This window comes from Akebia trifoliata, chromosome 1, assembly GCF_017979445.1.
Source record: "Akebia trifoliata isolate Shusen 1 chromosome 1, ASM1797944v1, whole genome shotgun sequence".
In the NCBI taxonomy this organism is placed as follows: Eukaryota; Viridiplantae; Streptophyta; class Magnoliopsida; order Ranunculales; family Lardizabalaceae; genus Akebia; species Akebia trifoliata.
Window position 1 is genome coordinate 7,117,931 of NC_141375.1, and position 142,931 is coordinate 7,260,861.

Here is a 142,931-nt window from a genome sequence, read left to right on the forward strand (position 1 = left end):
TCTGAGGTCGAAGTTACGAAATCCTCATATATATACGACTGATTTTTGATGATATGAGACGAAAGAGAAGATGAAATGAAGAGATATTGATGGGATTTTTAGATGTTGAGGCTACAGACCTTTTTTCTTTCTGCGTCGGTTGTCGAAGGCGAACCGATCATTGTGAATCTAAGGTTGAAGTTTTGAAGAAAAATAAAATTTTCGTCTAAATTTCGTTGACTGGTTTTTAATGAGTTAAAATGACGATGAATAGTAAAACAAATTTAAAAAAAAAAAATTATCTATATAAATTTTTGGGACGAAATCGGTATTTTACCTATTGTTTCGTTCGACGATAACTTGACCGTTCGAACTCCAAAAGTGATGAATGAATACTCTATTTTGTCTAATTTTTCACTCTAGATCTAATGGTGTGATTAAATTCTATAAATTATGTATCTAATAAAAATTTACTTGTTCGACCCGATGTGACCTTAAACTTAACATCGTTTTCATTTTTAACGATAATTCGACTTTCTATACTCCAAAAATGACAAATAAATAATGTATTTTCTATAATTTTTCGTCACGAATATAATAGTATGATAAAAAATTTTGCTCGAGCAAAAAGTTATTATTTTAGCCTAATCCAATTCGGTAATCGAGGATTTTGTAATTTTTCTGTTCGAACTCGCATTTGAGTGTGCTTACAGGCTAAAAATGTTTTTCAACCATTTTGAATCCAATGGTGAGGTAAGATTTCATTAAAAATGATCAGAATAAAATCTTATAGTTTTACTCTAAATCCCACTTTCAGAATTTTTTTCAAAATTCAACTATTTATTTTCCTCGAGATATGAATAAAAAACTTGGGATTTTACATTCTCCCCACTTTAATAAAAATTTTGTCCTCGAAATTGAAATCATACCTTATCAAGCTTTGTCGTCATTTTACTAACACGACATATATAATTATCTTCTATTCTTAATCCCAAGCCAATCTCATTTATAACTCGTAACCTTATGTCACATATATTGTATCACCCCAACACATTAATTAATTAATTACTCCAATTTAAACTTATACTCCAATTAATCCATTATTTGTATAACCCTAAGATAATAATCAACTCGCACTATCTCACTTTCCTACCAATATCTATCAATAACAATCATTTCCCATCTTTTCTATTCTTTACATTTACTTCTCTCACCAATTACATTGTCTATTATGGCTTACTCATACTTGCCATGAATATTTTTTCTTAATGCATAGACTTACCGTAGACAAACCACTATTATTTTCTCACCATTTAATATTTCTTAATAAAATAATACACAACATCTACACTTAATATACCACTAATATAATACAAATATCTACTAACACTAAATTCGCAAGTTGCATTAAAATCTCCATTCGTAATACACTACTAATTTTATGTTCAATACAATATTCCATTTTCTATTATACCTTACCATATCTATTTCATTAACACTCTTTGCCACATACTACCTCAATAACTTTTTATCAATCATAATCTCCCTGTGGTGTAGATAATTTCATTACTCGACTCATGTCAGTAGTTTCTAGTTCTAGCAAGTGTGCAAAATCTCAACAGAATTATATGATTTAGAGGAATTAGTACTGAATAAAACTCCACTGTATAATATTATAATTAAAAATTGTACCTTCCAAAACTTCGTCGGAGACATGTACTTTCTCCTAAATCACAACTCTTGTTTGCGACTGTGATAAAGGGTGCTCTCTCTTGATATGTCCCACCTGACCACACGCATAACATGTCAACGATCTTGTTTTCATAGGTTTCTTTGTCATAGGCAGTTGGTAACTGGAGCCTGCAGGATTTGAACCTACCTTGTTAGTTCCTTTGGCCCTGTGAGCATCATTGGAGCTCCAACTACTCTATAACTCTATGATGGGGGAACTCTACAACTCGGTAGTGGAGGAGTTCTATATTCTAGATATACTGATCCAGGGGAGATTGGCCTAAAATACATCGGCCTCTTGTCCGGATCTGATTTGGGAAGAAAAGAAATCTAAGGTCTACTAATTTGCCCCCTAGAGGTTTGTAACTCCATCTCTCCTTGTTCTACCCTCTAAGCTCGATTCATCATATCTATTAATTGGTAGTCTCAATCATCGACCTCTTAGCCCTTAAGCAGGGTTATAGTCCTCTAAAGAATCTACGGGCCTTTTATAGATCTGTCAGGATAAGCTCGGGCGCATATCGTGACAACCTACTGAACATCATACAATAGTCTGTAATCGATAGATTACCCTGCACTAATCTCAAAAACTCCTAGTACTTGATTTTTCGAGCAATCTCAGATATAAATCTATCAACAAACATCCTCTCAAAGTTTACCCCCTCAAACGATCCATCTCCTAATATATTTCTCTCAAAATGTTACTAATGATTGGCATCCCCATCCAACTAGAATGTAGTCACCGTCACCTACTGATCTCTCGGTACTACATAGCACTAAAAATCTTTCAGGTCTTTAAAACCCACTCATTGACCTCAATCGAATCGAAAAAAACCCATAAATCTTAGTAGACGTAATCGTTGGAAATTCTACAACCACATCCCTGGATTTACTTATCCTTTGGACTGGAAAATTATCTCATTCTTCAAAGGCACGACCTATGGTAGTGGTCCCTAAGGTAGAACAATATTTGCCTATTGCGAAGAAATCCAACACTCTCTCATTTCTTAGATTTAGTGGTGTACCTTGCAATTGTGGTAAGTCTTGTACCATTTCTCGCTTTCGATTGCTAGTCTTATCTGTTCGATGTGGCACGAGTACGTTATCAACTTTATTAAAATCTGATGGCCTGATTGTTTTCTGAATTGGTTCGTCTAGCATTTTTCAGAGTTACACATCCTTTATCGATTGACGTTGACCCGAATATTGCTCTCATTTATGTCCCGATTTGCCACACTCATAACATACCATAACTTTTTCTTTTAACTGATTTAATAATTTATGTTGTTGTTTCTTATAAAATTATTCCATCCATTGAGTTAGTATGTTTATAATCTCACTCTTCACGTATGGTTATTTTTCTTATGAATTTACTAGTTTCGAAATTGTTTATTTCTTATTAGATACTAATTGCCTTCTTTCCATTTGACTTCAAGGTAGTAGTAGTTGTATTATTCATATTTTCTCTCTGAACTTGACATGAAACTTAGCCATCTGTCTCATGAATGACATTAAATGTGCTATTAAGTCAGTGGTCTGATCTAGAACTTGTCTCATCTCTGTTGCGTTTCGACCTCTACCTTATCCACTCCTCTCGCTTGTTTTTATGAGTAACGAGGCACTTATCAAAATAAGGTCAAAATCGCTCTTACGTAACTATAAATTGCTACCGTAGCCTAGAACTTAGTAATGAACTTCATTTCCATTAATAATAAAATAAACCAAGAATCCTTCCTAGCCTTACTAAGCTCTATAGACTTCTATACACGGAAGAACTCATAATTCCAATATGGAACTACTAATAAACTTGGATAACGAATCCCTGGTGACACTCTACGATTATCGCTCTAATATCTGTGATATCAGCAAACTCCTCAAAACATAAAATATTAGTATCCAATACGAATCTAATGCTATACTCTGATACCATTTGTGGCGTCTCGCCAAATGCTAACACAAAACCTCATGTCAGATCTCGAGACATTAGGTGGTGCCTCGAAATTTCGGCCTGGTCTCCTCTATTTATGTTACCATCCTAAGGCGTTAAATACCTGCACCTGATAAACAACATACATTATATCCTGCATATATACATACAAAATAGAATAACTAGTAGAAGCCTATATACATCTAATAACGTACGATAGATCAGAATGCGGAAGGGCAAACAAAATACAAGATTATACAAAATCCCTCACTCTAACAGAAATCCTAACACTCTAGACAAAATCCAAAAAACTACATGGATGAACTGATACCACTAGGGGGTATAGCCCCAATACTCACTAGGTAACGGACTCTAGTCGTCTATCTGACTTACCAGATAGTCTTAACTCGTTCCTGATTTTGTGGCTGGTTGCTGTTTACCACACTTGTGGGATCATTTATCCCGTTCAAACTAACAGTTTGACGTGATCGTAAGTTGAAAGCGCCCTCGTTTCGCGGGGTGCGCGAATCCGCTTTTAATTTTTGAGGTTTGGGAGTTGTCACCTAGTTATTACAGTCTAGGAACCGAACATTAACTCAAAACGGATAAACAATTAATCTACTACAAAATACTGAGTCCGGGGATCACATTACGGGGTTGGAAGGTGTTAGGCACCAACCCCGCCCGACAAACGTCGGTCTCTACTAATTCCCAAATAAAATTACATTGCTAACAAGACCTAAATAATAATATAAAAAGAAATAAAAATAGTTACCTATTCCGAACGCAACGCTTTTATTCCCTTAGATCTGATAGAACAACTCCTTGTACAATATTCCTCACTTCGCTCTGTTGCCGGATCTCCAAGTTGAGGTATCTTCTTTTAAATTTTTCTAATTTTTTTTATGGATTTCTAGGGTGTTTTGGAAGGGTTTATAGGTGTTTTTTGAGCTAAAGTTGGGGTATGGATGTTAGGTAAGGAGTTAGGACTTCAAAATTAGGGTTTTGGGGAGGTTAGGGAGGCTCCTTGACCTACTTTTTTTATGATTTATTTTTCTTACGAAAATAGGTTGTAGGGACCCCTATTTATAGATTTTTTTAAGTGCCTTCTAGATAGAGTTAATGTTTAATTATAATTCTTTTAGAGAGAGTTATTGTTTATTTAGAATTATTTTAAATAGAGTTATTATTTAGTTAGAATTCTATTAAATAGAATTATTATTTAGTTATGATTGTTTTAAATAGAGTTATTATTTAATTAGAACTCTATTAGGATTTTGACTTTTAGTGTCATTTGATTGACTTTAAGATTTTGACTTTAATCTTACTTGATTGACTTTAATTTTTTGGAGAACCCTCCTTTATTATATCTTTAATTCTTTGGGCCCCCAGATGGATGGGTCCTTTAATAAATATCTGGGCAACCATCAACAATTTTACCTGAGAGCCTGATTGATCGACTTTTTTGGTTCAAAATTTTAAATTAATTTTATTAATGTTTCACTTTACATTATTTAATGTTTTATTTATTAATTTCAGAATTTAAAATTTTTTTAATTGAAAAATTACCATTTTAGCCCCTAAAGAGAACTTTTGCGTTTTAAGTCGGTTTTTTATATTCTAGGATGTTTTAGAATCGATTTTTCGTAAGGAATTCAATGGAAATATTAGTTTGTGTCATTTAGAAAAAATTTTGTGTGAAATGGTCGTGAACTTTATGAGGGGCATTTTCGTAATTTTGTCAAATTTTGTGAAAATTGGCGAAATGATTTATTTGGTTTTGATTTGTTATTTTTATGTATTTGAAAGGATTTTCCTAAGCGTAATGTAGGCTCTAGGGATGTTTTGAGGTTAGGGGTATTTTGGTAATTTGGTCATTTTTTAGTGATTTTTATCGTAAAACTTCTTTTTGTCTGAAAAATGATGATTTCTATATTTTTTGGGTTATATTTTCCTAGCGTAACGTGATTTCTAAGGTTTTGTTACTTCGAGATACCTTATCTGAATTTTTAAAACATATCTAGTAACAAAATAAAGCATTGGAATAATCATCCATCATTGGGAACTGTTACAATTGGGTTGACGAGTTGATTAATTAGGCGAGTACAAAAAGAGGGTGTCTACATAAGTAATGAGTCTCTTTTCGATGTGTTAGAACGTTCGACTACTATAGATTGTCAGTGCTCACTAACTAATCATCTTCGTCTATGCCTATCAGGTATGCATGTGATTCCCAAATATACAATCCATTCGTATACGACCACCTTTACATTACAAGTCACTGATAAAGATATAGATGAATAAACCCGGATTCCAGTTGTGACTCCACTTTCATATGCGTCCCATACCACATATGAGTTTGGTTGTCCCTACCGTACACGTACATCCCAGGATAGTATACCACTTTGAATGATACGACGCACTACCCCTTCAAACATTTACAGACTCTTTAATAGCTCACAAAATAGATATATATATAGGGTCCCGTTCAATGGCAAACATTTTGGCAAACACTTTTTCAAAACATGGGTTAGAGGTCTTGGAATGGGCTGATTTTTGGTGATGATGATCTCCTCACCGTAGAGATCATCCTTACCAAAAATCAGCCCATTCCAAAACTTCTAACCCATGTTTTGAAAAATGTGTTTGCCAAAATGTTTGCCATTGAACGCTACCCATATATATATATATATATATATATTATTTTCATTTGAAAACAAAAGAGAAATTAACAATACAAGGTTGAGAATAGATATCCAGTTTCCTACCATGCAACTGTGGCCTCCTGGCTTAACATAAATAATAGAACTTAGAGCCTATGCCAACAAAATTTAAATAAATATGCAACTAATCATTATCCCTAGATATCCCTTCACCAACCTACATACAACACACAATGTAAAATACAGACATCACTCATTAGCCGTATTTCCAACCTACAGTCACGTGTCACCTCATGGAGCCTGTCATGTGTAGCACTGCTACAACACTGCTATTTCAACTGATCACGAGCCTAGTTTGGCACGTGCACGGGATGTGACATCCCATTTTTTTATGTAAAATGCAGACATCACCCTTCGGGTATGATTCTGACATTTTACCATTTCATCCCATTTTTTCCTTTTATCCAATTTTCGCAGTTATCAATTTTTCGAAAAAAAGTATTAACTTTCTGATATTCATCAACTCAATATGAGTTCACTAAATATTAAATCATTTTTTCAACTATGAAGTTCAGTTTTTTTTCAATAACATTGAAAAAATACAAAATTTAAATCAAACGGGGTCCGAGCGGTGCACGGGACTAACTGATGGAAATAACCTGGTAAAATTTCATACCCACGTATAATTTGTTATAAAATATAATAAAACATATCAAATATGCAAGTTCTTGCATGAATTCGAAATAACTAATTGAATTCTATATTTTTGGAAACACATCACAAAATTTTAATAAAATCATAAATGCAATTTTCACAATCTACGATTACTAATAAAAATTGAGAGTTCCTTACCTTCTTTGTGCGAAAGGATTGAAGTACGTGCGAGGAAATCGAGATGATTGGTGCTGAAATCGAGATGGACCGAACTTCGAGGTGGCTGATTTTTGAATCTGGACTTGTGATTTCGAAGATCTCGATGTTGTCGTCATTTTTCCTTTCTACGACGGAAGACGGTTTGACCCCGAAACAGATAAAATCCGATGTCAAAATTACGAAACTCTAGTATATATACAACTGATTTTTGATGATACGAAGCAAAAGAGAAGATGAAACGAAGAAATATTGGGTGGATTTTTTAGATGTTGAGGTTGCGGGCATTTTCCCTTCTATGTCGGTCGTCGAAAGCGGACTATTCACGACTAATCTGTGGTTGAAGTTTTGAAGAAAAATAAAATTTTTGTTTAAATTTTGTTGGCTGGTTTTTGATGATGAATAGTAAAAAATTTATTTATATAAATTTTTGGGACGAAATTAGTATTTTACCTATTGTTTCGTTCGACAATAACTTGACCGTTCGGACTCCAAAAGAGATGAATGAATATTCTATATTTTCTAATTTTTCGCTTTAGATCTAATGGTATGGTCAAATTTTATAAATTATATCTCTAACAAAAAATTACTTTTTTAGTTCGATGTGACCTTATTGACGTCGTTTTCGTTTTTAATGATAATTCAACTTTCTATGCTTTAAAAATGACAAATAAATAGTTCACTTTCTATAATTTTTCATTACATATCCAATGGTATGATCGAATTTTAAAAATTCTTGGTCTAGCAAAAAGTTATTATTTTAGCCTGATCCAACTCGGTAATCGAGGATTTTGTAATTTTTTTGTTCGAACTCGCATTTGAGCGTGTTTACAGGCTAAAGTATGTTTTCCAATCATTTTGAATCTAATGGTGAGGTCAGATTTCATTCAAAATGACCAGATCAAAATCCTACAGTTTTACCCTAAGTTCCACTTTTAAGATTTTTTCAAAATTCAACTATTTATTTTTTCTCGAGATACGAATCAAAAATTCAGGATTTTATAAAATCTCTTGACAATATTCACGTAAATTGATAAAATCTAAAGATCCCGATGCTTAGGGAATGAAAAAATTTTCACATAAAATGACTAATTTTTTATACATTAAATGACAAAATCTTCACAATAACACTCATCGATCACATGAAATGATACAAATTAAGCCACAATTGAAAAAATTAAAATCTTAATTAAAACTTAATAATCGACCAATTGAACCAATCATTGCAAAATTTAAAAAATAATCAATTGAACTAAATTGATAACCATCAACCAATCAAACCAATTAATGCAAAATTTAAATTAATAAACTGACTAGTCAAATAAAAAATCTTAATAAAGACTAGGGGTACCAATGGGTCGATTTTGGTTCGATTTCAAAGGAACTTAGAACCATAACCACTATATTTATTTCAGTTCTAGCTCTTGTCAGTTCCGAGTCTAATTCCAAAATAAATGGAATTGAAACCACCAATAAACATGGGTATCCATCGATTCCAGCTCTCAAGAATCAAATGAGGAAAAAAATATTTCAAATCATTATAAAACATTTTGTTTTTAAAAAAAGTTAACATATTAAGTACAAAATTATTAACTTAATTATAATTTATTGTATTAAAGACACAATTAATGATTTTTTTCAAAAATAAAAATTTATCTTAGTTAAAAGTAATAAATTTTAGAAAATATAGCTCATTTTAAAATCCAATCGATAATTTATATGAAAAATTGAAGAATTTTACATAACATGCATTAATTTTGATATAAGAGAATTTTTTAAATCATCTATAGTATGAAAAGAAATTACAAAATAAATCGGTTTCGGGGACCCATGGGATGAAACCAAACGGTTCTAGTTCTTATCAGTTCAATTCCAATTTAGATCCAGATCTAATCAATTCCAATAAAAAGGGAATCGACATTGGAGTTTTCGATTCTGGTTCGGTTAAATGGATGCCCATTGACACCCATACTTGAGCCTCATTTTTTTTTTCTAATTTTGAAAAAGCATATAGATAGTTCAAACTAAACAATGCATTAGATTGTAGAATCCGATTAGGAGCGAGAATCCAATTCTAGAAAGAATCCAAATCAAATATCTTTTAAACATTGCAGTTCATTCCAGGAGTTGTTGCAACTCTCAAGAGTCCAGCTTCAATTCCACAAAATTTACATTCCAAGTAGGCTCCTAGTGTTGAATGGCTTGTTTGCAAGAATTTGTAATCGCAACACTACTATAGGTTTTAGTGTTTTACCACTGTTACCTTTGTTGACGCGTTATAATAAGAGAGTTGTTATTGGCACCCCAACTTTTATTACACCCCAATTTCTTAAATAATTTATTACACCCCAATTAAAGATTGAAACACACTCTTCAGAGATGACAAAGGTTTGGCTTAAATTATAATCTCAACATTATAACACTTGTTCAAACAATTTCAGTACAATCATAAATCCATAAAATAGAAATCTAGAAAAAAAAAATACTAGAAAGCTTCTATTGGCACCCCAACTTATACTTATTCTTAACCATTCATTTATTTTCTTTATTTTTAATATGAGTGTAGTAAGTAAAAGTTAGGGTGCCAATAATAGCTCTCTACAATAATCACCAAACACCAATATTCCATTGCAATCATTTTTTGAAGGGAAATTTATTGACATGACATGCATTCTAAGGGTGGGCAAAAGTGGAAAACAACATTTAAAATTTGAAAGGTACCCTTAGAAGTATGAAGGCCTTTAGAGTTTCTTGGAGTGTAGATAAAAATTCTCTTTTTCGAAATATAACAATTTTCTTTTTCAATTCAAATCATTAAACAAGCAATGCTAATGATTTTCTTATTAACTCTACGTAGTTAAATTGCAGAAGATAAACAAAGAAGAAATTATACTAAAATAACAAATAATTAAATAAGTTAAAAATACCGATTAGACTCAATCACTAATTTGAAGAGAGTGAGGCTTGTACTAGATACAATAGCCTTAAGACAAATTTCACCCCTACGATGTGCTAGCAGTCGATGGACATCTGATTCCCAAGATAAAACACTTTACACATGTACAAGTAACGCTAATGATTTTCTTGTTAATTCAAATCATTAAACAAGCAATGCAAATGATTTTCTTGTTAACTCTATGAAGTTAAATTGCTGAAGATAAACAGAGAAGAAATTATAATAGAGTGAGACTTGTACTAGATACAATAGCTTTAAGATAGATTTCGCCTCTACGATGTGCTAGCAGTCGATGGATTTTTTAGACTCAATCACTAATTTGAATAGAGTGAGACTCGTACTATATACAATAGCCTTAAGATAGATTTCGCCCCTACGATGTGCTAGCAGTCGATGGACTTTTGACTTCTAAGATACAACACTCTACACATGCACAAGGCAATACTCTAAGTGTACGTGTACAATTGAACTTGTATGGTGGTTGTACTCTCAAAGACTCATGAGAAAAAGCAAGGAAAATCAAATGACACAATGCAAGTAAATTCAAAAATTCAATGATGCAAATGAGATAAAGGATGGAATTTATAGAATTGGAAGTATCTCTCTGGATAGACATCATAATTGGTGAAAATGTCTTTCATTTGTGATTGTTTGGACAGACACTTATTGAGGACTTTAGAATAACCACCATTCTCTTAGAATAGTCATGAGTTGTAACTCGTTAAATTCAACTCAATGGATAAAATAATTGAAGAAAAAGACCCAATTTTTTTATAGCAAAAGTGGACCTTTCACATGCACCGGCATGAGGCTTAAATTTGAGATTTGCACCCCCTGCACACGCATCGTACAAGCACATATGCACTAAGGTTCTTCAGACCAATGAATCTAAATCCCTTTAGAACCCATGACCCCTCATGTGCTCGTGGGCTTTATCCATATCTCTTTCATATTCATTACACTATGTGAGAGCTTCCTTATAAGAGCTACATTCTTTAATTGTTTCTATTCGATATGGGACTAAAACAATTATATCACAACTTAAAAACAAATCACTTAACATTTACAGTTCCATTCAAACACAAGGAATCCCAACTTTTTCCAACAATCCCCCACATGAATTGAGAAAGTTGAAACTGGATAAGGAATACGATAATTATTTTAAAAATATAGAGAGTACAATAGAAAATGTCATGTATTAAAAGAAGTAGCTTGTGACTTTGAACTTTCCTTAGAGAGAGTTTATCCGATTTATTAGACTAAGTAGTGAACATAAGTCTTGAACTATTCAGTCTTTCGTGTTAATCAAGACAATAAACTTTACACATTTTCTTTCCAAACACAGCTATATCTTACGGTTGTGTTCATTTTGGTCTTGAACAATCCCAAATTCACTAATGTTTTAGAGAATCTAGTCTCATTAGATTTTTATTAAGGGAGGAGAATGTAATACCCCGAGTTTTCAACCCGTATCTCGAGGGAACCTGATAATGTAGTAGGAAAATTCTAAAGGAAAACTTATATTAAAATACTCGAATATGGTTATGTTCATTTTCAATGGAAATCGACTTCACTATCAGATTTAGAAAGGTCGAAATATATACTTTAGCCTATAAGTAAATTCGAATTCGAGTTCATAGGAAAAAATTTATAGATCCTTGAATTTCGTGTTGAATGAGACCCAAAACAGTAAGATTTCGTTAGAGCGAGAATCAGGAAAATTCGACCACAGCGTTAAGTCCGCAACAAAAAATATTTAAAATGGAATACTCATTTGTCATTGTCCGAGTCCGAATGGTCAAGTTACCGTCGAAAATGGAAACGAATAGAAAATACCAAAATACTTTCTAGCTCTTTATAAAGAACTAAACACTTCTCTTATTTTATTTCCTTCTCTCTAACTCACAAAGAAATCAACTCTTTCCAACCCAAGGGTTTCGACTCATTCCCTTCAAGATTCATTGAAAATGAGGCCGAGTTGAACCACGACAAAGAAGACAAAATTGTCGACAATCTCACCATCCTTGTTTGTCCATTATTGTTCGTCTTCTCCATCCTCCATCAATAACCAGTTGTGTAGTTTGAGTGAGCCTCTACACATTCCATCTGAAGGCTTCTTCGAGTAGGAGTTAGATCTACCTTTCATTGTAGAAGTGAATGAGAGTGTCATTAAAGCTTTGCAAACCCTCGCCCATTTTGCACCAAACTCAACCCAACCTCGGCTCTCGTGCCATCCAACGTTGATTATCGTGCTAGCTCATCACCTTTGGTGTCCATGAACTTCGATAGGGGACTTCTGATTCTTAGTAGTAACCTTAGATTTCGAAATATGCATTTAGGAATTTTTATCAAATATATGTGTTATTTACAAATCATAAAAATCTTGTGTTTGATTTTAAATTCATGTTCGAATTAGAGATTTAACGTATCTTTATCAAGTTTTAACAACAAATTCGTGGGTGGGTAGAAGGGTTTGATGAACGGAAGAGAAACTTGAAAAATGAATCAAAAAATTAAAAGTTTGTGTAATTGTTTAGTGCTGTCGGCAGGAGCTGGTGGTGCCATCGACACCTGTCGTAGGCCATTCTGACGGTTCTACAGCCAGAATCATACTTTTGCCACCGACAAAAATTTCTAACCAAATTGATATCTGACTTTTGGGTTGCTATCCTCATGACTTATACAATGTCCTCTTTAATATTTATTTTCTATTTACTTTAAGTTATTTAATGAAATTAAGGTTTTACCCCCCATTTTAGAGCAATGGAAATGATTTTAAGATCAAAATCTCAAATGATCCAAATCCGAATTTTGGTTTCAAAAACAAAACATAAATTTCGACATTTTCGACAAATTTTTAAAAGTTAATATCTTTCGTGTTATTTTGAATTAAGTTATAAAAATCACATGGTGTCGAATCTCGTGTTTCAGGCTTTCATTTCTAAAAATCCATTTACGATTTCAAGAATTTTGAAAATTTAAATTTTCGACACTTAGTCAAATTTTCACAAATTTTTTCAATTTTGACAGTTTGACTTCCCGTACTTATTGGGACCCCATTTTAACAAAAATTGGATAGTTTTTCGATTGGATTATCAAAATGAAATTGAAAGTTTGAAAAGAAAGGTTTGGTTTGAAAAGTTGAAGAGTGAAAACATCGAAAAATAAAAAAAGAAATGAAATGATAAAATGCCAAAATCACACCTGAGGGGTGATGTTTACATTTTTGCAATGATGTGTTATGTGTAGGTTGGTAAAGGGATATCCAGGGATAATAATTGGTTATATGTTTATTTAAATTCTGTTAGCGCAGAGGCTCTGAATTCTATTATTTATTTTAGGTTGGGTGGCCATAGTTGCATGGTAGAAAATTAGATATCCATTCTCAACCTTGTATTGTTAATTTTCTCTTTTATTTTCAAAGAAAAATGATATATATAGTTATTTTGTGAGTTGTTAAAGAATCTGTGAATGCTTAAAAGGATAGTGCATCATATCATTCGGAGTGGTGTACTATCCTGAGATGTACGGTAGGGACCACCAAACTCATACGTGGTATGAGATGCGTATGAGAGTAGAGTCACAACTGGAATTCGGGTCCATTCCTTTCTATCTTTACTAGTGAACTTGTATTATAAAGGTGGTCGTATATGAACAGAGTTGTATATTTGAGAATCACATGCATGTCTGATAGGCATAAATGAAGATGATTAGTCAACGATTACTAACAATCTAGAGTAGTCAAATGTTCTGATATATCAAAAAGAGACCCATTGCTTATGATCACGTCAAACGACTCTTCTGAGTCAGATAAATGGTCATCAAGTGTACGCAGTGACCAACCACAAAATCAGGAACTAAAAACCAGATATATGTTATAATATCATGTCCCGATTGAGAGTGATCCAATCGTGAATCCCAACTCTCTAATTATATTACTCTGTCATTGTGTAATATGTATATCTTGTTCTATTTTGAATTATAAACTGAAAGGCATGACTATCATTTCAAAGTGGTCAATTTATTTGTATAAGAATGAAATTATATAGTGATTACTAATGAGGGATGTATGTGGACTTTTAAATTGTTTAGTTGCTCATATTTGGTTATATGTACTAGTTAATCATAGTTTAATTTGTAAAGCTTGCATGTTTTGAAATGATTTAGTATGATTACACGATCACGTTAGGTGAGGTTATTATTGGAAATTGTTTGTGGACCTACTGGGTAATCATTGTTACCACTTTTTTACTTTTTATTTTTTTAGCTTTAGAGTTTGTAGCCGGAGAGACAGTAATAGAGCCATCGAGGGAGGATCATCTGGTGGGTCATACCGACGATCAGAGCCCACTTTCTTGCGAACATTGAGACTACTTCCCCTAGGAACCTATTTGTCCTAGGAAATGTATGTAATTTTTGGGTTGAGAGCTTAGGTCTATGTTAGAGTGAGTGTAAATTTTTGTAATCCTATATATTGTCATCTTTTGCGCAACTCTGATCTAACCTTATGCCGTTCGTATTTTACCATCTTCCGCACCTTGTAAACTTTTGGCATATGTTATATATAGGATTTGTTGGATTTTAGTTTATTAGGTTCGAGTTCTGTGGAACACTAACATAAATAGAGGGAGCCATGTCAAAATTTCAAGGTGCCACCTAGTACCTTGAGATTTGACCTGAGATTAGTGTTAGCGTTTGGCGGGGCGCCACATAAGGCATGTAGTAGGCCTAGAGAATGAATGAGCTTAGAAAAAAGGTAGTTTTAATGCATGGATGCAATGAGAATAACAAAATAAAGGTATTTTATTGTGGCCTATAGGCCAATTGGAGACCTTTAATTTTATATTTTGAACAAAAAAAAAAAAGATTTTTGAATACTTGGGCCTTTACCGATTTTGTCAACATTTTGGATAAAAATACACATTTCTAACCTTTGTCGAGGTGGGCCCATGCAAATTGGGCTGTCTACATATAATATTGAATAAAAGAAAGTGTTGAATAACATTAAAATTGACATCCTTTTAGACATTACTGACGTGGATGAGTCCATAGAACCATAAACGCTTTTCATTGAGATACGAGTGTGAAGCATTTATGGTTCTGTGCACACCAATGTTCGAAATGATGTCAATTTCAATGTTACTCTAGCACGATTCTTGAATAAATAAAGTTTTTGAAGGTTGAGTCTTTCACACTAGGGTTGGCAACGAATCAATTCAGTACCGGATCAGTGCCATTCTAATCCGATTCGAACAGATTATTGAATACGTGAACTGAATTCAATCTATTTCATTTCGTCTTTAATCCGAAATCGATCCGAACACATGCCTTATTTTCAAATTATCAATGGTCAAATTTTTTTAAAAATCTACTTTCCTATTACAAATATTGAGGGAAATAAAAAAGAAAAACGTTTTATCTATATGTATTTATATGAAATTAAAAAATATATATATATATATATATATATTGAAATATGTTCAAATTGGATTGGAGTAGATTCGAATCTGATTTGAAATTATTTCGGATCTAAGATTTCAATTCAAATCCGATTTTCATGTTTTTTCGAATAAGATCAAATCAGACCGGTTTGAACATCGGGTATATTTCAAATCATTGCTAGACCTACTTCATAGGGGTGCAACTTGATTCGGTTTGAGGTCAAATTGGAACCAAACCGACATAGGTTGGTTCCACTAAATAAGAATTGGAGCAAAACCAAACTAAAGTCGGTTTGATTCGGCTCTATGGGTTGCCAATATTCTATAAATTATAAATAATATTTTTTAATGAAAAAATAAATATATAATAAACACAAAATTTCATACAATAAATCATTAATCCATCTATAAAAATTCATTAATTTATCCATAAGAGATCATTAATCTATATCCTAACACCTAAAATAATTCATAATAATTATTATATATATACAATTATTTATTGCATAAGGGTTCGGTTTGGTTCAGTTTTATATAAACTTGATCTGAGAACTTAACCAAAATTGATCGGTTCTCCATTTTCTTAATCCAAAACCGAACCGTGACTTATTTCAATCTGAATCAAACCACCTGAAACTATCGGATTGGTTCGTATCTCAATTTGAACCGGACCAAGTTGCACCCCTACTACTTCATAGATAGCTCCACCCCTGCCCCAAGCCTGAATTTGGTCAGGATTGTTGAAGTAGTTCTGAGGTGTAAAGGTGCAACTTGGTTCGGGTTGGTTCGGTTTAGAGTAAAATTAGAATCGAACCGACCAAAATCGGTTCCATTATATAAGAACTAGAACCGAACCAAATTGGTCTAGAATCGAAACAATCCAAACCGACCTTAATTCGGTTTGGTTCGATTCCATCTTTAATTTGTTTTGCAAGAGAGAGAGAAAGAGAAAGAGATGAACCGGTGTGCAGTCGCAGGTCGTAAATGGCAACAGTAGGCCATACGTATCAGGTCCAGCCGCAGAGAGAGAGAGAGAGAGAGAGAGAGAGAGAGAGAGAGAGAGATGAACCGATGTGCAGCCACAGGTCGCAAGTCGTAAATGGTAGCAACAGGTCGCACGTGTTAGGTCTAGCTGCAGAGAGAGAGAGAGAGAGAGAGAGAGAGAGAGAGAGAGAGAGAGAAATGAACCGGTGTGCAGCCGCAGGTCGCAAGTCGTAAATGGCAGCAACAGTAGGCCGCAAGTCGTAAATGGCAGCAGCAAGCCGCACGTATCAGGTCCAGCTACAGAGAGAGAGAGAGAGAGAGAGAGAGAGAGAGAGAGAGAGAGAGAGAGAGAGAGAGATGAACCGATGTGCAGCCGCAGGTCGCAAGTCGTAAATGGCAACAGTAGGCCGCAGCCGGAGGTCGCAGCAGTAGGCCGCACGTATCAGGTCCAGCTGCAGAGAGAGAGAGAGAGAGAGAGAGAGAGAGAGAGAGAGAGAGAGAAATGAGTCGGTGGCAGCCGCATAGACGAAAGAGAGACGAGAGAGGAGGGTTAGGTTTTTTTTTTTTTTAAATTTACATTTTATTTTTAAATAGAATTTTGGTTCGATTATTTATAAACTTTGAATCGAAGACCGAACCAAATCCACCGGTTCTTATTTTCTTTAATCCAAAATCAAACCGTACATAGTAAAAAGCGAACCACCTTAATCCAAAAGTCATGGATTGGTTCGGTTCTCGATTTGAACCGAATCAAGTTGCACCCTAATGAGGTGTAATAGCTGATGAACTCGTTTATCTAGTCGTAAACCCAGATGACTCGTTCGAGATAACCTGATATTGTCCGTGACCTACACTAGATCGGAAACCGAGAATTGAAACAAACGCATGCTTAATACACAGATTCGCTCCTTCCCCAATTTGTGTAGAGAGAGAACCATCTCTGACTCAAACCCTAGAAATCTCTGACTCAAACCCTAGAAGTCTCGATCTCTCTCTGTCTTTGCAAATCAAATTGTAGTGTTGGTTGATCTTCGTTGATTAGTAAAAATGGTGTTGGCTGAATTAGGCGGGAGCATCTCCCGCGCTATTCAGCAGATGAGCAATTCGACCATAATCGACGAGAAGGTCCTCAACGAATGCTTGAACGAGATCACTCGAGCTCTTCTACAGTCCGATGTGCAATTCAAGATGGTTCGAGACATGCAGACTAACATTAAGAAGATTGTCAATCTCGAAGAACTCGCCGCTGGTCATAATAAGCGCAAGATCATCCAACAAGTAAGCTCTATGATCTCTAGAAAACATATAGTCTGTCTTTATTACCACAATTTAGAGAAAATTGTGCCCCAAATATGATTTCTTGTTATATAAATTGTTGATTTCTGTTTTTCGTGTTCGGGAATTTGAGCGAGGTATCTGTGTTACGCAAGTTGTAATTGAAACTTTTATATTTGTTTCCCCATTCAATAGAACTGAAGAATTAAATCGAATTAATTTAGATATGGCAGGTTCAAGGGAAATTTTATTGACTGGCTGCAATACTCTAAGGCCCTCCAAAGTTATAAGAAAAACCTTGAAAGTTTTGATTTTAAGGCACCCCACACCCTCTCTTTACATCCCTTCTCCATCTACATTACATTGTCCTATCATGTGAGCCAACACCCGGAAATTTCAAGGCTCAACACCTGTAATCGGAACTGGAATACCTCGTAATTAAAATTAAAATTTATTGGCATGTTCGGTCATTGAGACATTTTAAGGAATACTTCATGTGCTTAAGGGACATTACAACAAGTAGCAAAAAAATGAGAACGAATAATTGAGAAATCATAAACCAATCAATAAATCTGAAAATCAAATTAACCAAATAAGCCAAAATTAAAGAAATGCTTACCTCTAAGGAGGATTTCTACAAGAATTTGATGGTTATCTTTATTGTGAATAAAACTCGATAATCTCTACGCCTAAAGGAAGAATTTATCAGTAAAAACACCAAGATTCTTACACCTTTTCAAAACCTACTCGACCACATTTATAGAAATCTTTGTGGAGAAATAAGGGAAGGCTGATTTTTAAATCTTGATGAGGATTAAGGAAATCGCTAAGAATCGATAGACATGATTCTAGGCAAAATCGTTGGATTGAATGAAGTCGGAATTGCAAGAATTGTTGAAACTGTTTCAAATGAGAAGGTACTGTAGTTCAATGTTATAATTTTAAAAGTAATGAGAGGTTTTTGTTATAGGGTCCTTAGACATGGAGTGACTTAAATTTTGTTTCTAATTCTTAGATATGCCTCAAAAAATTGGAAGGCCTTAAAGCGTTGTGGTGTTTTCATAAATTTTTTCTTTTTTTTAAAAGGTTTTGTCGTTGAGAAACTAAGGGGATTGAAGGAGCAAAGATATAAACGAGAAAGGTATTTGCTAGATTATGAGTCATTTGATCTCTATGATCGTCGAGCATACATTTTTTTTCGTCAAATAGCCTCGATTGTGCCAAGGAAGATACTGTTTGTATCACAAAAAAATATCATGATTTTGGGCTCAGAAGCACTATAATCGTAAATGGAGTTACATAGTTGGAGAAGACATTGCTAGAAGAGGTCAAGAGCAAGAATGGTCATATCTTCAAGAAACTACATGTGTCCTCTTGTCAATAAGTAGAAGCAACATGAGAGAAATCTTTCCTAGTGTCACTGTTCTAGTAGTAGGCTCCAATAAAAGGCCCCAATCACTATGTTCTTGAATGGGAAACTAGCACAAAATGGAGAAATCTTGAAACTGCCATTAACCCTTTCTACCATCAATGGCTAAACTCCAGGGCCCTAGAGACAACAATACCATTGAGCGTAGCTTGCAACAAACAAGGCAGGGATTGTGTAGAACTTTTTAGTGGGGTAGGGAGCCAAATGGGGCCAATACTTGTTACAGTGACAACGAAGGGTCTTTGCATGAAGTTGGACAAGGACCAAGGGTGAGAGGAGACAATTCAATTTTAATAAAATTATTTTAGGAAATGGAAATGGAAGAGGGAGCTGAAGCACAACTAGGGTAGAAAATTCTTACAACTAAGGTTTGGAATTTGGTCCTAAGCCATTATGCGCAGAATGTTGTCACTTGAGATGGCACAAAAGTTTTTAAACACTAGAATCAGATAAAATGCTTCACTCGCTATCAATTTGAGGCACGACATAACAAAATTAAAAATTGTTTATAGACTTTATAACAAAAACTATACATGATTCATAAACTTTCTTAAATCTCTCATCGATGCCTATCGAAATGGTTAATACTTAACAACAGTGCAATCATAACAAGATGTAATATAAAAATACACACGATAAGTGATAAGATTGATAAAAAAGAAAAAAGAAAAAAAATCAACAACATATTCTAGGTTCTGTTTTATGGTTTAAAATTTTAAATCGAGGAAATTTAATAGACACGGCACAATACTCTTAAGGGCTCTCCAATTTTTTGGGGCACATCTAAGAATTAAAATTTTTTTAGGACACTCGTGTTTAAGGGCACTCCAACAAAAATCTCTAAATAACTTTTAAAATTTTAACTTTGAACTACTGTATCTTCTCATTTGAAATAGTTGCAGCGATTCTTGTGACTCCTACTCCATTGAATCTAGCTATTTCAATTAGAATTTGATTTGTCGTGTTTTTAGCGATTTCCTAACCCTTATCAAGATCTAGAATCAGTCTTCCATTATTTTTCCACAAAGATTTCTACACATTTGGTTGAGCAGGTTTTGAAAAGGTGTAAGAATTGTGGTGTTTCTGCTCATAGATTCTTCGTTTGGGCGTGAATATTATCGAGTTTTATTCATAGTGAAGATAACCATCAAATTCTTATAGAAATCCTTTGTAGTAGTAAGAAATTTTCTTTAATTTGGATTTATTTGGTTAATTTTGTTTTTAGATTTATGAGTTGTTATTCAGATTTATTGATTGGTTTTACTTTGAACACTTTTGCACATCAAGAGTTTGATGAAATGTTTGAACGACTAAAATGTTGTGATTTCTCAATTATTCGTTTTCATTTTTTTACTACTTATCATGATGTTCTTTAAGCACATGAAGTATTCGCTGAAATGTCTTAACGACAGAACATGCTAATACATGTTGATTTTAGTTATGAAGTATTCTAGTTCCGATAATTGGTGTAGAGATCTGAAATTTCTAATGTTTCATTGGAGAAGACAATGTATTGTAGATGGAGAATGAATGTAGAGAGGGGCTAGTTCGTGGGGTGCCCTTAAAATCAAAACTTTTAAAGATCTTTGAGGGCCCTTAAGAGTATTGTGGCGTGTAAATAAAATTTCTAGAAAAAATAAAAAATTCTCAATGATAATAAGTTCACAAGATAATGGCAACCTTCAATTGCATTATATCCAAGGTAAATATGGCAGATAAAGTGTGTTTAGGTTTGATATTTTTGTTGAGAAGTTAAAAAAGGAATGATTCTTTGTCAAAATGGATATAAAATGAAGGATCATGTTATTTGAGATGGGGATAGTGGCTTGTGGTATTTGGGTAGTAGCTAGATGATTGTGATTTGGATGTTGTTGCTAGCCTTATTATTAGGTTGAATGGGGAGTCAATACTATTAGGTGGGAGCTTGTCTGTAAGGAGCCTGATTGACATTAGGCACATGCATTTTTTTCCATTAACATTTAAATACACATAAATAAACAACAAAAATTCTAATAAACGAGAAAAGTCATGAAAAACTCAAAAAAAGAAAAGAAAAGTGAGTAATGACAATTCACCATCAAAAGTTTAATTGCCAAATTGTGTTTAATAACCATTTAGCCTAAAAACAGAATACTTCCCAGTACTAGGAAGAGAAGCAGAGACATAGGTTTGGCTTAACTAGATAAATTGATATAGATAAGAAATAAAAACTAGTGGGAGAAAAACAATCTGAGTATGTAAAAGCTTTCAATGCCTTTGAAAGCATTTGTTTGGGCAACTATCCTAGATAAAATATTGGGGATAGACCATCTAATTAGTAGGAAGAGAACTATTTTGGTTTTCTGTGTTAGTCCAAATGAATTGGTTAGTCCTTACATTATTTGCTTCTACATTACTGTTTTGAAGGAGATGCTAAATACCTTTAAGCTCTTTGATGCGTGCTGACCTATCCTAATTACTACTAAGTTAGTAGTATGCTTTACTTGGTCTGAGATTGTTTACTTACACCCTATTTTGCATGGTCATGTTGTATAGAGGATGCTATCTTTTGTTTTGTGTTGAGCTCTTCGGATAGAAAAAAACAACAACATACTTTTGAAGGGGCAGAAGAGGATGTGGGGCCAATTGTTATGAAGACCAAGTTGTCTTTTATTGGGCCTTTTTTTTGAATGTTTGTAAGGTTTTTATTTTGACGATTTTGTGGTTATTATTATGGGCTTATGGCATCGATCAAAAAAAAAATTTATGGGCTTATGGCCTGACATAGGCTTTTAGAATTTTATCTTTTATGTACGTAGTGAAGGAGCTCCCCACTATTTCTCCCCTCCTCATCTTGTTCTTGTATAGTGGGGATCTCTTGTGGATGGGGGAGGGTTTGTTTTATTTCTTTGATTTAGGAGGTTGGTTTTGGGGCATTATATCTTTCGTTGGTCACTTCGGTTCAATGAATTTACTATGATTTTTTTCCCTACAATGATTATTCTAGCATTGATTGGATTGTTATGTAGAAGCGTCTGGTTTATCTTGAAGATTGATCTTTTGCTAGTTCTATTTCTAAATTATTGTCTGTTCCTAACACCAGGAATCATCTTGCGTTCTACTTTTCTTCTCATTTATATTGTTATAGTTTTGTAAAATAGCGTTGTTTGCTTTCAGGCTATATTCAATGAGCTCTGCAAAATTTTGGACCCTGGGAAGCCTTCGTTTACTCCAAAGAAAGGGAAAACAAGTGTTGTTATGTTTGTTGGTTTACAGGGTATGGTAATTTTGATTTGAATTGCAAAAAATGTTATCATTATTCTATCTTGTCTTAGTCCTATTTGTAATTCCCAAAAAAATTTCATTTATTAGTCAGTTCTGTGCTAAGAAGTGGGATGTACCTTTGTGCATGCATTATATTATTGGTTGATTGGTTTTTTCTTCTTTATTGGTCCTAATGGTTGCATGCTCTTGTTAATCTAAAATATTCAGGTTCTGGGAAAACCACAACATGCACAAAGTATGCATATTATCATCAAAAGAAGGGTTGGAAACCTGCTTTAGTTTGTGCAGATACATTTAGAGCAGGTGCTTTTGATCAGTTGAAGCAGAATGCCACAAAAGCTAAGATCCCATTTTACGGAAGGTAATATTTCCTAGATTTTTCTTTGCTATTTTTTGCTTCCTGTGATTATGATATTCTTTATTCTGGCCCCACATTATATGGAATATTGAGAAAGCTTTCAAATGATTTATATGATTCCTATTGAGTTAGTCAGTTGTCTGAAGTTATGATCTTGTCACGCCCCTGATTTAGGATCTAGATTTTCTTAAATCTTGAGGGTGAAGCGAAAAGAAAAAAAAAAAAATCAAAACCAAGATCTTCGAATCTTAAATATGATGTGAATTTCTTCCAAATAATTTCGATAGAGTTTCTCCTAAAAGTTGGACTTATGAAGAATTTTCACCTGTAGAAAAATACTTATATAATCAAAATCCATATTTCCAGCTGCATTCCAACCACTATATCATATCGAGTATATATCATTAAAAAAAATATAATTATAATTACAATCCGAAAGTGTACATACATCAACTATACATCCCATATCGATCGACAAATATCCACATCATAAACACTAATTCTCATTATCTAGACATATACGTACAAGAAGACATGACATACGTGATGCTAATATAGACAAGGAAGTCAAAAGTATACAAAATAGTTTTATTAAATTCCAATCTCAACTCACATATAAAAGAAATAGTGTTTATCATCCTGATCTTACAATCCCTCTATATAATGTTATCCATCATGAATAGACATCTCGATAGCTAAGATATCTGTAACGTTTTGTTGGTAGGGTGAGTAACAGGGAAGTTACTCAATAGTAAACTCACATTTCAAATTAATAGTCCTAATATGAATGGATAAACAAGCTAATTTATTGCATGTAATGCTGATTTTTAATTAAGTAAATAAAAACGAGTAACACTCGAAACATGCTAGTATTTAATAGAACGGTAATGAAATATCTCTATCTCATAATAAAACAAAAGAAACATAAATATGTTATAAGAATATTAATCTTGGTGATGTATTTGATAAGAATGATGAGGTACATGACCTATACAAAAGTATCGATTTGTATATTGACGCTTGGATACATAACCAATGTAGAACTCACTGTTAGTTTTTGATTTTATGGTCGATTTGGCAATTTACCATAATTGGTTGACCGTGTTCTTCGGCTCAGGTTGGCTGTTGATCCTTAACAGAGATCAATCGTTAGATTACTATAGACTGTAAATGATCATTTGACTAGTCAGATTCATCGTACCTCTGTGATATGCATGTGTTCTCAATTAATTTAGTCATTTACAAATCATCTTTACAGTACAATTTTTTTTCCAATAAAGATAAGATAAGAATTTTCCGAATAGTAGGTACAAGGATATTCTTAAGTGGAATCCCACACTACCGAAAAGAATTTCAAACTCCTATTATTCTAAGTTAATTGGTTGCTTTCGGAAAGAGCTACCGATTAATCTTCTAGGCATTCGTTATCCCTTTGAAATAAATAATATAAATTTGCAAGTGTTATGACCTTTCTAGATATTCTAGAATTATAAACATATATCAATATAAAGTTGATTATACACTGTCTTACGGTTACTATCCTAATTGCATCATATGCTCTATTATACAATGTTCAAAAACACTATAATCCTGGAAATTCTTCAACACAAGCACATACAGCCGAGAATCCTATTTTCGATTTCAACCAATCGAGAATCTCATTTTCGATTTCAATCAATCGAGAATCCCATTTTCGATTCTAAATAATCGAGACTTTCATTCTCGATTTTATTTTAAACTTAAACATTTTTTTTAATAGATTATCACCCAATGAAAATACATTTTCAAAATGGGGCGTCTTTAACAGTTTTTAAAATGAACACTTTACGAAAATTACAATGAAAATCAATTTATTTCAAATTGATTTTCTACTTACATTCATCCAAATTCATTAATTTTATTTCACAATATTAAAATATCAAAGAAAATATATAAAACGAAGTATTCTACAATTCGATTCATCAATTTTAAATTTAAATCATAATAAATTTGAAACTAATTATCAAAATTGAAATAAAACATATTTCATTGAAAACTATACTATGAATTCGAAATTATAAGTTTCCTACCTTCGCAGTTGGGTTTTACGTGTTCTTACGACATTAAAATGATTTTTCTAGTTAATTTCCTCGGCAATTTGACAAAATCTTCCGGTGATTAAGTAAATCTCGACGTCGTGGATATTTTGTTCTTTATTGTCGGATCTTAATTCACATTCGAAACACGTTTAAATCTCGATCATAGGTAACGTACACGAACCCACTACCAAAATCCACTCGTCTCTAATTTCTGTTTCTCTCGCAGTATGAATGAACATCAATTTATATTATAATATATAATAATATAATATAATATAATATATTAAATGAATACACCTGGGTATCTAATCTGTTAACACATTTATAACTTATAATACATTATAATATTTTATTGTATAATATAATAATATAATAACACATAATATATAATATAATATAATAATATTTATATTTATATTAATTGCACCTCACCCCTTTAATACTTCAATAATTTTAAATCAATCCTTCTTATATAAATAATTACACTTAAACCCAATTTTATGAAAATAATTTCTTTTAATATTTTAATATTTTAATAATATAAAAAATAATAATATTATTTTTTTCCCTATATTTTTCTTTTCTCCGTTATATTTGTTACATTGAACCGATTCGAACTGTGTATCTCCAATTTTTGAAATTCCTTACCGATTTTCCTCTATTGACGAAAATACCCTTTAAGCTCTAAGCTCTCTTTATAAAATTAATATTTTTGTAACTTATCCTAATAAATTTGAATTTAAGCATGTTGACAGTATAAACTATGTTTTCGATGCTTTTGAATTCAACGGTAACGTCCATTTGACTAAAAGAACTTCCTATAAATGAGTTTTATCTACTTTGACTAAATATTCTAATTCTCCGATCATAATAATGGTAAGGTTCCTCGAATTGTATATTTCATTTGTTAAATTCTCCTACCAAATCCTTACTTAATAGGAAAATAGGTCAATATAGTTGACTTAATTCCTCGATATACGCAATAAATTTTCACAGTGTTACAACTCCAATATGTCTAACATGCCCATACCCACAATATATGATTCCGTACTGCTTGGATTCATTTGTATGCTATAGTTCCATCATTTCTTAGTGTACTATTATTTATTTTTTCATTCCAACAATTTTCTTTATTTGTCTTGTTAAGAAGAATGTGTCAACAGTATATTATTGCATGTTTTACTGTAGGAAACTTTGAAATTTCAAGATTTTGGATAGCATACCTATATATGAATCCATGCTCTGGATTTGGAAAATGAGGATTCATGTCCCAGTTTCCGTTTATACGTATTGTTGTCAATATGTAGGTATCTTAGGTTCAAAGTTTGAGACTTGATTGGGTTGATATGTTTCTCTATAATCTGTAGAGTTTGAATTTCTACTTTACAAACCATAATCTGCTAATTGCAGCATAAGCAATGGTCATCAGATTGTGAGGCTGATGCAGGTTGGACATTTTGAGTTTTGTGCCAACATGTCAATGATTGTTGATTTAAAATTTATGTGATTACCTTCTAGCTTGAAGCTCTGGAATGCTTATGGTTCAAAACACTAATTATGGGATTGTAGAAATGTATCATTCCACAAGGTCTGTTCCTTCATTTTGTTTGGGGATTTCACTCCTTCACTTTGAATTGTAATGAAACTGCTTGAAGTTATAGTATGGTTTAGGGTTTCATTCATTTCAGAGTGTTTTGGCCAAGACCGGAACAAAAATTTGACCCCAAAGCATTGAATATTTTAGAAGGTTTTGGATTTTTTCAGTGTCCAGGAATGGCTCAGTTGAGACAATCTCTGTCACATCCTAAAATATTAACACAGACCCCCATGATTAAGCACTAGAATTTGAGGTGTGGCATATTTCCCAGATAGTGATAAACATAAAATACCACAAACTTCTAATACTTAATCATGGGGATGCGTGTTAGGTTTTGGGGTGTACAATCTCAGTTTTTCTTCTAACCGAGACATTGCCTTGAGACAAGATTTTAAACCTTGTTTATAGGTTCCTTTATTTAGGCTTCCAAGATAGTTGATATTTCCTCGAATCATGTGATGAAGAGATTCGACTCGTACGCTGAACCAAACTCTAAAAAAAGAACTTTCTATCGTTTCTTAATTTCCTGGCTTAGTGTGAGAGAAAAATAGGCATATCTCATCTTAACAATGCGTGAATCAATGAGTCAAAGTTGAAGAATGGAGTTTACCCTTTTTTTGTCGGACAATTCCCTCCCTGAAGGGATCCTATACTTCACTTCATTATAATATTCTATTTATTCTTTAAATTCTATTAGATAGAATATAAAATTCAAATTCAAATATAAAATGGTTCATGAATGAAGAATCAAAAAATTCTATGGAATCATGAAAGGCGGAAAGCTTTTTCGGATCTAGTCATACCATTACATTATATTTGAATTTGAAAGTTTCTAGAGCAGTTTAATATTTATCAATGCACTTACCTTTTTGATTGCAAAATGATTGATACTCTGCTTCCTAGGTTCGTCACTCTACTGTACCACCATTAATCTTACCACTAAATTGGTCTTAGTTCCTATGTAACATAATCGATGTTGCAAATTTTTTTTGTTGCTCTAGACTTTTAGGGGGGTCTTCTTTGAAGACTTTGTTTTATGCTAGGAGTTTTATTTGCTAGTTAGGGGTTTTTTTTCTAGGTTGGTCATCTTGACTGCCTTGTAAGTTTCTCTTGTATGTTGTTTCCCTATCAATAAATTTGTACTTAACAATTTTTTTTTTTTTTTGGTAGCTCTAGAGTCCATGATATGTGTAAATGGGAGTTTTAGTTTTGAAAACTAAAACTAAGAGAATGCAATTTTGGGAAGAGCTGGAGGATGTAGCTGGTTATTGGGAGAAACCTTGGGTCTTAGGTGGGGATTTTAATGTTGTCAGATTTACCCACGAGAAGAACAGGGACTCAAATATATCTAAGGGTATGAGAAACTTTAATGACTTTATAGGTAGACATTGCCTAATGGATTTCCCTCTCCTGGGTAGACGTTTCACGTGGACCAACAACCAGAGTAATTCTAGGATGTCCAGAATAGACAGGTTTTTGATTGATAATGCGTAGGAGGATCGGTTTCAAAATGTGATTCAATCGGCAAGCCCTAGTCTGATCTTTTGATCATACACCCATATTGTTGGAAGCAGGACACCCTAGACAATACCCTTTCCCATTCAGATTTGAAAATATGTGGTTGGTCCAACCCAATTTCGTAGATCTCTTCAGGAAGTGGTGGAACGATGGCCCTTCTTTGGGTAATCTAGGTTGTGTGTTCAAGATGAAGCTTAAATTTCTGAAAGAAAAATTAAAGGTATGGAATAAAGAAGTACTGGGGAGAATTGATGTGAAAAAAAAGGAGATCTTGATAGACATTGAAACTCTGGACAAGAAGGAGGAAGAAAGGACTCTGACTGTGGATGAGAGAAGCCAAAGAATGGAGTTGAAGTGGGAATTCCAAATAATTGCGCTCATGGAGGAGATTAGTTGGAGACAAAAATCGAGAGTCAAATGGCTAAAAGAAGGGGATAATAACACAAAATTTTTTCAGAAAGTGGCTAACTTCCATAGAAGAAGTAATCAACTGGACAAACTCTACATCGAGGATATCATGGTCGAAGGAGAGGAGGAAATTAGGAAAGGGGTGGTGGAATTTTACAAAGATCTGTACAAGGAAAAGGAACCTTTAAGACCGCGACCGGATAATTTAGATTTCAAGTCTTTGAATCAAGAGGATAGGGTGTGGTTGGAAAGACAAATAAGGGAGGAAGAGGTCAAATCAGTGCTCTTTTCGATGAGCGGGGATAAGGTGTCGGGGCCAGATGGTTTTACCATGGAATTCTTTAAACACTGTTGGGAGATAGTCTCGCAAGATTTCATGGAAGTTATTAAGGAGTTGCAAGATAAGAAGTGTTTGGACTATAGCCTCAACAGCACATTTGTGGCCTTTAAAAGAGCTGGGGCAGATAAGCTGGGAGACTTTAGACCCATTAGTTTGGTGAGCTCGGTGTATAAGATTATATCTAAAGTGCTAGCCTCGCGGTTGAAAACAGTTCTCCCTAGTCTCATAGATGAGGAGCAAGGTGCCTTTATTAGGGGAAGACAAATCCTTGATGGTGTTTTGGTGGCAAATGAATGTCTTGATTCTAGGATTAAGAATAAGAAGAAGGGGTTGATAGGGAAAATTGACTTGCAAAAGGCTTCTGATCACGTGAATTGAGATTTCTTAGAATACATGATGGGAGTGATGGGTTTTGGAACAAAGTGGATAAGTTGGATTATGAAATGTGTTACGACAGTGTCTTATTCGATTCTTGTTAACGGGAGTCCGGCGGGTCTTTTCAGAAGTTCTAGAGGGTTGAGGCAAGGGGACCCTTTATCTCCGTTTTTGTTTCTTATTATAGTTGAAGCCCTGGGAAGTTTATTTAGAAGAGCGGTCGATTTAGATAAGCTCTCGGGGTTTAGAGTGAATGACGGACCACTGATCTCTCATCTTCAATTTGCGGATGATACACTAGTTTTTTTGGAGCATTTAAGGGATCAGGTGAGGGTCCTCCGCGTTTTATTGTGCTATTTTGAGGTTATGTCAGGATTACATATTAATTTGCAAAAAAGTAAGCTTTTTGGGGTAGGAGAGATGGTTGATATTCATTTGATGGCTGTAACTTTGGGTTGTGGGCATGATACTTTATCCACGACTTATTTGGGTTTATCGTTGGGAGCTCCCTATAATAGTACCAAAATTTGGGATGGTGTGATTGAGAGATTGGAGAAAATGTTGAGCACGTGGAAAGCTAGGTATCTCTCGAAGGGAGGGAAAGTAACTTTGATTAAAAACACATTGACAAGTATCCCAGTTTACTTTTTCTCCCTGTTCATGCTTCCTAGGTCCGTAGAAATTAGATTGGAAAGGCTCAAGAGAAACTTTTTGTGGAACGATAAGAGTGGTAAGAGGAAGTATCAACTAGTCAGATGGAAGGTGTTGTGTAGACCCAATAAGAATGGGGGATTGGGGATTAGGGAGCTTAGATTAGCCAACAGAGCGCTTTTAGGTAAATGGCTTTGGCGGTTCGGGGAGGAAAGGGGGAGCCTTTGGAGAAAGGTCATCATGGTTAAGTATGGGGAAAGAAGGCTAGGTTGGTATAGTGGTGAGGTGAAGGAGTCTTATAAGTGTAGTATTTGGAAAGGGGTCCTTAAATTGTGTAAGGATTTCGAGAAAGGTATTAGTTTCAAAGTGGGGATGGGGGACATAATCAGATTCTGGGAGGATAGTTGGTGCGGTATATCGCCTCTGGCAACTCAATTTCCATCATTGTACGTTTGTCTATTAAAAAGAATCGCTCAATCCAGCAGTGTTCGATCCGCAACGATTTCAGTCCCATATGGGATTTGGGGTTCAAGAGAAACTTTAATAATTGGGAGCTAAACGAGGTGATATCTTTCCTTGATTTTCTGCAGTCAGTTCACCTCAACGATAACGAACAGGATAGGTGGGAATGGAAGTGGGCAAAGGATTCGAAATTCTCTGTCAAGTCCTTCTATGAGAGCCTCAATCCCTTTGATGAGAGATCCCTCTTGGGATCCATCATTTGGTCTAAATCTATCCCCTCTAAGATATCTTTTTTTGTTTGGTTGGCTTCTCTAGGTAGAATACTCACGATGGATAATTTGATTGTTCGGGGTTGGATCACTCCCAATTGTTGTCCCCTTTGTTTGAGGGACAAGGAATTTGTGGATTATATTTTAATTCATTGTTCATCTTCTCAATATATTTGGTCTACTTTCCTGGGTTTATTCTGTATTACTTGAGTCCTTCCCCGTAAGTTTTCCTCGTTGCTAGTTGAGTGGGACAATAATGCTTTCCATTCTAGAAAAAGACTCCTGTGGGCGGTGCTTCCCTCAGCTATTGCTTGGGGGGTTTGAAACGAGAGAAACAACATGGTGTTCAATAGTAAGATCAGAAGCTCTCATGCAGGTTTCTTGGAGATCTTAGGTTCTTTATACCTCTGGTCAAAACAACACATAGAGTTTGCGGGGATTACCTTTGATGACTTTGTTTTTAGATGGGACTCTCTTTGTAATTATTGATGTTTTAATTTCTTTCGCTTTATTGTTTTAATGAGGCTGCCTTGGCCTCCTTGTATTTTGTTCTTCCACTTTCCAATATATTATACTTTTTCAAAAAAAAAAAAAAAAAAACTAGTTCTGCTTTTCTATAAAATTAGATGTAGTCTATGTTCAAACTACATAGGTCTTTCAATTCTGTGTTTCTTTTGTATTTTACTATCTTTTGGTGTTTCATCTACACAGCTATATGGAGTCGGATCCTGTGAAAATTGCAGTGGAGGGTGTGGAAAGGTTTAAGAAGGAAAATTGTGATCTTGTTATTGTAGATACAAGTGGGCGCCACAAACAAGAAGCTGCTCTCTTTGAAGAAATGCGTCAAGTGTCTGAAGCAACGGTACTTTTGCTGTCATCCCATGGCCATTTGTATTTATTTATGGTGGATTAGTAAACCCTAATTCTCTTTTCATGAAATGTTTCAGAAACCAGATCTTGTTATATTTGTTATGGATAGCAGTATTGGTCAAGCTGCATTTGATCAAGCTCAAGCATTTAAACAAAGTGTTTCAGTTGGCGCGGTGATTGTCACCAAAATGGATGGTCATGCAAAAGGAGGGGGTGCTCTTAGTGCGTAAGTGTTTTTTTTTTTCGTTTTATTTTTTTTAATGTTGGTGGATGCTTCATGTGTATCTTTTGTAGGATCTCATTATTGCCTTCTTATAGTTCTTACCTTGGGCATTTGCTGCTTAAAATGTTGCAGGACGGTGATGCTTGACCTAGAATGATGGGTCTGATAACAAGGATAAATTATTTAAAGCAATTAAGAGCATAAATGAGCATTCATTCAATCTCAAGATGATAGAAAATCTAGTATGCTATTAAATCAAACTCAAAGGCAATCACAATACCACAGAATTGGATCCCTCAAATATGAAGAGGAGGGATGCTAATGAAAGATTGAGCTTCGGCTAGCGCTTAAGGTCTCAATTTAATAACCAATGGGTTCTCTTGATCTTCAAGGATTTCAAAAGAACAGGTCAAATCTCAAAAAAGTTTGGTTGCATAGGAATTTATGTAAATAAGTATATTCCATCATGCACAATAAATCCAGGCCAAATCTCAAAATGGAGTTTAGAAAAAGGTTTTCATTGCATAGGAATTTATGTAAACAAGCATACTCCATCATGCACAATAAATCCAACAGTACACAACTTAATTGGTTATAGGGTTACAGTTTTAGGTTAGGATAGGTTTATGGGTTGTTTTAAATGAGACAACAAGATATATGGTTTTATGGAATGGGTTATGGGAGGTTATCTGAGACTAGAAAATTAGTTTCAGCAGGTTCTAAGGAGCTGTAGTGCAGCAGGTTGGGTATTAGGAAGGTTGGGATCAGCTTGGGGTTCATGGGTTGGCAAGGATTTAAGATAGGAAATAGGGTATGGGGAAGGGTTCAGTTGGCCTGGACAGTAACAGGTTTGGGTTCCATTGGCTAGACAGCAGCATGGATGGGTTCAGTTTGGCTGAATGCCAGCAGGGTAGGGTTCAGTTGGGCTATAGGGATTTGATTCAATGAGGATAAAAAAAAAAAACAGAAAGGTCCTGCTTGGAGAGATTTGATAGAACTAATCTCTCCAAAAGGGACACAATGGTCATCGTAACTAGTATTTTATCTGTTCTCCTTGTGAATTATTTATCCTTGTTTCCGTTCTTATGGAAATTATCAATAGCTTGGAACAAAAACTCGAGTATTTCTTTTGGAATGACTAAGAAGAAGATTGTCAATATCATCTTGTTAAACGAATGCTCCTCCAGAAGTCATGGAGGGTCTATTGGTTGAAGGTCTCAAAAGAATGACTATTGACATTCTTGGCAAATGGCTTTTGAGATTTTCCTTGAGCCATATATCTTTCTAGTTCAATGTGGTAGCAGAACCCTTGGGGGGGACAACACTGGGTTACCTTGTCAACCTTATGGATGTAGTACATAGAGAGGCATCACCAATGGTTACCTAGATTCTGCCAAAAATCTCAGATTTGAAGTGGACAAGGGTGATTAGGTTAAGGAGGACAAATGGTGTGGTGACACCACTGCAATCAAGACTTTGTTCTTCTGTACTTCCTAGAATAAAAAAGATTGCTTGGTACTGAAATTTTTGGTATGGAATGGAAGGCTTTGGGAATCTAGTTTTAGAAGAAACTTGAACAGTTGGGAAATATCTGTCATTGCTACTTGTATTCCATTAATGGTTGCCGAATCAACCCCTTGGTTGAAGTCTAGTAGTCATGATGGACCATGTTTTGTTTGTTCCTAATCAAGTGTGCACCAACCCACACACACACACCATGGACACACGATTTACCAGCACAACTTTTGTGTGGGGATTCAAAATTTCATCAGAGGTTGCATTGTCCACGTGGAAAAGTTCTCTAAACAAATTCAAACCGTAAACCAGTTGATTAGTTGTTTCAGAACTCCTTTTTTGGTTCTCAGTTTTTTCTTTTTTTGTTTCCATCTGGGAGGTCTTATTGAACTCATAGTTGCTTTCTTTATAGCCTTTCTTATTTCTAATTCATTTTTTGTGCTTTTCAAAAATATATTAACAAATACAAAATTTCTGCTTTGTTTTGCTTCAATTTTTCCTTTTAATATGCAGTGTGGCTGCCACGAAGAGTCCTATCATATTCATTGGAACCGGCGAGCACATGAATGAGTTTGAAGTTTTTGATGTCAAGTCATTTGTCAGCCGTCTTTTTGGTGACCTTCTAACTTCTCCTTTTAATGTATTTGCACACTTATGTTTTCATGAAAGTTTCTGACTGTACTTAATAATATTCAAGAAAGTTTGTTTCAATTATTTACTCCCAAGTGTTTTCTTGATTAGGGATGGGTGATTGGTCTGGATTTATGGACAAAATTCATGAAGCTGTGCCTATGGACCAGCAGCCAGAGCTTCTTCAAAAATTAACCGAAGGGACCTTTACTTTACGGATTATGTATGAGCAATTTCAGAATATACTCAAGATGGGTCCTATTGGCCAGGTTTGTTATTTTGTTTATCCTTAAAGGTTAATTTCATTTGTATCACAAGATGTTATACCTTATATTCATTTTTCTTCCTTGTTTCTAAAATTTAATCTTGTGTTCTGTTCCGTATTTCATGACCAGCAGTATTTCTCCCAAAAATGGGGCAAATGCTTTCTTGTGCAGCCTGCACACGGATACACACACACACACACACACACACACACATATTGTCATACTATTTGAATATAAAGCTTATTCTGAAGTTCATAACATTTATACGAGTTATGGTTTTTATTATAGCCGACTATAAAGTATTATTATTATTTATTTATTTTTTCATTCTATGATTGTAAGTATGATGGGGATAAAACAAAGACAGGAGAGCTAACATAGCTAATGTAAGAAATGGGCTTTGGGCTCTGACACATAGTTTAGTTAGATTGTTCCAAGTCCAGCTAACCTACCCAAAGAATGAAATGGGCTTATTTTAAAATTTAAAATTGAATACTAGAAAAGCCTTGGGTTATTGACATTTTTGGATATACTTAAAAAAATAATATTTTTTTGTTACTTCAAGTTGAAAAGTCAAAAAACTTGTTTGGGTTTACTTTAAAAAGTAAAAAATCTAAACTTTTAAAAATGTTAAAAAGAAATTGCTTTCTACTTTTTAAAAAGGTACTTTCTCCCATAGTTACTCTCTACTTTGTATCTTAACGGGCCATAAATGGTTCAACTGGAAGGTATAAAATTGGTTGCACTTTTAATGGATTTCAACTTCCAGAATATAGCTGATTTTTTTTTGCTTCACTTTGTGGATTTTTCATTTGCAAAGAATGCCCGACAATTTAATTGGACTATGTGCTTTTGTTTCTACATAGGTTTTCTCTATGCTTCCAGGATTTAGCGCCGAATTAATGCCAAAGGGTCATGAAAATGAAAGTCAAGCAAAGATCAAGCGTTACATGACGATGATGGACTCTATGACAGACCACGGTAATGTTTGTGAATACATCTGTTTATCTTTTTCTTTTCATTATGCTTGGTAACCGTTTTATTTTATTTTTCTTTGAAGGTCCCTTAATCACCTTTCTCAGCCATAGTTTTAAACTCTATTCCATTTGTCTAGTCCCCCATCAATACCGAGGTGACTTGCCCAAGTCATCTCATCTCGGGCGAGATAAATAATTTAACTTAGTTTAAAATTATTTATTAATATATATTTTTGTTCATATAAATATATATGATTAAAAATTATAGATTCAAAGATGCTCAGTCACAAAGTCATATTTTTATTTAGATAATATAATCATTTAAATCATTAAAAAATATTGGAACCCTATTGACTTGGCCGAGTTTTATTGACTCGTCTGAGGTTCTCAAAACCTTGGATGAGTCATGAGTTCATGTAAGGATGAATCACATTGATTTTCTCGTTCATTCGTCTCAGACAATTTTTAAAACCATGTTCTCAGCCTTATAATGTTTAAAGTGTAATATCCAGTTATGGTATTATTGTTTTTTTTTTGGTTTTTGTTTTCTTTTAAATTAGAAAGTGGCATGTGCAAATGCACATGTATCAAAAGGGCTTATTTGTAATTTAAGATATTGATTAAAGGGTTCTTTTGTAATTTTGAAAACTAAGCAACCTGATTATACAGTCGTGGGTTGCAATTTTCTTGCTGTTTTACCAAAATGAACCTGATTATATTAAGTTCAAATATAAAAGTGGGGGCATTTATGGCCACTCAAAATTTGGTACTGAACCACTTCTACTTCGCCTCCTCTCATTATAAAGGTCTGTTTTTCACTTTATGTAACTATTTCCCAGTTTAAATGGAGATTATTTTCATATCGATAAAAAAAAAAAAAAAATGGAGATTATTTTCATAACATTCTAATGAGCCTATCCAATTTTATTTTTATTGCAGAGTTGGATAGTTCCAATCCAAAGCTTATGAACGAGTCTCGGATCATGCGGATAGCACGAGGTGCAGGTCGACCCATCAAAGAAGTGATGGACATGTTGGAAGAGTACAAGCGCCTTGCCAAAGTATGGAGCAAGATGAAGGGGCTCAAGATTCCAAAGAAGGGTGATATGAGCTCATTATCTCGAAATATGAATGCACAAAACATGAGTAAAGTCCTTCCTCCACAGATGCTGAAGCAAATGGGTACGCTTCTTTACCTTTTTTTGCTTTTGGAGAGTCATTGTTCGTAAGGAGTTATTTTCCTTGCCTTTCGTCATACTTTTATTTTTGTGACACCATACAGGGTTTTGTGAAAATTCAAGATAGCCTCGATTTTTAAACTGATAACTATTGACATTGATTTTTGTCTTCCATGAGAGACCGACAAAAAATGACTGAAATGCCTTCATCTTCAACCAATTGACAAAAGCCCTTGATTCCTCCCTCCTAAAATCCGTTATCTTCAACCTCAAGATAGGGTTTTTGGAGAGGTTGAAGACGTTCAGTTAGCTTCATCCTCTCCACCACCCTCTAGATTTAATTTTTTTACCCTCATCTTCAACCTGAATATGGGGTTTTGGGGAGGTTAAAGATATTGAAGACGAGTTTGAAGACATTGATAAGGTTTTTTAAAAATTTACCCTGAAGGTTTGAGACTTGGGATATTTTTTTGATGTGCGGGGTTGGATTAATCTTTTGCAAGAAGTTGAATATGAGGGCATTTGTGTCATTTTGTTAGTCTCTCATAGAAGTCCAAGTCAAGGGGTGTGTCATCATATCGAAACCATGATTTTCACCAAAACCCAGTGGGCAACTCCAGGGTCGGATCTACAGACGGGGCAATTGGAGCACTTGCCCCTACATGAAATTTAAAAATTACAAAGATTTTAAGCTACTGTGGCTGATTACAACGGCAGAAAAAAGATCCTCTGCTATTGCCCCTAGAAGAATTTTTAGTTGCCCCCACATTGACAAAATTCCAGCTCCGTCTTGGATAACTCAATATTACCCTTATATTTTGATAGAGAGCTTCTGCTAACACATCATCTTTTACTTACAATACACAAATCTACATATGCATAATCCTTTAATTTCAAAAGGATTGGTGTGTTATAAGTAAAAGTTAGTGTGCCTATAGAATCTTATTTATTTTTATTTAATACAATACATACAACATATTGCTTACTGGAGACTTGGGGGCAAAAATAGGGGGCATGGGTGGTCTGCAAAACTTGATGAAGCAAATGGGTTCTTCCAAAGACATGATGGGGATGTTCGGAGGGGGAGACAGATAGAATCAACAACAGCTGTTCGCGAAAGCTGTGTCAGATCACTTCATTTGTGATTTTATTCCTGGTACAATTACATATATATATATTTTTTGAAGGTTAGTCAATTAAAGAAGCTTAAACTGTGATACATAATACTGTAATTATAGATACACTAAGATTTTATTTAATTGAAGATGGCAAAGATCAAAATAATGACACTGTTTAATCCTATTTCTTGTGATGATAGTGGCTAATATAGTTTCAAGAGCCAGATTTTGAATATCAGATTGATTTTGAAAGCAGTGTATAGTGAATTCTTGATAACATTCTCGTAGTGAAACCACTGTGTTTTGCCGAAGTGAACAATAAATACGTTGCACTTCATTTTTAAGCATCAAGTATTCTAGAAAATTATTTTGATGTTAAGATTTTTAATTTTTTTTGGATAAATAATACCTTTGTAGAGGAAATGAGACACTGTTTCATAGTGGAAGATTAGATCTTCAAAAAGATGATTATTGCCCTTTATCGTTACAAATCGAAGTAATGTGTTGGAAATCTTACATAAGGTAAAAGAGATGGTTGGGGACTAGTTAATAAATTTAGTTAAAAACTAACAGGATTAATTACTTGGCCCATAACATTAGAGGGCACTTAGTGGAACAAGGCGATATCAGGGTGTGTTTATTTTAGTATGGGTTTGGAGTACAAACTGGGCCAGCTATTCCACAGTAGTTCGTGGGAGAATATTATGCGAAAGAGTTTTATAACCGTAGGATTTCAATCACAGATCTATAGATTTATTTGCCACATCAGCAATTACTACGTCAGTTTCTCCAACGCATTCCCCCCCCCCCCAAAAAAAAAAATCCCAAATTGTTCTAGGCTTTCTCTATCATAACTATCTCATGATGGAGCTCAAACCGACTAATCAGGCGATGATCTTTTTCTTCTCTGAAGATCGGAAGTTTCTTTAACATCAGAACCTCTCCTCTTCTTCAATATAGTCTCGATAAATGGCTCACGAACAGAAAAATCTCAAAAAAAGAGCAGTTACGGAGAGCAATTACGGCGTGATTCTCTATTTCTTCTATTTTTTAGTTAAATTTCACTTTCAATATCGTTTTGTTTAGAAGATTTTTTGGGGTCTGTTTGATTTTGTAATTTTTGCACATTTATTTTTTCTTCCAAACCACATATTGAAGTGTCACCTGTAGGTTAATAGAGATTATAAAAAACTAAAAAAGGGAACCTTTTAAGTTTGGTGTGCAACCAATGACTAATGGTCTGCAACTAGTTGGTACCTTAGTATTTGGCTTGTTTGAAGAAAATGGGAATTTAATAGAAAATTTAAGTGGAGAGGGGTTTTTGATGGATTTAAAAGAGCCAAGAAGGAGTAGAATGTTAGATTTAGGGTTTGGCCTCTTTGAGATGTAAGAACATATTATTGAGGATTGGATGTGATCATCTCTTAAGAGAGGAAAATGAATAAAGACCTCGGGAGGGAGAAGAGGATAGAGGTGAGAGAAGGGAGAGAAAGCAGGATAAAGGCGAAACAGTAGGGTTCTGAGAAATTGTTATGGCCCAAAGAGACATGGACTTAATTTCCACACCACTAACACCTAGGTATTTTTGTGTATATTTTGGGTTCATATCATTTGATATCAGATCCACTCCATGTGTCAAGTTCAAATCTTGAAAGAAACAACTTGTGGGCCAAAAAGAAGGGTATCAGAAAGCCATGGCAAAGTGGACACCAAGGACTTTATTGGTAGGGACCCTAAGAAAAATGTTATAATTGGATCTCCAAAAAGAAAGGTACCAGAGTGAAAGCCATCACAACGTGGTGATATATTGGAGTTTTAATTAATGTCAAGGAAACATTAATGAAGAACACGGGTGAAGAAACTCACCATTTAAAGACATCAAATTGATGATCCCATATGAATGGGTATGATAAAAAATAATGATGTATTCCATATAATGGTGCTAGTGAAAAAAAGCAAAAAAAATTAAAGTTGTGTGTCAAACTGAAAATGATGCCAAGCTATAGCCAGGAGTCTTGGCAATCCTTCTCTTCTTCATCAACTCCCTTACCCTCTCAACCTCTTCCCACATACCAGCCCCAGCGTAGATATTTGATAACACAACATAAACCCCATCATTCCAAGGCTCTAGCTCCTCTAAATGCCTAGCTACCCACTTCCCCATCTCCACACTCCCATGTTTCTCACAAGCACCCATTAAAGTACCCCAAATTACCACATTAGCATTCATTGGCATAGTCTCAACCATCTTCCTGGCCTCCTTGAGCAATCCCGCACGCCCAAGTAGATCTACCATCACTCCATAATGTTGCATCATCGGTGCTATCCCATAACTTCCCTTCATCATATCAAAGTAATATCTCCCCTCTCCCACCATTCCACCGTGCACACATGCGCTCAAGACACCAATGAACGTCACATGGTTAGGCCTCACCCTTGCTTCCCTCATACATCGAAAACATTCAAGTGCATCCTTCACATGTCCATGTGTTGCATAACCCACGATCAAAGATGTCCAGGTTGACACATTGCGTTGCATCATCCTGGAGAAGACCTTACATGCAAGATCCATTCGACCACACTTACCATACATGTCTATAAGAGAATTTGACATTAAAATATCCGATTTTTCTAATGTTTTAGCTTGGAAAACACACTTATGCAACTGAAGAGCTAAGTTCAAGTCCCCATAGCTTCCACATGCAGAAGTTACGCTAACCATGGTCACGTCATCCGGTTGGAATCCACATTTCATTAGCTCTAAGAACATAGCTATCGCCTCTTTGGCGTGTCCTCCATGGACAAGACCTCCTATGATGGCATTCCAAGAACCCAAATTCTTATCAAGATTTTGATCGAACACCTTACGGGCATTATCGAATTCACCGGCCTTGTTATACAAATTAATGAGCCCACTCTCGCAAAACTCATTCGATTCGAGTCCTTGTATTATAGCAATCGAATGAAGTTGGCGCCCAAATTCAATTGCAAAACTCTGACACACAGCCTTCAAGACCATCGGAATTGTGTAAGAATCTGGTAAGACACCGGCTTGCCACATAGAGACAAAAACATGAAGTGCCATGCATGGAAAATTAAAACTTACATAGGATCTAATAATATTGTTCCAATGAAATGCAGAAGGGCGCAATTCAAGAATGCAAGTTTTGATAATGTGGGCATAAATTTGATTCAAATCAGACAAATTAGTGCATTTCGACAAATGGGTTCCTATGATTTGGGCCGGATTTTGACCGGAATCTGACAAGGTGATGTGTGGTGGATAATGGGTGCTAGTGCTTCTTTGAGCTTCAAAGTGTAGATTAAGTTTGTGAGTGAGGTGTTGAGTTACCATCAGAGAAAGACAATTTGATCTTTTAGTTCTAACAGAGACTTTCACAAATAGATGTTGAAATGATATCATATGGTACTGAGGATATAAAAGTACAAAAGAAAATAAAATTTTGAGGAATCTCCCAATTAAGAAGGTGGTTTCAGGTTTGGTCGTTTAAATAAATAGGCAATGTTGGGAGCTTTAGGACACTTGGCACATTCATGAAATCGTCAAGTACTTGGTCTGAGTGCAGATTTTGAGCCATAGTTTTAAAACTTGGAAACTCAGACTCAACTCAAATGTTCTTTGAGTTGAGTCAAGTCAAGGCTTGCAAGCATAGTAACAAGTTCGGATTCGGTGGGGTTCAATTATTCAGATAAATTTTGGAAATTTTCGTTAAAAAATCGACAAAATTTTGGAGATTATACAAAATATATTTTTAGGTTTCTTATCGAAACATATCATCTTCAAGCTCTCTCTAAACCCTATCTTCTTCTTGATGTTTGAATGTTGAAAAAACTAATTTTATTTTTAGGTGAACGATGAAAATGTAGCAAGATTCCATGATCCATTGTGGAATGGTTGATTAATACACCAATTCGTGGATTTGATCGGCCATCCCCTAATTCGGAGAATTTTACGAAATTTTGAAAAATTCAGATAATTTTGTGACTATGCTTGCAAATTGATTTGGATGAATCAAATAAAAATGATTGATAATGACGCAATGTGAATTAAAGAAAGGATATGATCAAAGTCAATATCCAAGAGAAAGAATTGAAGTCCACTAGGAAACAAAGAACTCTCAAGAATTTTATTGAATCAAAGATGGTTTCATATTAGAGTTATAATACTATATGTAGAAAAAGAGTTCTATTCCTAGAAAACACTAATTAGCAAAAATAGGAAAATATTACCAAAAAAATGATAATACGAAGCCTAAGAATTAAGGCAGAATCGATGGTGTGTGAATTTGACTTCTATAAATAAAATTTTTAACAATACAAACCTTTTCCCAAAATTAAAAAAAAAATGACCTAAAAAAGAGGTAAACGAAGGAATTAGGCTCAAAAGTGAAAAGTCCATGGCAAAACCATGGATCATGAAGATGTCAACTATTCCATTTAGGAATGAGTTATGCCACACGATTCCTGCTCCATGGTCCATGATTTCTACTAGTGCATTTAACTTTCTTTTGACAAGCACTCCATGAAATCGTCTTCCCCATGTCCTACATCCGATAAGTAGGACAAAGAATGGGTCATGCCATTAAATAGGATGTTTCCTTAAAAAGTTGAGAAAAAAAAACCCCCTCCATTGATAGCTCGAAGGAATGCTACTTGATATGCGAAGACGGGCAAACATTCAATCTATTGACGCGATGAAGAATTTTATTCAATGCTATTTCTATGATTGAAATGTTTTAGCTTTTATGAAAAAGAAATGGAGCCTCCACTTGTTAGAAATAATGCTTTGAAAAAGTCCTTTATGTAAATGCACTCTTATTTACCAAAGATCATTATTGGGAATATTTTTTTTTTTTAAGATTTCGAGATTTATACTATTGATCATTTCATGCATGGTATTTTTGTAAGTTATCTAATACAATTGATCATGAGATAGTCAATGACATGAGATAGTCAATGAGCTATGGAAAATCGTAAGGCACATAGATTATACATGATCATATTCAGCCCGCATTGATAAGAAGCCCGCATTGTCGCATCATGTGAAGTATACATGATCATATTCAGCCCATCCATGTTTGGTACATCCAATGATTCTTACATATGAAGAAATCACATATGTTTATCAAGATGACTAGTTCATTCAGGGGTGGAGCCAAGATTTTCTTTTAGGGGGCAAAGCATAGTTAATGATAAGGTTGAAGAGGTTGAAGATGAATGGTTTGGGGGAGAAAATTCAAAGATTTTTTTATTAGAGATTCAAGAAAATGATATTTATGTAATTTCTCATTAATCTATGAGAGAAGGTCCCATGTCATCGGTTCAAAAACTTAGGCTATCTCAAATATCCACCAAAATACCTACATGCCATCTCAACCTCAGTCTTATCTAATAGACAACTATAAATGACTTCATTATCCTCTTCAATTTGAAACTAAAAATCTTTCAAATTCGTTCTCTTCCCAAAACTAGTCATCTTCAATCTTTGGGGAAAACTTTTGCCCTAGTTTTCAACCTTAACATCTACTTTAACTTTCAAATCCAAAGAACAAGATAGGATTTTTGAATTTGAAGATGATGAGATTTTTGTTAGACAATTCAAAGGTTTTATAGAAGGGATTAAGACAATATTTAAAATGATGGATTTTAGATGGAGTTAAATAGATTAAAATTAAATTTTTATGGAGGTTGAAATACTCGAAGATGGCTAATTTTAAGAAGAAAAAAAAATAAGCTTTTTGGTTAAAAATTGAAAATGAGGGTATTTAGGTCACTTTTTGTTAGTGTATACAAGAGGTAAAAAAAAAAAAAAAGGGTCAAAGAGACATGTCATCCGTTTGAAAACCATAATCTAAAAATTCACCAAAATGTAAAACGTGTCTAATCACCCAAAACATTGAAGGAGGGGGAGGGAGGTGGGGGAGGGTGTAAACAGGGACAAAGGGGTCATGTCATTAGTTGAAAATATATTGGTATCCATTAAAACAAAGATTCAACGTAATCTAAATGGGTGGTATTAAGAGGACTTGAAGAGAGCCAAACATTTTTCAAAATAAGGATTGGAAGTTTCGGAATGAGCTGATTTTTTGTGAGGATGATCTCTAAGGTGAAGAGATCATCCTCACCAAAAATCAACTCATTTCAAAATTTCTCCCTAGTTTATAAGTTGAAGAATTGTGGACCGTCCGATTTTTGTAAATCACCTTTGATGGGGTAAGAAATTTCGGAATGGGTTGATTTTTGGTGAAGATGATCTCCTCATCATAGAGATCATGCTCACAAAAAATCAGCCCATTCCAAAACTTCTAACCCATACATTGAAAAAATGTTTGGTTCTCTTTAGGGTCTCTAGACCCCACCCTAAATATATATATATATATACACACATACATACATACATTCAGAAGCCTTAAAGAGAGCCAAACATTTTTTAAAATAGGGGTTCAGAGTTTCAGAATGGGCTGATTTTTGTGAGGACGATCTCTATGATAAAGAGACCATCTTCACTAAAAAGCAACTCATTTTCTAAACTTCTAAACTTAACTTACAAGTTGAAGAATTGTTGATCGTCTCATTTTGTAAACCACTTTTGATGGGGTTAGAAATTTTGGAATGGGTTGATTTTTGGTGATGATGATCTCCTCATCACAGAGATCATCCTATTTAGAAACTTCTAACTTATACATTGAAAAAATGTTTGACTCACTATAGGGCCTTTGAACGCCACCCATATGTGTGGCGTTCCAGGGCCAACAAGTTTGTCTTATGCGACTTAAATTTTTTGGATTAAGCTGACTTTTGTTGAGGGTAATCTCTATAGTGAGGAGATCATCCTCACCGAAAGTTAGCTAAATCTAAAACTTCTAAGTCCATCAAAAGTGATTTAGAATTGTGAACCGTTGATTTTTTATCGAAAATTTGTAAACCACTTTTGATGGACTTAGAAATTTCAGATTCGACTAATTTTTGGTGAGGATGATCTGCTCACCATAGAGATCATCCTCACAAAGCTCAGCTCAATCCGAAACTTTTAAGCCACATAGGTCAAACATGCTGGCTCTCAAATCTCACCATATATATATATATATATATATATATATATATATATATATATGGGAAATGTTCAGCAACAAACATTTTGGCAAAACATTTTTCAAAACATGGGTTAGAGGTTTTGGAATGGGCTGATTTTTGGTGAGGATTATCTCTACGGTGAGGAGATCATCCTCACCAAAAATCAGCCCATTCCAAAACTTCTAGCCCCAGTTTACAAGTTGAAAAATCGTGGACCGTCCACTTTTTGTAAATCATTTTTGATGGGGTTAGAAATTTTAGAATTGGCTGATTTTTGGTGATGATGATCTCCTCACCGTAGAGATCATCCTCACCAAAGATCAGCCCATTCCAAAACCTCTAACCCATGTTTTGAAAAATGTTTTGCCAAAATGTTTGTTACTGAACGGGACCCTATATATATAGGGGTATAATGTCGGGAGACAAAATTTGTCCTATATGGCTTAAATTTTTTAGATTGGGCTGATTTTTTTGAGGATAATCTCTATGGTGAGGAGATCATCCTCACAAAAAAAAACCAATGAAATTTTAAACTTCTAACCCCATCAAAAGTGATTTACAAATTAATGATAAAAATCGACGATCCACAATTCTTCAACTTTGTAAATCACTTTTTACGAGGTTATAAGTTTCAGATTAGGCTGATTGTTTTGTGAGAATGATTTCCTCACCATAGTGATCATCTTCAATAAAAATCAGCCCAATCTGAAACTTTTAAATTATATAGGACAAATTTGGTCTCCCAACGTTGTCCCCCCTAAGATTTGTCCTATATGGCTTAAAAGTTTCGGAAGCTTTTATGGTACAGTAAGATGTAGTGGTAGTCTCTATTTTTCTTTATTTTTTGTTTGTTTAACACAGTTATAACTTTCTATTTTCTTTTGTAGATTTTTCAATCTTGAAGGAAGGAATCTTAAGGAAGATAAAAGTAAACTTCAAGAATTTTTTGTTTTTGTTTTTGTTTCATTTTCTTTTAATTAGGTTTAATTTATGTAATAGATACATTGTATTTGGTCGTTTGTAATTAATTTTTAATAAATATGCAAGAAGACTTGGATTGTAATAGATTAGGGAAGGACAACGGTTGGACGATATCATTATGGCTCCATAGGTTCGCACACCAAATTTAGAGTTGATGGCCTAAGTCGACTCAACTTCTCTTGCCCTGTCTACCACGAGAAATATTACTCTTCAAACCCACGTCCCCTTGTTGGAGGGTTATACCTTGCCTTTGTTTGTTAATTTCTTTTTGCACAAATACTAGAATGATTTAATTAGTAAATAGCACCCCTACCAAGGGATGAAACAAAAACGATAAAGATTGGAGATCATTACCAATTCTTTTCTCTAATTAGGAGAATTTGATTCACTAGTCGTTAAATTCAAACTTATTAAAATCAATTAGATTTGGATTATAGGATCCACAAGTTCGATTGGAAAAATCAGCTTCAAATTGCATCGATTGCTATTGTTGATTATTTTCGATGCCTAGGAAAATCTTTCCCTATAAGGGGCACTACAACATTTCTAATCTACAGCGACGGATTTTTCCACCGCTACAGGATGATTTTTCCGTCGGTAAAAGCTATAGCGGCGAATGAGCAACGGATAGAAGATCCGACGTTATTGCCTCCATCGCTAGATTTAGCAGCAGATAATTTCTTCCGATGTTGCAGGTAATAACTATAGCGGCGCATATTAATTTTCGCTGCAACAGGTCCTTTTCGTAATAAACATAATATATTATATATAGCAGCGAAAATTAGTATCTGCTGCCATATGTCACTTTTAAAAAACAAAAAAATATAACACATATAACGACAGACATTAATATCCGCTGCAATAGGTAATTTTTAAAAAATAAGATCTAAGACAAATAGCGACGAATATTAACATCCGTAGCAATAGATCATTTTAAAAAAATAAAATATAATACATATATCGACGGATATTAATATTCGTTGCAATAGATCCTTTAAAAAAAATAAAATATAATACATATATCGACGGATATTAATATCCGTTGCAACAGATCCTTTTTAAAAAATAAAATATAATACATATAATGACGGATATTAATATCCGCTGCAATAGGTACATTTTTATTAATATATATATATATATATATATATATATATTACTTTTAGCATATGTCTTCCAACCTGCGTGCATACATTGAAAACAAATGTACAATAAATTTATTGTTTTCAAGAGCCACCAAGAGTTTTGAAAGTATTTACTCTGCATATCATACATAAGCCAAATGAATATCATAAATAGTATTTTTGTACTTGCATTTATATTTCGACACATTCCTAGGCACATTTTTATTTTTGATAGAAGATATATGTTTTTAGTAATTTATAAAATAAGAGATCCTATCTTCAACTCACCAGAATTGATTGAAGAATACAATGGAGTCTGTTGCCTCCTTTTTCCCATCATCGTTTCAGTTCCAATGGTAGAATGCATGTGTTCTGTTCTTTATCTCCAATGTGGAATGACCGTAACTGGCTTCCCTTAATGCACAGTAATCCGATTGTGCCTAAACTTACAAAACCAAACAATCAATTAAAGTGAGGGTGTTGTGACAGAGGGATAGATAATATTATATAGAAGACAAAAGAAGAGCACGTTAAGTATCTTAGTGAGAAAACACAATGTCATCAAAACATAAGAATCATAAGAGAACTTCTGAGCCGTGATGTATAACTTACTTTCCTGCAAGACCTTCTTGATTTCCACCATCACCAACAGTTATGTACACGGGAGCTGATTTGTTGGGAATGGGATAAAGGTCACCACTTGATACATTGTAGTGTATGTGGGAGATGCGATACTGCAAATTAACAATATTTCTTTTTACTGACCATGGCCCATTTAATTTCCTACAAATTTTCCATGTCGACACCATGTCATATGCACATGTCAGACACTAGCCGGCAACCTTCTTTAAATAAATCTTAATTTATTCAAATATTTTCTTTCATAGCAAGGAGAGCTCGTCCCACACAGTGATTTTAGAGATTATTGGGCTTCTGTTCTTGTGGTCCAAGATGAACAAAGCTTTTGAGGATGTGTGCTACCGAGATTTCGTATTTAATTGGGAGAACATTTGTGATTAGCTTACACCTGTGTAGTTTTTTTTTTTTTCTTTTGATCTTTTGTTGTTTCGCTTGTTGTGTTGTTTGGGGGCTACCTCAGCCTCCATCACTTCTTTTCTTCATTTATAAAAGTTTATACTTATCAAAAAAAAAAAAAAAAAACTATTATTTGTATACTGTTTGCATGATTTTAATGTATATCAACTCATTTAAATACATTATTTCTGAATTATATACTTGATATGAACAACAGTATTTTAGAAAATATTTTCTCAGCATGTACAATTAAGTGTATGGTCGTGCACTATATTGGGCCTGTAAGGATCAATGTGTCTGGAAGTGTTGGATGCCAGACCACGTGTACAAGTCATTGTAACATAGATATTAGGTAAAGAGAACCCTCATGTTTTTCTAAAACCCTAATTTCTTTGTGTGTTTCATATCATTAGTGCTAAATCCTGGGTCCTTCTGGGGTGTTCTTTTCAGTTCAAATGGGCAATACTTTTGAAACACAAATCGGGCTATTTTAGCCCTTTTGCATGGAGGTTAATCTTCTAAACAAAACAATTCAATAGAAATCCCATGATTTTGGGTTGGGTTCACCAACTCAATGAAAAGTAGGTTGTCCCTGGGATTTGTAGTATGGACTATTTATAGGCCACACTTTTGTCTATCAAACAGAGTGTAGATGATCATTTTGGTGTATAGGTCAGTCCATGAGGAGAATAAACATAATCAAGATATAAAGAGAGAATAAATAGCCATACCGATCTTTCATAGGCACGGACATGGCCGGAAAAAATGAGATCAACTTCGTACTTAACGAACCAACTCTCAAAGACATGACACATGCTCTCAATTTCGTGATTTCCAACTGACCAAATCCATGGCTGGTATGCAGCACTTCATTCAGCAAAACGGCCCCATGAGTCCCATCGAATACCTACGTCATTATACTCATACCTATCAGCATAAGAGAGATCTCCAACAAATAAGACTGTCCTTCACTCTGCATGTTATGCTCAAGAGTGGAAAGAGAATTAAATGTTTGGCCCAAATCACCTGAAAAAAATGGTTCAGAGATAAGAATCACATAATCTAAATAATGTAAATAGATACATGCAATTGTGGTGAAATGTATGGAAGAACTTTGCATATTTGAACTTTGTATATCTTTATTCATGTCATACTTCTAGGGGTAATGATCATACAGGATTAAGCAGCTCAACTTCTGGAGAACTATGATGATCCTTCTAGAAATTTCAGGAAGATAACAGGATTTTCTATATTTTCCATAGAACATGGCTATGTTTAGATGTATAGAGATAGAGATATTATGATATAAAAAAGAAAATTAAAATGTTTAGATGTAAGAGATAGAGATATTTTCCGTAGGACATGGCTATATTTTCAGGAAATCAATAGGATTTTAATAAATGATTGAGATAATATGTTTTTTCCATGAGTCATTCTTCACGAGTTACCTGACCGTGACCCTATCTTATATTGTGATTGATAAAAGAAAAAGAGACATTTTTTACCAGTCAATCCAGGCTTCTGACCATATCTTGGGTTTATAGGCCTTGTTAGGGGAGAACCAGTCGCAGTAGAAACCATTGCAGGGGTTTATCTGTTGCAATATCATTAAACAAAAATTAAAAAGAAAGGTGAAGGGAACAAAATCAGGAAACACATATTTAGAAGCTCCAGACGCTCAATGATATCACAAGAACACCTCTCAAAGATGGGCTTAAACCCATAGCTCAGTTGGTTTGACACATTGCAAAGAAACTTTGAGATCATGGGTTCAAGTCCAGCTTACTCATAAAAAATAAATAAATAAAAAGAACCCCCCTCAAAGATGAGCTTAAACCGATAGCTCACTTGGTTTGACACATTGCAAAGCAACTTTGAGGTCGTGGGTTCAAGTCCAGCTTACTCATTAGAAAAAAAAAAAACCCTCTCAAAGATCATATGTGTGTAGCACAATAGTAAGCAAATCCAAAATCTTTGATGAGAAACACGATTTTGGTTAATCTAGCCAAGTTCACGATCTATAGGGAAAATTATTTTTTAACTTTTTCAACCATGTCTTCAATCCGTCATATTGAATCTTTGTAGAAAAGCCTTGATTTTTCTACCCAATATCCATATTCTTCTACATACCCATAAATCTTGTCTGCATCTTGAGGTTTGAATGTTGAAATGGACAAACAGAGCCTCAGTTGAAGAATAGGGAAAATTATATAAGCAAAGATGCCACAGGTGTTGCTCACAAATACCCTTACCCCATGTTGGCCATCCATGGGGAAGTACATAGGCACACATATTTACATATGTATTGATAAGTTATCAGATTGAATCCTTTCCCGAATCCATGTAGGGCAAGAACACAGCCAGACCACTGGCTGTATTGATATTGAGTTTTGTTTACTAATGGGTCATCTTAGTTGCTTAAAACAATATTTTAAATCTCGAGTCAACATGATGGCTCATTACTTTACTCTCTTGAGTCAATAATATATACTTGAAATTAATTATGTTAAAATTTATATAAATTTTAACCTTCTTCTAATAAACCCACCAAGACCATCTTGCAAACACAGGCTCATCCATTAGAAACACCCACCCCACTATTATTCCTAAATAGAGAAAGAAATAGTTTTAAATTTATCTCGTTGGCTCTCATCGGAAAAAAAAAATAGATGATTGCCACTTCCATAATTTTATTTACATGTCGCAGACCTATTACAAATGAATACTATCTATTGATTAGACGATCTGCCATTAGAACTTATCCAACTCGTGCAGGGGTGGATTTAGAGTGGGGGCAATGGGGGCACTTGCCCCCATAAGAATTTTCAAATCCACTAAGGATTAATGAGCTATTGCAACAGATAGCAGCGGCGGATAAAGAAATACGTTGCTATTGCCCCCCAAAAAAATTTGTACACTCTTAATTGCCCCCACAAAAACTTTTCCACCCTTACGTTGCCCCCACATGGGTAAAATCCTGGCTCAGCCCCTGAACTCGTGCAAGTAAAGACTTCAACATTTAGTAGGACCAGCATTTCCAAATAAAAGCCTCAAAAGCCTTGGCATTCTTTACACTAAATAATTGATTAGGCCCTAATGAAACAAACACTGAACCTCATTTTCTTTCTTAAAGAAACCCAATTACTATTTATTCCTTCGGTGGTCCAACCTTCCACCCGCAATGGATAGTTGGTCAGCTTGATAACAATCAATGTGTACCTCATAAAAATGGATGTTTCATAAACTGTAAAGGGTACCACCTAGGCCGATCTCTTGTAAAGTGCTGATGAAATAGTGAAAAAGTCTTACAAGCAAAACACCTAAAATGAGGTGCACTAAAGCAATATTTTAATGGGTGATAGGTTAGATACAACATATGACAACACTTGAAGGCCCTTGAGTCCCTTGTGAAAGAAATTCTCAAAATTTGGAATAAAATAATGATCGGAATTGAATTTTCCAGATAAATATGTAAAGTAGCTAGTATTTTACTTCATCCCATGGCACTAAATGATAAAAAAAAAAAAACTTCTTTAAAGATGCTTAAGTGGTATTTGGCACGTGGCTAAGACCATTCTTACCTTTCGTGTCTGTATTAGACTGGCCATCTCGATCTGTTTTTTCTTCCATTTTAATAAATCGTTATATCTATTGAAAAAAATGGCATGGAAGTATGTAAGAAACCTAACCTTGCAAGCAAAACTTAACACCAAAACTCTCAACTCTAAGGGAATACTAGCACAAAATCGTTCAATTGATGGAGAAATAAGGTGTAACAAATGATTAGAAAAGAAGTTGAAATGAAAACAAAACAAAAAACTAAAAGGGAGGTTCTTCTAGGTCCGAGTTTTCTACTTATAGTTCTCTCTCTAACCCAATGGTGAGAACTTAACATGATAAAATACAAAACAATAAGATATAAGGATTTCTACTGATAAGAAATATAGACATAATGAAAGAAGCAATACAAAAAACTTTACAATTAGATAGTAAGTAATAGCTTGAAAGTTACAAAGTGAATGACTAGTTTACCAACAAAAAAACACGCAACCAGTTTCTGTGAAAATATTGGAGAAATAGTTAGAATAGTTCAGCAATAGAAATTTGATTATGGACTTCTGATCATGCATTTCCAATCAAATGCATAAATGAGAATAATGTGGGGCGTAGATCAAGCCAACATTAACAGGTTCCAATGGAAATTTTGTAATTATTTAGGTCGTAGCTTGTTTGGGTCTAAAGTTATTTTTTGTCACTTTTATTTTATTGGGATTAATTTTAGATTAAATTATTTTATTTTTAAATGTCTTTTAATTATTTTAGAAGTCATATAAGAGTCTAAGTATTATTCACATCATTTTTCTTTATGTTTTATTTTGAAGGGTCAAAACTTGTTGTATTGGGTCGATTTTTGTGTCATTTGAAAAATTATTCAAATACTAGATTTCCCAACAGCTTCTGTTCGAATACAGTGACATTAGTAAATTATTCAGTATAAGATTTACCTCTGAAATTACAGAATATGAAGGTTCAAAGACAAACTTGCTCCCGTCTTATTCCAATATGACGTAATTCTCGTAGGTGACAAGCTATCTCCTGGATGAATTGTACTCCATCATCACCATTTTGAAGTGTATTATTAGTGTGCTCAAGAAAATTCCGGTCTGCCTCGAGTGCCATCAATCTTTCATTCAAATCTAAAACTTCATGTTCTATAGCAACTAAATCGGTCTCCTTACCGATCAAGGAGTCTTTTGCATCACAATCAAAATGATGATTTTCTTTACTAACAAACTGACGGTCCCCAGATAGAAATGAATCCTCTTCAATTCGACTGTTTTCTTTGGCCTCCTCATACCCACCATTAGGCATGTCCACGTGCACCCCGTAATTAGAGAATAGATGAAGCTTCTTCTCCAACTTCTTCAAACATTCAGAAATATATAAACTTTCATCTTCAAAATCTTCGAAAGAATCCTTAGAAATGCTTATATTTCCATCCCCATACATCATATCAGATTTCTCAAGTTCATTGCTGACTTCTGATTCTTTACTAGGCGGTTGTTTGGCATTATTTTCAATACAACTTGGAACCAAATGCTCCACCATTAATTCGAATGGGAACTTTTTCCTATATATTTCAAGCTCGGCTTCCAAATCTTGTACTTTTTTGTCACTTTCGGCAAGATGGTCGTTTGCTCTTTGAAGTGCTTCTACATCGTATTCTTCTTGTTCTTCCATCATTCCTAAGTACTGCAAAGCTTCCATATGAAGCGAGGCTTTCTCCTCTTGCAACCTTGTGATCATAGCCATTGCTTGATTTGCAGCAATTGCGGAAGCATTTCTTTCTTCTTCCAATTCTTTATATAAAGCGCTCTTCGATTTCCGATCATATTCAACTTGCCGCTTCAACCGATCAACCATACTTTCACCTTCAATTTCACTGATAATGCTTCCATCCAAAGACTCAAACCCAGACTCATTTCTCTCAATTGAGATCCTCTTTGAAAGTATTTGCACTCCAATAGGACTAGAAGCCTCAGAAATCTTTAAGTTCTCACCATTGCGTGGAAATCTAGGACTCATCTCTGTCAATGTCAACTCAAGCCCTCGAGCAGCCGATAATTGTGACAACAACAGCTTCAGATCTCCACTATCTCTTGTGGAATCCTTGGCAGTTAGTTGTTCAGCAAGCATACTCGATATTTGATTTCCCTTATTACCAACAACGAGCTTGTAAGCATCACTCAGATCCATTAAAATGGGCATTGGTGGACATGGGTCATTTAAATCCAGTTCCATGTAGGGTAAGAACACAGCCAGGACATGTCGCAGACATTCCATTTTACGGTTAAAAATGAAGTGTCCGACATGGAGCATTGATTTGAAGTCTATGGAAAAATAATATAAGAGGCAAGATATATGATATAGGTGTAATTTAACAACCAGAACCATACCATTAGAAGCACATAGCAGTTCCGAGTTGGTTACTCAGTTCCAGGATTATTATTATTAAATGTTCACTCCGTCATATGGCTTTGGGGAGCTAAAGCAGTTCACTGGTTGAGGTACAAAATAGGAAAATCATTTTAGTCCAGAGAAACTCACAGGAAAGGGAATGTATGCATGTCTTCCATTGACAGGACCAACTGTGAAGCCTGTGTACCCTGCCATTGCACCATGAACAGCACTTTGAGCAAGAAGTGTGCAGTAGACATTGCCAGATGCATTGCTAGGAATAGCATGGATCATGTATGTAGGATCTGCAAAGACAACACAGTGTATCATTTGGTTAGATTAGAGTTATTGACCTACTTTCTGCTGATCAAATCCAGTAAAAAGAGGAGAAAATTGCAAATCTAGGGTTGCCAACCTATATATTTGAGAGTAATGGCCATCTTCTGTTGTCTTGCAAAATAATCCTTCAATAACAACAAAATAAAGCACATAAATGTATCTGACAAAATTGCAGAAGTATACACTAAAGTGAATGCAAGTTGACGTGCATGTTGCATAATAGCATCGGTTAGTCTATTTAGTTTTTGACTAATAGATGAAAGGATAGATGCATAGGTAGACAAGGTTGATTGCAAAAACATTTGGCAGTACTGTAAATACACTTGGGACTTTTTGAATAGCACACGCACACACAGGGAGAAAGGGAGAGAGAGACTATATTTCTTATACTTACCAAGGGGCCCTTAAGGATACGTCATGTTGGACAATCCCACAATATAGGGACTTGTTCATAAAGTATACTACCTCAAAAAATAGTCCATTTTTTAATATTTCTTACCTCATGAAGAATTGACTAGAAGTTGGGCGGTTCAAACTGTCCAAATAGACTGTGGTTTCAGGTCAACTTTTCATGTGGTTAACAAAGTCACATTGGCTGGTGTTTGGTAAAGATGATCTTCATAATTGGAAAAAATTATGAATTGTCAACCCCGATATTTATATTTGCCCCATAGACAGGACCAGTGGCCCATTACAGCTACACATCACTGGCCACACCAGATCACATGGGGGCTATGTGTGCTACTACATTGCGCCAATAAAGAAGGGAATCATTTGGCAATCCAGAGTTCCGATGATAATTTCTTTGATGTTAAAATAGAACGAGAAATGAAAACCTTAAAGAATATGAGATAAAATGTAGTGAACAACGGTTTACTTCACTAATGGATGCATAAAAGTTTTCAAGACTTAGGTCCTAAAAGTACAATGAACACAACTGCACATGCACCAACATGGAAAAAGATAAAAACCATGCAACCACAGCGGGAAATGAATGGGATCCAGAATACATACTCGGATCTTCTGAGACATCCAAAGGCCGACATCTTGGAGTAGCTTGTTTCCTGAAGCATCCTGTTCGCTCATCGAACGAATGCTTCAGAAAGAAGCTCCTGTCCTGCACCTTCAGCCATTACAATAACCATGTGCCCACTTTCCTTGAGCCGTTTCTCCATGAATTCAAAAATTCCACCCTCCCCTTCCAAATAAAAAGGTGACTCAGGAATCAAGCAACAGTCCACGATCTTTTTTCATTAAGTTCACGATCTTTTTTGTAAATTGTTCCATTGCAGCCTATTATACAAGCATTCAAGAATTACAACCAAATTAACAAGAAATAATTGATACAAAGAAGCAAGACAATGAAGTGAACCTAAGTACCCAACCTTGAATGGCTCATTGTTTGTTTTGAAAGCTATACCAGGAATGTATTTGAGCCAAATTGGGAATCCCCTAAATTAGAGACAGAACAGATTGTTCAGCATCAAGAACACCAGTAGATTAATTTTTTTCTTTTTCTTTTTTAAAGATAGATATAAAGGGAAATAATCATAGAGTTGGAATTATTATTACTCAAAGTTCCATTCAGCACAAACATAGGGACCAATCCTGAGATACGATACTTTGCTATTCTTAAACGAGAGATGACCTGATTTATCTCTCGTTCCCTTTGAGCTGTATGTAATGAAGACAGATAACATTTTTCCTGAAAACAAATGGATCTCTGTTAATGACAGCCAATGGGTTCATATTTATATAACCAGAAATCTAACTGACTAAACAGTACATGGCAGCCAATGGGTTCATATTCTAGTTGGGAGTTGTTGCAATGGGTTCATATTCTAGATGACTAAGGCAACCAATTATATATGAAGGGACTCTGAAATAGAGCAAGGAAAACCATCAGCACAGTGATTGGAGCAGGAAAAATTACATTGTATATATGTCACTCGAACCACTGCCACCAAATAAACTCTGCTCCCTACTCCAAAATAAGCATCATGTGGCATTGTCATAAACCAATGCATAAGCAACGAAAATTTCACTAGAAAGTGATCGAGATGACCAATGAGGCTTACAAACAAAGACCATCCCCCTTTATTTTCTTGAACTACTCCTCACCCTTTTTTCATCCTCATCATTCCAGCATTATTAACATCATTGTGTAGCTTAAAACACCTCTTGAAGCAAATCAGCAATCCATAGAGTAGAACCAACAATGGAGTCGTCCCATTTTTAATAGTCAAATAGTCTTAGATTGTATTGATGATGAAAAGGTTTTCATCATCCCATCAACTAAGCCTAACATCTACCTAACAATGAACCTTCTAAGTTTATAATTTTAGTAATCTCACCTAATATCTGAGTCTATCTGAGTTATCTAAACAACTATATACTTGTAGGCAGCAATACCATACAAGTTGTAACTTTACCCTTGAATTTGTGAGAATGCTTTCAAAGAGTTAACCTGTTTATTGAACCACTAGAACCTCATACATATTATACAACATGATAAGTTATACAATCTGTGAAGTTCTGGTGCTAAGAGAGGGTCTATGATTCCCTAGTAATGAGAAGATGGACATACACTTCATGAAACTCGTGTTTACATACCTCCCCCTTGTCCGTATCAATTGCAAAGCACACATACACTGTTTTGATCACATTATCCAGCACATGCACAATGAATCCAAGCACCACTAAGAGCAACAACCATGCGACAACTGCCACAAAATTAAAATTGGATGGCTAAAGTGAAGTAGTGTTTCTAGAATGCCATGTAAAACAATAGGTATATAAAAAATGATGTGGATCAAGGTAGTATGAGAAGATACAAACACACTAGAATTAACAGTAAACACGGCTTTAAACATAATTAAATAATAGAAACATGATTAGTTCAACCAACAATCAATTTTTTGGTTAAGGTATTGATGGTCGAGGATTGAAGTAGTGAGAACAGATATGAACACACGGGGCTGACGAATTTGCAAACTTAGAAATGTAGACGTACCTTAAAAACACCATTGATGTTCTGACCGCCTATGAGGAAAGTGCATCTTGTTCTCTTAGATCCTAGCAGTATTCCCAGCATCTTACAATGATCTCCATCATAGTACTTTGGCTGAAAATTAAAGACAGATTCACGTTTTTTATGTTCTCACTCAAATTATATATCAAGTTGAAAAAAAACATGGCATAGGAAACTCAAAAAATTTGTAAATGAAAAATTTGACAAAATACTCAAATTGCATATAAATCATGTAGTTAAGAGAATGGTTCATAATGATTCATAATGGATTGCAAGTACACGATCTGTTTTCAAACTAACTAAAAAGCTGAAATTTTGACACAAGGGAGTTTTGCCTATGGCAAATAAACTCACAGTGATGAATCCATGGCATACCTTCTCCCTCCTCCTTTATCCGGGCTTGGGACCGGCAATGTAAAACGTTAATTTTACATTGGCAGGGTTAAAAAGGTTTTACCTAATAAGTGTTAGATATCAATCCATATATATAAGACACGATATACACATTCAAGACCAAGTTTTTGTCTAATTTTTATTTACATGGAACTGAACAATTATAACATCTTCAACTATCACTAATGAAAGTTGCAATACAAAAAGTTGACCATTCCTACCTGATAAACAAAAGTTTGTGGATCCAACTATTACTATTAACGGAACTTAGAAAATAAAATATTGATCATTGATCTCTAATTAACAAAAGGTATTGTGGATCAAATTATTACTAGTAATGAAACTTGCAAAACAAAAAATTAATCACCGATCATTGTCAAAAAAGCTTGCAGATCAAACTATTACTACTCAACAGAGGTTTGTGGATCGCTGCCATTGGAAGCCTACAAACAATATTATTTTAACTATTAGTACAAGAAAATGCAATTAAAATTTTTTTGTTTAAGAAGGCAGAATAACAAGTTATTACCTGTGTACCCCGAAGTACTTCAGCCATATTTACGGTACGGCCAAGTTGCTTACTCATAAATGACATCAGTGCTTCAAATTGCATCGACATGTTTGTCTGAAATTCAATCATCTCTCGGCGTGTTGCAGCGGCTTCTCGGCATGCCTCATCAGCACGACGATTTGCCTCAAGGGCTTGTGAGATACACTCTTGACGGGTGGGTTGGGGTCCGAAAAACGCTGAGGGTCTCACTCCCATCCCCATCTGCCTGACACGACCATGACCATCTTCTCCCATGACTTGGGAGAAGATGTCGTTCCTACCTGTGTTGCTCTGGGAACTATCTGACAGTTGGGACTCGTTCTCTTTTTGTCTCATCTCATCCTAAAATAAATTAAATACAATCAATACTAACATGATTTAGAAAAGAAAAAAAAAAGACATAAAAAAATTATTGTAACTTAAAAACATTTTTATAAGATGAAAAATCTGGATACATAATTTTTTCTAATAAAATAGATTGGAAATATATACTTACAACAACTTTCGCTGTCTCTGCATCTATAAAGGTTTGGTCCTTTCTTGTGTGGGTTACTATGAACATTTGCATCCGGGATGGCTCCACCCAATTATTCTTTTTTGTCTATTAACAAGTAAAGCATAATAAGTTAATAAATATTATTGCAATCATGTACTAAATAGGCTCGATGATTATTTGATTTTACCTCCTCCTCGAATTTTCTTGCGAAGCTCTTTGTGCCAGATGTGTGGTGCATTTTTTGATTCTTACGATTGACTTTGTTTTTCATTTCACGCATCTACAAAGTAAACCATAAAAAATTAAATAATATTCAAACTTTACCAACAATTAATTAAATGAATTTATATGTAACTATGGTTGTTACTCATACCTTACCAACTTTGCTTTCCCAAAATTGAACAAGCCAATCCCACTCCACTTGATTCATAAAAGGTGGGAGGTTCTTTTTTGCCTCATCTGGAGCGCCCATAAAGTCTAAATAGTATTTTTTTTTCAAGAGAGATTTGCGGTCTTTCCATTTATGATTGAAGGATTCAAGAACCCAACCCTTCAAGTCGACATCGATATCAAAAACCCTCTACATCAAATTTAAAAAAGCATAGGAGTAAAGTTTCTAGATAAATATAAACAATTGGTGTAGTTTAATTGATTTATTTTTTAGATTACCTGAACAGTTTGCCAAATGTTTTCTTTAGCTTGAATCGGCACTCGCCTCCAATCTGAATACATGAAAGATATAAACTGTGGCTTCCGTACCGCAGTACCTATGAACTGTCCAAGTAACTTGGCCCCATTGCCAATAGGTTGTTTGTAGTTGTTTTTCCGAACACGTGTTTTTAAATCCTGTGGGCCAATGTTCCAAAGTGATTCAAGACGTGTATTGCCCCGCACACGTTTTTTTTGCATCTTGGTAGACCCTGTAGAAAATCATGTACAAAAAATTAATTATCATTCAATTATCTTACATGTATATGAGTGTAAAATCTGAAAAACAATTACTCCATCTTACTAGATGTTGAATCAGATGCCTGATCGGAAGGGGCAATCATGTCTATCTGCGTGGGCCCCAAATGTACCGTCTCATCCCCATGTTGGGGAGGTTGTGAATCCTGACTATGCATCCTATAATAAAGATCAAGAAAATGATTAGTTATTTTGAAAACTTATAAGAAATGTTATTAAATTAATGATAATGGAGGTTAATTCAAATATTTACCAATGAGTTTTTTGAATTATTAATTACCAAATCTATGTCAAATGATACATTGAACTTGAAATTGCATCATTGTCCATGAATAATTTCAAACAGCATCACAGGACTCCAAATCATCCCCATCAATACTATTGAAATCTGACTCGTCAATGTCATCCTCCCTAATTTCATTTGTGGCAGCTAAAGGTGTCGTGATAATTAGAAGTGCATTGATTGTTATTCCTGGCATATCTGACATATCCCATGTTACGTTATCATCAGAGGCGATCAAAGTATCCACCATACTTTGATCATTGCAAGGCAAACTTTGCAAGTAATCATCGATATCCTCTACTGTACCATTTCCTCTCATTTCTAACAAGTCTCTTGGTTTTGACTGTACAATAGTATACCAGTTTAAATCCATAGAGTCCTTGACGTAGAATACTTGTGTGGCTTGAGATGCTAGTACAAATGGTTCATCGTAAACATTTACTCCAATATTGGATAAGTATGTGAAATTCACGAGCGTAAACCCCAAGTCATCTTTTTTTATTCCTCTTCTAACATCAACCCACTCACACTTCAACAATACAACACGCTTCCATCCATAATAATTGAGCTCTATGATATCAGTCAATATACCATAATAGGTAATATCTCCTTGAATTGGATTTCTATCACTAACACTTGTGAAACTTGATGTATTTGCAACTACGATAACTCCACTGTTTTAAGTTTTTCTCTTACTTTCACTACCTTACGTGCGAAATCTGAACCAATTAATGATGTACGTGTTGAATCTTTTTGCAACACGATCATGACCCTTTGCTAATTTCCTAACTTCATCCGAAAGTGCAAAATTCTCCAAATGGGAGGACTTATTGAAAAGTCAATCATCAAATTCTTTGGCATGAAGCCTATCAATTTCAAAATGACTGACCCGACGAAGCTGCTACTTAAGTTCATTCTTGTGTTTTCTGTATATGTTTGAGTTCAAGAGATATGATTAACTATGGATATATTACATTCAACATGCATGGTAAAACTTAAAATAAATATGCATTCTTACTGAATGTATGGGACAAGTGTCTTAGAGTTGAAGAGCATGTATCGATTTGCTTGTCTCCATGATATTTCATCTAGAGTAAACACTTGTTCTTTCCCCAACGGTCGACCTGAGATAGTGTTACCAAAGTCATCATTTCTTATTGACAGATTAAACCTTGTCTCCACACTATCAAAGTACCTCGAGCAAAATGTTAAGCATTCTTTTGTGAGGTACCCTTCTGTGATGGAACCTTCTGGTCGACTTCGATTATGCACATACAATTTAAGTGTGAGAAGGTACCTATGACCATGCATTGAAATGATTTGACTATGAGGTTGAATAGTGTGGTGCATGTGAAACTAAAACAAAAAGAATACAAAAATTAATGCATACCTTTCAATAGGGTACATCCATCGATAATGTACTGGTCCAACGATTCGTGCCTCTGCAGCCAAATGAACAGGTAAATGCACTATAACATCAAAGAACGCTGGGGGAAAAATCCTCTCTAAGTGGCATAATGTTAGTACAATCCGAGACTGCAATCTTTCAAAGTCATCTACCCGTGCAACCTTAGAATACAACTCCCTAAAGAATATGCACAACTCAATTAGGTTTGCACTCACATACTTAACCAATGTACCTCGCAAGACTATCGGGAGTAGTTGTTGCATCAACACATGACAATCATGACTCTTCAATCCTGAAATCTTACATTTTTTAAGATGAACACATCGTGAAATATTCGCTGCATAACCATCTGGAACCTTAACATTTTTCAACACATTACAAAATTTCTCTTTTTCAATATTACTCATTGTAAAACACGCAGGGGGATAATATGTCTAATTTCCCATACTAATTGGATGAAGTTTATTTCGTATTTTCATTTCTTGCAAGTCTAAACGAGCCTTCAAATTATCATTTGTCTTTCCTTCGATGTTCAACAAAGTCCCAATGACATTATCACACACATTTTTTTCAATGTGTATGACATCCAAACTATGCCGCAATAAGTTGTGTTTCCAATAAGGTAAGTCAAAGAAAATGCTTTTCTTCTTCCAATTGTAAAAATCTCTCGCATCATCTTCTCGTCCTCTCTTGCGATCTTTTGCAACTTTAGAAATCTTCTCGAACGTGATGTTCATGCCCTCTACTTGTTCCAAAACCTCATAACCAGATGCTGGGATTGGCATAATTTGATGTTCTTGTTCTCCGTCGAAACATTTCTTGTCAAATCTAAACCTATGGTCAATCGACAGTGACCTAGGTAACAAAATTTTCTACCGTGCTTCAAACGTCGAGAGCAGGTGTCCTTATTGCAACAAGGACAAGCAAGACGCCCTTTGGTGCTCCATCCAGACAACATAGTGTATCCTGGAAAGTCGCTAATCGTCCATAATAGTGCAGCTTTCATTTGAAAGATTTGATTGCTTTGTGCATCATATGTGTCTACGCCAAACTCCCACAATTGTCTCAAATCATCTATCAAAGGTTGCAAATACACGTCGATATCATTACCGGGTCCATAAGGACCTGAAATCAATAATGATAACATGAGATAAGGCTGCTTCATGCACATCCATGGTGGCAAGTTGTATACTGTTAGAATGACAAGCCATGTACTATGAGAAATACTCATCGTCCTAAATGGATTAAAGCTATCGATTGCCAACCCAAGTCTAACATAGCGACTGTCTAAAGAGAATGATCGATGTTTAACATCAAAATCTTTCCAAGCAAGAGAGTCAGCTGGATGCCTCAAAGACCCATCTTTGGTCCGACTCTCATCATGCCATCACATGAATGATGCGGTTTTCGATGACATGAATAACCTTTGAAGCCTTGGAACCAATGGAAAATAGCGTAATATTTTAGCAGGAATCTTTCTTTCTTTCATCCTTAGAGAAATATTATGATAATTCTCTTTATGTCACGCCCCAAAAACTCAACCCGAATCCTCATGATTCCCAAGTTGAATCCCGAGGCATGATATAAAACCCGTATCATGATAATCAATTCATAAACGTAAACGGCAAATAATATAACTATATGTCATACCTGATCATTTCTCAACAGAACAGACACGTATCCTCAAACATTAAAAACACTTGACATATATACATAAAACAGTAATGACATACTATAGTGTTCATAATTACATAACCAAAAACGATAGCTAAAGACTTAAACCTAACTCTAGTTTAAGACTTATAACTAGTAATACCCATGCTCCACTCCTGGAAGCTTGGACTGATCATCTATAAGGCCCTGGCACTGAGCCTCCTCGGAAGGATCACCTAAACCAGGTGCGCCTGAAATTTGATGTCGTAGGGGTGAGTAACAGGGGAGTTACCCAATAGGGGAATCTTACAATTCTAAATAACAGCATCCTATATGCAGTTTAAACATTCTAAGAATTCATAAATCATGCATATTTGATATTCAACACAATTAAAAATAATTGAACTCCGATGTCATAAAACTTAGTAGGAAATTAAAACACTTAAAAATCTGAAGAAAACAATTGTTCATAATATAACATCAAATAATAGAGTACTATAATAGAGAGTTGAGGGTCACGACTGATGTGAACATCTCAGTCAAAATACGATTATTCCAATACTTCACCAGTGTGGAACCCCACCGTTAGTTCCTGATTCTATGGCCAGCCTCTGCCACAATTTGGGTAACTGTTTTCCGGCTCAGGTTAGCCGTTGGCCGTTGACCAAGGCCTTAAGAAACGGGCCAAATCAAGTAGGTCATTCTTTCTTGACTACTCTAGACTATTAATGATCATTAACTAGCCATCTTCATCTATGCCAATCTGGCGTGCATGTGATCCTCGATATTCTCTATCAATTATACCACTATCTACATCTTGTTCTCTATTAAAGATAGAAAAGAAACTCCCGGATTCCTGTTGTGATGTTGTGTTCTTATGCATCCCATAATACATAAGAACTCAAACAACGCAACTGTTATCCTAGTATAACACGTCATTCCGGAAATATCACAACATGTTATTCTTTATAGGTTTTCACAATCTCTTTAATAAATCACTAAAATACTACATATAAGTATTTATTTTCTTTTCAAAATGTAATGAAAAATAAATACATACACGTGTTTTAAATACCCAGTCCACTCTTAAATGTACAGTCTTATCTCTCTTTTCTTTTTCTTTCTTTCGTGTCTTACACGACCCTTAGTCGAAGCATTTCACTCATTCGTGTCTTACACAGTCTATGACTGAAGCATCACTTCATATTTTCTCTCCTTTTCGTGTCTTATACGGCATACGCCGAAGCATCTCACTAACTGGGTATTTTAAAAGCACGACATTCAATTGAGAACTCGTTCTCATATTCATTTTAATAAATTACTTTTCTACCCAACTTTTAATTAGAAACATTTCTTGGAAATCCATCACTAAAATGATTAAAGTAAACTGTCCACCAGTTTAACTTATTCAAAAATCATGTATGTTTATAACAATGTGAACAAAATATGTATTGTGTAAAAAAAAACAGCAACTTATATAGTTGCTGTATTTTCTTTTTGACAAGTACAAAATACGTATAAAATACGTATTAAGTACTTATAAAATACATATAAATTAACAAATATTTTTAAGCATGAAACTAAAGTAAACATAGTAATATATTATATAAAAACAGCAACTTTTAAAACTGCTGTATTTTATTTTCAATACGTATAAATACGTATAACGTACGTATAAACACGTATAACGTACGTATAAAGCAACCATTTTTTTTTTTATATTCTATCCAACAATCATGGTGTCAATTTAATACAACAATAGCAACTTTCATAGTTGCTGTATTTTGTTTTTAGTATATATAATTACGTATAAACATGTTTAAATCAATTACAAACATGTAAGAATTCCTTTTAAACAAAATACCAAATACTAGCATGCTTTAAAATCATAAAAACAATAATATAAATATGTATAAATAATATGCATGTTGTTAAAAATTTACAAAACAATTTTAACTTTAAAATTTCTAAGTCAAAATTATTTTTAAAAACAAAACAAATTGAATTTTTATAACTATAAAATCAGCAATATACATATATATATACATACATATACTTTACTAAAACCATTATAAATAGTTGTAAGGGCCTACCTTATTTCTTTTCCTTTCCTTCTTTTCTTTCTCTTCTTTCTTTCTTTCTCTTCCTTCTTTTCTTCTTACTTTTCTCTTCTTTCTTTGTGTAAAGAAAATGAAACAACAATTAAAAAATCAGCTAATATCTCTATTTGATATTTTTTTTAAAAAATATCTAGATATTTTAAATATCTAGATATTACAAAATTCTAATTCTTTTAGAATTTCTTACAAATATCTTAGTTAATTTGACTTAGTCAAAGTTGTTTGACTAGTCAACAATAATTGACTTGACTTGACTTGAGTCAATCATAGTTGACTTGACTTGAGTCAACCTTAGTTGACTTAGTCAACATTTTTTTTTTTTTTTTTCTAAACACTACACTTTATGTTCAACTTGCTGCCATCTCGAAGTACCACACACCTTGCATAATTGGTCATTGGCTATGTCCTTCCAATATAACATACAGTCATTGGAGCACGCATCAATTTTATTGTAATTAAGTCCCAAGTCCCTAATGATCTTCTTCGCATCATAAAAAGACTTTGGCAACAACTCTCCCTCGGGTAATGCCTCCTTCAAAAGCGTAAACAACATGTCGAAGGACTTGTTGCTCCATCCAAACAAACACTTTATGTGATATAGTCGAACAATGAAAGAGAGCTTTGTGAACTTGGTACATCCGGGATACAACTCTCTATCTGCATCTTGAAGCAACCTGAAGAAGTTTTCTACTTCGACATTGCGCCCTTGTGCAGGTTCACTTGCTCCATCAGGTACATCATTGTCCACACCCGACATATCAAAAGCAAAAGCATCGTGCAACATTCTATTCATATCAACACCACCTGGAGCATCATCACATGGAATAGTGAGTGGATGTGGAAGAAGTTTCCCCGTGATATTTCCATAGTGTGTAATGCTCCACAATTCCATAAACGATGAGATGCTCCTGGACAACATCTCGTTTCAAGAGCTTAAAGTTGACACATTTCCTACATGCACATGGGATGAGGCCAGTTGATGTATTGGCAAATGCGAAGTCGATGAATTTATCAACACCGTTTATATATTTGCTACTCACCCTACATTAGAAAATAATGTACAACTTTTAAAAATAAATCCCATTGAGTTATAAACATTGATAATGGATCATAAGTAGTTGAGTCTACCTCGACTTTTTCATCCAACTCTTATCCATCACTTCCTTCAACACCTAAATTCAAAAATTACTGTAAAAAACAATATTATAAAAACTGTAACAAATGTGAGATTTTCTTTACAGTCTATTTGGATTGAGAGAAGATAAGAGAAGAGAAGAGAAAATATGCAATTTTCTCTTCATTTTTCCTGTTTGGATTGCTAAGTGGAGAGAAAAGAGAAGAAAAATGGAGGGAAGAGAAGGGAAAAAATATCAAATTTGGTTACCTTCAAAAGTGGAGATACGAGGAGGGAAGATAAGGAATGAAGTTTTACATTCCAAGTTTTTCCTTATTATTTTTAAAATTTTCAAAAATAGGTAATATTGGCAGGCTAGCTATTACTACTTACACCCCAAGCCAGCTATTACTACTTACATCCCAAGTAAACAAACATCCGACAGGCCATCCGACATGCCAATAGGCAAGCCATCCAACAAGACATTGGGCAGGCCATCCGACAAGCCATTGGGCATGCCATCCGACAGGCCATTGGGCAGGCCATCCAACAAACCATTGGGTAGGCCATCCAACAGGCTATTGGGCAGGTCATCCAACAGGCCATTGGGTTAACCTATCCAATCCATAAATCTTTTCATGGTTAGTTTTATTTCGCTAACCCAAAGCATACACCATAGAAACCTAAGTAATAGGTCATAATAATCATAAAATATGTATATTTGACACAATTTAATATATATATATATATATATATATATATATATATATTGTAAAGATACACATGTCACTATTGCGCTATATAGAGCTTTGAGAGTCCCATTGACGGAGCAACAGGAGGGGGTGAAGTGGGTAGCACCCTTTCCCAAGGATACAAGGGTAGAGCTACTAGTCCAAATATTATAAGGGGTTAAGAGAATAAATAATTTTCAAATTTATTTTCTAAACAATCATATAAGGTTAATAATTATTCAAACCAAATCCAAGGCAAATTTGGTCCCAATGGGAACAAAGGCACGAGGAGGGAAACAAAAATAATAAGCGAATGTCATACCTGTTTGTAGTGAATCGATCTTCAATGGAATGCCACTACGACTCCAACCCCTGGAATTACATGATGCAACCTCCGGTAACGAAAACCATAGGTATTGGTGAAGAGCATAAAAGTAGCACTATTGTTGTTTATTTATGTCATTAAACCTTGGTTGATCTCAATTTGCATATTTGGAACAAATTTTTCAATTTGCAAATTAAATCTCCATTTGCATATTTGGAATCAATTTTTCAATCTTGAATACTTCTTAGTTTCCTTTATGGGAATACATTAGTGTGTATTCAAATTAGTTAATAAAACATTAAACATCTTTCTAATCCTTAACCCCAATTAAGGTGTGAGAGCCAGTGACATAGAAGAACAGAGTGATGTGGCAGACATAGGTAGTTGTTTCGCATGAAACTCGACTCGGACATGACAGTTTAATTATGGAAAATGCTGAAATGACACAAATGGAGACACAAGGGTGACAAACGCTATGTTGGTGCGCACATAACCGTCATGTCCGGTAAGAGTTTCATGCGAAACAACCACCTATGTCTACCACGTCACTCCGTTCTTCTATGTCAATAGCTCTCACACCGAACAACTCAAAAGAAATTAAGAAAAAAAATATTTTGGATTTGAAAACTTAAAATTTGACTTTGTTTCATTTGGAAAACACGTCATATAAATCCCATTATATAGACCTTGCAAGATCTTTGGAATAATTCTTAAGTTGTACATCTGAAACCTTAATTATTTAGCATTTTTGTTTCATATATATGGATAGGAGTGTCATGATCACACACAACACAACTTAGTAATATAGTATATTCTTGTCAACTTCTTATATTTTCTTAAGAAAATTGTAAAAACGTTGGACTAATGATTAATAGGAACATCTACTTATGGCATTGTTAATTTATTCAAATCTTTACCGTTCCTCTAAACATAAGTTAAGAAAATGCGCGCTTGTTTTCTTTTAACATCCAAGCCCCTCAAGACAATCAATAACATGTGTTACCTTACCTATTGTAGACACCCCATTTTGCACTCGCCTGCTTAATCAACTCGTCAACCCGATCGCAACGGTTCCCAATGATGGATGTTTATTCCAATGCTTTATTTTGTTACCAGATATCCTTCAAAAATCCGGATGAGATATCTCAAACTGACAAAACTGTAGAAACCACGCTACGCTAGGAAAATATGACCCCAGAGACATAGAAATCATCATCTTGCAGACAGAAAGAAGCTTTACAATAAAAATCACTAAAAAATTATCAAATTACCAAAATACCCCTAACCTTAAAACATCCCTAGAGCCCACGTAGGGTTAGGAAAACCTATTCAAACACATAAAACAACACATCGAAATCGAGTAAACCATGTTGCCAATTTTCACACAATTCGATAAAATTACGAAAATGCCCCTCATAAAACTCACGACCATTTCGCACAAATTTTTTTTATAAATGACACAAACCAACATTCCCATTGAATTCCTTATGAAAAACTGATTCAAAACATCCTGGAACATTGAAAAACGACTTAAAACGTAAAAAATCCTCTCCGAGGGCAAAACGGTAATTTTACAATTTTAATAATTAAAAATTTCGAAATTAATAAATAAACCATTAAATAATGTAAAGTAAAACATTAATAAAATTAATTTAAAATTTTAAACCAAAAACTCGATCAATCAGGCTTTCAAGCAAAATTGTTGATGGTTGTCAGGATATTTATTCAAGGACCCCTCCATCTGGGGGCCCAAAAAATTAAAGATATAATAAAAGGGGTTCTTCAAAAATTAAAGTCAATCAAGTAAGACTAAAGTCAATCTTAAAGTCAATCAAGTAAGGCTAAAGTCAAGATATTAAACGCCAACCAAGAAAGACTAAAGTCAAAGTATTAAAGCCAATCTCATAAGACTAAAGTCAAAACCGTAAATCAAAACCCTAATCTAAACTAATCAAGTCAATCTCATAAGATTAAAGTGAAAACCCTAAATTAAAACCCTAAAGACTAAGTCAATCTCATAAGACCAAAGTCAAAACCCTAATTAAAACCTTAAAAGAAACCCTAATCAAACTCTAATTCTTCTAAAAAACTTTATAAATAGGAGCCTCCACACCCTATTTTCGTATCAAAGAAAAAACCCTAGAAAAAGTAGGTCAAGAAGCCTCCACAACCTTCCCAAAACCCTAATTTTGAAACTCCAACTCCTTACCTAACACCCATTCTTCGATTTTAGCCTGAAAAACACCTAGAAGCCCTTCAAAAACACCCAAAAATCGATAATAAAATTCAAAGAATCCAGATCTAAGGAAGAGATACCTTGCCTCGGATATCCGAAATTAGATCCGGAGACAGAACGAAGTAATGAGTACGGTACAAGGAGCAGTTTTATTAAATCTGAGAGAATAAAACCGTTGCGTTCGAAGGTAAAATCTCTTTTATTTTTTCTATCTAGGTTTTTGTTAGCAATGTAGTCTTATTTGGGATAAGTAGAGACCGGCATTGGCCGGGCGGAGTTGGTGCCTAACACCTTCAAACCCCGTAATGTAATCTCCGGATTCAGTTTTTCTTTAGTAGATTAGTTTCTTTATCCGTTTAGAGTCAATATTCGGTTCCTAGACCGTAATAACTAGGTGGCGACTCCCAAACCTCAAGGGTCAAAAGCGGATCCACGCACCCCGCAGATCGAGGGAGTTTTCAGTGGCAACTCCACTGGGGACCATTGAGGATCAGACTTGAAAAGCCCCAAGTGTGGGATGCATTGCCAGTAGGACCTTTTTCTAGTTATTTGTTTATTTTTTTATTTTATTTATTTATTTTTTTTATCATTCGTTTTGGCTTAATTATGGATCATTTGTTTGGATTTTGGATACTTTATTTTGTCACATTTTTTTATGGTTCAATCTAGGGTCATTTTGGGATGACCCTAAATAATGAAATATTCAAATTGATATATAAATTGAGGATAAAATCATGGTGATTAGGATGAGAGTTATGAATCTTACCTTTTTTTTCAAAAAAGATTTTTGAATAATTTTTTTTTTAGTTAATATGCATGGGTGATAAATTACGAAGATAAATTATTTGTGAGTGATGCATTAAGAAACAAAAAAAGTGCCTTTTTTAATGTTGTTTGTGATGAGGAGAAAATTCCAAGAAAAAAAAATCACAAAAAAAATCACAAAATTGTTTTTTTTTTTTTACGCGTGGTGTGCCATTAGCAGAAAACAGTTTTTACTGTTTTTTTATCTCCTTCTCCACAAAGAAGATGACGGAAATCAGCTACAGAGAGGACGTCCTCTCTCTCTCTCTCTCTTTGTCGCTTTCTCTAAAAAACTCGATCATGGCGACAATTATCCCCAAATCCTTCAATCTTCAAAAGATCAAGAGAGCTTGTTTTCATGGAGATTACCATTCTTTATTTATTAATGATCGTTGTTCTTCATGAAATTGGTGCTGGAAAATTTGGAACTCTCAAGAACAAAACCCAATGAACCAAACCAAGAACACCGAAACCAATACTATATCCTCCTTTCCCTCACCATCTTCCTCCTTACCCAACTCCAATCCCTCATTCCCTCATTCTTTTTCTGCTGCTTCTTTCGTTTCACCCTCTCTTCATGTGGTTAATCGCAAACAACGCAATGTTCTCATACCAGCAAAGGCCGTTAATCACCTTCAAGGATTAGAAAAAAAGGAAAGAAAAACTTGAAAACATAGTGATTCTGTGCTAGATGGGAACAACATGGGTGAGTTGTGTCATCTTGTCGTATTTGGTGAATTAGTAGCAGAAGAAGTTAACAATGTGGGTCTGTTAGATTTAGAGGAAGAATGTATGATGAGGAGGGATGATGAAATTTCCTGTGATCCTCCTCGTAATTTAATGAGCTCTGCAAGTTGCAGCGACACCACTGATGAGAAACACACACCAACAGTGGCGGCCAATAAGAGCGAGTTCTAAGATGCTGATGAAAAGTTCTTCTCTGATGGTTCCATTTTGAATGCATCTCCATGTTTTTTCCAAATATTGAGGTGGATCTACATACTGCAAGGGTTATTCTCTTTGACGAGATTGTGAGAGAAAGAAGTATGGATGTGTGATTGTTGTGTGTTGGCAGCAATAAAACAAAGAAAGGTTATGTTGGCAGTTGTACATAAAAAGAAATTTTTTATGGGTATTGTGCTGGCAGCAACATACGTGCTCTCATTAAAAAGAGAATGATTTTTGGGGTTCTTTGAGAGTTGTTGTTAACACACCAATTCTTGGTTGGACTGGTTTTTTTTTTAATAAAAAGGGTTTTTTTTTTAATAAAAAAAATGGGTTTTTTTTTGTTTTTTAAAATCGATTTGTTTAAAACAAAAGGAGAATAATTTTTTTTTATTATTACATCAATTTTTATCTATAACAACACCATCGGTATTTGTTATTTGATTGCAAACATAGAAATTGGACTGACAATAATAAAAAAGGGAAAATTTCTTTTCCTTGAAAAAATCAATTTGTTTTTTTTTAAGAAAAAAAAGGGTCATTATTCCTCATCTCAACAATTATCATTCTATTTTCAATTCAATATTCTTTAAAATTTCGGATAATTGTGGGTCACACGAAGTGATCTTTGATTGGACCATAAAATAAAATAAAAAAAGGATTGGATTTCGAAAATCAACCATAGGAGTGAATTTTTTGGGTGAGTCAACTTAGTTGAACTCATCTTACATCACGTGAGGAACTAGTTTGTGTGCTATTTATTTTAATTCTCTTTATGTGGTTTTACCATAATGTGTTGCCATGATACCCAATTTTGAACATAATGAGTCGAATCAACTCGTTTGAATTTATCGGTTTCATGCAATTTGTTGCTTGTTCTTATACATTCCCTTGATATGTTATGATGATACTGTTTCCTGTTATATGAGGATTGAATGCTATGAGATGAGTCCATGTTTGAATAGATTGTGTGCTAGATTAGGGTGCATGATTTCCCTTTTGATACCCGATTGATATGATGATACCCTTTTGATATCTTGATTGATGGAACCTTAACTCTAACATATTGATTGATTGGTTTTAATTAATTGATTGGTCTTGATTGATTGGTTGATTTTAATTCCTCCTGATTTGCATGCCATGACTTTGATTTTGATAATCTTTTGATGATTATATTCACTACAATTGTGGCCCATTAATGGTTTGATATGGCCCATAGGCCCATTTATCTGAAAAAAGGCCCCGGGCACACCCCACCCTGTTTTGCACATACCACTAGCATGTTTACTGCTTTCCACGTTTACACGTCCCATATAGCCAACGTGGCACTAGCGCGTGGCCCGGTCTCTTCGGAGATGCGACGTCATTCATGAAAACCACAACTCCAGTCACGTACCTTTGATTTTGATAATCTTTTGATGATTATATTCACTATAATTGTGGCCCATTAATGGTTTGATATGGCCCATAGGCCCATTTATCTGAAAAAAGTCCCCGGGCACACCCCACCCTGTTTTGCACACACCACTAGCATGTTTACTGCTTTTCACGCTTACACGTCCCATATAGCCAACGTGGCACTAGTGCGTGGCCCGGTCTCTTCGGAGATGCGACGTTATTCATGAAAACCACAACTCCAGTCACGTACCTTAGGGTATATCGATCTGGGGCATCAGTACCGTCTGATCAGGTGACTCTGAAAGGTATATCGATGCACCCAGGCTGGAGTGACCTGAGCCTTTGACCTATTGTGAGCCACACAGTCACATGTCCCGATTGCCAACGTGGTACTAGTACGTGGTCGGTCCCCTCGTGGGATGCCAAACCATTTATGAAAACTACAACTCTTGACTCGTACTCGTAGGTATGTAAAAGATAATCCAAGTACATCAATTGCACTTCTTGGTCAAATCGGTGCCTAAGCGAGATCTTGCCCCGCTGTACCCTACTGTACGAGGGGAATAGACCACGTCTATTCTAGACGAGAGGTATTTAAGTGGGCCCTTGCTCAGCATCGTGCGCCACCTCTCAACTGGAGATCAAACTTGCTGTTTTTGACTTCAGGGAAGTGAGTTGAAGTTTTAGATTATCACCTATACGGTATATCAAACCAAGTCACCACGTACCGTCTGATTGAGTACGCTTGAGAGGTATATAGGTGTGCTTGGGCAAGGGTGACCAGATAAAAATGTATTGCACGTAGTAAGCTTAGAGTCTAGAAACCTCCCCTATAGGTAGCGACTCGAACTTATTGGGTGTTCCTGGGTTGTTTATTGAATGGGACCTTGTGAGTGATGAATGTATGTGAATGATGATATCAGAATGTATGTGAATGGTGAAATCAGAATGTATGGTTGTCCTCAAGGATTAAAAATTTTTATTTTACCTGATTAAAATGGGTGCACCGACTCAATAAAAATCCATTTTAAACTTGGCAATGATTCATAATGACCCAGTCCATCTCGATCCAACGAACATTATGGGCCGATCTATTTGAATCAAAATGGAATTCAAAGTAAAATGTTTTCCAAAAGAGAAATGCTTTCCAAAAGTAAAATGTTTTCCAGAAGAATAAGATTTTCCAAAAGGAAATGCTTTTCAAAAAAAAAGTTTTTTAAAAGAAAATGTTTTCCAAAAAAAGAAAATGAAAAAAAATATTTAAAAAAAAAAAATGATTTACAAAAGATTTATTTTTGCATGAAAAATTAGTGAAATATGTTTGTGAAAATTATTATTCAATAAAAACATTATTTTTCAATAATTTTCAAGAGTGCAATAAAATTATTTTCCTTCTGAATAATCATTGAATGGATAAATTGTTTAATGGATTGGTGCACAGAATTCAATAAAATCTCAGGATTCATTAAAATGTTATCAAGGGGGTAACACTGAAACTGGTTAAATTCACCTTCAATGAGGTTTAAGAGTTATCATTGTACCTAAGCTCCATCGTCCATCGTCTAGCTAGGGTTACTAGTCCGGTCAGTTGGAACGAACGTCAACGCCAAATCAATCCTTTAGAATATCTCAATATTTTCCAGTTGTTCCCTGAAGATCACAGTGCCTCAACCCTGTCGATTGCAAACAATGTCTCAGTCCTCAGTCCTAATTAAGCCCGGTATGGGTAGTTGTCTTGAGTTTTCATGAGTCATTTGGGTTAGCTCGAGTCATTTTTTTTAGCAAGGTCATGTCTTCTTTAAATTGAATCTACTCTTTTCCTGTTGAGTCGAGTTAGTTTATCGAGTCTATAGAGGTGTCTGTCGTCCCTTCTGAATTTGATTGGATAAAGAAAATTTTTGAATACCTCGAGCGCATTAACGAATTAACTAATAATCTAGCTTCAAGGATATATTTTTCTCCTGAACAAGAAGATAAAAGTCAAGCTCAAGAAAGCAAAGGTCATTCCTAAATAAATTCAAATAGAAACCATCTTATCCCTAGAGGAACACAAGGGGATCATGAATTTTCTCAGAAATTTCAAAAGACTTGTTCGTGTGGGCCTATGAGGATATGTTAAGTGCAAGCTTGGGTGTTGTCTGACACAGAATAGATACTGGCTTGAGAAAATGAGATCAAGGAAGATGTTATAAAATGTATTAGTGCTACACTTCTCAAAATGGTAGAGCTCCCAGAATAGATTACCATTCTCAGATTAATGAAACAGTTGAAGCGGTATTGATCTCTGATAATGGGTCGTACATCAAAGCTTAAGTTATCACTCTGTGTTCAAAGTTCGAGATTCGACATCACATTATCTCTCTACCGTCCTCAGATTAATGGAAAGGTTGAAGCAGCTAATAAAATATCTCAAAACAATCATCAAGGAAATGTGTCAATCACATCAAGATTAATTAGAGAAGTTACCATTCACACTAGGGGCATATCATACTTCAATACAGTCTTCCTAGTGTATGATATGGAAGCAATCTTACCAGTTGAAATGAAAATCCCGTATCTCAAGGCCTTCAAGTCAATTGTTAGAAATAGATTAGGTTAGTCAATGGTATAAAGAATTAAACTTGATCGGAGAAAAACGACTAAGAGCTTTGTACCACTTGCAAGCTTATCAAAGAAGAGTCACTCTCACGTTTGATAAGAAGGTTACGGCTCGTCACTTACAAGTCGGGGATTTGGTACTCAAAGAGAATCGAGCACCTATCTTTTATCTTTGACCCCAGAGGGAAGTTCAAATCTAATTGGGGAGGTCCGTTCATCATCAAAGAAAATATTATTGGAAAAGCCGTCAGACTTCAAGATCATGATGGAATCGAATTACCAGAACCAACCAACCTTGACCAAATCAAACGGTGCTACATTTAAGGAGGCCATCTTTGGCTGAATCAATTCTCCTATTACCCAGTTCATTATCTCCTTTCTCAACCCCTTTGCAGCCTATTCAAAAAGAGAAAAATTATGCCTTTTACTTCCAAGCCTGATTACCTAATAACCCAAGGGAGGAAAAAATTTGAACTACGTTTTGGTCTGATCCCAAAATTCTGGGGTACGTAGGCAACCTAAGAAGTTACTTCAGGCCCGACCATATCAAAATAAAATAATAGATTCCCCGACAAAGAAAAAATCTAAAAAAAAAAAAAAAAAATTCAAAAGAAAAAGAAATATTATCCAAAATGGGAAAGAAAATTCAAAAAAAAAATTTTAAATGAAATACCACACAAGGGGCATTTGGGTTTTTGAGCCTCAAAATTCCTTTCTTTTTATACCCAGTCCTAAGCTTACCTATGAAAGTCCTCCTAAGTACCATACGAAAAGTCAAGGAAGATAGCAAAGCATGATCAGACAGTAATTCTAGAAGTTCAGAGGAGAAGAAAAAGATAAAAAAATGATGAAGCCTGCTAAGTTGAAAATCCGAAAATGACGATAGGCAAAAATTAAGGCAAGCTCGCAAGGTTGAAAATCTGAAAGGACAACTTTGGCAACAATCAGAGCAACAACAAAAAAAAAAGCTCACTAGATCAAAAACCTGAAAAAGCAATCTAGGTAAAAGCTAGAGCAAGCTCGATAAATTGAAAACCTGAAAAGGCGATCTAGGCAAAAGTTAGAACAACAAAGAAAAACAGAAGAAAATCCCAAGCTGAGAGCGGTCCGAGCTGAAATATCAGAAATCCGAATAATCAAGTTCAATACTTAGCTTAAACCAGGCATAGACTCGGAAGCGACAAATATCTTATCTACGATCAATTTGACAATTTTTACTTCCCCAAGTGAACCAAGGAAGAGAAGGATGAATTCTATGATAAGTCTCAAAAGGAAATATTTTTGTTCTCTTGAGCCTGACTCAAAATCTTCAATAAAATTAATCAAAATAAAAAGTTGGATCTTTATTGCGCTTGTGGTAATCAAATATTTTAAACCTTCATACAAGGGGCATTTTTTTTTTCCTCTAATATGTAGTCTCCCCTTATACTAGGGGCATTTTTTTTTATTTTACATGATGTATTCAATTATCTCCAGTGCCATATTTGTTATCAAACCAGGGGCATTTTGTTTTTAAGCAATGTTAATCCTAAAAAATAATGGGAACCCCAAACTTAAGGTTACCCTCTTGATAACGGTATTTTGGAAAACCCTTGAAGTTCAAAAAAAAATAAAAACTCAGGTTTTAAATTCATAAAACTTTTGGGTAAAACCTTAAGGGTCAAACAAAAGCATTTTGGATCTCACATTTGGTTTTGCCTAGAAATTAACTCATAACCCTCTCACTTAGAATAAGAGATAAGGCATTCATTATTTCCCAGATCTATTCATTCCCAGATTCGATCACTCTTTTCCAGATTCATCTTCAAGCGTTTCTTTCCTAGATTTATTCCTTCATTCTCAATTTTACTCAGCCAGTTACCGCCGAGGGTTTTCTCAGAATTATGCTCAGATGCCGCCGAGGGTTTTATCGGAACTATGCTCAGAAGCCGTCGAGGGTTTTCTCGGAATTATGCTCAGATGCCGTCGAAGGTTTTCTCGGAATTATGCTCAGTTACCGCTGAGGATTTTCTCGGAACTATGCTCAGATGCTGTCGAGGGTTTTCTCGGAACTATGCTCAGTTGCCGTCGAGGGTTTTCTCAGAATTATGCTCAGTTATCGCCGAGGGTTTTCTCGGAATTATGCTTTAGATGCCGCCAAGGGTCTTCTCGAAACTATGCTCAGATGCCGTCGAGGGTTTTCTCAGAATTATGCTCAGTTACCGCCGAGGATTTTCTCGGAATTATGCTCAGATGCCGCCGAGGGTTTTCTCGGAATTATGCTCAGTTACTGTCGAGGGTTTTCTCGGAACTATGCTCAGATGCCGCCGAGGGTTTTCTCGAAATTATACTCAGTTACCGCCGAGGATTTTCTCAGAATTATGCTCAATTACCGTCGAGGGTTTTCTCGGAACTATGCTCAGATGCTGCCAAGAGTTTTCTTGGAATTATGCTCAGATGCCGCCGAGGGTTTTCTCGGAACTATGCTCAGTTACCGCCGAGGGCTTTCTCGGAACTATGCTCAGATGCCGCCGAGGATTTTCTCGGAATTATGCTCAGATGCCGCCGAGGGCTTTCTCGGAACTATGCTCAGATGCCGCCGAGGGTTTGCTCGGATTATGCTCAGCCAGATGTCGCCAAGGGTTTGCTCAGATTATGCTCAGCCAGATGCCGCCGAGGGTTTGCTCGGATTATGCTCAACCAGTTGCCACCGAGGGCTTTCTCGGATTATGCTTAGTCAGATATCGCCGAGGGTTTTCTCAGATTTTTGCTTAGATTTTACTCAGATAGTTCATTACTCTTTCACCTCGAGCATTTAGAATAGAACTCCAAAAAAAATAGTTCATTACTCTTTCACCCCGAGTAGGTAGAGTAGAACTCCCGAAAAAAGTTCATTACTCTTTCACCCCGAATAGGTAGAGTAGGACTCCTAGAAAAAATAGTTCATTACTCTTTCACCCCGAGTAGGTAGAGTAGAACTCCCAGAAAAAAAGTCCATTACTCTTTCACCCCGAGTATGTAGAGTAGGACTCCCAGAAAAAATAATTCATCACTCACCCTGAGTAGGTAGAGTAGAACTCCCAGAAAATAAGTTCATTACCCTTTCACCCCGAGTATGTAGAGTAGAACTCCTAGAAAAAATAGTTCATTACTCTCTCACCCCGAATAGGTAGAGTAGAACTCCTGAAAAAAAATTCATTACTCTTTCACCCCGAGTAGGTAGAGTAGGACTCCTAGAAAAAATAGTTCATTACTCTTTCACCCAGGGTAGATAAAGTAAGACATTCAATTTTTTTATGCTCAGATTTTGCTCAAACCTTTTGAGATTTATCACAGATTTCAAGTGTACACACTTGCACACATTAGTCAAGGAGAATTTTCTAAAATTCAAGGATCTGACAATGTCAGTGAGAGCTCTCGCTTAAAGACCTGACAACCTTTTAATTCGAGGAGAGTTTTACGCTCAACAATCCGAACACCCCAACGAATTGCTAAATCAGGCTGCAAAATGCACTGTCACTAGCTTTGGCATTCGGATATTGCACTATCTACCAAAATAGATTTGCTATCTAGTTTGCTTCAACCCTCTACCAAAGAGGGGCATCTGTAGACATCCCATTTTTGCACTCCTGATTAATCAACTCGTCAACCCGATTGCAACGGTTCCCAATGATGGATGTTTATTCCAATGCTTTATTTTGTTACCAGATATGTTTCAGAAATCCAGATGAGATATCTCGAACTGACAAAACTGTAGAAACCACGCTACGCTAGGAATATATAACCCCAGAGACATAGAAATCATCTTGCAGACAAAAAGAAGCTTTACGATAAAAATCACTAAAAAATGACCAAATTACCAAAATACCCCTAACCTTAAAACATCCCTAGAGCCCACGTTACGCTTAGGAAAACCTATTCAAACACATAAAACAACACATCGAAATCGAATAAACCATGTTGCCAATTTTCACACAATTCGATAAAATTACGAAAATGCCCCTCATAAAATTCACGAGTATTTCGCACAAATTTTTTTATAAATGACACAAACCAACATTCCCATTGAATTCCTTATGAAAAACTGATTCAAAACATCCTGGAAGATTGAAAAACAACTTAAAACGTAAAAAATCCTCTCCGAGGGCAAAACGGTAATTTTACAATTTTAATAATTAAAATTTTTGAAATTAATAAATAAACCATTAAATAATGCAAAGTGAAACATTAATAAAATTAATTTAAAATTTTGAACCAAAAAATCGATCAATCAGGCTTTCAGGCAAAATTGTTGATGGTTGCCAGGATATTTATTCAAGGACCCCTCCATCTGAGGGCCCAAAGAATTAAAGATATAATAAAAAGAGGTTCTCCAAAAATTAAAGTCAATCAAGTAAGACTAAAGTCAATCAAGTAAAGCTAAAGTCAAGATATTAAAAGCCAACCAAGAAAGACTAAAGTCAAAGTATTAAAGCCAATCTCATAAGACTAAAGTCAAAACCCTAAATCAAAACCCTAATCTAAACTAATCAAGTCAATCTCATAAGACTAAAGTCAAAAACCTAAATTAAAACTCTAAAGACTAAGTCAATCTCATAAGACCAAAGTCAAAACCCTAATTAAAACCTTAAAAGAAACCCTAATCAAACTCTAATTCTTCTAAAAAACTTTATAAATAGGAGCCTCCACACCCTATTTTCGTATCAAAGAAAAAACCCTAGAAAAAGTAGGTCAAGAAGCCTCTACAACCTTCCCAAAACCCTAATTTTGAAGCCCCAACTCCTTACCTAACACCCATACTTCGATTTTAGCCTGAAAAACACCTAGAAGCCCTTCAAAAACACCCCAAAATCGATAACAAAATTCGAAGAATCCAGATCTAAGGAAGAGATACCTTGCCTCGGAGATCCGAAATCAGATCCGGAGACAGAACGAAGTAAGGAGTACGGTACAAGGAGCAGTTTTATCAAATCTGAAGGAATAAAACCGTTGCGTTCGAAGGTAAAATCTCTTTTATTTTTTTTATCTAAGTTTTTGTTAGCAATGTAATCTTATTTGGGATAAGTAAAGACCGGCATTGGCCGGCCGGGGTTGGTGCCTAACACCTTCAAACCCCGTAATGTGATCTCCGGATTCAGTTTTTCTTTAGTAGATTAGTTTCTTTATCCGTTTAGAGTCAGTATTCGGTTCCTAGACCGTAATAACTAGGTGGCGACTCCCAAACCTTAAGGGTCAAAAGCGGATCCGCGCACCCCGCGGATCGAGGGCGCTTTCACCTATCCCTACTAAAAGTTAAATATAACATAAATTTTTTGTCTATACTCAACAAACAAGCACCTTGTTGTGTCTTTTGATAGAGGAACTAACCACTAAACATCAGCTACAAAGTGTATAGATTACTAGTACAAATATTACATAACCACACAAGGCAGAGTCTAGGTTCACAACGACAAAATCAGCATCGACAATTGTATCAAAGTTGGAGGAAATAGCAGAGATGGAGTGTTTTAAGGTGAAGAAGAAGGATGGGTTGGTGAAATTACAAGGAAGGAAGGAGGGAAGAAAGGGACAACTCGCCATAGATGCGGAAATCTTCGAGGTTACACCTTCGCTTTATATGGTAGAGGTTAAGAAAATGGCTAGTGATACTATGGAATATGAGAAGTTCTGTAACCAAGATTTAAAACCTTGTCTCAAGGATATACTATGGACTTGGCAAGGATAGAAGCAGCAACAACAACTTCCTCAGGGTTTTTTTTGTGTATTGGAGATTGTTGGGGTGCACTTCCACATTGTTTCATCCTAATGCATGGTATCTTCTGTTAATGTTTTCCTTTGTTTTTTCTTTTGTTTTTTTTTTTGTAATTTTTCTATGTAATTTGTGTTCAAGATCTAATAAATGTACAGGAGCTTGGCAAATATAAGATGTTTCTTAAAGCAATCTTCACAGATGTGAAAAGCACAACCCAATATAAGTCTAGAGCATGAATAACTATGATGTGCTCAATATTAAACCTAGAAACTCTCTTTGGCAAGGACCCATCATAAGGAGGGCAGAGATCACCCCAATTAGTACAAGGTCTACCCAAACCAAATCAAGGATCAGGACCCGAACAAAATCAAAAAGAGAACAGCAAAGGTATGGTAGATGGTTGAGTGTTTCTTTGTAGCAAATAAATCACTCGATTTATTTTTTTTTTGGTGAAGTCTTTGGTCCTTACCTAATGGTGATGATACACATGATTCGATGTTTTGTTCTGTTTTGGCAGAACATTCTGGTTTTTAGACATAACAGAATGAAACATTGTCAAGTTGTGAATCTTTCATGAAATTTTTTGGAACATATCAGTATCTAAAAAGAAAATAATCTTACTAGAGACGTTTTGAAATGTTTTCCAAGCATACTGCAAAGATTCAAATGCACTGTTTCAATACTAAATTAACCATTAAGCAAATGTTGTAACTTCTAAGATTCAATTAATTAAATAAAAAAGACTTTTGCAACAATATCTATGCATCAATGCAATGTTGTGAGGATCCTATGTTTTGGATTGTTTCAAAGTACTAAAGCCTCTTTTGAACCAATGTTCCACGATATTTAATCTCCAGATTGAAACCATGAAGTCTTTAACTGGGACCTTTTTCTTTTGGGCAATACAAATTGATTTGGAAACGTGATCTAAGGGATGAAGCTCCATTCTTACGGTCCCCCAAAATCTTATCCTAGCTCCCATTCCTACTCTAAAAATATTACTTTTCCAAATTCCAACTAGTTCCTACAAATTCTTTTCAAACCACCACACCATGAGAGGATGTCACTAACCCACTCTCCCCCCAAATCAATCCACCTTATATTTGGCCTTGATGACTTCCTTCCATAAGCTATCTCCTGCATCTTCGAACCTGCACAACTATTTTCCAGAAGAGCCATATTCAGTAATCAGAATTTTCAAACACCCAACCCTTCGTTGTTCTTTGAAAGGAAAATTTAACTCCACTTTACCAAATGGAAGTTACTCGTTCCCTCCCTATTCTTCCCTAAAAAGTCAGAATCATCTTCTCAATCTGTCAATCAAAAGTTCTAGGCATTGTGAATACGGAAAAAAAGTACACAAGGATGCTTGACAATGTGCTTTTGATAAGAGTCACTTTCCCCTCTTTTGAAAGATATTGGATTTCCACAACCTTATTCTTCACTGGTTCAACCTATTCTCTCAATGATTCGGTCCCAAATTGCCTTATTTATGTACTAGCACGCAATGGAAGGCCTAGATATGAAGAGGGGAAGGAGTCCACTTGACACCCTAACGTTGCAGGAAGGAGGGGGAGATTAAGGGTATGCGCGCACCAAAGATTCTGCTCGGACTAATTATCTCATGCAACATTGTTCTCCTTACACAATTGGTTTGCTTTGAAAGCAATTCAAGCAATGACTTAGTGAAGAAGAAACAGTATGGTGCTTCCAAATAAGTCATTGAGGGTAACAAAGTACTGCAGATTTCCCATTACAAATTTCTTAGTAATGGAAAAATACACAAGTATATTGAGTTGTACCCAAAATATGAAAGCAACAACTATGAAGGACAAATTGCATAGTTCAATCTTCTTTGAAAAAGCACAGGTTCAATATGAAATTCCTTCGACATATTGCAACATCCGAAGGGATCGAAAATCCACTCTTGTATTTCGATTTTATTCATAAATTGACAAAAAAAAAATTGAAAATCCATGATATAGTAACTAAAATTGAATCCAATTCCAAATCAAAATCTTTAAAACAAAAGAAAAATTGAAACTTGATTAGAAAGAAGAATAAGAAATATCACCTGATTGAGCTTGCTCCCTTCATTGACTGATCGAATAAGCTCTTTAACTGATTCCAAGGCAAATCTCAACGAAAGTGGAGCTTGAACCTCTTCGCTGTCCTTCAATTCTTCCAAAAGAGGGCTCAAAAGCTTCACCCTCCTCACGAGATTATTGTAAATCTTCTTCGATGTATTTTGACACTTAAAAAACCCAAAAATCTCCTTCACAATCTCAAAAACTTGATCTACAATCCTCCATTGGAGCCATAAAAGGGCAACAACAATTCAACACAAATTCAAAAAATTAACAACTAAAAAAAAAAAATAAAGCTGGGTTTAACAAATCAAAATTAGCAGAAAAAATTCAAATAAAGAAATCGATGGAAATCTAGGGTTTCAATCCATGGATGTTGAAGGATCGGATTGCAGAGTAGCAATTGCAAAAATTTTAAAATCGAAACATGAGAGAGAGAGAGCTTACCAAACGTTTCACTCAAGCTTGTCGAAGTGAGCTCATAAACACCAACAGACGTCAAGAAAACGAGAGAGAGAGTGACAGACAGAGACGAAGGAAAGAGGGGGAAATGAGAGGGAAGAGAGAAATGGTTTTTCGCGCGCTTTTCTTTCCCAAATTAAACCCTGTTTTCGTCGCGCGGTGAAGGGATTTTACAGACGGAATATCGCTGCCCTTTTGTAGCCTTGTAGCAGCGGATAAACTCATCCACTGCGCAGATAAATCGAAGCTCGTTGTCGCTGCGGATACACTCATCCGCTGCCCTGCCCTCTTGTAGATGAATAGGGGAATGAATGGGTGCCCTGTCGCGGCGGATAATAAAAAAAAATATTTTCGGAATTATTTTTCCGCTGTCATTTATACTAATAAAAAAATATTTTTTAAATAATAATTATTAAAAATATTATTTTTAAATTAATTACTTGAAAAGACAACCTAATAAAATTGGCTTTACGTTATTTAATTTATTTATAAAAGACGTATCTACTAATAAATAAATAAATAAATAAAATAATAATGACTAAAAATATTATTTTAAAACTAATTTTTAAAAAAAATTATAAGAAGAGACGTAGCCGTTTGATTCGAAATAAAAAAGGATTTAATAATAATAATAATAATTATTAAAAATATATTTTTAAATTAATTTTTTAAAAGAGAACGTAACAAAGGTAGACGTATCCGCTTGAATCGGAATAAAAAAAAGTTAATAATAATTATTAAAAAATAGTTTTAAATTATTTTTTTTTAAACGTAAGAAAAATGTGTGAAATGTTATAAGAACAGACGTATCTACTTGAATCAAAATAAAAAAGAGATTTGTTAAAATTTAATTATTAAAAAAATATTTTTAAATTAATTTTTTTAAGAGAAAACCTAAGAAAATTAATTTCCTTTTTAAGAGAGAGAGGAAATCGAGTACGAAATTTGTGTGAATTTGTGCCCTGTAGTGGCGGATAAAAATATCCACTGCAAAAACATTTCAATGTTATGTGAGTGTGGCGTCCTGTAGGGACGGATAAAAATATCCGCTGCAAAAAACGTTTTATTCTTCGAATATGGCATGAATGTGTGTCCCCTGTAGCGACGGATAAAAATATCCGCTGCAAAAAATGTTTCAATGTGTCCTCTGTAGCGGCGGATAAAAATATCCGCTGCAAAAAACGGTTCAATGTGTTCCCTGTAGTGGCGGATAAAAGTATCCGTTGCAAAAAACCTTTCTTTCTTATGTATGTGTCCCCTATAACGACGGATAAAATTATTCGCTACAAGAAACGTGTCATACTGCAGTTGAAACATAGATCCGTTGTTATAAACTGACGCTATACATCGAAAATGTTGTAGTGGGGATAAAATTTGTCTATTCTAAAAAAGATGGTGATTTAATAGTGCCCTTTGCTTATACATTAAACATCACCTCTAATCTGGATATCCGACTAACCGATTTTGATTTCATAGAGTCGGATTGGAAGGCTAGTTGTGTTATTTCTACCCATCTAGGAATTGCCTAGATTTAGGCACCCTCTTTAAAATTAATTCTTTTCTTTTTGTTATTTTTGGGATGACTGTGTGTTTTACATGCTTAGTAGATGTTCGAGGTGTAAAATAGTAGAACCACTTGATCTTGAGATTGAATGTACCATTAGTAGAATTCTTAGGAAATCATCGTTACCTATGATGGGTGATCGTGAATGAACATTGAATGAGTTTTTTTTGCTTTCATTATCCTATCTAGATGCATTGTTTTACCTTTTTAACAATGTTGATCAATTCGAGATTAGGCCAACCACCATAAATATTTTGCCTAACTTCCACAGTCTTGAATGTGGAGATATAGGGGTGCCTAACAACTTTGGTGGAGAGATAGGGGTACCTAACACATTCCTCTATCTTTAGCCGAACCCTTACCTAAATCTTAGGTTGATCGGTATTCTAATCCAAATGAAAGTTACTACGATGCTAAAATGACTTTTAAAAAAAATACCTTTCGGGTGACCATTCACACCCTTTTCCAAAAAAAAAAAAAGAATGGTGATGACTCCAAATCCTCATAAAGGTGATCTTCCGATTTGAAAATCATGTATCTACAGTTGTTGACTCCACTAGGGATACTAGGTTCGATCCTTTTGTTGACATGGCCATTTTTCAAAATGAATATTTCATTTGTTTTCTTACCTTGTGTGTTATGTTTCTTGTTTCTTATTACTTCTTTTTGTGCAAATTTTGTAATATTTGTTTTTTTAATCAAATACTTGTAATGGGGTCGATAAAAAAAAGAATAAAATATGTACAAACACTTGCGATTCATAGCCCAGTGCACAAACCGCCTCACCTTTAAAAATATCAAACCCTAATATTTAGTAGTTTTACGGCTTGAGATCAATAATTTCAAGTGTCAAGGATGAACACATCAAATTCGATCACCAACTCATGACATGTGCACTCCGGTATGCATCGAGGTTTGAAGATCAGGTAACCATAATCCACCTATTACTAGACTAAATGTTCTAGAATACACATTCCAAAGGAACGTATCGACACCCAATATCAAGTTGTATTTTTTTTATGGCCTCGTAGCCCAAAAAGGCACACTTGTATAGAACATATGTTTTCATTTTTGTTTTTCTTTTTCCACTTAGGTAAAAGGGGAGGAACTATTTTCCAAGTTGCATCATGTTAAAAAAAATAGAGATGATATGAAAACCAGTGACTAGTTGATAGATGTCCAAAACAGGGGTCAGGAAACCACTTTCTATTAATTCCAAAAATCTAGATTTCTTACTGGTTCGTGTTTATAACATAGTTGGGCCAAAGAGGCATTGATCTATGCTCCAAACATGGATGTAGCAGATTGTGTTTCATCCGTGCTTCTAGCACGGACCAATACTGATCCCAAAATGCGAAAAGGGCACAAACTAGATTCTTAGATCTCCTAGCCACAATTTTGAGGTTTGATGCCATTTTTGGAGAGGCCCAATAACCCAACCCTCGAGGATCTCAAGAAGATCATTAGTTTTGAAAACTAAACAAAACGATATTTTCAACCCACAATTTCAAGGAGGACCAACAATCTTTCAATTAGTCGAATCACAATCAACTAAGACATTGTTTGTCATCGGGCGCATTGCACCTTACTGGACCGAAGTAGGTTACTCAACCGACCAAATCAATCCCATGACTTGGGTACAAATAGGGTCCATTCCACTCAAGTCTTAACCACCAAACGAAAGTCTACCAATCATGCTAAAAAAACAATTTGTTTTGAAATAGATTGCGACAATTACCCAATTTAATTCGAACTTGGCACCTAGTCATTTCTATGCAATTCATATCAATCCCTTTCAAACCCCAATCGGGTCTATTACGTTTGTGGACTCCCTAAGGAGCTCGACTTTGTCCAATAGACCCCCAATGGGTCCATCAACCCTTAAGGAATTTCAATTGGATCCACCATCCTCACAGACCCTTATGAGATCAACAACCTACAATGAACTCCGATAGGGTCCATAATCTTTCATCAAAATGATAAAAATCATCATTTTTTACCAAATCAAGCCCCATTCCACTTTCTCATACAAAGTTCTTTCCAAAAATGTCTCAATCTTTTCAAAACCAACTAAGGGTCACGAGACCCCAAATGCAAATAATCACATTCAATCCCGGACGGACAAAATCTCATTTTTACAAAATATTGTACAAAACCTTCCTCCCGATTTTGTGCTAATCAAGCATTTTTAGAAAATGAAAAGCTTGTTCCAACTCTGCATTGATGCCAGCTTCGCGCTGATGAAATCTCTTACTGAACCTTTAAGAGAACCTTTCCCACTTTGGAACGATGTCGACTTCATGTCAATATCAGTCCCATGTCGATGCCGACTCCGTGTCGATGCCAGCTCGGTGTCGATGTCGACTCCATGATAATGAAATATTCTAAAATCTTAAATACAACACTCTAGTCCTGCAGTGATGTCGGTTTCATGCTAACGAAATATGTCGTAAGACAATGTCTAGCTCAGCATTGATGCTAACTTAGTGCTGATGCCGGCTTCATTATGATGTAACGCCTCCTTGCAATCCAACCTCGTGTTGATATACCTAACCCAGCTCCGTACTAATGCCAGCTTTGTGTAGATGAATCCTACCCAGCTCTGTGCTGTTGTTGACTCTGCCTCGAAAAACCTTTTCTTTAAAATTCATTTACTTAAAAATTGATAATTTAACACGACTTAATAAAACATAATACATTTTACCTTTTTTGTAAACAAAATATTGACACTTGGTCTTCTGTACTCGTAGGTGGCCAAGTGAAAGAGTATAAACATCCCGAGAAGCCTTCATATTTCCTTCGATCTTCATCCACAATGAGTACCTTTGAGGCACCAAAATTAGCAATAACATAGACAACAAATACTGATACAAGAATAACTGCATTGTTAAAGACCAAAAAAAGACAAGAGAAGATGATAAGTGCCATGTTGGCCAATGCAAGTTTCATACAAGCCCAAGTTGTGCAGCATCAAGCATTAGGATCGAACCTTGGCCCCCCGGAACAACAACTACTAGGGCAACGGACTACCTGCCCTCTACGATTTTGGAGTACCAAGGACCTTCGCTTACATTCCATAGAATTGACCATCTCATGTGATCATCCATGATGATGAATGTCACTTCAAAGTTGTCGAGGCCAAGAGCATGACATATGAGAAATTTGCTCGACAGATGAGATGAGAAGAATAAAGGGTATGAACACTTTGAGAGGGATTAGGTTCAGGGATCTCTATTTCTATACCAATGCACAGCTGCCGACTAAATTCAAATGCTTGAAATTCAAAATGTACAATGGTATAGGGTACCTTCCACTGCACCTAAACTATACTATGAGTCAATGTGCCAATTCGACGAAGATAACAGGTTACTGGTATAGTTGTTTCAGAGAATGTTGATAGAGTCGACCTTTAAGTAGTTATTGGGATTGGACCATTTACTCATCAAGGGTTGGAAATACTTGACTAAGATATTCTGGCACAACAACAGATTTAATACGGATGTTTGGTTGGACTAGAATGATATGGAAAGAATGACAAGGATATCTAGGGAAATGATGAAGGAATATACTCAGAGATGGTGAGAGTTGGCTTCCCAAGTAAGGCCAACAATGATTGAATAAGAAATGAATACCACGTTTATCTCAATATTAAGATATGCATTTTACACTCACTTGATGGGGCACATTACAAATACTTTCTTGAACTTGGTGCAATTAGCAGATCGAGTTGAAGACGGGATCCGAACTGATCTGATATTTAACTCCACGAGCCTAAGGGCTGCAAAGGTACCAATTCAAAGGAAACTGGTGCCTTTAGGGAAGAAAAAAGATGAAACACAGATAAAAAATATACAACCAAGTCAACCCCTTTTCATACCTACACCAATACAAATACCACAAGCTTTACAAACTTCTTGGGCATTGTCACCTCAAGCCACTTGGGCTTCCCCACCTCAGAATCCGTTCCTAGTGAACTCCCTACCAATCGTGTAACAAATACCATAGTAGGGGAAAAATTAGCAATCACGATCTAACATGATAAATAGGGTATTCACCAGGTTGCCAATGATGTTGTCAGAATTGTTTTCAATCTTACTCTGGAGAGAATATCTCATGAAACGACCACTGAACCCAGAGGCCACGAAAGGACTAGAATACAATCCCAATATTTTTTGTAAATTTTATATGGGTGCACCAGGACACTCTATGGACCAGTGTTGGTAGCTCAAACACCAGGTGTAGAACTTGATTGATAAGAAAACCTTCATCTTAGATAGTCCGACAAACTAAACTCAACAACAAAACATTAATCAAAATCCTTTGCCTACCCACAATTGAGGGGAAAGTGGGAACGCAGTAAACGTCATTGTGAGAGAGGAAATAGACTTCGATTCAACAACTTTAATAGTTTCCTCCGGATCAAAGGTCATGATCCAGGTAATTGAAAAATCGGAGGTGCCAACAGTCAACATCCTCCCCCAGTACACGACAAACTCAACACCGTCTAAAAATTCACAATTGCCTATTAGAATGGCTGGTCTCACTATCCACGTTAACTTTCAGGCTCAAAATTCAAACCCCTCTCATCATACCCTACGTGTCACCAAGTTCTTAGAACTCAAATCTATTAACCCAACCATCCCTTCCCATACCTTATACTTCATCCTCATGACCATCACTCGTCATTTCTTACACCCTATCAATCGCTCAAGTCTTTTCCCTTACTACCACTACCTCTACGTCGAAGGCACCATTTTTTATCCTTCACATAAAGCTTAAACCACCTCGGATAACATTACTTTTACCCAAACCTTTCTTGTATAGTTCCAACTAGGTTATCCCATGGAGTTATGAGACAAACATCATTACCTTGGTAGGGGTAGAGATGATGAAGATGGTAATAGTAGTTGATATCGATCACATGACTAAAGTAGGGAGGTGCCACAGGTTGCCAGAAAGGCAATAAAGGTTGGGGAAAATAAAAAGAAAGCAATAAAGGAAAAAAGGATGAAGAGTCAAGAAAATAAATAGGAAAAGAAAAGGTAGTTGAAGACATCAAGGAAGAATAGAAAGAGCAAGAGAAGAAGAGCAAAATGTCGGATAATGAGGTAGTAGATTTTATCGAGCTCATTAGTAAGAGTGAGTACAATATAGTGGATCAGTTGAATAAATTACTGGCTCATATCAACATTTTAGGCCTCCTATAGAGTTCAAAAAAGCATTAGGAAGTATTACTGAGGATTTTGGAAAAATCACATGTACCTAAAACCACTTCGCCGATGCAATTGAAGTAGATAATGGGTCAAATTATGGCGTCAAATCCAATCATCTTTATGAAGAGCGAGTTCATTCCAAAAGGACAAAGGCATGTAGAACCATTAAATATCATGGTCATGTGTAAGGACATACTTTTCGCCAGATAGCTATCGATAATGGCTCAAACCTCAATGTCTATCCTTTAAAAATCTTTCGCAAACTAAACGCAGCCTGGTCACATGTCAAATCCAACAACAAGGTTGTCTGAGGTATCGACAATTCAAGAAGGGCTTCACTAGGAGAATTGGACTTACCAATCACTATAAGCCCTTGTACCTTCGAAGCAACATTCAATGTCATGAAAATATCAACAACGTTCAACCTTCTCATAGGAAGGCCATGGATTCACATCGTAGAAACAATACCTTCTTCTCTTTACCAAAAGAATCAAGTTCATCATAGGACAGAGAATGATATCGGTCCTACCAGAGAGTTTGATTCCTTATGGTCGATCTTTAGATGTCCTTTTTATAGATATATAAATGACGAGAAACAAAGAGTTATACCATTCTTATCAATTCACTGTCATCAATCACATCGAAAAGGGAAAGGAGAAGGTAAGGGAAAGTTGTCAAGAGAAAATCTAATGATTGGACGGGTCATGAAGAAAGTAGGTTATTGACCCAAATAAGATTTGGGATTGGAAGGAAAAAAAGGAAAGCCACTCTAGTCATTGCAAAGAAACACATCCTTTATTTCAGTCTCTGGTTTAGACCTATAAAGAAGGACATCTCAAACATGAATGACAAGAAAATGGACTTTTGGTTAGCAAGAAGATAGAATCGTGAACCAAACATTTGGAATTTGGGCAATGTTCCTCATATCAATATCAGTTTCCCAAGGTCACAAGCCAGACTTGACAGCTTATCAGAATAATTGCCACCAAATTCAACAAGAAAACTAAGGGCTGTATGTCTCAAGCTAAGATATGCCTAGGGAGACTAGGTTGTTGAGTCCTAAACCCTCATTTGTTGACGGCATTGATGTTCTATTCAACGGGGATTTTGAAGAGAGTTTATAGGAGACAACAATAGATCATGAGAAAGCGGAAGTCGCTATGAGTGAGAAGAAAGAATCACCAATTTTCCATTAGTGTTGATTGGGTTTCAATTATCGTTCTGCCAAGCTATGGAGGAACTATGCTCGATCCTCACGACGGTCAGCTAGAAGTGATGGTCATCTTTAAACCATCAAGGGAACACCTTTCCACCTCATCTACCCCATAAAAAAATGGGAGATATTAAATAATTGGGAGGAATTGCCTATTTCCCTTAATGTTGTAGAAGTTTAATAAAATGCCATTAGACAAATCTAGTTTACTCAAAATCATAACGAGGCCTTATCCTTGGGGAAAGACTGTTTCGAGGGCTCTTTATATTTACTAATGAATTTGCATGATTATTTTTCTTCTTTCAGATATCCAAAAAGCAACAAAAAAAATCAAATATCTTTCAAAAATCAAAAAAATAAAAAACGTCTCAAAAATAAAAAAATTCGAAAACCTTTCAAAATCTATAAAAAAAATTAGAAATTTTCTAAAATCAAAAAGGAGTTTCTTCAAAATTTAAGGGATTTACCTCGATCAAATGAATATTTACATAGAGTAGAGTTTGAGAAAGACGAGTACGATTTCGATTTGAAACTTGACTTTGACCTCATAGGGATCGAAGAAGAGGCAAAAGATGAAATGAAGTACCCTCTTAAGGAAATCAAAAAACGAATAGAGTGTTACGAGAAATGTGCTTAACCAAACATTGAGGATACAGACTCGATTAATCTTGGTACCAAAGAGGACCCACGAATCATCAAGATAGGAGTCCTATTAACGCATCAACAAAAGGAAGAAATGATCAAACTTTTATGAAATCACCAAGACATCTTTGCATGGTCATACAAGGATATACTAGGCTTAAATATAGACCTCATCGTCTATAGACTACCAATCGTTCTCAAAGGCAAGTCAAACAAATAAATGTTGAAAAGACTAAAACTAGAGTGGGTTCTAAAGGTCTAAGACGTAGTTATGAAGTAATTCCAAGAAGGGCTCCTCGTAGTTTCTACATACCTTAAATGGCTCGATAATGTCGTTTTAGTACTGAAGAAATATGGGAAAATACGAATGTGTGTCGACTATTAAGATTTAAATAAAGTCAATTTTAAGGATGACTTTCCACTACCACACATAGATATTTTAGTCGACAATACAACACGACATGACATGTTCTTTTTCATAGATGGTTTCTCAGGCTACGACTAGATAAAAATGGTAGAAGAAGACTGTATTCATCACACATTGGGGGTACTTTCCATTACAAAGTCATGTCATTCTGGTTAAAGAACATTGTGGCAACTTATTAACATGAAATGAAAACATTTTTTCACGACATAATCCACAAGCAGATGGAGGTTTATGTAGAAAACATGATCGCTAAGTCTGGCTTAAAGAAAGACCACTTGGTAAATCTTAAGAAATTATTTGACAGACTGAGGAAATATAGTCTAAGGTTCAACCCAGCAAAATTGTATTTGGGACAACATCGGATAAACTACTGGGGTTCATCATCAGCAAAAGAGGTATTGAGATAAATCTAGTAAAAACCAAGTACATTCTTATGGTGCACCGCCAAACGCTAACACAAAATCCCATGTCAGATCTCGAGGCACTAGGTGGCGCTTCGAAATTTCGGCATGATCTCCTTTATTTATGTTAGCATTCCAAGGTGTTTAACCATCTGTCCTATGAATGACATTAATTATGCTATCAGGTTATTGGTCTGATCCAGAATTTGTCTCGTTTCCGTTGTGTTTCGATCTCTGCCTCATCTGCTCCTCTCATTTGTTTTTATCCGAATAAGGCCAAAATCGTTCTTACGTAACTATGAATTGCTATCGTAGCTTAGAACTTAGTAATGGACTCAATTTCCATTACTAACAGAATAAACCTAGAATCCTATCTTAAACTTACTAAGTTCTATGAACTTCTAGACATGGAAGAACTCATAATTCCAAGACAGAACTACTAATGAGCTCGGATACCAAATTCCTAGTGACACTATGATTATTGCTCTAATATATGTGGTATCAGCCAATTTTCCAAAACATAACAGATCTGTATCCTATACGGATTTAATGTTATGCTCTGATACCATCTGTGGCGCCTCGCCAAACGTTAACACAAAACCCCATGTCAGATCTCGAGGCACTAGATGGCGCCTCAAAATTTTGGCATGATCTCCTCTGTTTATGTTAGGATTCCAAGGCGTTCAACCTACACCTTATAAACGACATACATAATATCCTGTATATACATACAAAATATAATAATTAATGGAAGCCTATATACATTTAATAACGTATGATAGATCAGAGTGCGGAAGGGTAAACAAAATACAAGATTATACAAAACTCCTCACTCTAACAGAAGTCCTAACATTCAAGACAAAATCTATAAAATTACCTGAATGAACTGACACCACTAAGGGGTATAGCTCTAATATTGGCCAGGTAACGGACTCTGGTCATCTATCTAACCTACCAGATAGTCCTCACTCGTGTTTTACATCTGCTACGCCAAGCTTTGGATCTGAAATTAAAAAATAGATAAGGAAATTGTGAATAATAATGGTTACCCAGTAGAGAAGCAAATAATTTCTACTAATAACCTCTCCTAACATGAACAAATAAACATACTAAATCATTTTTAAATATGCAAAGTTTTATAGAAGAAATTACGATTAACTGGTACATATAGTCAGGAATGAGCAACTAACCATTTTAAAACTCACATTACATCAATTAGCATTACTCATTATAACATTTTCTTTTTATACAAATCTAATTGGTCAAATGAAAACATTATACATGCATTTCATTTTATATATCAAAATAAGGCAACATATATATAATACACAATGGTGGAGTAGTGGAATTAGAGAGTTGGGATTCATGACTGGATCGCTCCTAGTCGGGATATGATATTTCATAATAAAGTATTAGTTCCTGATTTTGTGGTTGGTCGCTGTTTACCACACTTGTGGGACCATTTATCCGGCTCAGGCTGGCTGTTTGACGTGACCGTAAACAATGGGTTTCTTTTCGATGTGTCAGAACGTTCGACTACTATAGATTGTTAGTGATCACTGACTAATCATCTTCGTCTATGCTTATTAGGCATGCATGTGATTCCCAAATATACAATCTATTTGTATACGACCACATTTATATTATAAATTCACTGGTAAAGATAGAGAGAAATAAACCCGAATTCCAGTTGTGACTCTACTCTCATACGCATCCCATACCGCGTATGAGTTTGGTTGTCCCTATCGTACATTTCAGAATAGTACACCACTTCGGATGATATGACAGACTCTTTAACAGCTCACAAAATAGCTATATATATATATATATAGGGAAATGTTCAGCACCCTAAGCTTTACCACACACTTTAACAAACATTTTTTGTCCTACATGGGTTATAAGTTTTGAAATGGGCTGATTTTTGGTGAGGATGATCTCTATGATTAGAAGATCATCCTCCCCAAAAATCAGCCCATTCCGAAATGTTTCGCCCCATGTTTACAAGTTGAAAAATCATGAATCGTCCATTTTTTGTAAACCATTTTTGATGGGGTTAGAAGTTTTGGAATGAGCTGATTTTTGGTGAGGATAATCTTCTCACCATAGAGATCATCCTCACCAAAAATCAGCCCATTCCAAAACTTCTAACCCATGTAGGACAAAACACGTTTGTTAAAGTGTGTGGTAAAGCTTAGGGTGCTGAACGGGACCCATATATATATATATATATATATATATATGTGTGTGTGTGGTAAAGCTTAGGGTGCTGAACGGGACCCATATATATATATATATATATATATATATATATATATGGGTCAAGTTCAAGGGACATATGAGAAAACATATGTAAAAACAATGTAACATTAATAAAATTTTAAAATATGGGTTAAAAATTTCTGATTGAACTGATTTTTTGTGAGGATGATCTCTATGATGGGAAGATCATCCGAAAAAAAAATCAGTCCAATCTGAAACTTCTAACCCCATTAAAAGTGATTTAGAATGTGGACCGTCGATTTTTTATCAATTTTTATCAATAATTTGTAAATCACTTTTGATGGATTTAGAAGTTTCTAATTGAGCTGATTTTTTGTGAGGATGATCTTCTCATCATAGTGGCCATCCTTGCAAAAAATCAGCTCAATCCAAAACCTCTAACCCATATTTTGAAAAACCATTATTTTTTCATATGTTTTTACATATGGCCCTTGAACCGCACCCTATATATATATATTATTTTCATTTGAAGACAAAAGAAAAATTAATAATACAAGGTTGAGAATGGATATCCAGTTTCCTACACTGCAACTGTAACCACCCGACCTAAAATAAATAACAAAACTTGGAGCCTCTGCGCCAACAGAATTTAAATAAACATGCAACCAATCATTATCCTTGGATATTCACCCACCAACCTACACACAACATACAATGTAAAATGCAGACATTACTCCTTACTCGTATTTCTTACCCGCAACCACTTGTCAGCTTATGGAGCATGCCATGTGTAGCACTGCTACCACACCGTTATCCCAGCTAATCACGGGCCCAGTTTAGCACATGCACAAGGTGTGACATCCCATATTTTTGGATATAAAATGCAGACATTACCCATCGGATGTGATTCTGACATTTTACCATTTCATCCCTTTTTCTCATTTTTCTCATTTTTCCAATTTTCGTAGTTCTCAATCTTTCGAAAAAATATATCTACTTTTTGATATTCATCAACTCAATATGAGTTCATTGAATATTAAATCATTTTTTCAACTATGAAATTCATTTTTTTCAATAACATTGAAAAAAATACAAAACGGGATCCGAGCAATGCATAAGACCCAACTGACGGAAATAACCCAATGAAATATCCTACCAACGTATAATTTGTTATAAAATACAATTAAACATATCAAATATGCAAGTTCTAGCGTAAGTTTGAAATAATAAAAAGAATTCTATAATTTTTTAGAAACACATCACAAATTTTTAATAAAATCTTAAATATAATTTTCACAATCTATGATTACTAATAGAAATTGAGAGTTCCTTATAATTCTCTATGCAATAGGATCGAAGCACGTGTACGGGAATCGAGATGATTAGCACAGAAATCGAGATGGACTAAATTTTGAGACAGCTGATTTTTGAATCTGACCTGGTGGTTTCGAAGATCTCGATGTCGTCGTCCTTTCTTCCTTCTGCGGTGGAGGACGATTTGACCTCGAAATAGATGAAATTTGAGATCGAAGTTATGAAACCCCTGTATATATATACAACTGATTTTTGACGATACGGTATGAAAAAGACTAGAAAATGAAAGGAAATTGGGTGAGTTTTGAAGAGAACGAGACTGCAGATGATTTTTTTTTCTACGTCGAAGGTTGAAGTCGGACCGTTCGTGATGAATCGGAGGTTGAATATCGGAAGAAAATCAAAATTTTTTTAATAAAAAATTTGGCTGGTTTTTGGACGAAATTAGATGATGAATAGTGTTTTGGATTAAAAAAATTTATTTATATAACTGTAGGATGAAATTGGTAATTTACCGATTATTTCGTTAGAAGATAACTTGACCGTCTGGACTCCAAAAGTAACGAATGAATACTCTATTTTGTCTAATTTTTCGTTCTGGGTTTAATGGTATAGTCAAATTCTATAAATTATGTCTCTAGAAAAAATTTATAATTTTGGCCCGATGGGACCTTAAAATTGACGTTGTTTTCTTTTTTTACGATAATTCAACATTTTGGGCTCCGAAAATGACAAGTAATTATTCAATTTTTTATAATTTTTCAATATGAACTCAATGGTGTGATTGAATTTTAAAAATTCTTACTATAGTAAAAATTCATTATTTTAGCCTACTCTAATTTGAAATTCGATAATTTTGCAACTTTTCTGTTTGGACTCGCATTTGAGCGTGCTTATAGGCTAAAGTATATTTTTCGACCATTTTGAATTCAATGGTGACATTAAAAAGGATCAGAAAAAAATCCTACAATTTTACCCTAAGTCCCACTTTTAGGATTTTCTCAAAATTCCACTATTTATTTTTCCTCGCGATACGAATTGAAAACTCAAGATTTTACAATTCTCAAAGTGAAGGTGAAAGCGCCCTCGATCCGCGGGGTGCGCGGATCCGCTTCTGACCCTTGAGGTTTGGGAGTCGCCACCTAGTTATTACGGTCTAGGAACCGATCAATGACTCTAAACGGATAAAAACTAATCTAAAACAAAAAAAAACTGAATTCGGGGATCAAGTTACGGGGTTGGAAGGTGTTAGGCACCAACCCCGCCCGGCCAAAGCCGGTCTCTACTAAATTCCCAAGTAAATTACATTGCTAAAACCTAGATAAGAAAATAAATAAAAATAAAAGGTTTACCTTTCCGATGGCAAGGACTTGGTTCTCTCAGATCTGACAAAAAGAACTCCTTGTACCGTGCTCCCTTACTTCGTTCTGCTTCCGGATTTGACTTCGGATCTCCGAGGCAAGGTATCTCCTTGTTTTTGAATCTGAACTCTTCAATTTCGTTGTGGATTTGAGGATGCTTTTAGAAGGCTTTTGGGTGTTTTCTAGACTAAAATTGAAGGAGGGATGTTAGCTAAGGAGTTGAGGCTCCAAAACTAGGGTTTATGGGGGGCTAGGGGAGCTTCTAGACCTACTTCTCTTAGGGTTTATAATTTGATACGAAAATAGGGTGTGAGCACCTCTATTTATAGATGTTTTTAGGGGTTGATTTGGCTAGAGTTAGTATTTAATTAGAGTTGTGTTTTAATTTGACTTGTTTTAGGTAGAATTATGTTTTAATTAGAATTGTTTTAGGTAGAATTATTTTTAAGTTAGAACTCTATTAGATAGAGTTATTAATCAATTATAATTCTATTATGACTTTTGGTCTTATTTGATTGACTTTTAATGTTTTGACTTTAGTCTTACTTGATTGACTTTTAATATTTTGACTTCAGTCTTGCTTAATTGACTTTAATTTTGACTTCAGTCTCACTTGATTGACTTTAATACCTTGACTTCAGTCTTGCTTGATTTACTTTTAATTTTGGGAGAACCCCCCTCTAAAATATCTTTAATTCTTTGGACCCCCAAATGGAGGGGTCCTTAAAGAAATATCCCACGAACCCTCAACAATTTTGCCTGAGAGTCCGATTAATCGATTTTTTAGGTTCAAAATTTTAAATTAATTTCATTAATGTTTAAATTTAATTATTTAATGTTTTATTTATTAATTTCGAATTTTTTAATTATGAAAATTGTGAAATTACCATTTTGCCCCTGGAGAGGACTTTTCACGTTTTAAGTCAATTTTTAATGTTTTAGGATGTTTTAGAATCATTTTTTCGTAAGGAATTCAATGAGAATGTTGGTTTGTGTCATTTATGAAAATTTTTATGTGAAATGATTGTGAACTTTATGAGGGGCATTTTCGTAATTTTGTTAAATTCTGTTAAAATTGGTGAAATGATTTATTTGGTTCCGATTTGTCATTTTATGTGTTCGAATGGGTTTTCCTAAGCGTAACGTAGGCTCTAAGGTTGTTTTGAGGTTAGGGGTATTTTGGTAATTTTTAGTGATTTTTATCGTGAAGCTTCTTTTTGGTCTGCAAGATGATGATTTCTATGTTTCTGGGGTCGTACTTTCCTAGCGTAGCGTGGTTTCTAAGGTTTTGTCAATTCGAGATACCTCATCTGGATTTCTGAAACAAATCTGGTAACAAAGTAAAGCAATGGAATACACATCCATCATTGGGAATCCTTGCGATCGGGTTGACGAGTTGATTAATCAGGCGGATGCAAATATGGGGTGTCTACAGATGCCCCTCTTTGGCAGAGGGTTGAAGCAAACTAGATAGCAAATCTATTTTGGTAGATAGTGCGATATCTGAATGCCAAAGCTAGTGACATTTCATTTTGCAGCCTGATTTAGCAATTCGTCGGGGTGTTCGGATCCTTGAGGGTAAAGCTCTCCTCGAATTAAAAGGTTGTCAGGTCCTTGAGTGCAAACTCTCACTGACAGTGTCAGATCCTTGAATTTTGGAGAATTCTCCCTGACTAAAAATTGCAAATGTGCAAGTGTGTGCACTGTGTGAAACTGAGTAAAACTTGAGAATAAATTGAGCATAATCTGAGTATAAACTGAGCATAATTTGAATATAAACTGAGCATAATTTGAATATAATCTGAGCATAAACTGAGCATAGTTCCAAAAAAACCCTTGGTGGTAACTGAGCATAGTTCCGAGAAAACCCTCGGCGGTATCTGAGCATAGTTCCGAGAAAACCCTCGGCGGTATCTGAGCATAGTTCCGAGAAAACCCTCGGCGGTATCTGAGCATAATTCCGAGAAAACCCTCGGCGGTATCTGAGCATAGTTCCGAGAAAACCCTCGGCGGTATCTGAGCATAATTCCGAGAAAACCCTCGGCGGTATCTGAGCATAGTTCCGAGAAAACCCTCGGCGGTATCTGAGCATAGTTCCGAGAAAACCCTCGGCGGTATCTGAGCATAATTCCGAGAAAACCCTCGGCGGTATCTGAGCATAGTTCCGAGAAAACCCTCGGCGGTATCTGAGCATAATTCCGAGAAAACCCTCGGCGGTATCTGAGCATAGTTCCGAGAAAACCCTCGGCGGTATCTGAGCATAATTCCGAGAAAACCCTCGGCGGTATCTGAGCATAGTTCCGAGAAAACCCTCGGCGGTATCTGAGCATAATTCCGAGAAAACCCTCGGCGGTATCTGAGCATAATCCAAGATAACCCTTGGCGGAGACTGAGCAAAATCCAAGATAACCCTTGGCGGCAACTGAGCAAAATCCAAGATAACCCTTGGCGGCAACTGAGCAAAATCCAAGATAACCCTTGGCGAAAACTGAGCAAAATCCAAGATAACCCTTGGCGGCAACTGAGCAAAATCCAAGATAACCCTTGGCGGAATCTGAGCAAAATCCAAGTTAACCCTTGGCGGCAACTGAGCAAAATCCAAGATAACCCTTGGCGGCAACTGAGCAAAATCCAAGATAACCCTTGGCGGAAACTGAGCAAAATCCAAGATAACCCTTGGCGGCAACTGAGCAAAATTCAAGATAACCCTTGGCGGAGACTGAACAAAACTGGCAAAGGAATGAATGAATTTTGGAGAAAACTGATTAGAACGAATCGGAGAACGAATAAATCTGGAAGATAATGAATCTGGAAGAGAAATGATTGATTCCAAGAATGATTGAATCTGGAAAAGAATCTGGAGAACGAAAGAATGTTATATCTCCTATGTGAGATCCAATATGCTTTTGTTTGAACCTCAAGGATTTATCAAAAAGTTTTATGAATTTAAAACCTGAGTTTTTATTTCTTTTGAACCTCAAACGTTTTTCGAAAGAACTGTTATCAAGAGGGTAACCTTACTTTGGGGTTCCTATTATTTTTTAGGATTAACATTGCTTGAAGACAAAATGCCCCTAGTTTGACAATGACCATGGCCTTGAAAATAATTGAACACATCATAAAAAAATGCCCCTAGTATAAGGGGGAAAAGTTACATTAACAAAAGAAAGAAAATGCCCCTTGTATGAAGGTTTGAAATAATTGATTACCACAAACGCAATAAAGACTCAACTTTTAATTTTGATTAATTTTATTGAAGGTTTTGAGTCAGGCTCAAGAGTACAAAATTATTTCCTTTCGAAATTCATCATAGAATTCACCCTTATCTCCCTTGGTTCACTTGGGGTAGTAAACATTTTCAGATCGATCGTAGACAAGATACTTGTGGCTTCTGAGTCTATGCCGGGTTTAAGCTAAGTATTGAACTTGATTATTCGGACTTCTGATGTTTTAGCTCGGACCGCTCTCAGCTTGGGATTTTCTTCTGTTTTTCTTTGTTGCTCTAACTTTTGCCTAGATCGCCTTTTCAGGTTTTCAATCTAGCGAGCTTGCTCTAGCTTTTGCCTAGATCGCCTTTTCAGGTTTTCGATCTAGCGAGCTTTTCTCTTTTTCTTTGCTCTAATTGTCGCCAAAGTTGTCCTTTCAGATTTTCAACCTTGCGAGCTTGCCTTAATTTTTGCCTAAGTCCCCCTTTTCGGGTTTTCAACTTAGCAGGTATTTTCACTTATCTTTTTCTTCTCCTTTGAATTTCTAGAATTTACTGTCTGATCATGCTTTGCCACCCTCCTTGACTTTTCACACGGTACTTAGGAGGACTTTTATAGGTAGGCTTGGGACTGGGTAAAAAGAAAGGAATTTTGAGGCTCAAAAACCCAAATGCCCCTTGTGTGGCATTTCCTTTTAAATTATTTCTTTTTCTTTAAATTTTCTTCCCCATTTTGGATGATATTTCTTTCTCTTTTGAATTTTTTTTTTTTATTTTTTTTGATTTTTTGTGTGGGGAAATAGATTTTTTTTTTATTTTGATGTGGTCGGGCCTAAAGTAACTTCTCAAGTTGCCTACGTACCCCAGAATTTTAGGATCAGACCAAGACGTAGTTCGAACTTCCCTCCCCTAGGTTAGGTGATCGGGCTGAGAAAGAAAAAGGCATCATTTTTTTTGAAAAGGCTGCAAAGGGCTAAGAAAGGAGATAATGAACTGGGTAGCAGGAAAATTGATTCGGCCAAAGATGACCTCCTTAAATGTAGTACCATTTGATCCGATCAAGGCTTGTTGACTCTGGTAGTTCACTTCCATCATGATCTTGAAGTCTGATGACTTTTCCAGACAGTATTTCCTTAATGAATGAATTTCTCCAATTGGGTTCAGATTTTCTCCTATAGTCGAGGAGGAGTGTTCAATTTTCTTTGAAGTCTGATAGTTAAATCCTTGACTTGTAAATGATGAGCTTTGACCTTTTTGTCAAATGCGCAGGTGACTCTTCTTAGATAAGCTTGCACGTGGTACAGGGCTTTAACTCGTTTTCTTCGATCAAGTTTAATTCTTCATACTGCTGACGAACCCAATCTGTTTCTAACAAATGATTTTCTAAAAAAGACCCTGAGAGACGAAATTTTCATTTCAACTGGTAAGATTGCTTCCATGCCATACACTAAGGAGTAGAGAATAACTCCAATAGAGGATCGAATTAGAGTTCGATATGTCCACAGCGTGAATGATAATTTTTCTGACCAATGTCGATGTTATTGACTCATTTTCCTGATGATTGTTTTGAGATTTTTTACTAGCTGCTTCAACCTTTCATTAATCTGAGGACGGTAGAGAGATAATGTGTGATGCCGGATCTTGAACTTTGAACACGGAGTAATGATTTAAGCTTTGAAGTACGACCCATTCAAAAGGTATCCCCATATCGATTGATAATATATGATTTGCAATTCAAGATGTAGTAAGGATAGTGCTGATATATTTTATAACATCTTCTTTGATTCCATTGATATAGACAAGTATCTAGTCCATGTTGAACAACACTCAAGCTTGTACCTAACATACCCTCATATGATCACACGAACAAGTCTTTTGAAATTTCTGAGAAAATTCATTATCCCCTTGTGTTCCTCTAGAGATAAGATGGTTTCTATTTGAATCTCTTTAGGAATTTATTTCTGTTCCGAGGTCAATGACCTTTGCTTTCTTGAGCCCGACTCTTATCTTCTTGTCTTTGAAGCTAGATTATTAGTTAATTCGTTAATGCGCTCGAGATATTCAAAAATTTCTTTTGTACGATCAATTCAGAAGGGACGACAGACACCTCTATAAATTCGATGAACTAACTTGACTCAATAGGAAAGAGTAGACTCAATCTAAGGAAGATATGACCTTGCTGGAAAAAAGGACTCGAGCTAACCCAAATGACTCATGAAAACTTAAGACAAGTACCCACACGAGTTTGATGAGAACTGAGACATTACTTACAACCGGTAGGATTGAAGCACTATGATTTTCAAAGAACAATTGGATGATGTTGAAAAATTTTGAGGTCATTTCTGACTGTTGACTTGATATTGACGTTTACTCTAACTGATCGGATTTACAACCCTACCTAGACGATGGACGATTGAGCTTAGATACAATGATAACCCTTAAACCTCTTTGAAGATGAATTTAACCAATTTCAATGTCACCCCCTTGATAACATTTTAAATGAACCCTGAGATTTTATTGAATTTTGTGCATCAATCTATTAAAAAGTTCATCCATTTAATGATTATTCAGAAGAAAAATAATTTTACTGCACTCTTGAAAAATATTGACAAATAATGTTTTCATTGAATAACAACTTCAAACATATTTCAATAATTTTTCATGCAAATATATATCTTTTGTAAATCATTTTTCCTTCATTTTCTTTTCTTTTGGAAACTATTTTTTCTTTGAAAAATAGTTTTTACTTGGAAAACATTTTCTCTTGGAAAATCTTGTTCTTATGAAAAACATTTTCTAGAAAACATTTTTTTCTTAGAAAACATTATTTTCTAGAGAATAACGTTTTTTTTTCTGGAAAACACTTCTTTTGGAAAATATTTTTTCTGGGAAATACTTTGCCTTTGTAAACTATTTTTCTTCTTTGAAAATTTGATTTCTATTTCGATTTAAGTGGTCCGGTCCATCAGGACTGTTGGATCGGGATGGACTGGGTCATTATTGTAAAAGAATGGATTCTATATTAAGTTGGTGCACCCATTTTAATTTTCAAAAATAAAATTTCTTTAATCCTTGAGGACAATCATGCACTTTGATCTCAACATTCATATCACTCACAAACATTCATCCAACAACAGGCATTCATTCAATAAACAACCCGGGAACACCCACGATAAGTTCGAGTCGTGACCTATGAGTAAGGTTTCTAGACTCTAGGCTTACTACGTGCAATGCATTTTTATCTGGCCACCCTTGCCCAAGCACACCTATATACCTTTCGATACGTGGTGACTTGGTTTGATATACCGTATAGGTGATAATCTAAAACCTCAATTCACTTCTCTGAAGCCAAAAATAGCCAGTTCGATCTCCAGTTGAGAGGTGGCGCACAATGCTGAGCAAGGGCCCACTTAAATACCTCTCGTCTAGAATAGACGTAGTCTATCCCCCTCGTACAGTAGGGTACAGCGGGGCAAGATCTTGCTTAGGCACCGGTTTTGACCAAGAAGTGCAATTGATATACTTAGATTACCTTTTATACCTACGGGTACGAGTCAAGAGTTGTAGCTTTCATAAATGGTTTGGCATCCCACGAGGGGACCGACCACGTACTAGTACTACGTTGGCAATCGAGACATGTGACTGTGTGGTTTACAATAGGACAAAGGCTCAGGTCACCCCAGCCTGGGTACATCAATATGTCTCTCAGAATCACCTGATCAGACGGTATTGATGCCCCAGTTCGATATACCCTAAGGTACGTGACTGGAGTTGTGGGTTTCATGAATGACGTCGCATCTCCGAAGAGACCGGGCCACGCACTAGTGCCACGTTGGCTAAATGGGACGTGTAAGTGAGTAAAGCGGTAAACGTGCATGTGGTGTGTGCAAAGTAAGGTGGGGTGTGCCCGGGGCATTTTCAAACAAATGGGTCCATGGCCCAATCAAGCCAATCAAGAGAGGATATTAAATCATACAAGTGCAAGCAAACATCGATCAGGAACATACTCATATGGTTTAATTCAAGCTTTAAACGTGCACATCTCTAGCATTCATCAATTAGCAAATCAATTAATAAATAAGGGCCTATAATAATTAATTAGATCTAATCATCGCAATAGGCACAATTTTTATAATTTTTAAAGTCCAATCAATGATCACTTTTAGGTGATCCAAAATAAATCGAGATTCCAATAGGTGTTATATTGATAATAGAATGACAATGGTTGAGATGAGCTCACTCTCAAGAACATTAATTGTGCCAACATTAGATAAATTCAGATTTTCTGTGAATTAGGAAAATACAATCTGAACTTGCATCGATGATATCTAAGGCTCTCGATAACGAAATCGAGTGAACTCAAGTTCTAAATTAATTTACTCGATGAGATCTACATTTTAGTAATATGTGTCCAGACTTAGTTCTCACCAGAATGTTCTGTAAAAACGTTTTAACGTTGCTGTCCCAACTTTCATTCAGAAAAAATTCCAGATTTACAGATTGAACTTGCATCGATGATATCTAAGGCTTCCGATAACGAAATTGAGTGAAATCAAGTTCTAAATTAATCTACTCGATGAGATTTACATTTTATTAAGAGATTCCAAGATTTAATTCTCACTAGAATGTTCTGTAAAAAAGTTTTAACATTGCTGTCCCAACTTTCATTCAGAAATAATTCCAGATTTACATATTGAACTTGCATCGATGATATCTAAGGCTTCTGATAACGAAATTGAGTGAACTCAAGTTCTAAATTAATCTAATCGATGAGATCTACGTTTTATTAAGAGGTTCCCAGACTTAATTCTCACTAGAATATTCTGTAAAAAAATTTTAATGTTGCTGTCCCAACTTTCATTCAGAAATAATTCCAGATTTACAGATTGAACTTGCATCGGTGATATCTAAGGCTTCCGATAACGAAATTGAGTGAACTCAGATTCTAAATTAATCTACTCGACGAGATCTATGTTTTATTAAGAGGCTCTCAGACTTAATTCTCACTAGAATATTCTCTAAAAACGTTTTAATATTTCTGTCCAACCTTCATCATTCCATCAATTTGAATCTTTCATTATTTATGGGTCATCAAAAAGTGATCCTTAATTGAGAAAAAAAAAATGCAATACCCAAAAGCATCTACAATCAAGACAAAAATAAATAAATAAACAGAAAAAATAAATAAAATAAATCCAACTAAATAATAAAAAAAAACTAGGTCATCTTGGCAATGCTCCCATACTTGGGGTTTTTCAAGTTTGATCCTCAATAGTCCCCAGCGGAGTCGCCACTGAAAGCGCCCTCGATCCGCGGGGTGCGTGGACCCGCTTTTGACCCTTAAGGTTTGGGAGTCGCCACCTAGTTATTACGGTCTAGGAACCGTTCAATGACTCTAAACGGATAAAAACTAATCTAAAACCAAGAAAACTGAATTCGGGGATCATGTTACGGGATTGAAAGGTGTTAGGCACCAATCTCGCCCGGCCAAAGCCGGTCTCTACTAAATTCCCAAGTAAATTACATTGCTAAAACCTAGATAAAAATAGAAAATAAAAAAAAATACCTTTCCGATGCAAGGACTTTACTCCCTCAGATCTGACAAAAAGGGCTCCTTGTACCGTGTTCCCTTGCTTCGTTCTGTTTCCGGATTTGACTTCGGATCTCCGAGACAAGGTATCTCCTTGTTTTTGAATCTGAACTCTTCAAGTTTGTTGCGGATTTGGGAGTGTTTTTAGAAGGCTTTTGGGTGTTTTCTAGACTAAAATTGAAGGAGGGATGTTAGTTAAAGAGTTGGGGCTCCAAAACTAGGGTTTATGGGGGGCTAGGGGAGCTTCTAGACCTACTTCTCTTAGGGTTTATAATTTGATACGAAAATAGGGTGTGAGCACCTCTATTTATAGATGTTTTTTAGGGGTTGATTTGGATAGAGTTAGTGTTTAATTAGAAATCTTTTAATTAGAGTTGTGTTTTAATTTGACTTGTTTTAGGTAGAATTATGTTTTAATTAGAATTATTTTAGGTAGAATTGTGTTTTAATTCAAATTGTTTTAGGTAGAATTGTTTTTAAGTTAGAACTCTATTAGATAGAGTTATTATTTAATTAGAATTCTATTATGACTTTTGGTCTTATTTGATTGACTTTTAATGTTTTGACTTCAGTCTTAATTGATTGACTTTTAATATCTTGACTTCAGTCTTGTTTAATTGACTTTAATTTTGACTTTAGTCTCACTTGATTGACTTTAATACCTTGACCTTAGTCTTGCTTGATTTACTTTGATTTTTGGAGAACCCTCTTCCATTATTTCTTTAATTCTTTGGACCCCCAAATGGAGGGGTCCTTAAAGAAATATCCCACGAACCCTCAACAATTTTGCCTGAGAGTCCGATTGATCGATTTTTTAGGTTCAAAATTTTAAAGTAATTTCATTAATGTTTAAATTTAATTATTTAATGTTTTATTTATTAATTTCGGAATTTTTTATCATGAAAATTGTGAAATTACCGTTTTGCCCCCGGAGAGGACTTTTCACATTTTAAGTCGGTTTTTAATGTTCTACGATGTTTTAGAATCGGTTTTTCGTAAGGAATTCAATGGAAATATTAGTTTTTGTTATTTATGAAATTTTTTGTGTGAAATGGTTGTGAACTTTATGAGGGGCATTTTCGTAATTTTGTCAAATTCTGTTAAAATTGGTGAAATGATTTATTTGGTTCCAATTTGTCATTTTATGTGTTCGAATGGGTTTTCCTAAGCGTAACGTAGGCTCTAAGGTTGTTTTGAGGTTAGGGGTATTTTGGTAATTTGATAATTTTTAGTGATTTTTATCGTAAAGCTTCTTTTTGGTCTGCAAGATGATGATTTCTATGTTTCTAGGGTCGTACTTTCCTAGCGTAGCGTGGTTTCTAAGGTTTTGTCAATTCGAGATACCTCATCTGGATTTCTGAAACAAATCTGGTAACAAAGTAAAGCAATGGAATACACATCCATCATTGGGAATCCTTGCGATCGGGTTGACGAGTTGATTAATCAGGCGGATGCAAAAATGGGGTGTCTACAGATGCCCCTCTTTGGCAGAGGGTTGAAGCAAACTAGATAGCAAATCTATTTTGGTAGATAGTGCGATATCTGAATGCCAAAGCTAGTGACGGTTCATTTTGCAGCCTGATTTAGCAATTCGTCAGGGTGTTCGGATCCTTGAGGGTAAAGCTCTCCCCGAATTAAAAGGTTGTCAGGTCTTTGAGCGCAAACTCTCACTGACGGTGTCAGATCCTTGAATTTTAGAAAATTCTCCCTGACTAAAAAATGCAAATGTGCAAGTGTGTGCACTGTGTGAAACTAAGTAAAACCTGAGCATAAATTTAGCATAATCTGAGTATAAACTGAGCATAATTTGAATATAAACTGAGCATAATTTGAATATAATCTGAGCATAGTTCCTGAGAAAACCCTCGGCGGCATCTGAGCATAGTTCCGAGAAAACCCTCGGCGGTATCTGAGCATAATTCCGAGAAAACCCTCGGCGGTATCTGAGCATAGTTCCGAGAAAACCCTCGGCGGCATCTGAGCATAGTTCCGAGAAAGCATAGTTCCGAGAAAACCCTCGGCGGTATCTGAGCATAGTTCCAAGATAACCCTGGGCGGTATCTGAGCATAGTTCCGAGAAAACCCTCGGCGGTATCTGAGCATAATTCCGAGAAAACCCTCGGCGGTATCTGAGCATAGTTCCGAGAAAACCCTCGGCGGTATCTGAGCATAGTTCCGAGAAAACCCTCGGCGGTATCTGAGCATAATTCCGAGAAAACCCTCGGCGGTATCTGAGCATAGTTCCGAGAAAACCCTCGGCGGTATCTGAGCATAATTCCGAGAAAACCCTCGGCGGTATCTGAGCATAGTTCCGAGAAAACCCTCGGCGGTATCTGAGCATAATTCCGAGAAAACCCTCGGCGGTATCTGAGCATAATCCAAGATAACCCTTCGCGGAGACTGAGCAAAATCCAAGATAACCCTTGGCGGAGACTGAGCAAAATCCAAGATAACCCTTGGCGGCAACTGAGCAAAATCCAAGATAACCCTTGGCGGAAACTGAGCAAAATCCAAGATAACCCTTGGCGGCAACTGAGCAAAATCCAAGATAACCCTTGGCGGAATCTGAGCAAAATCCAAGTTAACCCTTGGCGGCAACTGAGCAAAATCCAAGATAACCCTTGGCGGAAACTGAGCAAAATCCAAGATAACCCTTGGCGGCAACTGAGCAAAATCCAAGATAACCCTTGGCGGCAACTGAGCAAAATTCAAGATAACCTTTGGCGGAGACTGAACAAAACTGGCAAAGGAATGAATGAATTTTGGAGAAAACTGATTAGAACGAATCGGAGAACGAATAAATCTGGGGTTTTTCAAGTTTGATCCTCAATAGTCCCCAGTGGAGTCGCCACTGAAAGCGCCCTCGATCCGCGGGGTGCGCGGATCCGCTTTTGACCCTTGAGGTTTGGGAGTCGCCACCTAGTTATTACGGTCTAGGAACCGATCAATGACTCTAAACGGATAAAAACTAATCTAAAACAAAAAAAAACTGAATTCGGGGATCAAGTTACGGGGTTGGAAGGTGTTAGGCACCAACCCCGCCCGGCCAAAGCCGGTCTCTACTAAATTCCCAAGTAAATTACATTGCTAAAACCTAGATAAGAAAATAAATAAAAATAAAAGGTTTACCTTTCCGATGGCAAGGACTTGGTTCCCTCAGATCTGACAAAAAGAACTCCTTGTACCGTGCTCCCTTACTTCGTTCTGCTTCCGGATTTGACTTCGGATCTCCGAGGCAAGGTATCTCCTTGTTTTTGAATCTGAACTCTTCAATTTCGTTGTGGATTTGAGGGTGCTTTTAGAAGGCTTTTGGGTGTTTTCTAGACTAAAATTGAAGGAGGGATGTTAGCTAAGGAGTTGAGGCTCCAAAACTAGGGTTTATGGGGGGCTAGGGGAGCTTCTAGACCTACTTCTCTTAGGGTTTATAATTTGATACGAAAATAGGGTGTGAGCACCTCTATTTATAGATGTTTTTAGGGGTTGATTTGGCTAGAGTTAGTATTTAATTAGAGATCTTTTAATTAGAGTTGTGTTTTAATTTGACTTGTTTTAGGTAGAATTATGTTTTAATTAGAATTGTTTTAGGTAGAATTATTTTTAAGTTAGAACTCTATTAGATAGAGTTATTAATCAATTATAATTCTATTATGACTTTTGGTCTTATTTGATTGACTTTTAATGTTTTGACTTTAGTCTTACTTGATTGACTTTTAATATTTTGACTTCAGTCTTGCTTAATTGACTTTAATTTTGACTTCAGTCTCACTTGATTGACTTTAATACCTTGACTTCAGTCTTTCTTGATTTACTTTTAATTTTGGGAGATCCCCCCTCTAAAATATCTTTAATTCTTTGGACCCCCAAATGGAGGGGTCCTTAAAGAAATATCCCACGAACCCTCAACAATTTTGCCTGAGAGTCCGATTAATCGATTTTTTAGGTTCAAAATTTTAAATTAATTTCATTAATGTTTAAATTTAATTATTTAATGTTTTATTTATTAATTTCGAATTTTTTAATTATGAAAATTGTGAAATTACCATTTTGCCCCCGGAGAGGACTTTTCACGTTTTAAGTCAATTTTTAATGTTTTAGGATGTTTTAGAATCATTTTTTCGTAAGGAATTCAATGAGAATGTTGGTTTGTGTCATTTATGAAAATTTTTATGTGAAATGATTGTGAACTTTATGAGGGGCATTTTCGTAATTTTGTTAAATTCTGTTAAAATTGGTGAAATGATTTATTTGGTTCCGATTTGTCATTTTATGTGTTCGAATGGGTTTTCCTAAGCGTAACGTAGGCTCTAAGGTTGTTTTGAGGTTAGGGGTATTTTGGTAATTTTTAGTGATTTTTATCGTGAAGCTTCTTTTTGGTCTGCAAGATGATGATTTCTATGTTTCTGGGGTCGTACTTTCCTAGCGTAGCGTGGTTTCTAAGGTTTTGTCAATTCGAGATACCTCATCTGGATTTCTGAAACAAATCTGGTAACAAAGTAAAGCAATGGAATACACATCCATCATTGGGAATCCTTGCGATCGGGTTGACGAGTTGATTAATCAGGCGGATGCAAAAATGGGGTGTTTACAGAAGGCATCTATATTAGAGAAGGATGTTAGAGTTTTTTGGGTAGAATATAATACATCAGTCGGTTCATTGTCTAGCTCACATCCATATGTAAACCAATCTACAAGCTATTCAGAAAAGATGTACCGAAAAAATGGAATGAAGATTGCTAAGAAGAATTCAACAAGATTAAGCAATATCTACTCAACTTGCCAATCTTGGTCCCTTCCACACTAAGACGACCTCTGCTGATGTATATCTCAATACAAAAAAAGTCAAATAGGTTACATATTAGGATAACATGATAAGTCGGGTCGAAAGGATCAAGCTATTTACTACCTCAACAAGAAGTTCACCAAGTACGAAACGAAATATTTAATACTCGAGAAGATTTGTTGTGTATTAGTTTGAGTTTTTCAACGATTACGTCATTACCTGCTCAGTTATTCAACAATGCTTATCACTCGAATGGACCCTTTAAAATATGTCTTCGAGAAACCAGTGTTAACAGGTCACACTACAAAATGTCAACTACTCTTATTTGAGTTTGACATCACCTATGTCACATAGAAAGCCAATAAGGGATAGGCCATAAATGACCATCTAGTTGAACATTCATTGTCAAATTTTGAGCCATTGAAGAGGAATTTTGCCAATGAATCCATATAACTTACCGAAGTTGAAGATGAGGATGAAGAACCGAGCTAGATGAATCCATATTACTTCCATTACCCATAACCTTAGACAACGTTTCGTTTGACTAAAAGTTCTTTTAGATCAGGGAATGGTTTAAGGCATCATCATAACAACGATAATATTACACGAGGACATTATTGATCTTGTGACTCAATTCAGATCTTTAGTCTCATTAGTGGTTGAATGAGTCGAGAGCAAAATCCGATCGAATATTAAAAAAAGAGTGTTTTGAAGCGTAGAAATGTTGTTTTCGCAACTCAACTTGAGTTATTGAATCACGAGAAGTCGTCAGAAAAATTTGAAAGAGGAATCTAGATCAATTACTCGAGAAATAATGTCAATACAAGAATAGAATTGTTCATCCTATATCTCAATTTGAGTCAGCAAGCCACATAGACATATAAATCTCAATCATAAAATTGTAATGTAGAAAAAAATAGTATAGCTTGAAATGGCATAGTGAAAATCCAAAAGGGCGCCATGAGTAAAAGAATTAGAGTATGACAAGGTCGAAGCTACTGACACGATAAAAACCTGAAAATGGCGTCAATGCGTAAAAATGTGGAAACTAGGTCTGGTGAAAACTGTAATTAGCACCAGGGATAATATAGGAAAAGAAAAAAAAGGAAAACATAAATAATAAAAAGAACTCTTGGCCCGCAAAAGTATAAAATATGAACAATGAAATTTTCTTAGAAATCCCGAGTCCCAAATAGATGATCTTCTTCTAGTATTGGGGCAGTAGGAATGACTTTAATGGGACCAAAAGAGCAATCGATGCTTATATCCACTATGGTTGGCAAAAACACCAAGACCGTCCTAACTAAATATTTTGCAAACTCTAAATTTATCATTTTCATTTAATTTAAGACAATTTGCAAAACTCCCAACATTTTCAAAAACTACTATTTTGGCTGATAATGAAAAACCTAAGACTTATTCAACAAAACTTTGTGTTTTCAAAACCATAGTTATACCTGAGGCCAAGTAAATACAAAATCTATTTTCTTTGCATTACATTTTTAAATGTTTTACATTATATTCAGATAATGAAAAGAAAATACAAAAAGAATAGGAGCACAACATTCAACCCGTCAAACAACATGACAAGAAATAAAAAAGGAGTCAAGATGCTCTTCCAAGGCATGGATCCGAGCAACTTGACCAATCATCATTCTCTTAACATACGAAACATCACGGCTCACCAAATATGCTGCAAAGTCATCAAGATGAAAACTTTTGGAAAGCCTCACCCCCAAATTAGCATCTTCAACTCGAAGCCTAGTCACTTCGTCACTATCACCAAAATCTTGAGAGTGCAAGCTCTGATGTTAATCGAGCGATCTATCTACATCATTTTATTGAATTTGAGCCAAATGGCCTAGATTCGATGATGATCAGTTTGAGTCTCTTCCATTCAATCTCGATAATCAAAAAAAGAGGAAGTACCAAGGCATACTTGTGGCACTGTTGATACAGATTGGCTCCTTGAGATGAGGTCTCGAATCCATTGCATATACACCGAGAATAAGTGTGCTGAAAAGACAGGTTAACTCAAAACCTTTACTCGCCCCTACTCTTTCACGAATCCACTCAAAAGTATGATTAAAGGTGAAGTTGAAAACAAATGGCGGACCAACTCGCCAAAGTTTTCGGGAATGAGTACGCCTTGATCACAACCAAATTGTCGAAGAACCCAAAGTGGTACATAGTGAGTAGCTCCATGAAGACCGATCAATACAAGAAAACGGGTTCCATTAAAAGTAATCATGGAAGACCCTCGGGGTTGGAATGTACCAACCCATCTTACTACGTCATCATTAAGGTTACAAATGAAGACATACAATTCCTCTTTTCCACCCGAGAATATAGGAACATCTTGCATAGACATCATAAGTATGAGATTGACATTGACATAGAACGGACTGTTAACCGCTTCAGTTGAGGCCATGTGATCCTAAACCAAAACTACAAAAAAGAAATGTAAACATTCTAAACTCATGAAAATTATTAATTCAATATTTTGAATTTACGCTTAAATTGAGTTTACCTAGAAGAGTGGGGCACACCCTCAGAAAGTCTGCTCACAATCGGATGAGCACGTCGTGAGAATTAACTTACCACCATCAAAGTAAAAGTATTGAATCGAACCAATGGCCTTAATGAATCCGAAAGACGTTTGATCAAGAAATATTTGGATATTGTCTTCAACACCGACCCATCGCCTGGAATCTTCAAAAAATTTCAATTTACTCCAAAGAATTTGGAAGCCTCACCTCGATAACCATCCTGTAGATGCAAAACTATTATTGCACCTGATAGTTCAAGCCCTAAGAACACCTCAAACTCTTTAATGGTGGGAGTCATTTCATGCCCCCCAAAGAAAAAAATATTGAGCTTGGGAATCCAACACCCTACTACTACCTCGATTAAGCTCCAATATAATGGGACCTTAGGCATAAGAGAGTGAACCCCAACTTGTTCAAACACCATTGAGCCTTCTCTTCATTGCTCATACACTTCACCCAACTCTTTAAAAATGGATCAATAATGCTATAACTTTTAAAGTTAGGAAGAGTAGGGACCATCTCCATAGAGTTTTGGAAAGAATCCTTGGGGAAAAGGGGAGCAAGAATTTGCAAAAAGTATAAAAAGAGGTAGTAAAAACGTGAAAATGGGTTTTAGGGCATAACCAGATCTGCAACAACTTTTAGAGGATGGAAATCATGCTGGTCCATGGTCTAAACATGAATAAGTCAGAGGCAGACTCAACTGTACTAATAGTACGGATGACATCAAATTAAACCTATCCATGCTTATAGCACAGATGAAGTATTAGTAACATTGTCCGTGCTTGAAGCATGGATCAGAGGTTCCTAGGCCCAAGGGACTTAGTTTGTCTCACTACTTCATATTTTGGTCGTCATTTGTAGGTCCAGGGTGACTGGGACACTCGTCTCATGTCTCGGGGCCTTAGACTCGTATAGAAACTGTTCAGGGCCTTCTTTTATTCATTATACGCTAACAAAACTTTTGAGAGGTCTTAATCTTTTTCTGAACCATGTTAGGCATACGAGTCCTCGATAATTGAATTTGGGCCCTTCGGGGCCTACCACTATCTTTTTGTTCAAATTGAGGCTTTTTGAAGCCTTGGGCACTACTATCATACCATAGTGGGCCATTGAAGCCCACAACCATACACCCCATCTAAGTCACTTACCATTGGGCCCCCGACCCCACAAGGACTCAATTCACTCAAGAACACTCTCAAGAAGTCTATTAGACCTCAATTGCTACCTTTGCCCATTTTTAGACTCACAACCCCTTGTCGGGCCTATGGAGGCCCTAATGGTTAATATCACTTTGTGAAGGTCTATTGAGGCTCGAATCACTCACACATAGTTAAATCAATGCACCAGATAATGAGAAATGCGAAACATGAATATATACAAAATTTTAATGTTTACATAATAAAGTTTGAAACTAATACAAGGTAGATAAATGTCTATACAAGGTACATCAAGCGTCAGGCTGGGGGGGGGGGTCTAGCCTCATCTCTAGTGCTTTGAGTTTCTAAGATTGCTCCTAAGGAGGAGCCGACCACAGCACCAAAGTCGGAGACCCTGGAAGAGGGTAGATCATGCATCCGCAATGAGCCATCAGAGTCCGTGAAGAAAACGTCGGCATCCAAGGGAGCATCTTGCTCAGTCGTCCTCGTAAGAAAATCAACGCTTGGAACAGATTGTCCATCAAAAGGAGATTTCTGAAAAGAAAAGTAAAAAAATTTAAGTAAAGGTATAGAATATGAAATGGAATAACTAAAGTAACTTTTTTACCTGAGGAGGTGTTGGAGGACAGGTTGAGGTGCTCGCACTGCCCGAAGTCGATGATAGTCTTGAAACAATCACAAGAAGAACAAATCAAAACAGGTGATAACTAGCTATGATCTACACAAGATAAGGGAATAAAGACATACAATCTTGGTCTACAGGTGGGACTCCTACATGGCCATCTCTAGCTCCAATTCATGGATGTGAGTTGCCTGCTCCTTGATGCGGGCCGCTTGTTCCTCAATCTGAGTAGCTTGGGACTCTAACTCAGCCTAGGATGCCTTCACCAATTTTCTATCTCCATGGATCGGATAGCTTATGCCTTGATGATGTAGTAATGCTCTCGAAGGCGACAAAGATCATTGGCATGAGATCATAAATAGATAAACACTAAGAACAGTTATAAATAGAAAGTCATAGAGAAAGAAGACAGGGAACAAAACTTATACTGTGATGGCATACTCTTAAATTAGGACCCCTCAAATCTTAGTGACCTCGACTCGAACAGTGACAACGGGCATAATGCACCCAATGGATACCTTTCTGAATCAAGCCAGAAAGTCACCATCCCTCACTAGTCTAATATCATCTATGCCCCTATTTTGGACTAGATACTCATCCACCGTCATAACCCTAGAGATGGGCCTAGGTGGTGCGGTAGGGATACGAATGCTTTCATCGTGCTAAAAGAACAGATGCCCCCAGGTAAAATGTGTAGTACTACTCGTTGATGAAGTGGGAGTAATGCAATCTTTTGGTGTTACGACGATATGCATTCTTCACCTCTTGCCTCCCAATCACCATGCGGGGGAAGTCTCATAGAGTAATGGAAAAGATATTCAAAAGAAAAAAATTAGACTACAAGTAGAGAGAACTTCAAGTCAAAATAACAGAGACAAAGGTTATGATTACTCATATCTCGAAGGCGAAATCGATCGATGTCAGCGTGAGCACTCCGAAGGCTACTCCGAATCATCCTAACATCCCGGGTTGCCCAAAAGTCACCCAAAGGATAACCCTTATGAGGGTGACATCGTGTCAATAGGTAGAAAGGGAAATATACATGAACGAATATCTGGAAGAATATGATAGATGTTAGAAAAGTGAAATAGAAAAAAAAGAAAGTAAAAAGGGAACAAGATGCACGATCTTACCTCAATGAATTTTTAGAAGAGGTATGTTGTAATCTCTACTCCACGGGGTGTAGTAATCTTCTCAGCTACTCGATTTAGGCCCACAATGAGGGTGTTGTAGATCAGACTCCCCCAATCAAAGTCGTCAATGTGATCGATGTCCCGTATCACAGAAAAAAAATGGTTGAGATCGAAGAGTCATCCTCAAAGAAGAAGTAGCTGTAGATCAAGAGGAGGAAGCATATGCAGTAGACGAAATCAAAGTCATCAACACCAAAACGAGCCGATCTCTTTCTATAAGTATGAAAATCCCTGTCCTCTCCCTCAACGCGTAGGAACCTATCAAAATCTTCGTGATGACTCTACCCATCTTCCCTACCATGGAGGCAAAGACTCTCTCGATACCCAATAACTCGTCCACCATGGGGATGGTTAGTAGGGACGGGGGTACAGGCTCTCCGTCCATCACGATGCTTGTAATCGCAACAAAATTTGAAGGTTGAATGTTGATCCCCGCCTCCAACATGTAAAAAGAGTGCGTCACCAAGAACCACCACTCCACTATAGCCAAGTTCAATGGATGATCAACCTTGAAAGCAGGAATCTGTAGGAAAGCGCTGAAACCAACGTCGCAAATTGCATATGGATATCATTTGAGAATAGAAAAAATCATCAATCCATTCGATATTTTGAGTTCATGTTCTTAACAAAAAATTTCGAATCCGAACAAACAGGGGTTCAGTCTATTCTTTGCAAATCTTTACATGCAACTATACAAAAAGTGGTAGTTGTAGACACCCTAATTTGAATGGGCTCCCATTTGAAAGGATCCAACAAAATTACTTTTTTTTTCCAACAAAATCTGTCAACGGACCTAAAAGCTCAACTTTTTGAAATTCAGTATTTTGGTCAAATCGAAAGGTCTTAGGACCCATAAAGGCCTCATGGACCAACAGTAAGGCCTTCTAGACCCACCAACTTCTCAACTTTTTACCCTTTTAATCCTGAACTCGGACACATTCTAAACCCACTCAAGACCCACTAATCTTCAACCCTCGAAATCTCATTTTAACCTCATCCTAAAACAAGCTAAGCCCTAGCCAATATCTTAACCTAACCTAACTCAAGCCAATGCAACCCAACTCTAACCTTAGACTCAAACCAATGCTAAAATCTAAGCCCTCACCAAGTCAAAACCACATTCAAATCAAACCTAATCAAGCTTAAACCCAAATCCATATCCATATCCATACCCATGATCATAGCCAATCAAGATCCATGCAACCATTGATAATCAAGGGGACACTTGTCATAACCACCACTCACTTCCCAAATCCATCTACCCAACCTCATCATCATTCTCTAAAGAAAAAAAAAATCAACCCACACCCATATTATAACCTACCCACATCATTTTCTCCAAAATAACCCAACCCACATCCATTTTTCTTAATCAACTCACCTAGCACACACCTCCATACCCCCTTTGGATACTTGTCACTATTTCCTCCACCCTCTCAAAATATCTACAACTACTCCCCTTACACAACCATTCTTTCAACTAACACCCACACCCTTTAACCCTACTTAACACTCAACCCATATGGGTTGAAATATCAACCCACTTGGGTCAAGAATGATCCATTGGCACTACTTTCCACATATACTCCTCCCTAACATAAAAAAGACAAACCTTCAATGCTTATACTTCATGCCATTATCTTTTAATCCTCCACCTTTGACATTTCTAACCCTAAAAGCAACCCAAGAAACCTATAAAACATCCCTCATCCCTCTCAAACATGGCTCATGCTCTCAAGTCCTAAGAAATTCTAAAGAAAAATTCTCAACCTCTCTTTACTCAACTCTCTTTACTCAACTCTCTTCTTAAACTTCGTATTCTTTAAAAGAAAACTCATAATAATTCTACTAAATACTTAAGAAGAAGAAGAAGAAGAAGAAATAAGGAAATAAGGTCTCAGGGTGGGTTAAAGAAAATATATTGCACCTCACTCTTTCTCCTCACCATCTCTTTCTTCTCCCTCATTTCTTTAATTTTTATTTAGAAAACCCTAAGATGTAATGTCAACCCTCCCTTACCTCTGATTGGTTGGATTTCAGTTTGATCGAAAGCGTAGGGGTTGAAGCCCCTTTTAAAAATAAAATTACCATATTTAATCCCTAATCACAAGTTGCTCACACACCACAAAATTGGTTTTAGACTATTGATAGTTGGGCCCTTCTCATTCCATGAGAATGGGCCCATAATCACAAAGCCTATGCTTTTCCTAAAATTATGTGAGTCTAAGGCAAGAAAACATGATAGGGTGAGAGAAGTGCCTAACATCTTTCTTTCACTCTAATCAAACCCTTACCTAGATCTTAGGTGGATCGGTATCCAAATTTAAAAAATAATTAAAAAAAAAAAAATCTTTCGAGTGACCATTCACATCTCTTCCTAAAAAAGAATGTCCTTGTAGAGGTGATCTTTAGATTTGAAAATCACATATTTACAGCTGGGTTTAGGGTCCTGGGCTAGATCATGGATCATGGGCCGTGTTGAGCGGTCCCAAAATTTGGGGTGTGATAGAAATCCTTTACTTTGGCTCTAGTTGAGCTATCAAAGTATTGAATATTCCATTTCCATATATATCGATCAAAGACTCCCCACTAAGCCATGGACTTGTCCACATGGCAGTCTTCTCTTCATTTCCCACCACAATTCTGATAAAGTTTTCATCATTTCTGATCTCATTTTTAGAATTCCCCTCCATGCCCAAATAACACTTTGGAGAGGTTGACAATGCCATAAATCTGTATTTGTCGTATATGTACTTCTCATCCAATTTGTCCACATAACATATTCTAGAAAAACTTCATTCAAATCTTATTTAAGTCCCAAAGTCGATGAATGCCAAGCCTACAAACTCAAAAGGAATATACACTCTATTCCAATGTATTAAATCAACATATTTATCCAAGGATGGACCACTCTATAAACCTTTATTTATGATAGACTAAAGTTTTTTGAGAACGTACACTTGTAGGGATATTGAAAGATGATGACTAATATATCTGAAAACTGGACAAATAATAACACGCCATAGGGGGGATTGATCGTTGTTCTATTCAACACATACTATGGACGTGTATTATGTGGCTGAATTGATGCTTTAACAGATCATCAATTGTACCATTTTCTTTTTGTCGTTTGCAAGTCTTCCTTTCTTGGTTCCCAAGGGCTATATTGTAGACTTACTGTATCTTTCCTCACTCATTATTTAAGTTTTGAATCAGAGGCTATGCCCCCTTTATGCAATGTCAATAATTTTTTTTTTTAAAATTTCATTGGCTTGATGGGCAAAAGATTGAGAAGTCTTTTTAACCCTAACATTGAAAACTTTGGAAGATTCGTTAATTAATGGACCCAAATACATATATAGGGTTTTCAATACTTTCTAAATGGTCCCCCATTTTTGGGCAATAACATTACAAGACAGTTAATGGATTTTTTCAAACTAATTGCCCCCTACTTTAACAATAAAACACCCTTTCTAACATCTTTTGAATTATCTAAAATTTTCAAAGGCAATTGTGATCCATTAGATATGTGACATGCAAATGATGAATGGAAAACAACAAATTCACAATTTCAAAGATTTAGACATAAATTTTGATGACATCGCCATAATTTTGAATTGTAAGTGTTAATTCTGCTATTGTTATTTATGTATATAGGATATTTCGTGGAGATTTAACCAGAGAAAAGCTCCTCACTTTGACAATGAACTGATCTTGGTAAAATACCCATAATTATATATTGTTCTCTATTTGCCATTTCTTGACATAAATAATTGAATTGGACCACAATTACAATTGCAAATTTGAGGTTAGTTAAAAGATGTGAGAAATTCTATTTTGGGTACCTCAAAATCTTTGTTTAGGTGAGTAGAATTTAGGTAGAATTTTTTTTAATAACTAAATTATTTAATTTCCGCTGGAATGAAAGAAAACTCTATAGTAGAGAGTCCATTAAGTAATCTCTCCAAAAATCTAACAATACGACAGTGGTGGCGAATGTATTAAACTTAAAATCCTTTGTCACATTCTGGTAACGAATCTCATACCCATTTTTTTTCCTTATCTTGCTGAGCAAGGAAAGGAACTCGTATTCATTTTCCTTATTTGACTTACATAAAATAAATTTTCTCCACTAAATTGTATATATATATGGAAATGTTGGGCACCCTACGTTTTACCTTATGTTTCACCCTATGGGTTGTGTTTTACCTGGATTAGAGGTTTTGGAATCAGTTGACTTTTGGTGAGGATTATCTCTATGGTGAGGAGATCATCCTCACCGGAAATCATCCCATTCTGAAACTTCTAGCCCCATATTTACAAGTTGAATAATCGTTGACTTTTTTTTTTTTTTTTTTGTAAACAACTTTTGATGGGGTTAAAAGTTTTGGAATGGGCTGATTTTTGGTGAGGATGATCTCCTCACCATAGTGATCACATGCATGAAAAATCAGCCCATTCCAAAATTTCTAATCCATCTACTACAAAACGTAGGTTGTTGAAGGTAGCCCATTCCTTATTTGATTTGCATAAAAATCATGTGTCTTTTTTGTGAGTCATTTCTAAGAGTCAACAGATCCCAACTGACAAATATATGTATATATATAGGGGTCCTGTTCAACAACAAACATTTTGGCAAAACATTTTTCAAAACATGGGTTAGAGGTTTTGGAATGGGCTGATTTTTGGTGAGGATGATCTCCTCGTGCCCCAATTTACAAGTTGAAAAATCGTGGACTGTCCATTTTTTGTAAACCATTTTTGATGGGGTTAGAAGTTTTGGAATGAGCTGAATTTTGGTGATGATGATCTCCTCACCGTAGAGATTATCCTCACCAAAAATCAGCCAATTCCAAAACCTCTAACCCATGTTTTGAAAAATGTTTGTTGCAACATTTCCCTATATGTATATATCCCTTGGCTGTTCAAACGTTACACCTGTTTTGGAAAAACATTTTTTGTCGTAGTCTTTGAGATAAGATATTTCTATTCTTTTTCTTCTACTTTTAAAATTTCCTATTAGGGAAAAAGGCCATCTCTTATTTGCACACCTGATGTATGTTTATGGAGGCCTAAGGCTGATTTGATTTCGAGTGCTGATAATCTGACTTAGGCACATGGCAACTCAATCAACTTTCTTGACATGACAGGCTTGAGAGCCGTAGATGTACTCTCCTCGGGATACATGACTACAGTTCCCCATAAAAGGGTGTAGTTTTGTTCCCAAAAAGAGCAGATCTACGGTTTCCAAGCCTGTCATGTCAGGTAACTCGATTGAGTATCCCATGTGCCCAAGTCAGATTATCACGACTATTTTATTTATTTTATTCCAATGAATGGCTTGTCTGTAATTATTGGGGGTCGATTTGCATGTTTCAATATAATGGTTCAGCTTAATTTAGAAAAAAGAAAAAGAAGTAAAAGAAATAAAGATGGGAATTGAAAGTGGTTGAAATCAGGTTTTGAATCCAGGTCTGTGATACTTGCTCGCAAAATTATTATTTACTTGATCAACATCTTCACATATTATGGTGTATTTATCAATTAAACATATAAAATCAGTCGTTGAGCTCAAATGGGTAACCAAATTAGCAATCCAAGACCACGGCCCTCTAAATTTCATGGAAAACCTCAAGTTCCAAAAAAATAATATTTTCCTTATCTTGTTGAGCAAGCAAAGGAACCCGTATTCTTTTTTCCTTATTTGACTTTCATAAAATAAATTTTCTTTTATAACTCTAGGTTGGTGGAGAAAATTAATTTTATTAAAGTCAAATAAGGAAAATTTTATTTTATATATATATATATATATATATGGGTGGTGTTCTTTTGACAAGATCCTAGATAATATTCTAGAAAAAGTATTGTCTTACATGGGCTAAAAATTTCAGAATGAGCTGATTTTTTGTGAGGATGATATCTATTATGAGAAAATTATCATCACAAAAAATCAGCCAATTCTGATATTTCTAACCCTAGTTTATAAGATGAATTGTGAACCGTCAATTTTTACTGTTAGTTTGTAACAACTTTCATGGGATTAGAAGTTTCAAAATTAGCCAATCTTTTGTGAGGATGATCTACTTACTATAGAGATCATCTTCACAAAAAATTAGTCCATTCCGAAACTTCTTAGCCGTATAAGACAAAACGTTGTCTAGAATGTTATCTAGAATGTTGTCAAAAGAACGCTAGCCTATATGTATAAATGTTGGGCACCTTTTACCCTACGTTTCGCCTTACTTGTTTTGTATTACATGGGTTAGAGACTTTCGAATGAATTGATTTTTGGTGAGGATTATCTTTATGATGAGGAGATCATCCTCACAGAAAATCAGCCCATTCTAAAAATTTTAGCCCTATATTTAGGAATTAAATAATCGTGGACCATGCATTTTTTGTAAATAACTTTTGATGGGGTTAGAAGTTTAGGAATGGGCTGGTTTTTGCTGAGAATGATCTCCTCATCATAGTGATCATCTTGAAAAAAAATTAGCCCATTCCAAAACTTTTAAAACATGTAGGACAAAACATGTATGGCAAAACGTAGGGTGCTGAATGTAGCCCATTCCTTATTTGAATTTCATAAAATAAATTTTCTCCACCAGCTTGGAGTTATAGATATATATAGGAGAGCGTTTGGATGCCCTAAAGAGAGCCAAACATTCTGCCAAATATTTTTCCAAACATGGGTAAAAAGTTTCGGAATGGATTGATTTTTTGTGAGGATGATCTCTATGATAAAGAGACCATCTACACAAAAAATCGGCTCATTATGAAACTTCTACCCCTATTTTACAAGTTGAAGAATCATGGACTGTTCGATTCTTCACCAAAAATCCTCACAAAAAATTAGCTCATTCTGAAACTTTTAACCCCATACATTGAAAAAATGTTTGGCTCTCTTTAAGGCCTCTGAATGAACACCCCCCCCACCATATATATATATATATATATATATATATATATATATATATATATATATATATGGGGACGATTTATGCACTATAGTAAAATAGGGCTATAGCGACCGACGGCCAAGTATTCCTAAAAATGTCATTATCGAATCACCCTTAGGCCACCTTGGTCGTTGGTGGTTGTCGCTAAAGGCTCCATCGCTGTATGTATTATCGACGGCCAAGTACTCCTAAAAATATCCTTATATGTAGGACTTATAACGACAGTTGCTAGTGGCCGTCACTATAGGGTATTTAGTTTTAAAAAAATATTAGGACTTATAACGACAATCGCTAGTAGCCGTCGCTATTGTATTTGTTTATTTAAAAATATTAGGTCTTCAGCTACGGTCACGGCCGTCACTGTAAGAATAATTTTTTTAAAAAAATCATGATTTTATACATACACCTCACATTTTGCTTAATATTGGAAATACCCCTGTTTTGAAATTGCTGACATACCCCCCTTGACCCCCGTCTTCTAAGTAAACCAAAAGGAAAATACTCAAATGCCTTCATCTTGAATTCATTAAAATTTCTAAAATCTAAGAAAGAACATTTCTATAAAAATCCCTCCATTACTTTCGTTGGCTTTTGTGAAAGAAAGCGGGTTTGATGCTTCATATAGTCCTGTCAGGAAATGAAGTTCAAGGAACAGTTAATTAAAACAAGAAAGACATTGAAATACAAATGAAAGGCTTGTAAAAAAATTATTAAATGAAAGGGAAAAATGGTAACACATACCTGTCCACGGTCAAACAATGCTGCCAAGTTCAAACATCGGATATGTGATAATCACAAATTGAGCTGCTTGGGCAAACAAGTTGGGAAGCTCAACAGCCACCTATAAAATCAAGTTCATGTTAGCAAAACAGATGGGAAGCATTAAAACTGCTAAAAAAAAAGACCTGAAAAAAATATTTGGTTCATTGTTCAAATTTTAAATATGGACTCAATGAGGTACACAAGACACAAATAAGTCATCTCAAGTGTTTTTGCATCTGACTCAATGAAACCACTTGACTCTCAACCCATTTTTTTTTACCTAAATAAGTTACTTATTCATTGAAAAAAGATTGAACCTGTGCAAATGAATAGGCCCATAAAGAGTACATTCCAGCAAAATTTTCTTGGTATAGAACAGTTTGTTCAGTTGAAACGAATGGTAAAACTAATGAACAGTTGTTTATGCCCAAGAACTCTAAAAAATATAACATATAAAAAGAAGAGCAGAACTGTACCCCATTAAACGTCAATGTAGATAGATAACATAGATCAGAATGGAATTTATAGCTATGGAATGAATAACATGAGAAAACAATAAATGGAGAAAGTAGAACACACCTGATTATCCCATACTGCTGTAAGTATGCCACCAATTTATTGTTCTGGTCAGTTCCACCTCTAGTCCAGATTCATGGTTAAATTATCATAAAACAACTTCACAACAGTATAATAGGTTAAAACAATTTCTGTAAAACATATGGGTTCCACAATGATTTCTTAACAACTCAATAGAATCAAATTCGACCAACCTCAGCAACTAAGGACAGCAACAGCTGGAGCCATTGAGTGTAGATACCATGAGAATGTATAATTAAATGAATATGAACCAGTTTTGTAGGTACCTTCCTAGCCAAGTCCTTAATTTTTTTTATTTTTTATTTTTATGAAATAAATAATTGTTTATCATGCTTGGCCAATTCTTCATAGAGCATCAGTATCACAAACAACCTATTACTTGTTGATGCACAATTCATAAAGATCATAGAAGTAAAGTAGAAGCAAAACACACAACAAAGGAGAGAACCTATGTAATGACTTGAAATCCTAATCAAGGAAAGAATTTTAGATCTGTGTATTGATTTAAAAGTATAGATTCTTAATTTTTAATATTTGAGGAAAATTAACTTCACCAATAGATTTAGAAGGATCGAAAAACATACTTTAGCCTATAAGCACGCCGAAATCTGAAGTCGATTGAAAAAATTATCAAATCCTCGAGTTTCGTATTAGATATTTTTCTAATAGGTAAACGACACCTTAAATACGTAATTTGAGGAAACCTATCATACCATTAGATTTGTGTCAAAAAATCACCCGAAATAGTATATAAGTTTGTCCAATTCGGCATTCGGGAAAAATAATTTCCAAAATGACAAGTATGTTCCAACTTAAGTTATATAAATATCTAAATTCTATTAGAAAAATCAGATTTTTCTTATTCTTCTCTCCAAATAAATCTCAACCATTTTCCTTCAATATTTGAAACTCAGATCTACACTAAACGAGAACGATCCGAGGTTAGGCGCAAGAAGGAAAATTGTTCCTCTCGCCGAGGGTTATGCGTGAACGCAAAAAAATCCATTTTTCGTCAGAAGAAAAATTTGAAGATTGGTCGGAGGCGATTTTAAACTCCGTTCAACCGTTGAAAATAACTTGATGTAGGTTGCCTTCCCTTCTACCTTCTAGTTATGCGATAATTTTATAGAAAATCCATATGATTGTTGATAAATCGATCGTTTCATTAAGTTTATACATATTTGAATGATTTGAATCATGTTTGCATGCTTATTTATGATTGATTTTAGTTCATTTGATGTAATATAAGTATTTTATAGTTGGTATAATATTTGGATTGATTTTGGACGAGTTTCGACGAAAAATCAGTAATTCGAAAAAGTATCCGAATGTTGAGTTTGATTCTAATTTATTTTGTGTTGCTTCCATATAGTATGTATACCCATTTCCTACATTTAGTTCATTAAAAATAATTAAGTATTATTTTAAGCTCTTTAATAAATAAATAAATAGTTCGTTTTCAATTTCGACTTTGAAAAATCATTTTTTTAACACTTAATTAAATTTTCATAGATTTTTAGCTTTTATGTCTTATGGTTTTATCTTTGTTTTCTAGTCTCTCGACTCAATCAAAACCATCGAATGAAATTGGTTGATGCTTTATGGATTTCGAATTACTTTAAAAGTAAAATTACTTTAATAGATATGTAGGAAATTAGATGATAAATTGATCGATTTAATTGATGGATGGATAAAGAGAACGTATGTTCTCGACTGATTGATGGGACAGTGCCTTCTGTTCTACGTAGTGGCCATGCCACGTAAAACGTGATAGATAAATAGAGGGATGAGATGGTTGATGGATGGAAATGACTGATAACTGTCACTGGAAGGCACTACCAGACTTTATTTGTATTTTCGATTAAAAAGAAATGATATATTATATACAAAATAAATTACTTTGTTTACCAGTAAAGATTTGTAGAAAATCCATAAAGAGTGACGCGTTGCTGTGTATCCGGAAGCGGCGAGTCAATCTAGGATAACACTAGATGTCATATGCTCTTCGGTAGTATGTGATACCTTAGAGCATATTATAGCTTATGAAATCCGAGAATTTCTCCTACTTATTTTCTGGGGAACGTTGTGTGTAAAGGCAGTCTCTGTATAGTGTAGAGCTAGGCGGGGTTCACATGCATTGCCTCTTGATAGGTTTCGGCGCGAAGGGTATCCTAGGCTAGTTAGTGATCACTATTAATCTGTAGTCGTCAAACGGTCGACCTCACCGTTAGTTGAACTTAGTATTGGGTTCTTGGTCAATGGTCAGTATGAGCCGGATAAATGGTCATCCAACCGTGGTATGCTAGACCGGCCCCAAAAGTAGATTATAACGATGGGATTCCACATCGGAGGTTAAGTTTGGAATATCGTATTGTCATAGCCGAGGCGGTTATATCGGCGTGTTCCTCTGCTCTCTTATCGATTACACCGCCATGTTCTTATTATGTATCTTTTCTTATTTTGTGATGTTTGATAGATGTTTTTATTTGAAAGATGCATAGGTTACTTTAAATGATACAAATGATAGGTTGAAATTATTTAACTGTTTATTGAATATGCTTAGACATTTATCGTATGTTACATTATGAAAAACTTACATTATTTAAGTGTTCAACTGATTACTCGTGCATGTATGACTCGTTGTTAGAACGGCGTTCATCCTGCTGAGTAACATTCTCCTGTTACTCACCCTATCCTTCCCTTTCAGATTATTCAACTTTTGAAGAACCGTTCTTTGATGAGTCTTTTGAGGAGGTCCTCGAGGATGATCAGATTGATGTCTTGCTGCCACCATGTCTTTGAGGACTAGTAGAGGATCCTAACGATTTTTGGTTGTAGATAAGAAACATGTTAGTTTAGAAATTTTTGTAACCTGATGAATTATGAGATTAAAGATCTTGACTTATATCAGTGTCTGTCGATTCCTTCTGCTTACTCTAGACTCTCGTATAGATGTTAGTTAAATGTTTATTCCGCTGCGTATATTTTCTTTTCATAAGTATTATTATTTATGAATGTTCTGTCAGATTGTGTGATTGATTACCTCATACCTCGAGATTTTAACCGATGAATCATAGGGATTCGTGTTGGGATTTCGGGGCGTGACAACCTAGGTAAAAGTCCTGTGCAATCTCCCTTCCAAAATATTTATAAGGGATTTTTTTACCTGCTATGCCAAGCACACCACAAATAAGGCAAGTGGTTGGATTTTTTTAGTTCTTATTGTTAAATACTTCTGAGAATTCATTAAGTGCATCAATGTGATAATAGCATAGGTACCTCTGAAGTGGAGACCATAGAGCAACTCTGAGAGCTTTATAGTGTTTGTGCCATCTCCACTATCTGACTTTAGGAGTTCTGCTATTGCAGATTTGACATGGGATCCTCCTACCAAGAGCAAGACCTGCAGCTGGAATGATAGACACCCAAAAACACAGCTGCCACCTATGCAATTGGAATTAGGAAAGGATATTGGAAATATTACAATTAACAGTTCACTAACCCTCAATTCAAAGAATATTGGTCATTGAATCTTAGTACATGTTTCTTACCAACCCTCAATTTCTTTGATAGGGATTCCAATAAATAGAACCCCCATAAATCCCAGACATGTTGCAATTTAATTGAAGCTTCCATAAGTACCCCTCACAAAAGAAGGTGAAACCTGTTTATGTAGACAAGGAAATAATACATAATAACATTAAGGACCAACAAAATTTTCACTCAATAGTCATATAGCAATAGCAGAACCATCTTCCCTACCTTAGTCACATAAAGAGATGTAACATATGGACTAAGACCCATCCCAATTCTAACTAATAATCTCCCAACAAGCATACCCTCAAGAGTTTTTGCTAACACTAATCTTATACCTATAAAAAAATCTCTCTATCTATCTATATATTTGAAGGCCCTAACCTAAAAATAGCCAAACATTTTTGAAAATAGGGGTTAGTTTAGAAATCTGATGCTGATAGTCACGTATAGCATTGGTAGCTTCTACTACAAGTTTCACTGAGAAAATCCAGCCTGGGAATTTTGGTTTAAAAAGCTTCCTGAGAATTTTTTATACAAGGCTTTGATGATGATGAATAACATTGTGTTGAATGCCTTCAAGCAAAATTTCAGCAACTTCTCACTGGATACATACATGGACCATTGACAAACAACTATCCTGATATGCATCGATTGTTTATCTATTCACAACTCAAGCTGAGAAAACATACTGAATTATACATAATTATGTACCTGAGACATGCCTCCAATAGAGAACATACATAAGAGATCATGTGTTTTTTTCATAAGTCCCTGAAACCTGAACCTATATGTATATATGTACTATATATGCACACCATGATGACATGTTTCCCAGAAAAATATCAAATAAGTTTAACACAAGAAAGATATTCAAACAGTTGAACCCATAACATGATCAAACATCGTCCTGTGGAGCAAAGTATTAGTTCCAAGTTTAGAGCCACCTCATATTTGTAAGACAAGAAAATGGACATTATAAACAATTAATCAAAGACCAACTTGGCCTACCTTTTGTGTGTCTTTGCTATTAGTGATTGGCTTATTCTCATTCTTCTCCAGTATGATGTGCAGAAAACTAGTGTTTGGTACATCTTTTATTATGTGTCACTTAACAAGAAAACTAATACTCCATTTATCTCGCTGCCAGAAATTCATATCCTTGAAGAAGTCAATAGGTCCAATCATCTCTACAACACCACATAACTACCTGCTTGCATTAACCTGCACTTGAATAAACTTTCATCAGCAAAACAAATACAAGCATACATTTTTTTTTATGTAATGGGCCACCATATTCCCAATCTTTTATTGCTTTGACACGATCCAAGGCACATCACTTGGATCACCAACAAGTCCAAATCATAAAAAATGTAACATCCAACATTAAGAATAGGAACTTACAGAGAATAACAGGAATAGGGGGACAACCACTTGGCTTTCTAGTAGTAATTCTCTATGCGTCTTCAAAGGCAATGTCCAATTTCTTGTTTCCATTAAGAGTACTTGACCAAACATTGTATTTAATGCTCTTATGCACATCATCCTCACTATAATGCTTCGAGTATCAATAATCAAACAAACATTCAATCAGGAAAAAATAAACATTCAAGCATGTCTTGTTAAAAGAAAATTACCTTATTTAGAAATTAACGATACCTACTCTTTTATCCAGGCTTAGGACCGACAAAATATTTAATTTTACATTGGTGGAGTTAAAATAGGGGTTAGATACAAAAAAATAATTATTGGTTAAACTATATGTATGTAAAATAGTTTAAAGTGGAGAAATTAAATGTACCAAAAACTAAATATATTTAGTTGACTTTCAAGGTCCTTGACTGGGAGGATGACCATTAGGAAACATGGTGTGGATGTATAGGGCTATATGCTCTTGGACTTGGCTATGCACCTGACTATGGATCTCTCTTTGCATTTACATATGCGTCTGCATCTCCCTTTGTAACTCAGCAATCATCTCCTCATGTTGTCAATCACGTTCCACTTGCGTGTTTTGCATCTCATTCAACTGGGACTGCATCTCAGCATAAGTACTACTATGAGATGAGTTAGAAGCAGATGTAAAGACCGAACTCGGGGTCGGGCCTAGGCCATATGTACATATTCTATCATACCGCTCTGGTCCTATCTCCTCAGTAAATATCTTCTCGCTTATGGGAGTAGAATCAGATCCTCCACTATCTTTATGTTTTTATTATTATATTATTTTGTATAAAAAAATATATTAGTAATTATCTTATAATGAATAATTTATCTTACAATTGAATTCTTATGTACAATAAGCTCGATCGATTTATGATCACTGTAAGACCCATTTTTCCTAGTATGGATTTTCTTGAAAACTTTAGTCCAAGTAGGTAAACTATCATCTTCTTGGCCTATAATTATATGAAAAATAAAACAAAGTAGTATATGTCTTAGGTCAATTAAATATTAAAAGAAAATGATATAATTAAAATAACCTATAAACATATACGCACCATGTCCGATCGGTACTATGCACAACTCTTTGTCCCCCCCGTGTGTTTAATTACTTGGTTTTTCTTATTCTTGTTATTTTTTTTAAATTTTTTTTTAGATAACCTGTGTGGACATAGGATTTGCATCATTTTTGAAACGTCCCTCCACTTTGGGGTGTTTTGAAGTCGCCACCATTCATTTTCGGAAATGGGTGTGAATGGTCACCCGAATTTGTATTTTTGAAAAAATGTCATTTTGACATTTTTTTGATGACTCTCATAGGATAAGGTGCATGGTCCAACTTTTGATTCAAAGGTAAGGGGGTCCATTTATGGAGTAGGGAAGGTGTAAGGCACCCTACTCCATCCACGTAATGTGGTAACCTCGGATTCGATTTTTTTGAAATAAAAAGAAAATGAAAATGAAAATGAAAGAAAATCGGTGTGTGCCCTCAAGTGTGAGGGGCTTTCGATATCGGTTCAAATCATTGAGGGCACCCTTATGAGGAAGGGGCCCTTTTGTGATTTAAACCATAGTGATGTGTGCAAATGTGTAGAGAAAGGGAGAGTAGAAGAGGGGAGTTGAGGGGGGTGTTCCTTTTGTTAAACCCACCTTGACCTTCCTTGACTTCCTTTGATTTCTTTTTCTTTACTTGATTTGTTTGAGAGAAGGTTGAGAGTTGTGAGATGAGTTGAGGTAAGTTGAGAGTAGAGGTAGTAGAATGGGTTAAGAGAGAAAGGTTGAGAGAGTGATTTCTTTTTTTTCTTTTGGAGGGTTGGATGTGGGATTTTTTATTAGTTGTTGGATATTGGATTTTTCATTAGGGATTGAGAGTTGAGAGTGATGGGATTTTTATAGAGATTGTGGGGTTATTTTGAGGGTATAATGGGGTGAAGTGAAGAAAAATGATAGAATGGTTATGAGTTTGAGAAAGAAGTGGGTGTAATTTAGAGGAGGTTGGAGGGTATTTAGGGAATGGGGGTTAAATGGGTGAGTTTTGACCCAAATGGTTTGGATCCAACCCAACCCATTTGGGTTGAGTGTTTGGTGAGGTGAGTTTAAGATGGTGGTTGTGATTAAATGGTATTTGATTTAAGAGAGTGGAGGATTTAATGGGGTGGTTAATGATATTTTGGGAGAGTGAGGGAGATGATGACATGTGTCAAAGTGGGTAGAAATGAAGGGTTGAGATGAGTTGATATGAAAGGATGAGTGTTTGATTTGAGAGGATGTTGTAGATGTAGGTTTTGTAGGGAATGATGAGAGTAGATTAGGGGAGGGTGATAGGTTATAAATGTTTGATTTGAGATAATGGATATGATAGGTTAGGGAGGGTGTAGATTGTAAGTGTTTGATTTAAATGAATGGATAGGATAGGTTAGGGTAGGGTTATGGGTTGAATTAATTTTTGGAGGGAAGTAATGGAGTTGGTTGGTTGATTAGATAAGAGAGGTGGAAGTGGGTGATGACATGTGTCACACCTTGATGATTGTGGTGATTGGTTGTGATGTTGGATTGGGTTGAATTGGGTTTGGGTTAAATGATTTGGGCTTGGGTAGAATGTTTGGTTGGGCTTAGGTTGTTAGTTGAATAGGAATGGATTTGGGTTGAGTTGAATAGGCTTGGATAATGGGTAGATTAAAAATGGGTTTGGGCTTATGTTAGATTGGGCTTGGGTTTGGTTAGAATAAAAATGGGTTTGGAGATTGAGTTGAGTAGACAGTTTTTGGTCCGTGAGCCACGTAAGAAGCCTTAGGCCATTTATTGAAAAATGAATTACAAAATTCATTGGATTTTTGTAGGTTTAGGCCTCGGAGCCCATTCCAATTTTTTTCGATTTTTTGGGCATTTTGTATCAAGGGCCCGGTCAAATTTGGGTGTCTACAACCTGCATAAATTTATTAACATTACAAACACATCCTTCTTTAAAAATGATTAATTAAGAAATTTTTAATAATTTATACTTGAGCTTCGAGGGAATCTAGAAATGGACAAGTTAAGTCCAATTGGCATTTGAGAATCTTGTAAGAATATATAGCAATCTCTCCTCATTTGTCTTATATTTTCGGTAATTATTCTTCCAATCACTGTACCTCGTCGACGTATGTTGCATCACCCACTTCTTCTTTGAATCATCAATTTCGACTTTATTCTACAAAAGTACACAATTTAAGAAATAAATAAAAAAAATGATATTATTAGAAAATGACAAACATATTAATTTATATTTACCTAAATCTCTTGCCACAATGAGTCCTTTGAGTGCTTTGGAATGCTAGCCTATTTCTTGCATTGCAAAGGGGCATGGCCAGAATGCTTAACAATAGTCCCTAATAATTGGGAAAAATAACCAGCATTCTCCCTTATCATCTGATCATATTTATTCTAATCTAATGACATCTTTTGACCTATCTTCTGGCTAAAATTGCCCAAGCCTCGCGTAGAGCCTCTCCTCCTTGTGCTCATAGAAGCTAAAAAAATGAAAACATAAAAAAAAAAAAAATGTCAATGATAAATTATCTAGACGCACATGTCATTAATGATAATACATGATATTCAAAATAATTTAATATAACATATCATACTTGCACTACTAACACTATCTCCGACATCCACGGATGGTCCAACTCTAGAAAATTCTTCACGAGACATATCTAACGAAGCAATTCATAATAATGAAAATTAATATATTCACCAATTAGAAGGAAATTTTACTTAACAAACTACCAACCATTTAAATAAAAACAATTTACATAACTACTATCAAAACAAATGCTTAATCTTTTTTTTATAAGTAAAGATTTTATTGAAAAGAAGACAAGCCTAGATACTATAGGCCTTTCACTTAGGGAGATTTCAAAAAAGAATTAATAATCCAAAAGAGGGTGTTAGGGAAAACTGCCTTCCAAAGATTCTCATCTCTAATTGAATCAGATTTTATGGGAATTATAATACCGAATAATTACCTCTCAGGCCTCATTGATAATTTGTCTGATTACCTTTTTCAATCTTTAAAAAGAAAAAATACTAGTAGGCCCTGCACGTGCACAATCTATAGTTGTAATATAAATCTATAAATCAGTTTCTTGTGAAATCTCTACTGATTAATCAGGTACTTCTGTCTTTTGTGGTAATTATGGTTTAAAAAATTGAAGGAAAACATGTTTGACATTTCAAAGAGTAAAAGGATTTGTACAATATTAGTATATGAAGCCCTAAAAAAGTTCCAGCCTCCCTATTAAACATATTCAGTATTTTTTAGCAACCTATTGAATTTAAGCTGAGGACATGCTCTTACTATAATCTAATGTGGGAGATTAATTTGTTTTGCTAAACTCTTTTAAGGATTTCTCGTAAAGATATGAATTCGTAATTAACCACTCTAGAATGAAGGCAAGTCCAATATTGACTAAAATAAAAAACTGACTAATTCCAAGTGGTTAATGGAGGTGAAGGTGGGTTCAACGGTATTTGAACTCATAATCAACTCCCCTCAAGCCTTTACCAACTTAGCTGAGTGGCAGCCTTCAAATCCTCACCATAACTCATTGTTCTTATTAACTTACTCAGAAGACCAATACAAGACTAATTGCATGGTAGAAATCTGAAATTAATGGTGAAAGGATGCTAAAAAAAATGAAGGTGACAATTATAATTTCACTCCGCATACAAATATGCAGACCATTGGAACTAATATGTTCTTGAGTTGAATACAATAGATATTAACTATACCCACAAGGCCACAACTTTGTAAAGCCTCCATTTTCCTAAGAATAAGGTAAATTGACCATACTTACATCTTAAGTCACACAAAAGTGAGTTCTTGGACATTTAAAAGCCAAGAAAGAGCTTAAAGATTTGTCGATTATTATTTCGTTGGGAAGCCCATATTGACCGGTGATTTTGTTTTTGACGAATTTTATGACGTTACTCTTCATGACGCTAGCGTATGATGCTATTTTGCCCACTTGGTAAAGTAGTCAATGACGACCAAGATGAAGTGATGTTCGTTTGATGCCTATGGGGAGATTTGTCCAATAACGTCCATAAGTTTTGAAGGTGGAATGTTGATTCTATTAGCATAGATTTGGCATAGGTGGCACTTTCGGACATACTGATATCAATCATTTTCCATCGTCTTCTAGTAATATCCCATCCTCATTATCTTCTTAGTGGGTATGTGACCATTCATGTGGGGTTTACAGACTCCAGTATGCATAATCTTGATAAGTTGTTTGACTTCTACTTCTGCCACATATAGAAAAAGAATTTCATAGTGCGAACTTTTGTACAGAATACTGTTGCTCAGAAATAATTGACTAGCCAATTTCTGAATGATTCTTCGATCATTTGACATTGCATCTGATAGAGGTGTCTGGTCTTCGAGGTATGCCTTGATGTCTAAGTAGACAATAGGCCAGCTTATCTTGAATTCTAATCTGGGTAGGATCAATGACTAGGTCTTTTGAGATATTGATCATGGAAGCTAGTGTGGTTAGGGCATTTGTGAATTGATTCTTAGCTCTTGACATGTATGTGAATAAAATCCTGATAAAGTTTGAGCTGAATTCTTTGAAATACTCGTGATAAAGGATCAATCTTTGCTCTTGGGTCTTCTATTCTCTAGTCATCTAATAAACCACCAGGCTTCAATCTCCGAATACGTCGATTTCATCTACCTTGAGATCTATTGCAACTTTCAATCATATTGTACACACTTCGCATTCTGTCTTGTTGTTGAAACATTGGAATTTCAACCTGATAGCTATCGACACATGGGACCCATCTAGCTTGATCAAGACTTCCCCTACTCCGTTCCCTTTCTATTTAGCAATTCCGTCAAAATATATTTTCCAGCTTAGTTTTTCATCTTCATCCTCAACCTCAATGAGTAATATGGCTTCATTAGGATAGTTCATCTTTAATGGCTTGTAATCTGGCAACAAGTGTACGACTAAGTAATCTGATATAGCCTGCCCCTTAATGGCTTTCTGAGTGATATAGGTGATGTCAAACTTAGACAATAGCAATTGTCATTTTGCGGTGCGTCCTATTAGTATTAGTTTCTTGAAAAGGTACTTTAAAAGGTCCATTTTGGCAATGAGAATAATCGAGTAACTGAGTAAATAATGACACAACCATTGAGATGCTCAAACTAATGCACAACAAGTCTTCTCGAGCGTCGAATATTTCACTTCATACTTAGTAAATTTCTTGCTTGGATAGTAAATGGCTTGTCCCTTTCAACTTGATTCATCGTGTTGCCCCAGTATGCATCCTATTAATGTTTCTTGCATTACTATGTACATTAGTAGAGGTTATCTTGATATGGGAGGGACAAAGACTAGTGAATTGAGTAGATATTACTTGGTCATGTCGAATGTTTTTTGATAGTCTTTATTCCACTCTTTCGGTACATCCTTTCAGAATAGTTTGAAGTCCGGTTCATAAATTGGTGTGAGTTGAGCAATGAACCTACTAATGTATTGTATTTTGCCCAGGAATGCTCTAACATGTTTTATTTATTTATTTATGAAATAGTTTCTTTCATCTTGAGGATATACTTGATCTTTGTTGGGTTTATCTCGATTCTTATTTTGGTGTCAGCTGACCTGCTTCTCTACTGTGGGTGGAGGCGCGCGAGGCCAAATTCCCCTTCTTCTTCTTCCTACCCTAGTCAGAGGAAAGAATGGCCTCAATGACAGAGGTGAGGGAGAGAGGATACTCCGAGAGGTCAATATTCATGGCGTCAGAGGACCTTAAGGGCGATAGAGAAAAGGAAAGAGCATGTACAGAGACAAAGGGAGAAGGAAGGCCATCCGAGATTTGCTCGGCTTGATCAAAAGGAGCTCGTCGTGCAAGTAGTCGAGGCAAAGAAGAAAGGGAAGGATAGTTTAGATTGTAGAAATCTATGGGTCCTGACTGAGGAAATTCTAGAAATTCCTTTAACATTAGCTTACATTATATCTGTTTTTATAATGTTATAGTTTAGATTTCTTCTTTCCACTACTTAGTTGGACCCATAGATAGTAGCAAGCATGAATTGGTTGGTTGCTGATGCATATGATTCTTACCACAACCGTGAGGGTTTTGTGCGATAGGATGAAGATGAGGGCAGCTGGGGTCTGTTTATTAGTCTATTAATGTAGATCGAGATCAAGTAATGTAATTATTTGGGAATCATACCTCAAAGATTCACCAAAACATGGAGGGTATATCTAAATTACCTTTATTTTAAAAATATTCCTTTTCATTCTTGTTCTGTGATGGGCAATTTTTCATGTCAAATTGTATTGGTATGTTCTATTTTTCTTAGTGAGTTCTCAGGAGAATTAGAGGCCCAACACCAAATAGCCAAAAATCTGGGGTTGAGTTTCTTGAGGCGGAAGCCATTACTACCTACACGGAAAACTGAATAATTTAAGAATATCAGATTATTTGGTAATTTGTTAGATAATATGGTTGAGACATAGATACCTGAGCCAAGCACTAAGAAGATCAAGAAGAATGCACCCAAGAAGCAAAAGAGAGAATGTGTATATTTCTTTGCAAAACCAAGGTAACATTGCTAAGTGGGGGATGAAAGAAGGGGACAAGGTTTGCCATGCCTAACATTGGTATCATATAAAGTTTTTTTATTAGATCACCAAATCTTCTTTTCTTGATCATTTACTTGATGAAGCAGATAGATGTGGGTGATGTAATTTGTGAGATAGAGACAGAAAAAGCTACCCTCGAGTTTGAATGTCTTGAAGAGGGGTAACATTTTTTCCCTATTGTGTTCGTTTATTGGAAGTACATCTAGAAGATTCAATTAGAATTTTTACAATGATTCATATTTATCTGCTTCTTTCATCATTTTCTTAAAACTCAAAAGTTATAAATTTTTATCAAACACTTCCCTTCTAAGCTATCTTATCTCATAGACACTTTTTGTGGCTATTGATTCATTTCATGATGTTATATTTCATTTCTGCGCCACAGAGATCTGAAATTCCATTATATATATATATATAGGTAGATAAAACTCATGTCAGTTTTTGTTGGATATATATATTCTAAGTTTGTTAATTTTGATTGAAACAAACTTTTTCACTTGATTGATGAATGCTTTGTGCTGTCATTGAATATACTTGCCTTGATTTTGTAATTGAATTCTCTTGTTGCTTATGGAGGATTTGCAAGAAGGAAAATGGTTCTGCCCATCTTGTCTATGTGGCGTATCTGACGAAATTGAATTCAAAGGAGACATCAAATTGTCTACAGAGACGAAAATTCTATATTGTGATCAATGCGAGCGTGAATGTGAGTTACTAAAATTGATTTTTGTTTGTGTTGAAGTCCAATTTTATGTAGATCATGTGGGTTGCATTGGGCAAGTAGGAGTGATGAAGCTGGATATTGTCCAAAAGAAAGTTGGTTTTGCAATTGAAAATGTGGAGGGGTACTTTCTGCATTTTTTTTTAGTATGAGTTTAACATATTTTTGGTGAATGGAATAATGATACCTTTTGCAATTTGATCTTTATCTAATTCATTGATCAATTCTTATTTATTTCTTCCCCTCCAGCACATTCTGTCCAGATGTTTATTGCTTTAATCATGGTTTTCCCCTTCTAGTAGTATTGTATATTACATATTAAAGAAAACAAAAAAAATAAATAAAAAATAACCTATATTACTGATGGAATAACTACTGAATGAAATCAAATTACCTCCCAAAACTATTGTACTTCTGACTCACCAACCTTCTTCACTAATGAACTAAAAATGACATCAGAAGAACTAACAAGGCAAACACCATCTCGCTTCCTTCCTAATCATATCTGTTACAAAAAAATTAATAGCAAATTATGGTTCTTACTCATAACAGCCAAGTTGCTTGGATGATCCACCTATTGGACTACCTCACATCCTTTTCACATGGTATCTTACTGAATTAGGATGCCTAGCAATAAACTCGTAGAAGGAAAAAAAAAATTCTATTTATGTTGCAAGCACAAAAGGGGACAGAATTTTACCAATTATAGTGGCGGAGGAGTATGCTTGCTGAAATTCTTGATATGGAAAGAACTGTAACTATCCTTGTGCTATCTTCCTCCTGACGTTGACGTATCTCAGCCTTTCTCAAAATTGTATAATTCTGCTAAAATGAGAATAGAACATGTTGAATTGAAATAAAATAAAAACAACAAATATAATAGGAAACAATTTTTTTTTAAAAAAACATGGGATGGTAAGGGAGAAGAGGATAGAAAAATTCCAATCCTCTTCTACATTAAAGTTGAAATGACATAAACTCTATAGAATCCAAACACACATATGGACACATATACATATGCATATCCCTTAAAAATGGTAAATTTAGAAAAACATGCATGCATGCATCTATGTCATATGCTTAAATATGCCAATTTCACAAAACAAGCACTACGTGAAAACTAGAAAACTGGACAGAAAAAATTGACAGGCCAAGGCCCATGGATTTTAGAAACTGAATTTTGACAGTCTAGGATCGTCAAAATTCTTGATGTTTCCAGATTTGACGGCTTAGAATTGTCGAATTTCTCCCATCCTTCATTAATTTGACAGTTTTGACCTGTCGAAAATAAAAATTTGATAATGAAAAATTCGACGCCAATTCAACCTCTTTTTGTCCGTCGAATTTTATGAAATTTGATGGGCCAGGGCCATCAAATTTGGGCTTTTTTCACATTGTGAAGACCAACAACCACACAAAAAGAAAAAAAAAGACGACGAAATAAATAAATATTTAGTACAAGAGATAGCAAGTCCCCAACAAGTATCATGGAAATTGTAAGTAGTCACTACATGATAGGTTTCTCTACACATTTACACTAGTTAAATTTCCCATTCATCACCAAGACAATTTATATTAAGATCCGGTCCTCAAAAGAAAATCCCAAAATCAGAAAGACTCTAACCAAAATGACAAATAACTCATATTGGTGAAGAAGCAAATGAAAAATTCTTTTCCCAGTTAATCGTATGTAAGATACAAACTACAAAGCTCTATAAGGGAATCTTCTGTACTTTCTTTTATCTATTTATAAAATTTCATAGATTATCAAATAGGAGCAGTAAGCCCACCCCAAACTTTTGGGATAAGGAATTATTGATGATGATGATCAAATAGCAGGGTAAACAACTCGACAAATTTTCACTTTATTGTTTATTAATACAAAATAAAATAAACTCCAAGCTTACTTATTAGAGGAATAAAAAAAAAAAAAAACTCCAAACTCGGTCACATTCGGTACATTTTGATAAGACCCACACTAAGAGAAGGCTTCACCAAATGATGTTTGCAGATTGGGATAATGAATGATCTGATGATGAGGTCTAGGTTGAGAAGTTCATACCCAATGTGGCTGTTGACAATTGGTATCAAAGATTATACTGTGGTCACGATATGACCATACTGAACCTTCTCTCCCTAAAGTATAAAAGGTGAATTTTCTCAATAACTAAATTAATTGTAACTCAATTAGGAAATTTTATAAGATTTTTTTTTTTTTTTTTTTGTATAATCTAGTCCTCAGAATCATCATATGGATCCAAAGAATAAGATGGGCTTATGCATCTCATTCATGTCCTTCTTTTTTTTTTTTTTTTTTTTTCAGAATTTAAAATTTGGAACAGTTATAATCAGTTCCTAAATTACAAATACCAACTTTTGCCCTTGTTTCTGTTATAATTGGAAACGGCTTATAACCGTTTTATTTTAATATATTGGAAGAGTTTTGAGCCGTTCCAAATTGGAAGATTTGAAATGTTTTTCAACCCTTCCAATTTGCAATGCCTTATAAGAAAGGGTCTGAAAGCTATTTGATGTTTTTAGAAACGATTCAAAACCGTTCCAATTGCATTCTTTTTTTAAAGTATTGTGCCCTTAGAATAGTTTTTAAAATACCATTCTTGATATGTAAAACTGAGATTGACATGTAACATTCATTTACTCCAAGGTTTCAAGATTAATTAGTGTTTTAATTTAAGTAATATTCATAATACAATATTGATCGTTATACCATAGCATATGCTATGAAACAAAATTAAATTACTGTAGTAAAGGTCATTACTTTTTTTTTTTTCACAAAATAATATTAAAATATATTAAATTTAAATTTTGCAGTTTGTTTCTTGTTGAAATCAAGAGCATTAGTTGGATTCATTAAGATCTACTTTTTCTCTTTTATTTCTCTTCCTAAGATTGCATCATGAGTATTATTACAAGATTAAATGAGTTTGCATTGAGACTCTAAGATAGACAAATTCTAATTTGGTTTGAAATTTTTATAAATTTATCCTTTATTGTGTTCAGGTAGTAATGCATTGATAGTATGAGATTCACCAAGTCAAATGTATGGGATACACCAAACCTAAATACTTTGACAAACTAAGCCTGGCAAAAATCCATCTTTTATCGGGAATCTGATCCCAAAAAAGGAGGATATTATAGAGTTAGAGCTTTTGGATCAGATTTAGTTTGAATTATAGAATCCTATACATTTCGGATTGGTTCCAAATTAACTTCAATCTAATCAGAAGAAAATCAGACTTGACTTTCTTAAATACAAAACACCGCTTTTTTTCTATCTCTCTGAGAAAAAAACAAGTTTCCCATGTAAAATATGAAGATCGATTATCTAAAATGGGGAAATAAATAAAAATAAGAATCGAAACTTGAAAAATGCCCAAAAATCGTATGAAAATCATACTTTCAACCATTGATTTTCACGCATACTTCCAACCATTGATTTTCACGCATTCTCACTGCTATTTTTCTATCTTGGTTGGCACTTCCAAAACTCAGTTTCACTTTAATAGATGGTGTAAGATTGAAGGAAAGATTGAGAGAGTGAGTAGTTTTGGGGACCAAACGGATCTATACATAATCGTATTTGACCGAGGCTTCCATTAAGCACTCGCGTACATCTTGATCAATTGCCACCACTCAGATCTATTCGTTGGTCACGTTTCTTAACTTCAAGAAATATGTTGTTGAAAATATTGTAGTAGACTATTAAGGAAGCTCCAAAAATGAAGAATTTTAGATCATTCGTGAGAATCGGGGCTTACATTCTCCCACTTGGTCCATAGTACAAATGTCTTATTTTAAATCCATCGATAATCTATATTAAGTAATAAATACATTAATCATGGCGATAAGTCCTCTAACGACGAATATTACCTTCTATGTATTACAATTTATTTATTTCTTAAATATTATAATTTATATGACAACAATTTCTTAATGAATAAACCTTATATTTATTTTTAATCCTCTATAGATGAATTTTCTAAAAATTAAATTTAGGTGCACATAAATATGAGAAAAAAAAAATCACAATAATTAAGAATTTCCTTAAAATAACATTGTCCATACAATGAAAAACTACGTAATGGAATCAAGTCCCATATTCACTACATGATTCTTGAATTTCAATGATGGCATGCCCTTAGTCAAAGGATTATGTTTTGTAAATTAATGCAGTAAAGACCATCAAACAAAATATCATTCCCAATACAATTAGATTTGTAAAATAAATTAAAAGATGTTTATGAAAAGTGAAAGGAATATCCAAAAGGTACAAGTTTTAAAATTGAAATCAAGTTTCTAGAAAAACTTATAACATAAAAGGTCTTTTCTAACTTTAAAATAAAATCACTACTTACAATTTAATAGCATGTCTCTATAACCTCCACATGTGAACCTATCTTATTTCGGATAAGATGTTTTATTCACTTCCCACTAGCCTCCTTAGATTTTGCAAACTCTAAAGGAATTCGAAATGTGGATTGTTGATCCAAAATCAATCTACTATGTGTTAATATTTACATTAAGTATATTAGATTCATAATAAACAAACGAGATTGAATTACCTTTGTCCTCAAGCTATTTTTTAAAT

At 35.3% G+C, this 142,931-nt stretch overlaps 4 protein-coding genes and 1 long non-coding RNA gene across 9 annotated transcripts; 1 reads left to right on the plus strand and 4 right to left on the minus strand.

Moving 5' to 3' along the window:
• Positions 1–17,390: 17,390 nt before the first annotated feature.
• On the plus strand, positions 17,391–37,576 carry LOC147410584 (signal recognition particle subunit SRP54 2-like). Its single transcript, XM_086437130.1, has 10 exons — positions 17,391–17,829; positions 22,412–22,511; positions 22,727–22,880; positions 31,287–31,437; positions 31,523–31,671; positions 33,697–33,797; positions 33,925–34,082; positions 34,946–35,060; positions 35,996–36,238; positions 37,244–37,576. Exons 1-10 carry the CDS (start codon positions 17,599–17,601, stop codon positions 37,327–37,329), a joined length of 1,488 nt encoding a protein of 495 aa, XP_086293256.1. The 5' UTR covers positions 17,391–17,598; the 3' UTR covers positions 37,330–37,576.
• Positions 37,577–38,923: 1,347 nt separating this feature from the next.
• On the minus strand, positions 38,924–40,936 carry LOC147410585 (Tetratricopeptide repeat (TPR)-like superfamily protein). Its single transcript, XM_086437143.1, has one exon. The coding sequence runs from the start codon at positions 40,774–40,776 to the stop codon at positions 39,331–39,333; it is 1,446 nt and encodes a 481-aa protein (XP_086293269.1). The 5' UTR covers positions 40,777–40,936; the 3' UTR covers positions 38,924–39,330.
• Positions 40,937–46,638: 5,702 nt separating this feature from the next.
• LOC147410586 (myosin-binding protein 1-like) lies at positions 46,639–55,037 on the minus strand. 5 transcript variants are annotated; one of them, XM_086437171.1, is made up of 8 exons: positions 54,899–55,037; positions 53,961–54,009; positions 53,696–53,850; positions 52,093–53,302; positions 51,169–51,235; positions 49,093–49,181; positions 48,319–48,613; positions 46,639–47,286 (listed from the first exon to the last, which is right to left on the minus strand). In XM_086437171.1, exons 1-4 carry the CDS (start codon positions 54,968–54,970, stop codon positions 52,118–52,120), a joined length of 1,461 nt encoding a protein of 486 aa, XP_086293297.1. In that variant the 5' UTR covers positions 54,971–55,037; the 3' UTR covers positions 46,639–47,286; positions 48,319–48,613; positions 49,093–49,181; positions 51,169–51,235; positions 52,093–52,117. The 5 variants fall into 5 exon arrangements, with proteins under 5 accessions (XP_086293297.1, XP_086293305.1, XP_086293289.1 ...); XM_086437163.1 differs by lacking the exon at positions 51,169–51,235 and having other exon boundaries at positions 46,640–46,992; positions 47,165–47,286; XM_086437154.1 differs by lacking the exon at positions 51,169–51,235 and having other exon boundaries at positions 46,640–47,286.
• Position 55,038: 1 nt separating this feature from the next.
• LOC147410587 (uncharacterized) lies at positions 55,039–83,346 on the minus strand. Its single transcript, XM_086437196.1, has 14 exons — positions 83,201–83,346; positions 82,741–82,964; positions 60,994–61,045; positions 60,622–60,727; positions 59,367–59,479; positions 59,024–59,274; positions 58,728–58,934; positions 58,542–58,634; positions 58,355–58,459; positions 57,838–58,200; positions 56,898–57,008; positions 55,457–55,589; positions 55,270–55,336; positions 55,039–55,177 (listed from the first exon to the last, which is right to left on the minus strand). The coding sequence occupies exons 4-13, from the start codon at positions 60,657–60,659 to the stop codon at positions 55,299–55,301; spliced, it is 1,452 nt and encodes a 483-aa protein (XP_086293322.1). The 5' UTR covers positions 60,660–60,727; positions 60,994–61,045; positions 82,741–82,964; positions 83,201–83,346; the 3' UTR covers positions 55,039–55,177; positions 55,270–55,298.
• A 55,242-nt stretch (positions 83,347–138,588) lies between these two features.
• On the minus strand, positions 138,589–139,148 carry LOC147410588 (uncharacterized). The gene is made up of 2 exons (XR_015179399.1): positions 139,023–139,148; positions 138,589–138,827 (listed from the first exon to the last, which is right to left on the minus strand). It is a non-coding gene; the product is annotated as an uncharacterized LOC147410588 (long non-coding RNA).
• Between the last annotated feature and the right edge of the window lie 3,783 nt (positions 139,149–142,931).

Bases quoted from the DNA above. Each gene is read 5' to 3' on its own strand.
- LOC147410584 (XM_086437130.1), top strand. From the start codon at position 17,599: ATGGTGTTGGCTGAATTAGGCGGGAGCATCTCCCGCGCTATTCAGCAG. The intron at 22,512-22,726 runs GTATGGTAATTT...TAAAATATTCAG, and splicing joins TATGTTTGTTGGTTTACAGG to GTTCTGGGAAAACCACAACA. The intron at 31,672-33,696 runs GTAAGTGTTTTT...TTTAATATGCAG, and splicing joins GGAGGGGGTGCTCTTAGTGC to TGTGGCTGCCACGAAGAGTC.
- LOC147410585 (XM_086437143.1), bottom strand. From the start codon at position 40,776: ATGATATCATTTCAACATCTATTTGTGAAAGTCTCTGTTAGAACTAAA.
- LOC147410586 (XM_086437179.1), bottom strand. From the start codon at position 54,970: ATGAGCGAACAGGATGCTTCAGGAAACAAGCTACTCCAAGATGTCGGC. The intron at 54,010-54,898 runs GTATGTATTCTG...TTGTTATTGAAG, and splicing joins GGATGTCTCAGAAGATCCGA to GATTATTTTGCAAGACAACA. The intron at 53,851-53,960 runs GTTGGCAACCCT...TTGTCTTTGCAG, and splicing joins CATTACTCTCAAATATATAG to ATCCTACATACATGATCCAT.
- LOC147410587 (XM_086437196.1), bottom strand. From the start codon at position 60,659: ATGCTCTTCAACTCTAAGACACTTGTCCCATACATTCA. The intron at 59,480-60,621 runs GTAAGAATGCAT...TCTTTATTATAG, and splicing joins ACACTTGTCCCATACATTCA to GATGCATAGTCAGGATTCAC. The intron at 58,201-58,354 runs GTAAGTATATAT...AATTTATTTTAG, and splicing joins CAGAGACAGCGAAAGTTGTT to GATGAGATGAGACAAAAAGA.